The 144179-nt window shown below is 40.3% G+C and overlaps 3 protein-coding genes across 7 annotated transcripts in view; all 3 read right to left on the bottom strand.

Moving 5' to 3' along the window:
- LOC120857045 (tripartite motif-containing protein 54) overlaps positions 1 to 10769 on the bottom strand; it is a 17848-nt gene extending 7079 nt beyond the window's left edge. Inside the window, exons 1-3 of the mRNA XM_040232893.1 lie at positions 10596 to 10769; positions 7224 to 7382; positions 5130 to 5300 (exon numbers count right to left, since the gene is read on the bottom strand). Coding sequence (XP_040088827.1) covers positions 5130 to 5300; positions 7224 to 7382; positions 10596 to 10769 — 504 coding nt within the window. The remainder of the gene's footprint in view (positions 1 to 5129; positions 5301 to 7223; positions 7383 to 10595) is intronic.
- A 29654-nt stretch (positions 10770 to 40423) lies between these two features.
- PTPDC1 (protein tyrosine phosphatase domain containing 1) lies at positions 40424 to 103815 on the bottom strand. 5 transcript variants are annotated; one of them, XM_040245711.1, is made up of 10 exons: positions 103475 to 103811; positions 77771 to 77858; positions 55925 to 56096; positions 53791 to 53871; positions 53448 to 53566; positions 52144 to 52281; positions 49185 to 50440; positions 46188 to 46373; positions 43968 to 44078; positions 40424 to 41695 (listed from the first exon to the last, which is right to left on the bottom strand). In XM_040245711.1, exons 2-10 carry the CDS (start codon positions 77850 to 77852, stop codon positions 41579 to 41581), a joined length of 2262 nt encoding a protein of 753 aa, XP_040101645.1. In that variant the 5' UTR covers positions 77853 to 77858; positions 103475 to 103811; the 3' UTR covers positions 40424 to 41578. The 5 variants fall into 5 exon arrangements, with proteins under 5 accessions (XP_040101645.1, XP_040101655.1, XP_040101664.1 ...); XM_040245721.1 differs by lacking the exon at positions 103475 to 103811 and adding an exon at positions 91924 to 91966; XM_040245730.1 differs by lacking the exon at positions 43968 to 44078 and having other exon boundaries at positions 103475 to 103815.
- Positions 62289 to 63332, bottom strand: LOC120867511 (60S ribosomal protein L23a-like). Its single transcript, XM_040245948.1, has one exon. The coding sequence runs from the start codon at positions 62773 to 62775 to the stop codon at positions 62332 to 62334; it is 444 nt and encodes a 147-aa protein (XP_040101882.1). The 5' UTR covers positions 62776 to 63332; the 3' UTR covers positions 62289 to 62331.
- Positions 103816 to 144179: the final 40364 nt, after the last annotated feature.

Genomic DNA, 144179 nt, shown 5'->3' with positions numbered 1-144179 from the left:
GGGCTCCAAAATCACTGTGGATGGTAACCGCAGCCATGAAATTAAAAGACACTTGCTTCTTGGAAGGAAAGCTATGACAAACCTAAATAGCGTATTAAAAAGTAAAGACAACTTTGCTGATGAAAGTCCATGTAGTCAAAGGTATGGTTTTTCCAGTAGTCATGTACAGATGTGAGAACTGAACCATGAAAAAGGCTAAATGCCAAAGAAGTGATGCTTTTGAATTCTCCAGTGGTGCTGGAGAAGACTCTTGAGAATCCCTTTGATAGCAAGGAGATCAAACCAATCAATCCTAAAGGAAATCTACCCTGAATATTCATTGGAAAGACTAATGCTGAAGCTGAAGCTCTAGTACTTTAGCCACCTGATGAGAAGAGCCGACTCATTAGAAAAGACCCTGATTCTCATAAAGATAGAAGGCAGGAGAAGAGGGTGACAGAGGATGAGATGGTTGGATAGCATCACTGACTCAAAAGACATGAGTTTGAGCAAACTCTAGGAGACAGTGAAGAACTGGAAAGTCTGGTGCACTGCAGTCTATGGGGTTGCAAAGAGTTGGGCATGACTTAGCAACTAAACAGGGAATGTACTTTGTATAAATTGAATTTTTAAAAACATTAAAAAAATAATTTTATTTATTTATTTATTGGCTGTGCAGACTTTTCTCTAGTTGCAGTGAGTGGTGGCTGCTATTGGTTGCAGTGCACGGGGTTCTCATTGCAGTGGCTTCTCTTGTTGCAGAGTACAGGCGCTAGGGCATGTGGGCTTCAGTAGTTTCAGCTTGAGGGCTCAGTGGTTGCGGTTTCCAGACTCTAGAACCCACATTCAATAGCTGTGGCACACAGGCGTAGTTGCTGCATGGCACGTGGGATCCTCCTGGACCTGGGGTTGAACCCATGTCTCCTGTATTGGTAGGAGGATCCTTTACCAGTGAGCCAACAGGAAAGCCCCAAATCCTTTTAAATTTGTTGATACTTGTTTTGTGGTCTATCTCGGAGAGCTGTGTGAACTTGAGAATGTGTTCTGCTGTTGTTGTGGGGGAAACATAAATGTTCCATAAATGTTAGTCAGGCCTGATTAACAATGTTGTTCAAACTATATATTTGCAGAATTCCTGCATACCTGTTCTATCAGTTATCAAGAAAATGATATTGAAAATTATGGATTTGTCTATTTCTCCTGGTAGTTTTTATCGGGTTTTGCTTTATATATTTTGAAGATTACTTATTAAATGCATAAACATTTCAGACTGTTTTTATTCTCTTGATTAATTGATCCATTTATGAAAATGAAATTACCTTCTTTCTCCTTGGTATTAATAATATTATTTGGCCTGAAATCTTCTTTGCCTGATGTTAATAGAGCCACTCTGGCTTCTTTTGACTCATGTTAGCATGACATGTCTCTTTCCATTCTTTCACTTTTAACCTATTTGTGTCTTCATATAAAGCACATTTATCCAAGTTGGGTCTTGATTTTTTTCACTATGATGAAAGCCTTTTTAATTGGAGTGTTTAGACCATTTTCAGTTGATGTGATTATTGATATGGCTAGAGTTGAGTTTTATCATCTTGCTATTTGCTTCTATTTGCCCAGTCTGGTTTTTGTTCCCTTGCTCCTCTCTTTCTACCTTCTTTAGGATTAATTGTGTATCTTTTATAATCCTATTTTATCTCCATTGCTGGCTTATTAGCAATAACTCTTTATTGTTTTAGTGGTTGCTTGAGGGCTTATGGGCTTCCCTGGTGGCTCAAACGGTAAAGAATCTGCCTGCAATGCAGGAGACCCGGGTTTGATTCCTGGGTCGGAAAGATCCCCTGGAGAAGGGAATGGCTATCTACTCCAGTCTTCTTGCCTGGGAAATCTCATAAACAGAGGAGCCTGGCATGTTTAGTCCATGGCCTTGCAAAGAATCAAACACAACTGAGGGACTGTCAACTTTCTTGAGAGCTTATAACACACATCTTTAATTTATCACAGTCTACCTTCATCTCACTTCACATATAGTGTAAAACCATTATCGTACTGTACTTCCATGATGTCTCTCCTAGACTCATGCTACTATTGTCACGTACTTTACTTTTACATGTAACAAATGTCGCATTACATTGTTATTTTAAAAACAGTGAGTTATGTTTTGAAAGATGTAAATAATATGAAAACAATCTTACATAGTTATGGTTTTCGTTGCCATTTCTGGTGTCCTTTATTCCTTTTAGATTCAGATTTTCCTTCTGCCTGAAGGACTTCCTATAACATTTCTTATAGTGTGAATCTGCTGGTTATGAATTCTTTCAGCTTTTGCATGTCAGAAAGTGTTGTTATTTTGTCTTCATATTTTGAAAGATATTTTCACTAGATATAGAATTCTAGGTTGACTTTTTAAAACTCATATTTTTAAAGATTTTTCTCCACTGTCTTCATGCTTGGATTGTTTCCAACAAGAAAGCAGATGTCATCCTTATTTTTGTTCTTCTGTGTGAAATGTGTGTGTGTTTTTCCTTTTCGGTGCTGTTAATATTTTCTCTTTATCATTGGCTTCAGCAGTTTGACTCTGATGTACTCTGGTATAGTTTTAGCCATATTTATTTTCCTAGGTATTTGTCAAATTTCTTGGATGTGTTTTATATATGTATATATATATATATATATATATATATATATAGTTTTCATCAAGTTTGGTCAATATTTGGCCATTATTTTTTAAGATATTTTTCCTGTCCTCCCCCCGTCCTGTCATTTCCTTCAGGGACTTCAATTACTCAAATATTGGGACACGAAGCTGTTCCTCCGCTAAGTAATTCTGTTTTTAAAAAAATTCTCACTCCTCTCTGGGTTTCATTTTGAGTAATTTCTATTGCTATGTCTTCAATTTCACAAAGCTTTTCTTCTCAGTGACTAACCTGCTGTTAATCTCACTTAGCATATTTTTCTCTCATCTCTAGAAATTTGATTTGAATCTTTTTTTATATCTTCCTTGTCTCTAACTTTTTGAAATATGGACTACATTTACAATAATTATAATTATAAACATAATTTAGCAACTGAAAAAACCAACAAATTATTATTTTCATTATGGGTCATATTTTCCTGCTTCTTTGCTTGCCTGGTAATCTTTGATGTCATACATTGTGATTTTTTACCTTGTTTGATGTTGTATATTTTTACATTCCTATAAATCATAATATTTTGGGAGAATACAGTTAAGCCACTTGGAAAAAATGATCTTTTAGTGCTTGCTTCCCTGGTGGCTCAGACGGTAAAGAATCTGCCTGCCAATGCAGGAGACCCGGGTTTGATCCCTGGGTTGGGAAGATCACCTGGAGAAGGGAATAACTACCCACTCCAGTGGTCTTGCCTGGATAATCCCATGGACAGAGGAGCCTATAGTCCCTGGGGTCGCAAAGAATCAGACACACCCTAAGTGACTAACACGTTCACTTTCACTTCATTATTTGTTAGGTGAGTCTGGAGCCATGCTCATTCTGGGACTAAGACTTCCTGAGTACTCACTTCAATGTCTCATGATTTACAAGTTTTTCCAATCTTAGTGGGAACAGGCTTTGTTCTGATTCTGTTTGAGCTCCAAGCACTGCCTTCAATCTTTGCCTGTGGAGCCTTTCATGGCACAAGGTAATTTTCTCTCAGACAAGTGCTAAGCTCTGTTGAACACTCACAGGAGACTCTGCAGCTCTCTGGTTTGTCTCTCTGTGCAGTGCTGTCTTCTCTGGACTCTGTCTTATGCACTTGAAATGTCTGGACCTCCCCAGAGGCTCGGTTCCATCTCCTAAACTCAATGAATCTGCCAGGTTTTGCTTGGGCTCCCTCTTTCCACCCTTTCAAGCTCTCTCAAGGCAGTAAGTTGTAGCACTGTAGAGCTAATCTTGTGTATATCCTGTCTCTTAGAGATTAGTATCTTTTACTGCCTGAGGTCCAGTGTCTTTTTTATTTTGTTTTATTTTTCCAGAAGGGAGAATAAATTCAGACTTTGTTACTCTATCTGGGTCAGGTGAGGAAATAATAAAAATCCAATTTTAACCAATATTTGGTACTTAGAAGAAAATCTATAAAAGTCAGCCGTGATAGACAGAGATATTCTGCCCCAATCCCCCTTTCCAGAGAGGACATGCTGCCTGTCGAGATATGACCAGCCTCTAGGTGTCAGATCCTTTGGCACTGCTGTGCCCTTCCCACATCAGCCTACATTTGGAGGCTGAGCAGAATGACCTACAGTCACCTGCCCATTGCAACACAACATAGGGTACTCTGATGGGCAAAGCTGGATCAGGCATTGCTTGTCAGGCCTGTGGCGTAGTTTGCCTTCTCCTCTGTTTCATCTACCTCCTCCTACTCTTACAGATGGCAGTCTTGGATCTCTTGTACCCCAAACTCTGTCTCAGCTTCTGTTTCCAGAGACTCAACCTGTGATACCAAATGTTAGGTGGCTAGTGTGGCCCAGTCCCCAGCAGCCTCTGCCTTGGCCATTCTGCAGATGTCCCTTCTCTACAAAAGCTAAAGTTTAGAATTTGTTTCTCAAAGACTATCTAGTCTTCCCTGTGTGTGTGTGTGTGTGTGTGTGTGTGACTTAGAAAATTTTGTTCTCTTGACAAATGTATCCAGAGATTGATTCCTAATATCTAAGTTTTGGGGGTCAGGGGAAAGTCATAAAATAAGGAAAATATACCATAGAAGCTAGGATGCATCTTACTCAATCATCTTAAAAGAGCAAAGTGAAGTGAAAATCACTCAGTCATGTCTGACTTTTTGCGACCCATGGACTATACTGTTCATAGACTTCTCCAGGCCCGAATACTAGTATGGGTAGTCATTCCCTTCTCCAGGGGATCTTCCCAACTCAGAGGGAAGCCCCAAAGAGTAAAATGGCCATTAAATGATCATTTTGGAATCCCTTCAAGCAAACAGAATTCAACCATTTCTCAACATGCACATTTCAAAACTTGACATATTTCAGAACACACTTAAGGAGACTCACTCTCTAGAGAATTTCTCCCTCATATTTAAATACTGCTTTTGTCAATGTAGTGTCCTCAAGAGAATAGCAATCATTTGAATGGAAGCCAAACATTGCCCTGCTGTTAGAGAAAAGACATGAGCCATATGAGCCATACCTGTACTGCCTGTGCTGCGCTCTCAGATTTCTGCAGCACCAGCTGAATATCCTTGGCAAAGTTCACTTTCCTCTCTGCATAGGCATCAGAAATCTTGGCTACTGGGTGAGACTTGTGGTCCCCAAAGAGCTTGCATATTCCACATATTGGTTCTTCATCACTTAGGCACATCTGATTGACAACAGAAAAGTCAATGACACTTATTTCCCTTCTTGTTCCAGTCCTACACACTCAGAACCTGCTGTAACCTCCGGCTACTGACATTCTGAATGTATTCTTAAGCAGGTATCAAAAGTCAATTGCACAGGAGGCTTGATGTATGGAAGACACTGATGGTGGTAGTACTAGGATGCTTAAATGGTAATTTAGTAAGCACATACCACACTTGGTATTTCTTGGACTCCTCATAATGACCCTTTGATTTGGATAGTATTGTGTCCATTTTACAGGTGAGAAAGCTGATAAGTCTCCAGGTTGTTAAATGATTTGCCCAAGGACACACTGCCATGAAGGGACAGAACTGGAGTTAGAAGCAAAGTCATTTCCACTTGGCCAAGCCAAGGGCTGTTTATAAAGATTAAATATGATGCATGGAACATGCTTGGTATGCAATCTGGTACTTGGCAGACATTATACACATGATACCTACTGATAATATCATAAGGACCTCAACAAAGTTGACCCTGCTATAGGCTCAAGATAAACTGGGCCTATTTTAGATGAAAGGGATTGAGTAGGACCCTCACTGTCCTGCTGGCCCTTTCACTTGGCTAATGGGAGCCTTGGAATGAAACCTTATGAATGAAATGAAAACTTACTAGTGAAAACTTGGAATCTCAGAAAGGGAGGTTACTGCTGAGGGTGAGACAGACCATTGAGAATTTGTGATAAATGAAACTGATTTTTAAAGGCAGAATTCAACAAGAAAACCAAATCACATTGTATTCTCTTGGGTCCTCTTAGTGGCCTGAGCCAGCCTGCCCAAACATACCATTTCTGTCCTTGCACGAGGAGAGGTGGCTGGAAGAAAAGGAGCAGAAGCTGGTGGAGCTCAGAACAGCCCGGGAAAGTGGCGGAGGGCAGCAACTCGCAAAGAAGCCCTGCCCTTTGAGGACAGACCCTGGATATTTTGCCCCAAAGTGCTGGGGGCCCTGGAGCTATGAAGCCCTTTCTCAGAGCTCCGTCTATGCTTTAGGAGTTGGCTGCAGAGCTTCAAGCTAGAGACAATTATAAAGACTCAGGAAAACTTTTGACCTTCTCCAAGGAAATCACTAACTTAGTTCATCCCTGACCATTATCAAAGCAACCTAAACCTGGTGGTTGGTGCTGCACAGTCTGTGAAACGTGGAAACTGCCTCATTCTGTCCCTCCAGGGTTGTTGGGGAAGTCAAACAGGCTCAGGGTTGTGTACAGGCTTTGTTGACTGTGAAGAATGAAAGCTAAAGTGGTGTTATGTCTGATTCATATCTGAGTTATATCTGACATGGAGATCATAGATTACATGTGCCAAATTACCTGTGAAGATCTCTTAGCTGGGGAACATGGAATTAGAGTGGGGTACACATGGTTTTATTTAAATCACACTGTAGACATGTGTGTATAAACATTTACCATGTATAGCATCATACAGAGTACAGTAAAGAGTTCATATGGCATGTTGTATCAAAAACTCATGCTTAAGATTAAACATCAGAGTCATACACAGCTCTCCAAATGGCATATGGCCAAAAGGAGGAATGGCAGATTCCTGGTCCCATCTTACCCTACCCCCTCTCTCTGTGTGATCATGGGTAGCTAAATTCTCATAGATCTGACTATCATGCAACTTCTTTGTAACTATGTGAGCCTGTCTATCCGTGGTCCCTTAAATCTTGCTGCAGTTTACCTGACTGAATACCACACACACACACACACACCAAACCCTGGACTCCATCACTAAGAATGTAGGTAGTGTTGGTATATGCATTTGTCTGGAAAATAATCCTCTACTATACTCCCGAGCAAATATCTGATTTCAACAATAGGTTGCTGAGTAATTTGACAGATTGGGTAGCCAAGCAAGAATAAAATAAAATTAAAAGTGTGATTGAATACCAGATTCACACTTTCTCCATGCTTTTCACATGTCTGAGCAAGTTGATTTTGCTCCTTGGTGTGGAGCGTCTCAAGTTCTTCCTTAAACTTCTCCAGTATGTTTTCAGCCAGGATGTTCCTCTGCAATCCGTTTGTTCCCCTTCCCCTCAAATAAATGACCTAAAACACAGAACCGGCATGAGCTTGTGGCAAATTCCCATCATCAACTACGACATCGTCATGGGGAAGGATGAGACACCGCCCTTCCTGCACATAAACACCAGTGAGCCGGAAGACAGCCCAGGCCACCCCTCCAGGCTTTCAAAAGGAAATGACTCTGAAGACTCCGCATCCCTGTAGAATATCTCCTCCTGCTCCAAAGCACTCTCACCTGAGCAAGTAAGTGCACTGTCAACAGAGACAGTCATCACAGACTCCATCAGATGGAGCAGGAACCTGCCTTCTTTGACCTTGTGAGTCTCGGTTAGCACTTGCTCTGTCTCCTGGGGACACTCAGGCCAGTGGGAAGACAGACCTTCATGAAGGACTGTGTGGTTGGATGTATAGGGGAGCACAGAGAAGGAAGGACTAAATCTCCTTGGGGTGAAAGAGAAGAGCATGACTGGAGTCTCAAGAAGATGCCTAAATTAAGCATTGAAGACCAAAGCATATTAGCTTTTATCTACTCTCTCCTGATGTTCTGGCATCTGGGGCTTGGGATGAGACCCTTCCCATTGGCTAGCCAGTTCCTCGAGACAGTAAAGGATTCACCTGGGGGCATGCATTTTACATGCAAACTGACAAATCTGGGCTCCACACCCCAACCACCTCCTTTGTATTTGCTGTTCCCCTACCGGCTGCCCTAGCCATTCAGGGCCAGATACTAGATCTAGGGGCAAGGCCACTGAAATTATTCAAGCTGGCCAATCCTAAGCCTTCTGACCATACCTTACCTGTTTTCTTCCTGCAGAAACCAAAACAAAGTCTTTCTTGTCCACATTTCCCCATCCCCCTGTTTCCTGACCCACTCTGATTTCCACATGTGGCCCACTGTGATGTGGTGTGGCCCCTCCTCTTGGGGTCTATGAGTTACAAGCTATTTTTCAATGGCAATCATCTCCTGATCTGTTAGTGCTGTCATATCCAAATAATAACAAGGACAAGAAAAGCCAAGGCTACATGCCACCCTGAGGTACCATCGCAGTCCACTCATCTGTCAATAACCTTAAATTCCACTTGCTTAATAATCTTTCATTAAGCACCTACCATGCTGGGAATGTGATAGTGAACAGGACAACGCACCTGGCCCTACCCTCAGGGGTTTTTATACCAGAGAGGGGAATAGATGCCAACCAACCAATGTGCTAGCTATAGCCACTGATTTCCAACCAGACAATCTAAACCCTTCTTGGACCCAGTTGTCTCTTGTGCAAAAACTAACCCACGGTAGAAGTTTTAACAGTCTCTTGTGCGTGAGTGTTGGGGGAAGCACATGGGGTGAAGGAAATGTTCTAGAGGTTGGTCTGGGTGGGGCTTATATGGAAATATACATATGTACTTTACTGGGATAAAGTGTACTTCAGATGTCCTCAATTTAGCAACTAAACAACAACAACAAATACCTGAGATGTGTGCATCACACACTACTGTGTGTATTTTATTACCTCAAGGGATAAAAGAGGTGGGTGAACTTAAACATCGTGACTTGGATTTTCAGCCTCAGTTTCATTATCTGCAAATAGAAATCCAGCCCATTCTCTCTATAAATGCTTAGATTCCTATTTGGGAATATGCATTGAAAGAATTATTATCATTATTGTTACAGTGAATTTTCAGTTACTTCTTTGAAAAAAAGTGCCTACTTAAGCTTGGGGAGTGGGTTCCATAAAGTGGGCAGTCTTAAATTTAGAGATTATCTTGCCCATAATCCTGATATAGTAAATGTTAACATTTTTTTTTTTTTTCCAGATTGTCCCTCTCTCTAGACCAAGGAGCTAGGCTGCTCAGCCCTCCTTGGCCAGCATGCCATTTCCAAAGGGATTACACCCTGCTCAGAATTTCCCTTGTCCCTCTGGGAAGAGAAAAAAAGTTCATCTTTAGAGGGGCCGGTCCTGGGTTTAAACCCCAGACTAGCCATCGGTACAAAATGAAAACATAAGTAAATCTAAGCATCTGGTGTTTTTGAACTGCTGCCCCCGCAGCTCTAGACACACACAACCTCCTCACTGGCACCCTAGCCCCCATATTCAGTTGATTACCATTGGAGAGCCGGCACCTGTCTCTCCAATCAGCCCACCCTCTGTTCCTACTGACACAGAACCCTACATAACTTCCCCCTTACTGCAATCCATTCATTTTATATTTTCTTCCTTCCTTCCACAAATACCCAGAGGACCTGGAGAAACACCAGTCAGAGTACTTACATGCCACCTGGGGAGAGAAACACCACACTAATCATTGTCCAACAAGTTTCCATGAGAATACATACTGCAGATAACAGTACAGTTTCAACACCAGTGCTACATGACCTTTTCCAGGTTAAACATTTCTCCTGGCCCCACTGCTTACAGGACAGCATGCAAAGAAAGCCTTTCGCATGACATGTAAGACCTCCTTCAACATGCCCTGACCTGCCCTCCTAATGGATGCCCTAAGTGCCCTGGCAGCTCCCACAACCCCACACCAAAGCCTTCTTATTTACTAACCAACTCTAAGCAACCTGGCTGCAGGCCCCCCTTTAGGCCCTTGGTATCTGCTATCCTGTCTTCATCTGCGTTGCTTTGTAGTCTCTCCCCAGCTGTCAGCTCCTCTGCAGTCCTTTGTGTCTCCACTGCAGGGCCTCTCACTGTATAGAGAGCCACTGGCTCCTACAAGGATGTGTCCTGTCATCTCTGTATCCCTGGGATCCTGGCACAGTGACAAGGCCCCTGGCAGGTGCTTGAAAATGTCCCCCTGCCCCAGCACATACTGAATAAGCGAAAGCTGGTGTATTTTATCTCTTGGTGGTTCTGTTAGAACCTTCTAACATTAAACCACAGTGCATATCTTCCTGTAGCTCCTGTCTGGGTCCCACCATGTCTTCTAAGCCTGCTCCTCCCAAAATCCACTGATGTGCTTAGTCACTCAGTCATGTCCAACTCTTTGTGACCCCATGAACAGTAGCCCACCAGGCTCCTCTGTCCATGGGATTCTCCAGGCAAGAATACTGGAGTGGATTGCCATTTCGTTCTCCAGAAATATGCTGATAACCCTTCACAGATGTGAGTTCTGGCCAGATAGTCTTCATTTTGCAGGCCAAATAACCTTAGCTCTTTTATCGCATAGATTCAAAGATGTGTCCACCAGAAAGAAATCTGCTATGTCAGCAGCAGAAGGGCCCCAAGCCTCTCTTACTTTCCTACACACTGGGCAGCAGAACTGTCCGTTGAAGTGGGTGCAGTTCTGGCCCACCAAGATCAGCTCCAGGCACTGTTTGCAGAAGTTGTGGGAGCAGGAGAGGAGGAGCACGGGGGGTGTAAACAGCTCCATGCATACGGGGCAGGACAGTACCGCACTCAGGGCCTCCATGGCGTCCACAGCTGTCTGCCTCTCCCAGGAGGCCAGCCCTTGCCAGGCTTCTAGAACAGGCATGGAATGTGGTCACAATAGACACAGCCGGGCTTTCCTCAGAGGATGGAAGGCGCAAGGGGCCTCCAGACACTCAGAGCCCCAGGACGTATTAGCAGGGAAGTGGCAGACCATGCCCTGCCAGGGAAATCCAGCCCACAGCTTATTTTTGGTACAACTCATGAGCCACAAATATTTTTCACATTTTAAAGCATTGTAAAAAACAAACAAAAAAAAATTAAAAAAGCAAGAATATGTAATGTGCTTAGTCAGTCAGTTGTGTCCGACTCTGTGCGACCCCATGTACTGAAGCCTACCAGGCTCCTCTGTCCATGGGGATTCTCCAGGTAAGAATACTGGCCCTTCCTCCAGGGGATCTTCCTAACCCAGGGATCAAACCCAGGTCTCCCACATTGCAGGCAGATTCTTTACCTTCTGAGTCACAAGAAAAGCCCAAGAATATGTAATAGAAGCCATACTTGACCTACAAAATCTTAAATATTTACTTTCCAGCTCTTTACTGAAAGAGTTTTCTGACTGTGCCTAATTTAGAAGACAAACATAACTGGAATCCAGTCCACCTCATATGCATACTTTCAGCTTTAGGATTTGGTGGGACTGAGTAAGGAACAGGAAGCCTGCCTTTATCTAGCTCACAGTCTATGAGCTGGGTGGTTATAAGCAGTGACTACTAGCCTCTCCTGTTTCTTCACCCACAATATGTGGAACTGGGTCCTCGCTAAATCCCTACCAGCCCTGTAACTCTGTGCATCTAGTCTCTGGCTTTCCTAACCTCCACCCCTGACACAAAGGGGGCAATTCTAGAGGTCTTAGCTGGACTGTGGGTTCTTCGGAAGATGAACTAGTCTTAAAAAGAAGCATTGATTGGACACCCAGACTGGGCCAGGCAGTTGTCACATTGCGTGAGTGCACAGTAGCTCAGTTGTGTCTGACTCTGGGCAACCCCATGAACTGTAGGCCACCAGGCTCCTATGTTCATGGGATTCTCCAGGCAATAATACTGGAGTGGGTTGCCATGCCCTCCTCCAGGGGAATCTTCCTGACTCAGGGATTGAACTGTTATCTGTCATTTAATCTCCACAACTGGAAGAGGCTCAAGTCATTAGCTTTCATCTGCATCATTGAAACTGAAGCCTGGAGAAGTCGGATAACCTGCCCAGGGCTTCAGTTCATGAAGTTGGCAGAGCTGGTGATATACACTTCCTTTGCTTCTGATGGGCTGTTGCTGAAGAGATGAGGTCCTTCTACAGTTGTTCCCAGTGAGATATACAGTTTCCCTACACTCCTAGATGTGTTCATGAAACCAAGGAGAGCAGGGAGAAAGGAGTAAAAACCCATTACATATGCTCTCAGCATCCATTTGACAAACACAGATTAAGGACTGAACATGTTTGAGACACATGATGGGTCGCATAGGGGCTTAACATGCTCATTATTCATGACAGTGACAGCCACTCTACAGGCTCGTTCGGACTGGTGCTCTGCACATGCCACCCTGTTTACTTACCACATGGCTCCTGTGTAACTGACTCTAATTCATGAACACAGACAAGGCAAATCCTTGCCTGTAGAGAGCTCGCAGTCCAAAGGAGATGGCAGGTATAAGAGGAGAGGTGTGGATGTCCCAGGCGGCCCACTAGTCAGTCTTCTCTGACTGTCTTCCAAGACAGTGGCCAGAAATATCAACTCTGTCCCATCAAACTATCTGACATTGGGGAATGGTCATGTCAGAAGCTTTTGGCCAATGAGACTTGCCTTGAAGTCTGCTGAAAGGATTTGGGGGAAACTTTCTTGCTTTCCTGATGAAAGAGATTGATGCAAATTTCAGCACAGTTTCTTTCATCTTTCTGCCTTGTATGAAAATGTAGAACTTGGAGTTGCAGCAGCCACTTTGCAACCATGAGGCTTACAAATATGAAGCCCAGCATCAGTGATTAGCAGCACTGATGCTGGTACTCACCTCCCTCCAGCTAAATGTACATGAGTAAGCAAAGCCACCATGAAGTGGGTTTGCAATCCTAACTGATAAAACAAAGCAGCAAGTATTGTAAGCCATGGTGATAAGCTAGAAGCATTTTGAGAATACCATCTTACAACAGAAAGGATTGTGGACAGTGTAGCAGAGCTTGTTGCTTACTCTGCAGAGGTGTTGTCTTCTGTCTTGCTAACAGGTCCCCAGCTACACTCAAGACTCCAGAGTGTTTGTAGGGAAAGAGCAAATTAGCTAAGATGGCGTATTCAGGCTCTCTGGCCCCACGTTTTGTAAATAATGACTGTGTAACGCCTGAGATCACTTACAGCACTGTGCATGCCCTTCATGAAGCACTCACTTGGTCACAGGTTGTATGCGGTACTCAGATATGTGAGCTCCACCTAGAAAGGATTTATTGCTGCCTCATGGCTGTGTCCGTTGGGTTAGCCACCAGAGGAGAAAATATAGAGTGTCTACTGCTACGGCCGCTGCATCAGTCAGTTGAGAATAAACATGTCTGCAGTTCCTACAGCTTCTCAAGTTTTCTTCCAGCTTTCCCACTTGCACCTTATCTACCATGAGTTCAGCGAACAATGTGAATAGCAAGACAATTAGCATCCCGAACAGGATGAAGAACAATATGGTGCTCCATCCTGAGGTGTCTCTGACTGAGGCAAGACCCCAAAAGCAATGTCATCTCCCTTCCCAGTCACTCAGATCTTTAGGCTAGCTTCATTACATGGCTCACTTCTCTCCAATGAGACATTAGGGGGATTTTGCCAGAAAGTTACTGGGAAATTTTTCCACCATAAAAAAGGGGAAATATCCCACTCTTTCTTTTTTTTTTTGGCCTTGAGTACAGTTGTGTGAAGACATGATCTTGGAGCTACAGCAGCCATCTATGATAGGTAAATCCCTGAAGATCAGCAGAGACACTGACCCAGACTATTGATACTGACATCAGTGAGTGGGCTCTAGACTTCTTGTAGGTAAAGTATAAATGTCCTCAATGCTTAAATCATATTGGCTGGGCAGGCTTACAAGTTCATTCTTGGCTTGTGCACAGACTTCCTGAAGCACTAGATGTTTGGCTTTTCATGTCCAAGCCTCTTAAAGGCCGCATGGTCAGTCAGGACTGGGAGCAGCAGGCTGGGCATGTGAGCACTGGACTTGGTCTACTCCTCCAGTCCCTGGCTGTCTTGGGAACTGCCAGCAGGAAGCAAGCTTTTGTTCATTAAGCCATTGCTTTTTTGTTCATTTTTTATTGTGCTAAAATATACAAAACATAAAATTTACTTTTTTAAACCCTCCCTTTTTTTTTTCACCCACACAGCATGTGCGATCTTAGTTCCCTGATCAGAGGTGGAACCCATGCTCTTTACAGTGAAAGCTCAGAGCCCTAACCACTGGACAGCTAGGGAATTTCCTTAACCATGTTTAACTCCACAATTCAGCAGCCTCAAGTGCATTCAAACTGTTGAGTGGCCATCAGTTCAGTTCAGTTCAATTGCTAAGTCGTGTCCAACTCTTTGCGACCCCATGAATCGCAGCTCGCCAGGCCTCTCTGTCCATCACCAACTCCCAGAGTTCACTCAGACTCACGTCCATTGAGTCGGTAATGCCATCCAGCCATCTCATCCTCTGTCATCCCCTTCTCCTCCTGCCCCCAGTCCCTCCCAGCATCAGAGTTTTTTCCAATGAGTCAATTCTTCACATGAGGTGCCCAAAGTATTGGAGTTTCAGCTTCAGCATCATTCCTTCCAAAGAACACCCTGGACTGATCTCCTTAGAATGGACTGGTTGGATCTCCTTGCAGTCCAAGGGACTGTCAAGAGTCTTCTCCAACACCACAGTTCAAAACCATCAATTCTTCGGCACTCAGCTTTCTTCACAGTCCAACTTTCACATCCATACGTGACCACTGGGAAAATCCATAGCCTTGACTAGACGGACCTTTGTTGGCAAAGTAATGTCTCTGCTTTTCAATATGCTATCTAGGTTGGTCATAACTTTCCTTCCAGGGAGTAAGCGTCTTTTAATTTCATGGCTGCAATCACCATCTGCAGTGACTGTCACCGCCCTCCATTTCCAGAACTTTTCATCTTGCAAAACTAAAACTGACCCATTAAACAGTTCCCCCTTCTCTCCTCCCCAAGTTCTTGGCACCCCTTCACCTACCCCTGGAACTACCTCTTATAGATGGAAAGTGACAGAGAGGAGGTGTGGAGGCCACAGGTATTTGGCTGGACCCAGGCAGGACAGCCTCTAGGGTCAAACTCTGGTGGTGCCATAGGAGATGGAGAGGGTAGACAGTATGGTGATCCCCCTCCCTCCCAGGCAGGAGTCAGGTGGGAAGAATCCAGAAAGGGATTGGAGAGGCCAGAAGGTCCAGGGGAGACCAAGGAGAGAAAGTGTCCAAGCTGCCTCTCAAGTTGGTGGGGAAGACCCGGAACCTCAGTCATCACCCATGGCTTCAGGTAGTGGAACCCACATGGAAGCCAGATGATTGGCTTCAGGAACCAGGAATGCAGGAGGGAGGAGCAGCAAATCCACCCACACTCTGTGCATCTGCCAGACACCCTGAGCTCTTCCCGCAAACGCTGGACTGAACAAAGGTGGACATCTTCCTCCCACCTTGTCCTCCCTCCCTGTCCTCATCATGTTTCCACTTGAGAGTGGGGTTTTCCTGGTTTTCCATTTTTTCCACTTACCCTCTTCCTGTGGCAGAGTCTCCCCTGCCTGTGTCCACCTTGGACACCAAATCTGTGCCAGGAGCCTACTGGGATGGGGGATCAGACTTTAATGAGAAGCCACCCCTGCCTTCCAGGATCTGGCAGTCAACAGCAGGTGGGTCAGGGAGGCAGCAGTCTGCATCCAGACTCTTGCTGTCACTTGGCCTGGGCCCCAGGAAGCCACACAGAGAAAGGTTTCCCTTGGGTGGACCCAGGAGGATGGATGTCACTGAGGGAAGGGTGAAAACAGAGCAGGAGGGCTCAGGGTGTGGAGGTCCTGAGACCCCTGAGTCCTGAGTGGTGCAGGTGGCAGTTTGATGTCCAGAAGGCAAGGTCCCAGTGAGGCTGAGGGGGATGAGTATGATGAGACACATCTTTAGAAAGCAAAGAAAGTGTAGAGGGAAACCTAGAGACTGAAGGAGCGTTGGAGACGAAGGGATGGAGCTGAAAGACAATTACCCATGAATCTGTGGACAAAGTGAAGGCGGGGCAGGAGAAGGGAGGAAGTGGAGGCAGAGGTGAGAGAGTAAAGCCTCTGGAGGAAACAATTAAAAAGAGCAGCGTCTTATAAAGTTGCTTACCACCTGGCCCAGCCATCCCTCTCCTAGGCTTTTTACCAAGAGAAACCAAAACCAAGTTTTGGGGGGAGAACCTACCCAAGCTCATGTATCGTCATGTCCTTTATTCACAACTGGCAAGAGCTAGAACCAGCCCAAGGGTCCTCGGTGGAATGGATAAACACTCCATGGTCCTTCCACACAACAGAAACTCCCTCAGCTAAAAAATGAGCAAACGACAGATGGAGGCAGCATTGGCGAATGGCAAATGGATTTTGTGAAATTGAGAAAAGCCAGACCTGCAAAGGCTGCATATTGTCTGACATTTTGGAAACGCAAAACCATAGGGACAGAAAGCAGATGATTGGGTTCAGGGCCGGGGGTGAGGGCTGCCAAAGGACATGAAGGGGCTTTCTCTATGCATGGAGCAGTCCTGTATCCTGACTGTGGTGGTGATTACGAGACAGTGTGTGTTTGTCAAAACTTAGAACGTGAAGACGGAGAAGGCAATGACAACCCACTCCAGGATTCTTGCCCGGAGAGTCCCGTGGTCGGAGGGTCCTGGTGGGCTACAGTACCTGGGGTACCTGGGAGTTGGACACGACTGAGCGACTTCACTTTCACTTTTCACTTTCATGCAGTGTTCTTGCCTGGAGAATTCCAGGGACGGTGGAGCCTGGTGGGCTGTCCTCTGTGGGGTCTCACAGAGTTGGACACGACTGAAGCGACTTAGCAGCAGCAGCAGCAGCAGAACATGAAGAAGCAATAGTATTCCAGAAAAACATCTACTTCTGCTTTATTGACTATGCCAAAGCCTTTGACTGTGTGGATCACAACAAACCATGGAAAGTTCTTCAAGAGATGGGAATACCAGACCACCTTACCTGCCTCCTGAGAAGCTTGTGTGCAGGGCAAGAAGCATCAATCAGAACTGGACCTGAAACAACAGACTGGTTCAAAATTGGGAAAGGAGTATGTCAAGGCTGTATATTGTCACTCTGCTTGTTATTTAACTTATATGCCAAGTACATCAGGCAAAATGCTGGACTGGATGAAGCACAAGCTGGAATCAAGATTGCCGGGAGAAATATCAATAACCTCAGATACGCAGATGACACCATCTTCATGGCAGAAAGCAAAGAGGAACTAAAGAGCCTATTGAAGGTGAAAGAGGAGATTGAAAAAGCTGGCTTAAAACTCAACATTCAAAAATGAAGATCATGGCATCCAGTCCCATCACTTCATGGCAAATAGATGGGGAAACAAGGGAAACAGTGACAGACTTCATTTTCTTGAGCTCCAGAATCACTGTGGGTAGTGACTGCGGCCATGAAGTTAAAAGACACTTTCTCCCTGGAAGAAAAGCTATGAAAAACCTAGACAATGTATTGAAAAGTAGAGACATCACTTTGCTGGCAAAGGTCCATATGGTCAATACTATGGTTTTTCCAGTGGTCGAGTGTGGAGCTGAGAGTTGGACCATAAGGAAGGCAGAGTGTCGAAGAATTGATGCTTTTGAACTGTATTGTTGGAGAAGACACTTGAGAGTCCCTTGGACTGCAAGGAGATGAAACCAGTCAATCCTAAAGGAAATCTACACTGAATATTCATTGGAAGGACTGATGCTGAAGCTGAAGCTCCAATACATTGGCCATCTATGCAAAGAGCCCACTCATTGGAAAAGACCCTGATGCTGGGGAAGATTGAGGACAGGAGGAGAAGAGGGTGACAGAGGATGAGATGCTTCAGTGGCATTACCAACTCAACGGACATGAGTTTGAACAAGCTCTGGGAGATGTTGAAGGACAGGGAAGCCTGGTGTGCTGTAGTCCATGGGGTCACAAAGAGTTGGACACAGCTTAGCAATTGAACAACAAGAACATGCAAAGCAGAAACTTTGACTGTATATTAATTATATCTAATATTTCTTGTTGTTGTTCAGTCACTAAGTTGTGTCCAATTCTTTTGTGACCCCATGGACTGTATAGCCCGTCAGGCTCCTCTGTCCATGGGATTCTCCAGGCAAGAATACTGGAGTAGGTTACCATTTCCTTCTCCAGGGGCTCTTCCCAACCCAGGGATTGAACCCATGTATCCCACATTGCAGGTGCATTCATTACCACTGAACCACTAGGGAAGCTCCATATATATTAATAATAAACCTGAATTTAAAATAAGCAGCTACTGGAGTGACAGCCTTCTTGAGGGAGGTGGCTGAGCCAGGGTGGCTGGTCATGCTGTGAAGGGCTGAGAAGGAACGAAACGTGAGATCAGGCACTGGGAGAGAGTTCAGGAAGGGGCTTCTCCAGACAAGCCTGGTTTTTGGAGCTGGGGAGGAACAGATCCTGGAGGTCCTCGTTTCTTCCTGGTCATCCCATCAGTGTTCTGTGCCAGAGACAGCTTCAGGAGATGATTGACCCCCTTCCCCATCAGAATGCCCCCCATGGCTTCCCTGGAGAGGGTCACAGTGCTTTTTTCACCTTCTCCTGAGTGTTACAAGAGCTCCTGCACAAGCCATCTCCTTGGCCAGTGTCAGACAAAGGGTCAAAGAAAAGTGATTTCCTCAGGGTCAAGAGCAGATCCCAAATCAGAAGCCGGGTCTCTGCACTCCTGGAGCCCTGTTTGTCAGGATTTCTAGGGAAGCAGACAGCATGTACAGCCATCTACACGCTCATCTTGGAAGGTGGCTCAATCTCTGGCTGCTTGGGAGGTGCCAGCCTCTAGGACACAATTCGGTATTTAAAGGAGAAAATATATATGTGTTCCAGGCTTGCTGAAGGCACCTAAGCCACAAGCCCAGTGGGCCAGCGGGGGAAGAGGTCCCAGGCCTGTGGATATTCAACATTTCAGCTCCAAATGATCCATGAACCTCAGCAAAATCTTGGGGCCCAGAACAACCTCAATCAGATATTTCATCAGCTCTGGGGGGAAATGGGGACTTGGAGTCAACACCGAGTTGATCTAAAGAAAGTAAAGGAATCTGGATTTAAAAGAGTGGAAAAGGAGGGAGCCCCTTGAAAACTGGCACCAAAACCATCTCTAGCTTTCTCTCTCCCCCAGCCTCTCCTACAGTCCAGGCACAGAGTGATCTGGTCTCAGGATGAAAGGCCAGAAGCCCTTCCATGATTGTGTCTTTGTCCAGAATTCTCATCCCCCTACTTTCTGTGGGCCGCATTCAAGTATCCTCCCCAGCCTGGGAGCCTCTCCTCCCCCTCCCCTAGAGGGGAGCCAGCTGTGCATCCCCAGTTCCTAAGAAGGGGATGGGAGACCTGAAGGTACCTAAATGAGGATTGAATGGATGATGCCAGAGAGAAAGAATTTAGATGGTCCCATATTTAATTCAACTTTCTGCTCTGTGGCTCAGACAGTACTTTCTAAAGGACCATTTCTCATTTGCCTGAAGGTTTATTTTATACAGAGTTTCTTCATGACTCACAGTCCCTGGGCAGCAGCCAGGAGTCTCTGTCTATCAGAATTCCTGGGGTGATGACTCCTGGGCACACCATCAGGGCCATTGCAGGAGGCAACAGGCTGAACTTTTTCTGAAGCTCTTTAATTAAACTGAGGTTTCTGTGCCTCAATTTAATTAGTTTGTGGATACTGTGGTTGTCAAAATTTTTAATTGTTGAAAAAAATCCTTATGCGGCTGTAATGGCTAAGTCTTCTCTGAATCCTTTAAATATAGAGAGCAGGAAGACAAACATCTGGTAACAGAGGTTGTGTTCTGAGGGTGGTGGCCAAAAAATTTCATGCATTAGTCAGAGTCTAGAAAAATACTGAGGAGAGAACGTAAGACATCTGTTAAAAAGCAGATTTTTCCAAACTCAGTCCTTCAGAAATTCTCAGGAAAAATAATATTTAAAATAAGAAATACATTTCAATTCATTTAAAGGTATTTTAGATTGTAAAAACAAAATTCCCACTGTAAAAATATTAAAGCTCATAAAGGTTCTCTGAAGATTGAGTCAACAAACATCAGAGCCCACTTGTGTGTCAGCCATTTTTTTTAACTTTAAAAAATAACATAGTTAATATGTGGGCCTATTTGTGTTAAAAAAAAATTCAAATAATGCACTTAAAGCCCCAGTTCCCTTTGACAGTAACGATCCATTCCAATCCCCTCCCAGAGAAAACCTTTGTGAACATCTAATGTTCTCCTTTCCAAAATGTTCTTTCATATCTACACATTTTTATTTTATCTAAACAACTTTATTGAGGTACAATCAACATACAGTATTTAAAGTGTATAGTTTGATAGGTTCTGACATGAAACCAATATGACAACCAATGTATTGACCATATCCATCTCCTCCAAAGTTGCCTTGTTTCCTTTGTGACTCCTCCCTTCTTGCCATGCCCTACCCCAGACAACCACACATTTGTTTCCAGGCACTACAGATTACTTTTCCATTTTCTAGAGTTATGCATGTGGTCCCATCACTTCGTGGGAAATAGATGGGGAAACAGTGGAAACAGTGTCAGACTTTATTTTTTTTGGCTCCAAAATCACTGCAGATGGTGACTGCAGCCATGAAATTCAAAGACGCTTACTCCTTGCAAGAAAAGTTATGACCAACCTAGACAGCATATTCAAAAGCAGAGACATTACTTTGTGGACTAAGGTCCATCTAGTCAAGGCTATGGTTTTTCCTGTGGTCATGTATGGATGTGAGAGTTGGACTGTGAAGAAGGCTGAGCACCGAAGAATTGATGCTTTTGAACTGTGGTGTTGGAGAAGACGCTTGAGAGTCCCTTGGACTGCAAGGAGATCCAACCAGTCCATTCTGAAGGAGATCAACCCTGGGATTTCTTTGGAAGGAATGATGCTAAAGCTGAAACTCCAGTACTTTGGCCACCTCATGCGAAGAGTTGACTCATTGCAAAAGACTCTGATGCTGGGAGGGATTAGGGGCAGGAGGAGAAGGGGATGACAGAGGATGAGATGGCTGGATGGCATCACTGACTCTATGGACGCGAGTCTGAGTGAACTCCAGGAGTTGGTGATGGACAGGGAGGCCTGGCGTGCTGTGATTCATGGGGTCGCAAAGAGTTGGACACGACTGAGCGACTGAACTGAACTGAAATCATCAATATGTACTTTTGTGGGGGGAGGGTTGACTTCCACTCAGCACAATTAGGCTGAGATTCATTCCTGTTTCTCTCTTTTTTTCATTCCTGTTGCTGTTTCAGTGGTTCATTCCGTTTTATTGTTGCATGGCATTCCATGTGCAGATAAACCAAAATTTAGTTATCTCCATACCCGCTCATGTACAGTTGTGTTGTTTCCAGTTTGAGGATATTCCAAATACAGCTGATATGAGCACTGATGTAGAAGTCTTAGTAGGGACATACACATTTTTTTCCTCTTGGGTAAATGCCTAGGGACATAATGGTTGGATCACATAGCAGGTGCATGTTTAACTGTTTAAGGTATTGCTAAACTGTTTTCGAAAGTGTGTACCATTTTATATCCCCACTAGCAGTGTAGGTTGGTTCCTGTTTCTTGACATCCTCACCAACACTTGGTATGGTCAGTCTTTTTCATTTTAACCATTTTGAAAGATGTGAAGTGATAGCTCATTGTGACTTTCATTTGTATTCCTCTGACTAATAATGCTTAGCATCTCATTTTGTGCTTCTCTTTCAACTTTGTATCTTTGGTGTTGTACACAAATCTTTTTTGCACTTTAAAGAATTTAGGTTTTTTTTTTCTTTTGTTGAATTCTGAGAGGTTTTATATAGTCTGGATTCAAGCCTTTTATCAGTTATATGTCTTGCAAAATTCTCTCCTAGTCTATGGCTTGTCTTTTCATTTTCTTAACAGTGTTTTTGAAGAGCAGAAGTTTTAAACACCGAGTAGTTTAAACAGATTTTTCTTCCTTAAAACAAGTTGATTAATCAAACCTGGAGCTACTTTACAGAGACAGCCCTGTGTATTGCAATACGCGTGTCTCCCAAATGACCCCAGAACCAAGAATCTTCAGTCTAGAAAACTCAAAGAATAGAAATGCTGCCACTGGAGCCCTTTATGAAGTGAGCAGTCCTTCAGCAAGGAAATTCCAGTTTCCAGCAGCTGATCACAATATACGGACTGATCCAAGACTTGTCAATCAGCTCACCCCTTAAATTTCACCTGAAATCCTGGATGGGGAGACAGATTTGAGCCCTGCCTCCTATCTCCTTACCTGGTGATCTTTCAAGAAAGTTCTTTCTTTTCTCAAAAGTCTGTACCATAGTATTGGCTTCCATGCAGGTCAGGCAGCCAGCCCTTTCACAGCAACACTCTTGGTGTCATATCTAAACCTCTGGCTTACCTAATGTAACATATATTTTCTCCTAGAAAGTTTATACTTTTAGATTTTACATTTAAAAGTTGATTCTTGTAGATGGTGCAAGATATGGATCCAAGTACTTTTCTTCATGTAAATATCTAAATATCCGAATTGTCCCAGCACCATCTGTGGGCAGACTATCCTTACTCCATTATATTGCCTTTCACTTTTGTAAAAAATCAGGTGTTCATGTATATGTGGGTCTGTTTCTGGACTTTTTTGTTCCTTTGATCTATTTGTACAAAATATCACAGTTTTGATTAGTGTCAATTCAGTCCAGTCGCTCAGTCATGTCTGACTCTTTGTGACCTCACGGACTGCCACACACCAGGCTTCCCTGTCCATCACCAACTCCTGGTGCTTGCTCAAACTCATGTCCATCGAGTCGGTGATGCCGTCCAACCATCTCATTCCCTGTTGTCCTCTTCTCCTCCTGCCTTCAATCTTTCCCAGCATCAGGGTCTTTCCCAATGAGTCAGTTCTTCGCATCAGGTGGCCAAAGTATTGGAGCTTCAGCTTCAGCATCAGTCCTTCCAATGAATATTCAGGACTGATTTCTTTTAGGATTGACTGGTTTGGTCTCCTTGCAGTCCAAGGGACTCTCAAGAGTCTTCTCCAACACCACAGTTCAAAATCATCAATTCTTTGGTGCTCAGCTTTCTTTATGGCCCAACTCTCACATCCGTACATGACTACTGGAAAAACCATAGCTTTGACTAGATGGACCTTTGTTGGCAGAGTAATGTCTCTGCTTTTGAATATGTTGTCTAGGTTGGTCATAACTTTTCTTCCAAGGAGCAAGCGTCTTTTAATTTCATGGCTGCAGTCACCATCTGCAGTGATTTTGGAGCCCAAGAAAATAGTCTGTCACTGTTTCCATTGTTTCTCCATCTATTTACCATGGAGTGATGGGACCGGATGTCATGATCTAAGTGGTCTTGAATGTTGAGTTTTAAGCCAGCTTTTTCACTCTCCTTTTTTTACTTTCATCAAGAGGCTCTTTAGTTCCTCTTCACTTTCTGTCATCTGCGTATCTGAGGTTATTGATATTTCTCCTGGCAATCTTGCTTCCATCTTGTGCTTCATCCAGCCAAGCATTTCACATGATATACTCTGCATATAAATTAAATAAGCAGGGTGACAATATACAACCTTGACATACTCCTTTCCCAATTTGAAACCAGTCTGTTGTTCCATGTCCAGTTGATTAGTGTAGCTTTATAATAATCTTGAAATCAAGTAGTGTTAGCCTGTCAATTTAGTTCTTTTTCAAAGTTGTTTTGGTTGTATGAGATCCTTTGCCTTTCCATATAAATTTTATCTTTTTTTTTGCTGCACTGCACAGCCTGCAAGATTTTAGTTCCCTGGAATTGAACCCATGCTCCCTGCAGTAGAAGCTGAGTCCCAACCATTGGCCTGCCAGGAAGTTCTCCTAAAGCTTAGAATCTATTTGTTAATTTCTACAAGAAAAGCCTGGTTGGTTTTGGATAGGATTGCATAGAACCTAGAGGGAAATGACATTTTAGCAATCTTGAATCCTCTGACTCATGGAGAGGTGTAACTTGTCTTAATTAGGTGTAAGTTTCTCTTGCCAATATTTTGTAGTTTTCAGTGAACAAGTGTAGTGAATTAAATCATTGCCCCCCCACCCCCGCTCCAGTCCTCAAGATATGTCCACATCCTAATCTCCAGAGTCTGAGAGTGTGACTTTATTTAGTAAAAAGGTCTTTGTAGATATAGTTAAAGGTCTTGAGATGAGGAAGTCATCCTGGATTATCCAGATGGGCCTTAAGTTTAATGGCAAGTGTCCTCATGTAGAGGACAGAGAGAGAGGAGAAGGTGACATGAAGATAATGAGTGATAATGCTACAAGCCAAGACACACTGAAGGGTGCCTGAAGTCAGCAGAAGCTGAAAGAGGGAGGAAGGATCCTCCCCTAGAGCCTTTGGAAGGAGCACAGCCCTGCTGACACTTTGATTTCAGACTTCTGGCTTCCAGAACTGCGAGAGAACAAATTACTGTTATTGTTAAGCCACCAAATTTGTTATAATTTGTTTTGGCAGCCCTAAAAATCTAATACAACACGTTGTTTACATCTTCTGTCAGATTTATCCCTTAGTATTTCATCTTTTTGATGCCCTGCCCTTATTTTTCAATTTCAGATGACTCATCGCTAGTACATAGAAGTGGGATTGATTTTTATATATTGATATTGTATCCTTTCACTTTTATGAAATCACTTATTCTCATAGTTTTTCTGCAAATTCCATCAGATTTTCTACATAGATGGTTATGTCTAATAACAGAAACCATTTATTTTTTACTCCTGATGCCTTTGACTTCTTTTTCTTGCCTGACTGTTCTTGCCAGAACTTTCAGTACAATGTTGAAGGGGACTGGTGAGAGCAGCCCTCCTTGATTTGTTCCTAATCTTATGGGGACAGCATCCTTACACATGGCATCCTTATATATGGCATCAGCTATAGGCTTTTTGTAGATGCCCTTTGGCAGATCGAGAAAGTTCTTTTCTATTATTTGCTGAGAACTTTTATCAGAAATAGATGTTGGATTTTGTCAAATGCTCTTTCTTGACCCTTGGCAATGATGTTTCATTTTTTTTTCCTTCTTTTCTGTTTGTTTATATGGTAATGACCTCATCCTAGAGATGATCAGTACTCAGCTGAGCACCCAAGGGGTTCCTCTGCAGATCTCTGGGCCTGTGAAGCTCCCTCCTTGGTGGCATTCTGTCCAAAAGTTCTAGCTTCCTGGTCCCTCTTGACTCTCAGCTCCATTTCCTCCAGTAGGAAGCTGCAAAGCTGTTCTCAGTCCCCTCTCCTCTGCCACAGAAACTTTCTCAGAGCAGTAAGCTGTGTCAATAGTGAGGCTCAAAGCATTTGTTTCCCATATCTCAGAGATCACTGTCTTTTGTTTCCTTAGATCCAGTTTCCTAATATTGTCATTGTTGCTGTTGTTGGTAGTGGTGATGGGGCATGTATGTGTGTGTGTATTTGTTACAGGAGTGAGATATCTATGGCCCCTGTTTTTTCCATCTTGGCTAGAAGGGAAGGTCATATACAGAAACTTATGTAAGTTAAAAAAAATACGTTGCACATATTGCTTTTCTTTTTTTTAAACTTTGCTTTATGAAAAATTTCAAAAGTATACAAAAATAGAAAAAATGAATCCCCGTATACCCAACAACTAACTTTAACAATTATTAATTTATGACCTATCTTGCTTCATCTATAACTCTCCCTGGATCCTAGGAGACCCTCTCCCCCATTAGATAATTTTGAAATAAATTGCAAACATTGCATCATTTTATGTATAAGTACTTTGATTTATATCTCTAAAATATGACTTTTAAAAAACATAAATGACAATTTCATTATATCATCAAATATCTATATGTTGTCATCACTGTTTTATAATAGTTTGTTAATATCAAGATTCTGCCCAGGTCTATATGTTGCATTTGGCAGATAGGTATTTTAAAATCTATAGATTCTCTCCTTAATTTTTCCTTTGTGACTGCTTCATTCAAGAAACCAGGTCATTTGTCCTGTATAGTTTCTCAGAGAATGGAGATTCTGATTGTATCCTCATGTTGTCTTCCACATGATCCTCTGATAAACTTAGATGTGATTCAGTTTCTGCTGCTGCTGCTGCTAAGTTGCTTCAGTCGTGTCTGACTCTGTATGACCCCATAGACGGCAGCCCACCCAGCTCCCCCGTCCCTGGGATTCTCCAGGCAAAAACACTGGAGTGGGTTGCCATTTTCTTCTCCAATGCATGAAAGTGAAAAGTGAAAATGAAGTCACTCAGTTTTGTCCGACTCTTAGCGACCCGATGAACTGCAGCCTACCAGGCTCCTCCGTCCTTGGGATTTTCTAGGCAAGAGTACTGGAGTGGGTTGCCATTGCCTTTTCTGGATTCAGTTTCTAGTTTTGGCAACTATTTCGCAGGTTGCTCTGTACAGTAGCATCACAAATTCACAATCGGATTGTCGCTCTCTGTGGTGCTCTACTGCCTCTTGTGCACACAACTACCACGCATAATCATACACCTTGTATTAGTCTGCTGAGGCTGCTATAACAACGCACCATAGAATGGGTGAGTTAAACAACAGAAATTTATTTTCTCACATTTCTAGAGGTTGTTAGTCTGAGGTTAAGGTCTGGCAGGTTTGGTTCCTGGTGTGGACTCTCTTCCTGACTTGTGGACAGCCATCTTCTCCCTGCGTCCCTACAAGGGAGAGACAGAGAGAGTCTGGTGTCTCTTCTTCTTATAAGGGCACCAGCCCTCTCAGATTAGGGCCCCTCCCTTATGGCCTGTTAACCTTTATCATCTCCTCACAGGCCTGATGTCCAAATAGACACATTGGTGGTTACAGTTTCAATACATGACTTTTTTGGACAACTACCAAGATTTAGTCCATAATACACCTTAAGATTGTCTTTTTAAAACAATGAGCTTTTAAAGAATAGTTTTAGCACAGAAAGAGAGTTGCAGATGGGGGGTAATAAATTGGGAGACAAGGATTGATATATATGCACTATTATGTAAGATAGATAACTAATAAGGACCTACTGTATATCATAGGAAACTCTATTCAATACTCTGTAATGGCCTATCTGGGAAAAGAACCTTAAAAAAGAGCAAATATATGCATAAGTAATTCATTTTGCTATATACCTGAAACTAATAGAATCTTGTAAATCAACTATATTCCAATATAAAAAAAATTTTTAATTGCCATACTACCAAAAAAAAGAAACAAAGAATAGTTTTAGCCTAAAACAAATGTTTCAAAAATAGTAGAATTATTGTACGTTCTTGACTCAGTTTCCCTATTGTTAACACTTTATATCACCACAATACGTTTGTCACAACTAAGAAATCAACATTGGTACATTGCCCTTAACTAAACTCTACACTTTACTTGGATTTCACCAATTTAACCCCAATGTCCTTTTTCTGTTCCAGTGTTCAAACCTGGATATCACAGATAGTTATTATGTCTCCTTAGCCTCCCCTGGGTTGTGACAGTTTCTTAGATTTTCTGGTCCTTGATTAACTTGATAGTTTTGAGAAGGACTTCCCAGGTTTTTTGATGAATGTCCAGCAGTTTGGGTTTGCCTGATGTTTTCCTCATGGTTAGAGTAGAATTATGGCTTTTGGGGAGGATGACCATAGAGGGATATCAAACTAGTCAATCCTGAAGGAAATTAACCCTGAATATTCATTGGCAGGACTGATGCTGAAGCTGAAGCTCCAATATTTTGGCCACCTGATGTGAAGAACTGACTCACTGGAAAAGACCTTGATACTGGGAAAAATTGATGGCAGGAAGAGAAGGGGGTGACAGAGGATGAGATGGTTGGATGGCATCACCGACTCAATGGACATGAATTGGAATGAACTCCAGGAGACAGTGAAGGGCAGGGAAGCAGGGCATGCTGCAGTCCCTGGGGTCACAAAAAGTCGGACACGGCTTAGTGACTGAAACAAACCACCACCACCACGGAGGTAAAGTGCCTTTCTCCTCGTATCACATCAAGGGAAAATGCTATCAACATGACTTAACACTGATGATGCTGACTCTGATTCTCTCGCCAGGAGCTGTTTGCAGCTTTTGCCACTGTAAACTGATTCCTTTCCCCATCCCCTTCCACCTTATACTTTCTGGAAGCAACTTACTGAGTGCATTTTAGTGGGGAAAGAGAAGAGTACCTACCTAAATTAATCTGGAATTCTTCATAGGAGATTTGTCTCATCTTCCCAGTTATTTATTGCTCACTTATTTATATAAATTTGGGCTCATGGATATTTTAAACTTTTCCTATGGCTCATGCATTGTACACAAACAAGCACTGGGCTAGATTTAGAATGACCCTTAGTCATAGAAGACTCCTCGGGAAGGACTCAAGTGAATAATATTCTCTGAGTTATTTTATGTTGACACACACGTGTGGCCTTTATATATAAAAGCTGCATGATTTGGAAATAAAATAATTTTCTCCATCTCTTTAAAAAAGGCTGTTGGAATTGTATTGAATCTGTAAATAGCTTACATAATACTGACATCTTAGCAAGATACTTGTGTGAGTATTGTTAGCTTCTGGCATGGTGTTGCTTTTGAAAAGTCAGAAGTCAATCTAATTTTACTTCCCTTTTAAATGGCTTGGTCTTTTAAAAATTTTTTTTCGTTTCATACTATATATATATTATTGAAATATAGTTGATTTACAATGTTTCAGGTGCAAAGCAAGGTGATTCAGTTATACATATACATACATATTATTTTTCAGATTATTTTCCATTATAGGTTATTACAAAATATTGGCTATGGTTCCCTGTGATATATAGTAAATCTTTGTTGCTTATTGCATATCTACTTCCCTGGTGGCTCAGATGGTAAAGCATCTGTCTGCAATGCAGGAGACCTGGGTTCGATCCCTGGGTTGGGAAGATCCCCTGGAGAAGGAAATGGCAGCCCACTCCAGTATTCTTGCCTGGAAAATCCCATGGACGGCAGAGCCTGGTAGGCTACCGTCCATGGGGTTGCAAAGAGTCGGACACGACTGAGCAATTTCATTCATTGTTTTTAAATTAGAAATCTAGCATTTTATTCATACTAAGTCAGTCCTGGGTGTTCTTTGGAAGGAATGATGCTAAAGCTGAAACTCCAGTACTTTGGCCACCTCATGAGAAGAGTTGACTCATTGGAAAAAACTCTGATGCTGGGAGGGATTGGGGGCAGGAGAAGAAGAGGACAACGGAGGGTGAGATGGCTGGATGGCATCACCAACTTGATGGACGTGAGTTTGAGTGAACTCCGGGAGTTGGTGATGGACAGGGAGGCCTGGCGTGCTGTGATTCATGGGGTTGCAAAGAGTCAGACACGACTGAGCAACTGAACTGAACTGAAGTCAAACGAGTGGAGTCAAAATGTCATAAAATTTTAGTTAGGCAAAAATTCATACATTTTCTAAGATACATATATTATTCAGTTCAGTTCAGTTCAGTCGCTCAGTCATGTCCGACCCTTTGCGACCCCATGGACTGTAGCATGCCAGGCTTCCCTGTCCATCACCAGCTCCCCGAGCTTTCTCAAACTCATGGCCATCAAGTTGGTGATGCCATCCAACATCTCATCCTCTGTCATCCCCTTCTCATCTTATCTTCAGTCTTTCGCAGCATTAGGGTCATTTCAAATGAGTCAATTCTTCGCACATCAGGTCGCCAAAAATATTGGAGTTTCAGCTTTAGCATCAGTCCTTTCAGTGAATATTCAGGACTAGTTTCCTATAGGATGGACTGGTTGGATCTCCTTGCAGTCCAAGGGACTCTCAAGAGTCTTCTCCTATAATGCAAATCTTGGTGCATTTAATGTTGTCCCAGGGGTCACTTAAGCTGTCTTTTTTTCTTTTCATTCTTTTCTCTATATTCTTTGTTCTGTGTCAGTGATTTCCACCATTCTGTCCTCCATATAATTTATCTGATTTTCTGTATCAGTTATTCTGCTATTGATTTCTTCTACCGTATTATTCATCTGTTTGTTCTTTAGTTCTTATAGATCTTTGGTAAACAGTTCTTGCATCTTCTCCATTGTTTTCACAAGATCTTGGATCATCTTCACTATCATTATTCTGAATTCTTTTTCTGGAATGTTGCCTGTTTCCACTTCATTCAGTTGCTTTTCTGCAGTTTTATCTTGTCCCTTCATCTGGGACATAATTTTATGCTTTTTCATCCTGATTAACTTTTTGTAATGTAGTTTTCAACACAAGAGAACACTCTACACATGGACATCACCAGATGGTCAACACCGAAATCAGATTGATTATATTCTTTGCAGCTAAAGATGGATAAGCTCTATACAGTCAGCAAAAACAAGACCAGGGGCTGACTGTGGCTCAGATCATGAACTCCTTATTGCCAAATTCAGACTTATATTGAAGAAAGTAGGGAAAACCACTAGACCATTCAGGTATGACCTAAATCAAATCCCTAATGATTATATAGTGGAAGTGAGAAATAGATTAAGGGACTAGATCTGATAGGTAGAATGCCTGATGAACTGTGGATGGAGGTTCGTGACATTGTACAGGAGACAGGTATCAAGACCATCCTCAAGAAAAAGAAATGCAAAAAAGCAAAATGGCTGTCTGAGAAGGCCTTACAAATAGCTGTGAAAAGAAGAGAAGCCAAAGGCAAAGGAGAAAAGGAAAGATATACCCATTTGAATGCAGAGTTCCAAAGAATAACAGGAGAGATAAGAAAGCCTTCCTCAGTGATCAGTGCAAAGAAATAGAGGAAAACAATAGAATGGGAAAGACTAGAGATCTCCTCAAGAAAATTAGAGATACCAAGGGAACATTTCATGCAAACATGGGTTCAATAAAGCACAGAAATTGTATGAACAGAAGCAGAAGATATTAAGAAGAGGTGGCAAGAATACACAGAAAAACTGTACAAAAAAGATCTTCATGACCAAGATAATCATGATGCTGTGATCACTCACCTAAAGCCAGACATCCTGGAATGTGAAGTCAAGTGAGCCTTAGGAAGCATCACTACAAACAAAGTTAGTGGAAGTGATGGAATTCCAGTTGAGCTATTTCAAATCCTAAAAGGTGATGCTGTGAAAGTGCTGCACTCAATATGCCAGCAAATATGGAAAACTCAGCAGTGGCCACAGGACTGGAAAAGGTCAGTTTCAGTTTTCATTCCAATCCCAAAGAAAGGCAATGCCAAAGAATGCTCAAACTACCACACAATTGCACTCATCTCTAGCAAAGTAAGGCTCAAAATTCTCCATCAGGCTTCAACAATACGTGAACTGTGAACCCAGATGTTCAGGCTGGATATAGAAAAGGCAGAGGAACCAGAGATCAAATTGCCAACATCCGCTGGATCATGGAAAAAGCAAGAGAGTTCCAGAAAAACATATTTCTGCTTTATTGACTATGCCAAAGACTTTGACTGTGTGGATCACAACAAACTGTGGAAAATTATTCAAAGGATGGGAATACCAGACCACCTGACCTGCCTCCTGAGAAATCTGTATACAGGTCAGGAAGCAACAGTTAGAACTGGACCTGGAACAACAGACTGATTCCAAATAGGAAAAGGAGTACGTCAAGGTTGTATATTGTCACCCTGCTTATTTAACTTATATGCAGAGTACATCATGAGAAATGCTGGGCTGGATGAAGCACAAGCTGGCATCAAGATTGCCAAGAGAAATATCAATAACCTCATATATGCAGATGACATCACCTTTATGGCAGAAAGTGAAGAACTAAAGAGCCTCTTGATGAAAGTGAAAGAGGAGAGTGGAAAAGTTGGCTTAAAGCTCAATATTCAGAAAACTAAGACCATGGCATCCAGTTTCATCACTTCATGGCAAATAGATGGAGAAACAGTGGAAACAGTGAGACTATTTTTTTAGTCTCCCAAGTCACTGCAGATGGTGACTGCAGCCATGAAATTAAAAGATGCTTGCTCCTTGGAAGAAAAGTTATGATCAACCTAGACAGCATATTAGAAAGCAGAGATGTTACTTTACCAACAACGGTTCGTCTATTCAAGGCTATGGTTTTTCCAGTAGTCATGTATGGATGTGAGAGTTGGACTACAAAGAAAGCTGAGCACCGAAGAATTGATGCTTTTGAACTGTGGTGTTGGAGAAGACTTGAGAGTCCCTTGGACTGCAAGGAGATCCAACCAGTCCATCCTAAAGGAAATCAGTCCTGAATGTTCATTGGAAGGACTGATGTTGAAGCTGAAACTCCAGTACTTTGGCCACCTGATGTGAAGAGCTGACTCATTTGAAAAGACCCTGATGCTGGGAAAGATTGAAAGCGAGAGGAGAAGGGGATGACAGAGGATGAGATGGGTGGATGGCATCACCAACTCGATGGACATGAGTTTGAGTAGACTCCGGGAGTTGGTGTTGGACAGGAGGCCTGGCGTGCTTCAGTTCATGGGGTTGCAAAGAGTCGGACACGAAGAGAGACTGAATTGACCAACTGACTAAATGTAGTTTTTATTCTAGCTGTGGGATTGTGGCTTTTCTTGATTCTTCTGTTTGCTCTCTGATGGAGGAGGGTAAGGGGCTGTGTAAGTTTCTTGATGGGAGGGCCTGGCAGTGGGAAAAACTGGGTCTTGCTTTGGTGGAGGCAACCCATCCCTGAGGTCTAGCGCTCTATGGTAGGGTTAATGGTGACCTTCAAGAGGGTGTATGCCAATGGGGGCCTTCCAGGACCACTGCTGCCAGTGCCCCCTTCCCTGTGGGGAGCCCCTGTCGATCCATGCCTCCACAGAAGGCCCTCCAACATTAGCAGCTAGCTTTGGTTGAGTCTCCTGTGGGGCCACTGCTCCTTTTCCCTTGGTCTGGGTACACATAAGATTTTGTTTGTATTCTCCAAGACTGGAGACTCTGTTTCCCTCAGTCCTGTGGAAGTCCTATAATCAAATCCCGCTGGCCTTCAAGGTCAGATTCCCTGGGAATTCCCAGTCTCTTTGTTGGATCCCCAGGCTGGGAAGCTTGACATGGGGTTCAGAACCTTCACAACAGTGGGAAAACTCCTTTTGTATCATTGTTCTCCAGTTTATGGGTCACCAACCCAGCAGGTATAGGATTTGATTTTATCGTGGTTGTGCTCCTCCTACTATTTCACTGTGGCTTCTTTGTCTTTGGACATGGGATATGTTTTTGTGGTGCGTTCCAGCATCCTCCTGTCAATGGTTGTTCAACAGCTAGTTGCAATTTTGGTGCTCTTGCGGAAGGAGATGAGTGCATGTCCTTCTACTCTGCCATCTTGAACTGGAAGCTTAAATAACTTGGTCTTTTGTCTGTCCAAAGAGTCTTTTCTTTTTCCTTTAAAAAACAATGATTTTACTAGAGTATGTGTCACTGTTGACCAGTCTGGGTTGATTTTTCCATGTAAATGGAGTAAATTTTTAGTATATACTTGTAAGTACATTGCTCTTTCACTAAGCAATTTTTTTAATAGCATAGTTTTTAAATTTATTATTTATTTTTTCCCATTATTTCAGCTTTCTTTTTTGGATATACCTGTTATACTTATGTTGAATCTTCTTTGTCCTCTGTATCTATCACTTTTCTCAAATCTTCTTAAACTTTACTTTGTAAATTTGTTTTCTTCCTTCCCTCCTTTGTTTCTCTCAGACTTATTTGCTTTTTTGCTTCCCAGGTGGTGCTAGTGGTAAAGAACCCACCTGCCAATGCAGGAGACATAAGAGACACAGGTTCAATCCCTGGGTCAGGAAGATCTGCTGGAGGAGGGCATGGCAACCCATTCCAGGAGAATCCCATGGAGAGAAGCCTAGTGGGCTACAGTGCAGAGGGTCACAAAGATTTGTATACAACTGAAGCAGCATAGCACATAGTACATCCATCAGTTTAATATTCAGTTTCTCAAAAATTTCCTCTTTATTTCTAATTCTTTCTTGAGTTCATCTTTTTTTTTCAGAACTTGTTTTTAACCAATCATCTCATTTCTGAATTTTTCATATTTTATTTTTTTGCTATCCTATCATAGCATCTATAATCTTAATTTTAAAAGCTTATTTAAATATTAGACATGTCTTTATTTTGCAAGCATATATCTCTGCATTCTTTCATTATTTATAGGAATGTTACTCCAAATTTAACCCATTAATCTTTTTAAAATAATTTTATATGGGATTGTTGTTCATGTTATATGAGATGGGGCAGAACTGCTTCCCCAGCTTTATAGTTTCAGGATGTCTTTCTCTGTGGTTTTTGAAAAGTGATGAAAAAAATAGCCCAAACCAAAAAAACCTCATATTTTCTGTTCCTCTCCCAACTTTCCTTTCCCTCTTCCTTTGCACTCATTTCTCTCTCCTTGTCAAACTGAATCCACTTCCAGCAGCATCACCTTTGTGGGAGGCTTTGGAAAGGAGCTTTGGGCTGTTAGTTTTGACTTGATAGAGGCCATCCGCTGTCAGGGATACCTGTAGGGGACCTGAGACTCGGTGTCTGAAACCTTTACTTTTTCATTCGAGTATTAAGATGTCATGTGCATTTCTCACGCTCATGAATGTACAGTGTAGTTTTCCAGTGGTTACAAGATGTGTGATAGTATAACAAAATGAATGCAAGGCAGATATGAGAATCCAGTTGTTTTCTCTTGTCAGAACTTAGAGATTTGCAAAAATTAAAAACAATGCCACTAACTTAAAAATATTTATATTAAGAAGTACTGAATGGGTCAATTACTAATATATATATGTGTGTGTGTGTGTATGTGTGTGTCTGGGCACGTTAAATCACTTCAGTTGTGTCCGACCCTTTGTGACCCCATGCACTATAGGCCACCAGGTTCTTCTGCCTGTGAGTCTTCAGGCAAGAATACTAGAGTGGGTTGCCATGCCTTTCTCCAGGGGATCTTCCCGACCCACGGATCAAACCCTTATTGTCTCCTGCATTGGCAGGCAGGTTCTTTTCCACTAGCACCACTGGAGAAGCCCTATATATATATATATATATATAAATGTAATATATAATTATATATAATAATATGTAAAATAATTGTTATAATTATTATGTGTATAATTATATATTATATAATTATATAACAATATAATTGTATAATTATATTATATAATGTATAATTATATAATATATATAATTATATAATACATATATAAAAATGGATAAGTATTACATAATAGAAATAAGCAAAAGCTCTTTGAGGAACTCATTGATTCTTAGGAGAGCAAAGTGGTCCTGAGATAAACCAGTCAGAACTGCTGCACAGGAGCCTGTGTTTGTTGTGTGCATTTGTGTATGTGGAAGCCACTGTTGTATGCGTGCACATGTTTCAGTGACTCTACAGCTTTGCTTTCTTTGCTTTGCACAGTCTCTCAGTTGCTGAGAGTGGGATGGTGAAGTTATAAGCCTAACTGTGGCTTTGTCTATTTCTCCTTTCAGCTCTACCAGATTTTGCTTCATGTATTTGGAAGCTCTGATGGTTGGTGTGGACTTACTCAGAATTATGTGTCCCTGGTGGGCTGATCCTTTTATCACTGCTTAATGTTTCTGTGGGGAAGGAAATGGCAACCCACTTCAGTATTCTTGCTTGGAAAATCCCATGGACAGAGGAGCCTGGCAGGCTGTGGCCCATGAGGTTGCAAAAGAGTCAGACACAATTTAGCACCTAAACAACAGAAACAAATGTTTCTGTAATTTTCTTTGCTTTAGAGTCTACTTTATCTAATAAACCATTCTGTTTTTAATAAGTAATGTATGATATAACCTATCTATAACATTGTATTTTAATCTTTCTGGAAGGTAGGATTTATTAGTCATTTTTATCTACAAAGCCAATCTGTCTTTGGTGCATTTAGACCATCTGAATTTAGGTAATTGTTAGAATTTGTCAGACATATTATTATTTTTGTTTGTCTTCTGTATTCCTCATTCTTCTTCTCTTTCCTGTTGTAGTTATTTGAAAATACAAAAAATTCCATCTTTATTATAGTGAGTATATTACTACAGTTTTCCTAGTGCTTACTCTAGATATATGTAACTTGGCATAGTCTACTGGCATGGGATGTTTTATTCTCCAGGCTAGAATGCTGGAGTGGGTAGCCTTTCCCTTTTTCAGCAGATCTTCCCGACCCAGGAATTGAACTGGGGTCTCCTGCATTGCAGGTGGATTCTTTACCAACTGATCTATCAGGGAGGCCTGTTGAATGAAGTAGAGAACCATTACTTCCATTATGCCCCTATACACTCCACTTCCTTGTTTTTATTTAAATTAATATTTACTGGAATATAGTTGCTTTATAATGTATAGCAACTATACATTGCTTTACAATGTATAGCAACTATACATTTTCTACCATATAGCAAAGCAAAGCTATATTCCATTATGCCTCTATACACTCCACTTCCTTGTTTTTATTTATTTAAATTGATATTTACTGGAGTATAGTTGCTTTACTATGTTAAGTTTCTACCGTATAGCAAAGCACAGCTATATATATACATATATCCCCTCTTTTGGGGGTTTTCTTTCCTTTTAGGTCACCACAGAGCACTGCATAGTTTCCTGAGCTACACAGTAGGTTTTCATTAGTTATCTATTTCATACATAGTATCAATAGTGTACATATGTTAATTCCAATCTCCCAATTCATCCCACCTTCCCCTCTTGGTGTCCAAACATTTGTTCTCTACATCTGTGTCTCTATCTCTGCTTTGCAAATAACCCAATTTTTAAACATAACTGACCCAGGTATTTTTTTCTATACACACTGACACCAGGGCTCTTTCCTTTCCTCTACCCTCTTCCCTTTTACCCATATTACATTTGTTGAGTCCTCTCTATGCACCAGTGTTATACCAGGAATAGCAGTTTCATGGATGAAAAGAAATACCAACAAATCCAGCATCTTACGTTTAAGTCACGTGAGACACACATATGGAGAACTTTGCTTTTAAACTTTATCACCTCTTAAAAGGCCTGTCTCCAAACACAGTCACATTCTGAGGTACTAGAGGTTAGGATTTCAACATATGAATTTTAGGACTTAATTCAGCTCATGACACCTCCCTACCTCTGGGGTCAGTTGAATTTAATTACATTTAACAAAGTGTTAATTAACACATAGTTTGAAGGGATCAGAGCTGAGTTTTGAAGGACACTCAGAATTAACAATAATAAAGTATTGAGAATTATTCTTCCACCATTGTATAGAAAGAATGAAGGTGTGGGCTGAAGTGGGTAGCTAAGTGGCAGACAATGCATAACTCATTTTGGGTGCTGATGGAAGGAGATGGCATGAACAAGTGACACACAGACATGCAGTAACTAGACTTGGCTCCTGATGGAGGGATGAATGACTGAATGATTCCTGGGTGTCCCCAGCATCAGCAGAGTGGAAGCTCAGAGGAGCACAGATCAGTTGCTGAAAGAATAGTTTTATATTAATCGCTTTTTTTTTGAACTCTGAGCATAAAGGATATCCTTAGAAAGTAACTGATCATCTAAACTTTGCTAAAATAATTTAGAAAATGTCACCTACTGGCCCCAGGAAAATGAAATTTAGTATTCGGTTGAACTGTAAAAAATGGCCCATATTTGGTAATTTTTGACCTGCAGAAATGGCCATTCAGTATGGTTCAACATAATTCAATGTCTGAGTAGTCTGTTTTATTCTTAAGAGGAGAAAGAAATGAAAAGGCAATTCACTAAATCAAAACCAAGTAATATTTGCAGACTGTAATCAAATGGTTAGGTAAGTGGGAATGTATTCTAAAAATATAACTTTTCTCCCAAAGAGGCAATCTGAAGAGTAAAACATCTTTTAATTTTAATCAAGAAAGCCAGGAGGCAAGGGCATAATAGCCTTCTCTTGTGATGTAAATTGCAGTGGATGTATGAAACTTTTATTTTTCAGGGCAAAAGATTTTATGATATTAAAATCTTATTGGGACATTATTTTTAGTGACTAGCTACTTTAATTGATGATTTAGAACAAAGGTTCACTACAGCTCTACTGTTGAATGGCTCCATTGTGATTACTTGTAAATCAGTTTTATTGTCAGCTAGCGCTGGGCTAATCAGAGATCAGCTCATGCTTAAAAGCATAACTAAAAAATAATCCACTGCTGTGTAACAGGATTTGTTGAATCTTTCTCCTGTCATTTTATCTGTAAATAATTTTCAACCATCTAACACTGAAAAGTGAAAGTCACTCAGTCGTGTCTGACTTTGTGACCCTATGGACTATACAGTCCATGGAATTCTCTAGGCCAGAATACCGGAGTGGGTAGCCTTTCCCTTCTCCAGGGGAGCTTCCCAACCCAGGGATCGACCCAGGTCTCCCACACTGCAGGCGGATTGTTTACCAGCTGAGCCACAAGGGAAGCCCAGATATTAGGGCTTCCCTGATAGCTCAGATAGTAAAGAATCCGCCTGCAATGCAGAAGACCCTGGTTCAATTCCTGGGTCGGGAAGATCTGTTGGAGATGGAATAGGCTACCCCCTCCAGTATTCTGGCCTGGAGAATTCCATGGACTGTATAGTCCATGGAGTTGCAAACAGCTGGACACGACTGAGCAACTTTCACTTCAATACTGAAATGGGCTCCTTGGGTAAGGTGTTACTCTTGGGTCACATTCATAAAAAGCAGCAAAGGAAATGTGGTTCTTACTGAAAATGTATCAATGCTTAATAATATTGAACAACAAAGATCCTGTGAGTAAGCTGTCACTTTTAAAAAATTCCTCAAATTATCCTCAAATTATTTGGGGGCCTTCAGATATCAAGAACTTGGGGCACACACTCTGTCTACAATATACTACCTCTGGAAACTTTTTCAGACCTCTAGAGAACAGCCAGAAATAGCACCCAAGCATATAAGCAAGTATCCTCCATTTAAGAGAGAAATACAGAAACTTCCTCTCTACTAAAGTATGATATATGTTTATTTTCATGGAATCCAGAGTGAAGAAAGCACATACTCTTTCTCATAGAACTGGGAAGTTGGTTGAAGCTATGAGAAAGTAGATCAGCATAGTGTTTCTGAGCTATGCAAACAGATGAAGCAACTTTAAAATAGCAGCACTTCATCTCAAAGAGCATCAGCAAGTTCTCTGAAACAGGAAAAAAACAGAAGTGGCAAGAAATCATGCACTTTCTATATATGTATATATGTTTGCGTGTGTGTATCACACACATATATATACAATAGCAATAGAGTGAGCTCAGTCTTTTTCAGAGGACAAAATTTGTAGGATATTTCCACTGAAGTTACAGATAATGCAGTGCTCTGTAATGCCATCATGGAGTCTAGTGCTGAAAGGGCCTCAAGAGGGAGAACATACTTCAAAGTCAGTAGGAGGGGAATCCTTTCATCAGCCAAGTATGAAAGTATTTCACTCCTGGCCTGGTAAGAGAAGTAATCAAGACAATGCATGTGCTCAGCCATGGTAGTTAAGTTCTGAATGTGTGCAGTTTTGGCTCTTTCCACTCTGCTGAGCTGAATTTTTGTAGGCCTGCAACTTCTTCTAGTAAGCAGACTTCTATCCTCTGGGCTACAGAGAACTCTTCACCAGTTCAAATACTGGAAGGCAGGAATCCTGCTGACCTTGAGATTTTCCTCCCATATTTCTCTTAGAATCCTCCTATCTGGCTGTCTCCACCCCTTGGTCATTCTGAACCAACAGAATCGGGGCTGACTAGAGCCTGGCCAGCTGACTACTCAGTCTGCTTACTAGGAAATCCTAATCACAAAGCCAAATCTTTATCATCAGGATCTCAAGAGCACTAAACTAAAGAAGTACAAGACAAAGATCACGTGCTTTTTCCCCACTTTTATTCAAATAAATACAAAACCTGTATACAACTTGATTCATCACACCATCTCTCTTTCTCAGAGTGGTACACTTAGATTTTAGGCAGGCACTGCTGTGGTCACAGCATGGCTGTGCAGGATCTATCCTCTAATCTGAAATGATCATTTCAGATGCACAGGCCAAAAGCCACTTGTCAAATGAGCCACGGTGGTACCTGTCCATTTGAGACCGACAAAGATGAGGATAAATATCTTTTTAGGTATAAAATACATTATCTTTATAATGTACCTTTGGATAAATGTAATTGTTTTCTCTCTGTCTTTCCCAGATCAGGCACTTGAAAATAAGAGATTTCAGGAATGGGCAAACCAGTTCACTAAAATTCACTGGATTTGATTTCCTAAAAATTCAAACAGTATGGCATTTGCCACTAGAGTTAGTAAGACCAATAATGACAGACATTTTTGATGTGCTAGAGTTGATTCAGAAATGTACAAGTTGGAGAAATCTCATTTCTTGTAAATAAGTTACTCTCTCAAATTCTGTCTTTAAGATTAAGTAGTAGCTTTAGTTTGAAACTGGTTTAATATCACCTTTATTGGGAAAAAAAGAGAGGCTTGGCCTCTTGTGCCCCACATATTCACTTAAATATTATTTAATGGCTTTGATTATTGATAGTTTGGTTTATAAGGAACTAAATAATTTAGGCAATTACTTCCTCTTATCTAAAACCAGTAGGGTGAATGCAACCTACAATGAGTCAAATTCAATTTAAACATCTAAATTCTCACAGAAAAGCAACCAAAGATAAAGCCCTGAGGCAACTGGGTCTATGAAACAGTAGATTTAGGACATGTGGGCTGGCGCTCATGCTATATCACCCCATCAGCATGAACAGAACCGTCTCTGGGGAATGGCTGTGGCTATGGCGCCCGCCCCTGTAAGACAGTTCTGCTGGAGTCCTGCAGCTTCCTACACTGCTTGTCACCGATCCTACTTTCTCTGTAAAGATGCTGCTCAGCTCAGCAACAGCCCAGGAGAGTGGGAATAAGGCTTGATGTGTTAAGAACTGTTCCTTCCGCCTGTGACAGCAGAGGTCAGCGAGGTTGTCAGGCAGCCTGACAAAGAGCAAGCCTATTTCCTACAGTAAAAAGTCCCAAACACTGTACTGTCAATCCTTTAAGGTAAAACTAAAACACTCACAAAAATAATACATTTGAGACTCTTTGCCACATTTATAAAAAGAAAAAACAAAAAATTCAAACAAATGTAAAAAAATCCTTTAAAATGTAACAATAGCCTTCTTATAACAAATATCATACAGTTTAAGACACTTGGTGACTTCCTTAAGGTCATGTATCAGGGCATACACAGTAAAGTTTTACTATTAAAATTATCTATTTGGTAAACAGATAATTCCATCAATAAAGAGAAGAGCTCCATCAATAAAATAATTGTTTTGGAAAGAAGAGTTACAACTTTTCCCAAAATGTCAAAAAAAGAACAAGGATGTAAATACCACATTCTTAAAATATTAATTCAGTTAAATAAATACATAAATAAAAGAAGTGGCACTGACTTTATGGCAATTTTTTAACATAATATAACTGAAGGATATTTTAAAATAAATAATTGCTCCAAACAGGAACAAGCATTTCTGAGCACAAACCGAGAGCATCTGAAATAAAGTGCTATGAAACGAAGCAGTTCCACACTTCAATTTGTTCAGCTATGAGCAGAAATGCCACCCAGATCTTCAAGTCTGAAACAGTCATGAAGGGAAAGTCAGCATCACTAAATGCCAGGCTCAGGGCCATCTTTTGTCATTTTTCTTTTTTCTTCCAGTGTGTGCTTAAATATTTTCTTCAGGGTGTTGTAGACTATTGGTCCATTTTCAGAATCAAAATTAACCTAGTGATAAAGAAAATTTATATTCAGTATACTATAACAAGAATTCAGGATACTATAACTAGTCTTTATTCTGGGAGAAAAGAAAGGGGGTGGAGAAAAACAAAAACTTACAAACAAAATTACATATAATTAAAAAGGACACACAATACAGTTCACATATTAGTTTAAATTAAAGTAGTATATTAGAACTGCCAATTAGGTCAATGCTAAACTTACAAATGAAAACTAAAACAATTAAATCTAGTGCCTGGGTAGGTACTGTCCTCATGAAGCAAGCCAACAGTGACTGTGATGGGGGTTTTGAATCCAGAGACCAATCATGGCTGGCCTAAGGGGAAAGTCTCCTTATTAAAACAATGCACACCAGCTTAACTGTTGCACACCAGCTTAATTGTAGCCTCGGGTTATATCTAACCTTTCTGTAAAACGGAGATCACAACATCCATCTCCTTAGGATTTCCGTGAGTACAAAATAGGAACATCTAACACGGGCATGACACTTGTAAAAACCTCTCTGTAAAAGTTAATTTCCTTTCCCATTGGTGGGAAGGCACCATGTACACATATTTGGATTGTTTATCCAAGTTCACCGTATTGCAGGGTTGCAATGACATTAGGACAGAGCACCAGAGCAATCACCACACCTCCACCCTACTCCCAGTGCCAAATGTCCAACTCCTTAGGAAAGATCAGGACTCCTTGACTAGTGATCCCTTCCCTTCTGGAGGGAGACAGGAAGGCCGTTCCCTCCAGGGGGGCTGGGGAGGGTCTCACACAATTTGTGGAAACTGGCAGAAGACATGACAGAGTTGGGGCAAACAACTTTATGACTGAAGGCAGCAGACTCCATAATCACATGGGTTCCCTTGCCTTCCAAGCCCCCTGGGGATGATGCAGAGGGGCACAAGTGGAGGCCACACAAGCGAGGAGTCTGCCTCACCGCTGAGGAACTCCCCAGTGTCTGATGAGGGAGCTGTGCCAAGGCTGCTAAGCTGTGGCCTGAAGGAAATCTGATCTATTACACTGGAAGCAGTTGCTACACAGATTTCCTTCACGAGCCAGTCTGGAATAAAAGCTATCAGGGCCTCTATTCCTAAGACTGTACACAAGCGAAGAGCCCCAAGAACAGTCTTCTAACATTTTTATAGACATATTTGGAACAACCAGTATATTTAACTTTTCATTAGTATTGCAGTGAAAGGTCAATAGAAGTTGTAAAGACTTCCTACTGCTTTCAGGGAGACCAGTATTAAGGACTTATTTTTAATTAAATTCAGAAATCTAACTTTATCTTAATCATTGTTTTGTCTATCCTATCTGCAAAACTTAATAATATTAGTAATGGCCTGAACTGCATACTTTGTTACACAACAAACCACAACCCTCCCCACAGAGCAGGTAATCTCTGGGTCTATGAAAACATAAACACAGTTGCAAAAGATCACATACTTTGGTTTTGATGTGCTAACTCTGGAAATAGTCACAAAGAGACTGACTGAGAGGATGTAAAGTTGTTGGTGCTGTAAAGCTCTAGATGAAGAAAAAAGCTCCTGATGCGGAACAAAGAAATCTGTAAGGACATCACTTTGGAAAGAGTGGATGGGGAAAGAGATTGGTGAATGAGTACAAATAACAATTGCTATTAATATAAATGTTTGCCAAAAACGCTGTCATCGAAAAACAGGGTTCTTTGTTTAATGATATTTGGTTTCACATACAAGAGACACAAAACAAATTAGCTGAGGGGAACCTTTTCTCTTGCCATGAAATCTGGCATCTTTCTTCAGTCAGGAAAGACTGCTGCAGGACAAAAGGATGTGCATGGAAAGGAAACTTTGCTTAGGATTTGCCAACCAGACACTGTACTGAACTGGCAAAGCTGGATGTTAAATTCTCAATAGGCGGTTTCTTGTTCAGACCCAAAGTAGAACTGGCTCAAGAAGAAAAGATTCTCTCCTAGGGTTAGAATTCTACTAGGCACATGATTTTAAAATATTTCTTCAACACTCAACTGTTTCTCTCTGCATAAAAGTTCTTTGTTTCAAAGTTTTCCTTCAAAAAACCCACCGTTCAGCCTTTTCTTATATCATTGTTAGAAAACTGGTATTTTTTAGCCAAAAGTCTGTAACTATCATGAAATGTCAAACATATTTCCACTAAAGGGAAACATGGCCAAAAGTTTTATTTTAGAGAAGGCTGATGACCTCTGGATTCTGATTTACTAAGATTATGCTGACTGTGGTATGAAGTGGGAAGGAGCAGTGCAACCCACCTTAGTGAAGGCTTTAATGGCACGGGCAAGAACAGCTTCCTCCACATCTGCAGGAATCGTCTGCAGGCTCACTATGCAATGCAACACGCAAAGAATCGTTTGTTGCTGGCCCTGTTTTGCAGAAATCAAAATCAAACAAGTTGTCTGGAAAATGCCTCAAGAAATAAACTCAAAACAACTGCTGAGCCAAGAACTGGTTTGCAATCAAGTATTTACTACCTCAAATACTAAACTATCTACCAAGGGCTCTACCAATGTTTACTGTTATATGTTAATCTGAACAGCTTTCAGGAGATAATATCAAAGCTGGTTATTCATTACACAAAATATAGTTGAATCTGAAGATAAGTGCAATTTTTAATCAAACGCCTTCCATGCAGTGTACTGAAGATGATTCATTCTTTCTGTTTATAGACAGTCACTCTACACCTAGTAGATACTGGCACCTCACAGAAGTATGTGTACTAGACAGCTGAGTACTCAGCACTCAGTGCCTTCATCATGTCCTGCCAGTTGTAGACAATACTGAATGGGAAAGGACAGAAGAAGAAAGAGCACCACAGCCCTCCAGGAACATGCTAAAGCATAAGGGGAAAGGTCCCTGAAGAATGAGTCCCCAGCTTAACTCCTAAGGGTCGTTTCCTTTGGAGAAGCAAAGGAGAAGCCCTATCACTAGAGTAATCTACATCCAATACACCCTGTCCACTGAGTCACTAATTTTACTTCTGAAAATCTACTCCAACGACATAATCTGAAATGCAGAAAAACATGTAATCACAAATTATCATTACAGTGATCTGTATGAAAACTCTAAATAATGTAAACACCCTGCATGTGAGGATTAGAGTGAATAATGTGGAAATAGCACAATGAGACAGAAAAGTACAGGACTTCGGTGCCAGAGTTCATATCCTGCTCTGACACATGCTGCATGCTGTGGGCAGACTGCTCCACATTCCCTCTTCTGAAAAGCGGGGCCTCTACCTCTCTGAGCAATGGAGATGAACAAAGGTGAAAACAGAAATTATGACCTAGCAAGGGCCTGGCCCACTGCCACCCAATCAGTGAAAGTTAACTGCCTTCCTTATCCCTGCTCCGGATTCATCTCTGTCATTCAAATGCTCATAGGCATCACACAACTGTGCACAAATGCCTGTGTGTATCTCTGTGTGTCTATATTAAGCAGTAGTTAGTAGCAGAAGATTTGGAAGCAATGAAATGTTTATACCACAGCATAGCAGATTACTCAAGGCTGATTATGAGGTAACGTTGTTTCCTAAAACAAAACAAATCCTATTTATAGATGAAAATTTACTATCTCTACATGGTTAAAAATACTAAATTGTATAAAAGAATCTACAATGAAAAGTCTCTCTTGCTTTCTAGATCCACTGTCTCCTATTACTATTCTCTAAAGGCAACCATCATTATCAGTTCCTTATTTTTCCTTCTATATTTTATATATACAAAATTATACATATAAATGGATATGTGATACACACCCTTTTAAAAAGAAATATAAATGAATGCATATTCCAACCCACTTCAGTTAGTCACATTATATGCTCACAGTAAATAAGTAGAAACAAATACCTGAAAATGAGAAAGTAATTAGTTATAGCATATCTCATGTTAGAGTATTATCTACCCATTTAAGTTTACATTTATGAAAAACACATGGAAAAACATCTTTGTTATAATTTTGAGCAAAAATGAAGTATAACATTTTATGTGAAATAATTTTTACCAAGTTAACATATGTGTCGATAAGACTGAGAAAAAACTTGAAAATGTTTCAATGAAAATGTTTAAAGTAGCTCTCCTGACTCATTTGATGTTGGGAAAGATTGCAGGCAGGAGAAGGGGACGACAGAGGATGAGATGGTTAGATGGCATCACCGACTCAACGGACACGAGTTTGGGTGAACTCCGGGAGTTGGTGATGGACAGGGAGGCCTGGTGTGCTGCGGTTCATGGGGTCACAAAGAGTCAGACACGACTGAGTGACTGAAGTGAACTGAACCTGGGGTTATGGGTATTTTCCCGTTTTATTTTTGTATCTTCTGAATTATATTGGGGATGCATTTTTTTCCCTTTAAATTAGACCTCAATATAGAATTCTGTGTGAGTCCTCTTTTTTTCAAAATGGTTATTTCTAGTGTGTAAAACTTGTACTGAGAGCCTCAGTTAACTTCATCACCTGTTCAACAGCTATTTTACCTTTTCTAATAAGAACAGTGCTTCCGAGGCATCTGCACATCTGTCAACCAACATGTCCATGTCCTCTTTGGTTATCACAGGCTCCTTTAGCTGCTCCACCCAAGACCACATCAAACTGCACAGGATGAAAGGATCCTTCTCGCCACATATTCTTTCCCAAGCTCCATCTCGGGAATTTAGTTCTTTCTAAAAAGGGAAGGAGAAAGAAAAAGAAAGAGAAAGGAGAGCGGACAGGACAAGAGAGGAGGGAAACGTACAGAGAGAGAGAGACAAAGTGAGGGAGAGGAGGGCAGGGAGGCATGCTGTGACATCTGATGAGCCCTAGGCTCTCCAGGAGAGTAAAGTCTCAGGCTCTGAGGTTGGGGACTGGAACCCCTCCCAACAGTCCCACTTTTACTCAATACCCTGGGCTAAGACATTTGATTTCTCTAAGCCTCAGTTTCCCTTTGTGAAATTCATCCCCATCCCACTGGTGGGCTGAATAAACTGAGAGGGCTGTTAAAGCTCCTGATACTAAGAAGGCTTAGTTAACCCAAGTTCTCCATTTCATTCAGAAATCACAGAAACAATTCAAGAAGGAAACTTTCTTTTCAGGCTCCTTAGAACAAAACAAATATTTACTGCAAGGAAGTTGAATGGTAAATGAAAAAGTATAAAAGTGCCAAAAAGTTAATAAATGTGGTATATATAACCTATTTCTTTCAAATTCCTTTTTAGAATTCCATGTAAAATTTAACAAGTCCTGCATTCTGAATTTGATCAGGTAAAACAACTAGGAAGTTTTGCCAATACTCCAAATGCCTGGAGATAATTTAAGGAGATTTTAAAACTTTACCTCACAGAGAGTAGGGGGGAAAGTAAGGTAACTGTTTTTATTCTGAGAGGGTTCAGATTTATGTTTTAATAAATAAAATACATTTTGCAATAGTAATAGCAGAATAATTACCACCATTCATTCATTCACCCAACCTAATACTCATAGAAAACTTGTAGTATGACAGGAATGATGACACAAGCATTTTCTCTGCTTCTTATAGCAACCCAGGATGGAGGTCCCCTTTACTCATGAAAGTACTGGGAGGCTCATGAAAGAAGAAGTAACTTGCCCAGGAGCCCAAACTAAGAGAGCACATTCCCAACCCAGATCTGCTCTACCCTAGTCTGTGATGTTTTTCTCATGCTATCAGGGTCCTCCAGCACTGGTTTCTCTTTATTTTCTCCTAAATAAGCCCAAACTTTTAGTTATGCATAGTCCTTCATATCTCATAGATCATGTACATAGCAGAGTAGCTTTTATTCAGTTTTATGTTATGCAGAAACAACATGATTCACAGACCCTCTTAGTAAAATGACCATTACATCATTGCTGTTTTCTGAAAATTTCCAATGGCGCTAGGAAAAACATCAGGGATGATGGAAGTATTAAACACATGAACTGTATCCTGGCTCTGCTACATTCAGACCACGTGACCTCAAGCACATCACTTGACCTCTGTGAGTTTTCTCACCTATGATACTTAGTTCGTAAGTACTGAAAGATTAACAAAGAATTTGTAAATAGTATCACCTGTCTCACAGGATTACTGTGAAAATCACATGAAACAATGTGAAAGGGCCTTAGGGGTACACAGAATTCAACTGATTTTCTTTATTACTGAAAGACCCACAATAAACTCCAGAAAGGAAAAAAGGCAAACCTATCCAAAGGATAGAGTTGTATCTACATCTAGAAAATGCTTTTGTATATATTATGTGTTCAAACTGTTTGGTCATGTGGGGCAGACCTACAGTAGGGTGGTGAGCTGTCGAGCCTGAAACCAGAGGTCCTGCCGCTAGCTACTGTGGCTCAGTTAGGTGGAGGAGACCCGCCTACTGAGTGGAATGTTTGTTCAGCTTGGAGTACGAAATAAAATATTTCATGTTGGAAGACAGCAATACATTTAACTATTGATTAAGCAAAACACTACAATTCTGATGAAAAAATAATGTGTGGAAGTGCTCTCCTCCTGTCAAACAGTTGTAAGTGAAGGCAGGCTCCATGCCTCCTCTTCTTGCCTCTGCATCTGGAAGGCCTGACCTCCTGGAAAGTGTACACACCTTGCTTGATTAGTGGTAGGAGATGGAAAAGCAGCTACAAATAATTCATGGTACATTATGGGCTAACAAGCCAAAATATCACTGAGCCAGGCCTCCCCAGGTCAGCCCTACATCTGGGCAGTTTACCATAACTAGGTTTATAAGGCCTGTCTTCTCAGCTGCTCATTCTAGGCAGAGAGCATGATTTCAGACTGCTCCCTCATGAAAGTACAACACAAAACGATGTTAAAGTTTAAAATGTCACATTCTAATTTAAGTAAAAGCCAAGAAATAGAACTCAGGGACTCAATCTCAGATAAAACTAGTGGACAAAGGGGCTCTGTGGCCACTCCCATTTGCTTTCTGGAATCCAACACCTGCCTTGTTTGGGTGGGCTGGGGAGGGATTGCTGAGCAGTCAGCACTCATCACTCATGTTTCTGTCCTTACTTGATACTTGGGTTAATGAGTTTGGGGAAAGAATTGTCTCTATTTCATTTTATCTCTCAGCTCGGGGTTCTCCAAGTGTGGTTCCCTGCTAGGGCTCAGGTTAGAGATGCTTCAAGTCAGTTCCTACAGTTGTCTATCCATCTGGCCATCAGTCCCACAGGCCCAGCAAGGAAGAAGGAAACTATTGTCATCAATCACCATCATTGCCATGTTCAGTCAAGCACCCTGATGAGTGCTGAGCACTAAGTGCTTTCTTTCACAGAGACTGAAATGAACCTATACAAGAGACCTGTGTCTGTTGTTTCAATGACAGCAATTTGGTATTACAGTTGAGTAACCTGACATTCAAAAGTTATGTATTATACCAAAATGTCTTCAAATTCCTGAAAACAAATGAACTTGGGAAAGTGTATTACTTTTGCTCTGACAAAAATATTTCCTACTCATAAATAGTTAAATGAAATACAAATACCTGCCACATTTCTACCTTCTTTTTCACTTCCTCCTTTTCTGCAATCTCATTTAAATTTGCCAGGGCTTTGGCTGCCAGTATTCTCCTTGCTTCAACACTCAGCTCAGACTGTAAAGCCATATGTGCAGCAACTTCAGACAGGTATTTGCTGTTCTGAGTTTCATTCCCCAAGAACTGTGCTTTGGGACTGGACCCACAGTCCACAGGGCGGCGGCAAGTCTCACCATCCTCTGCAACAGAGCTTGGGCCACAACCACCGTGACTTTCACACTCACAGTGGTACATTTTCTGTTGAGAACAGTTTGGTCCCTTAGGAATATTTGCAAAGTTTGGTGCGACTGGTTCCCCAGGGTTGTATGAACCTGAAATTCCTGAAGAGAAGGTTCTACTTCTCTGTACTTCCTTTGGAATACTCGTCCTATGGAAAATTGATGACCCATCATCTTTGAGTCCCTCTGGGACTCCAAATTTAGTGTGATTCCAGAAAGAAAATGTATTGCGGACCAGCGTTTCCTTATTTAAATCTAGTTGTGGAGACTGTGGGTAGTAACAACGGCTTATGTGCTTCTGCTGCCTGGGATTATGGCAAAGCAAGGCTTGGGCAGGCACTGTCCATGGAGTCTTCCCTTGCTCCAGAAGTGACTCGGCCCTTTTTAAATCTGAGTCACTGTAGCTGAGCTGCCTTTTCAGATGAGCCAGGGGCTGAAGACACTCGACATTCCGCCTCTTCCAAAGAGGGTCCAACTCTTGCTCACTGGAAAGAACCACATCCTGATTCTCAAAATCCATCACCACTGCATTGGGGGTGAAAGTGTCTGATGCATCACTGTCATGTCTCAGTAACTCCTTATCCAGCTGCCTTGTGATCATCTCAGAAACAGTCTTTTCAATTTCAGCTGAGAGGCCAGGTATGTCGGCCACTTCTTCTGTCACCACTGGCCTGTTCTCAGCTAAGTCCAACAGCAATTTGCAAACGAGGTGGATAATTTTGGGTATGTGTTTCAGAAGTCGTGCCTCATATCCGTGAAGCAAATGCCGCTGACGAATGAGATACTGTGCTAGGGTGACAGCATGTGCCTTGGGGTCACAGCAAGAGAATATATTGCGAAGAGGAATCAGAAACTGAGTAAATTCCCTTACACAGAGTAGCTGTCCTCGAGTCTGTATGGAATTAGGTCGCTTTGCCCGAACAAATATAATTGCTTGGTCAGCAGTCATTCTTGTTGCAAAAACTAAGTAACATGCTATTAAAACACCTAAACAATGAAGAAATGAAGATTGGTATGAGAAAAATTTATATTTTTAGTTACACTCTTTGATGATTTTAAAATTTGAATATGTATTAGGAAACCATATATATATAGGAACATTTTAAGAACAATGATAACTTTTAAACTTTTGGTACATGGGTTCACCTATTTACTTGTCTCCATGGTAACCCTCCCCTTGACTTAGAACCCTTGGTCACCTCTGTACCCCAGGGCAAGCACAAGTACTGTCACAGTGAACCTAAGTAGGTGTGGAGTAAGGAACGATGGCTGAGTGTGGAGGGCAATGACTGAATGAACTGATGACCTGGTTCATTTACCCTCATTATGCCCATCTCCAACATGGAAGAAAGCCAATACTGCTTTCCACTCTGAACAGTTCTTAAAAATTTCTATTTAATCACTCCATACATTCTGCTTGGAACTTCCCACCCCTTTCAGCTTTGACATCAATTGGTGGCACATTCCAGACCTGCATTTTTCCCACTTGGGTATTTTTATCTTTGGCGACTATTCATTTTCACAATCTGTTTTCTCTCTTGAAGTTTCTTCTTTAAGAATAAACTAATGCCTAAACTAATATATATTTTCCTCCAGACCACAGATACTTTTCTGTAAGTACTTAATAGTAAGGAATACCACATTAACAGTATAAAAATTATGTACTATCATTAATACTAAACTGAAATGAATAATAAAAAGGTGATAAATTAATTGAAATACAACAGTTAATTAACATCAAGTAAAAGGCAAATCAAAAGACATCTGTGTGATTAACGAAGTTTCTGAATCTCATTACACATGAAAATCAGAACCTCTGAAAAATGCCTGGTTTCCTAGTATGATGTAAGGTCAACATATCTTTCTCACTAGAATAAGGCAGTTCTTTAGGGCAAGTATGATATATCTGCAGAACTATCACATGGAATCCCTAGAACAGTGAGATCTTGGCTCAACCATGAGAGCTGACAATCTGAAACAGAACTATGTCCCCACCCCCCTCCCCAGTAAGTGGGAAGGCCAGTGGTAAGTACATCGGTACATTGTAAACAGAGTCAAACTCTGGTGTCTGGCTGGATTAGGTGACCAATGAAGATTCCATCCTTTTTGTGCCCTAGTTTCGGCATTGCACTGATATTCTGCTGCATTTTAAAGTAAAATCATTGATTTTTATACAGAATTTAGGCACAGTTAAGACTCTACAACAAAATCCTTATAAGCAGTGGCTTTAAATCATGGTCCTGTCACTTAGATACAACAAATTAACCTCCTTCAAAACTTACAGTGTTGCTAACAACTTTAAAAGATTATTGGATGAAACAATGCTTGCTATTTCCATTATTTTGGTTAAGGAAGATAAAATTTTAAAAAGACTTATGTATTAAAAACAAAAGTATTGACTTTTTTCCTTGAAAGAAAAAAATCAGAAAGGTCATTCAGCTAGCTATGGAAACCCACCTATTTCTCAAAATGATGCAGTTTTAACTCTAAATCATTCAAAAAATACTCTCATGGGTATATGGTCACTGAAACTATCTATTTAAGATATTTCAAGTATCTTTTATTGACTTGCTCCATTTGACTCCAAACCTTCGATAGGAATCTGAAAACTATCCTTAAGAACTAGGAAATATTTTTCCTTATATGTTTAAATACACAGAAAGGCAATAAAACCACCCCCTAGAATTTACCTGTTCGACCAAGCCCTGCATGACAATGGATAGCTACTTTTCCTTCTTGTAAGGCAAATGTCATCACCTTCACCATATCTAAGATGGTGGTAAGGGACGCTACACCATAATCCTTCCATCCAAAGTTGTAGAAATAAACTGGACAATGAGAAAGAACAAGAAGAAATCAACATATAGGAGCAATACTTGCAAAGACATTTGAAAAAACTGAGTGAAGTCATGAAAAGTATACAGCTGTAAAACATGCAGATCTCTCTGGATGTGTAGACCTAAAATAATAGGCTTTTCCCATTTCCAGTAAATTTACTGTTAGCATTTTTTAAAAAGCATATTCAGTGTTATTTAACACATTGCCTGCTGAAACTCAGAAATAATTAATGAAAGCAGGATTATAAATTAAAGTTGATGACCTATGCCAAAATTACTCTACCATGGAGGGAAAGCATGCAACCTTGTTTAAGCATTGAAACATGTCTAACTGACTGATAAATGACATGAGGTGGTACATATAGATTTTTCTAACTAGTGGGATAAAAAGCTAGCATGAACTTCAAGTTGTAGAAGTGGCACAGGTTGATCCTTTTCCAGCTTGGTGTGAATGACACATGTTCAGGGGATTCTACGCTAAAGCTCCTGTGACTGATAGCTTCTGGACTTGTCACATACAGAATCCCCACATCCTACCCACTGGGTAGAGCTATGTGGTAGGTAAAAGCACAAATAAGTCCTGGGTTCTAATCCTGTTGCTATGTTTAAGTTGTGTAATTCTGGGCAAGTCAGAACTTCCTCAGTCTGTGTGACCTCATATGTGAAGCAGAACAACAACTATATATATATATATATATAGTTAACGTTCATTTATTTATTTGGCTGTGCTGGGTCTTGGTTGCAGCATGTGGGATCTACTTCCCTGACCAGGGATGGAACCCGGGCCCCCTGCATTGGGAGCACAGTCTTAGCCACTGGACCATCAGGGAAGTCTCAGAACAACTACATTACACGAATGCTTTAAGGATTAAATGAGATGACAGGTCTGACATACTATTTATGTTAATTATGCAGGTATTATTTCTACAAGGTCTCCTCTCAAGATCTCTCTCACAGTAAAAAAGAAATTCTGTACTTTCAACACCAATACTAAATAAGATATTTAAAGACAAAGTTATCTCATCTTCACTTTTAAGAAGCCCTACTACTATGCATGAACTTTGTTTCCATCACCTTTTCAACCTAAGAACTGAGCAGACAAAAGTCTCTGAGTTCTGTCCTTGGTAACGTATGGAAAGGAGGTTGGAAGGACTTACTGCCAGCCTCCATGAAAGCTTCAGGAAGATATGTGAAGCCACTTTCTTGTTCCAGAGGGTTCCCACAGCTGGCATGCTCACCAGGACGCTGCAGGTTAATGATACTTTTTATCCCATGGCTTAAAGGAAAAAGAAGAAAATTAGTCATATTGGGGAGGTAGTGTTAACAAAAAATAACCATTTTTGATATTAATAAACATTATTCTTAAAACTTTATCTTACTTGAAATAAGTTCCTCACATTTCTGTTGGTAAAATGAAAGGACTTTTCTATTTTAAGTCAAAAGCAGTAGAAAAGAAGACATAAGCTGGCTTATTACAGTGTCTAAACATGCAACATTTACCTTCGGAACTGCTCAATGATACAGAACTTCTCCAGGACCTCAGTGGATGGGCGTGCCATGGCCAGGATATTATCAGTGACCCTACAGATGGGAGAAGGCACTGATGAAATGCACAGAACTGAGAAAGTAAGATTTCAAGCCCTTACTTTTTCTCTGATTTCAAGAATACTGTAAGATAAGAATCTCCTTATACAAATCTGGCTTCAATTCTGTATTATGATTAGGGCTATAAGAAACCCTCACTTCTTAAATCCCTGGAAACAATTCCAGAACATAATGTATTTATGGGCTCCAGCAAAGTATCTTCAAGGACTTTCATGAGATTCTAGCGGACATGACAGAATGATGGAGAAACCTCAACTCCATGCAGCAAAAGTAACATCCTGGATTAGTTATCCAGAGGTTACTGACTAAATGAGGAGGGCCAGCTGGGAAGCATTTTTAGTTACTTTAGTTATCTATACCTCAGTTATCTAATGTGTTGAGTGAGGGTAATAACGCCTGCCTCATAGGGTTGGTGTGAGAATTCAATATGATGTGACTATAAAGTCTTTTGGCATAAATCCTGGCATGTGGTTATGAATAAATGCTAAGTTATTGTAATTTAGAAAAAAAATATCACGTTCGAGTCAGTCAGGCCTGGTTTCAAATGCTAGCTTTTCTATTTTCCAGCTGTGCAGCAAATTACTTAGTCTCTCTGGACTTCAATTCCTTATCAATAACATGACACTAACAATGCCTACTTAAAAGGGATTTATGACCATAATAATTTGAAAACGTCTAGCACTGTGACTGGCCTGTAACCAAATGGATGTTTACTGAGTGTACAAATGGACAGAGGCCCAGTAAATGGCTGTCATTCTCACTAGGGCTCTAACTTCCCTCTGTTCTGATCAAATTTCTCACCAGTGGTCTGGTGAAAGATACCTAAGATAGACTGTCACAAGTTGTGGGTTACAAGAACCTGAGAGGAGTAACAAAGACATCAGATGAGCAGGTCAGGATTCAGAAAGATACCATCTCTCGTGCCTGGGGCAATATCTAAAACCAGGGAACCACGAAGGGTTGGGATCCCCCCAGTTTAACAGCACTTAGTGTAAGATTAGGAGAGAGGTAATGTCAAAGCAGCAGAGGTGAAAACAAGAGAGTTTAGTCAACAATAAACCAGAAATGTTAATGTGACCTTAAGCTGCATTATTATCAATTTATGTGTCTGACCACATCTCAGGAGTAGTGTTTGCTTTTTCATGACACTCTTTAAGAAAGGTAGTGATGAAGGTAGTGACAGTGGATCCCAGACTGTCACACTACACATGTACCCAACAAATCCAGTATGAAAAAGACAGGGCTGGAGGTTAGTAAACTGGCTGACAAATACCTAATTTGTACATGGATTCTTACTCTATAAAATGATTCACCAGCAGAGTTATTTAAATAGTGAATTCTTCTTAGTGCATTCCAAATATGGTTTTAAATATCAGAATTTTTCAGAGATATCACTATATCAAAAAAGGTATACTTGACAATTTGTTAATAATAATAAAAACAGCATGATTCAATAATGAATGAATTACACTTACATACCATAAACAATGAAAGCATTTTACATCATCTACTGAACTGACAACTTATACCACCCTCTACTGAGGCAGACTGGAAGTGTATGTATTTGTATAAAAATGTATCCTTTTATACGGAGTACAGGAACAAAATAAAAATGAGGCTAAAGTTCACTTACATGAAAGTGAAAAACTACCTATATACCTCATAATTTCTCAAATTTATAGCTGAATATTTTAATTGTTTCTAGCAGTCTCTGAAATTTAAAATCTATCTAGTTACCAATTCTTTAAGATACTTTACCTACAACATTCTACTTTATTAAAAAAAATAATCCTATAGGGTTGGTTTTATTATTTCCATTTTACAGATGAGGAAACTGTGGTTCAGAGTGCCTGTGAGTAGGACAGATTGTCAAGAGGGGAAGCCAGGGATGGAAGGTGAGGCCCTCTGACTTCAAAATCCTACATTCCTTCTTCTACAGGCTACTGCCTCCGGCCATCACCTACAACTCCATTTCCTTTTCCTACTTAGCAGTAGGTGGGAGCTATCAAAGACTGACAGAATCATTTACCAGGACGAGTAGACCCCTTTAACAGCTTGTTCCTGTTCACTCCAGCGAGCTGCATTTTCATACTTGCAAGCTTTGCCACCACATGCCATAGAACAGGCCACATGTCCAGGAATGACATGCCGCAAACGCTCTCCAACTTTTGTATATTTTGGCATTGGACGTCCTGAATTTCCTAGAACAGACGAAGAAGGGAAGATTTAGAGTCCTACTCTCGAAATGGAATAGTAACAAGGGAAAGAGCTTCCAATTTCTCTCAGGATCGCATATGACAAGTTGGTGCTAAATCCCCTTCATTTTGTCAGGAATAAAAGTGTTTCCCTTTCATATAAGTGCACTATCCTTTACTTCGGAAAAGGCCTTTGCACACAAGAATCTCCATATGGGGTACTGGTAATGAAAAGGAAGAAACTGTTACAGCAGATCTACAAAGAAATGAGTTTTACACAAGAACTACATTTTTAATGAAAAAAACATAAAACATTCAATCATTTTTATCTATTACATGTCTACTGAATCTCTTAGCATAACAGACAATAAAAAGTATAACACAGAATTCTCAATATTTTAAAAGGTATAAACACAGCATAGCTTCTTCACAATCATTGTATTTAAACTCAAAAGTGTGTTAATCTTTAAGAAGAAAAGGAGCTTTACTTTTTCTCTCGGGGCAAGTTGGGTTTCTCTCAGCACAGCTGACAGAGGACATGGCCACCATCACCTGGAGAGAGGACGAGGACAGCACCTTGGCAGCAGAGCTGCGCCGCCCCTGCTGCAGCCGCAGGATAGGGTCGGAGGCAGAGTGGCGACGACCCTCGAAAAAGGAGCTGAGGAATGGCACAGCAGAGAGCCTCCGGGGTGGATCCTGCATGGTGCTGGGCTTCCAGTAGGGAAGAGCTGGAGGCGAGATGTCAGCGCCAGCCTGCTCCATGATGAAGTTACACTGAGATGTGAGCATCACTCTGCGTGATCTAACTGCTGTTCAGGATAGGCTGACTTGTTTCCATAGTGACAAACAAAGAAAGTACTGATTCCCACTCAGATCTGTACAAGCAAAATCCCTTATGAATGGATTGTGTTTTGAACAGATTGTTTGAATATAGGGAAGAATAACACGTATTTTAAATAGATTATACCTAAAATGTGACTTTTCTACTGTTTCTCAAATACCTTCAAAAAGATCTGACTGCTCAGAGAATTATATCTAAAATATTGTAATGAATTTAGAGAAATGTCTTTATGATGCAAACACACACATTATTAAAATACCTAAATTTTGTTCTTCCTTTCGTATCTATTCTCTGAACATTTTGAAAAATATTCTCTTTCTACTCCTCTCTGGAACAGGGCAGATAATTGTAATAAAGTGGGACATATTAGATACCTCTAACATTATTAAAACATCATCTTTCAAAGCCAAAAATCCCTATTTCTTGTTTAGTTGCTAAATCATATCTGACTCTTTCACAGTCTCATGGACTATAGCCTGCCAGGCTCCTCTGTCCATGGGATTTCCCAGGCAAGAATACTGGAGTGCATTGCCATTTCCCTCTCCAGGGAATCTTCCCGACCCAGTGACTGAACTTGCATCTCCTGCACTAAAGGCAGACTATCAGTGGGCCACCTTGGAAGCCCAAAACCCTCTATTATTTTATAGAACAACTCAAGAAATGCTTGGAGAGAAGAAATAAAGACATCTTGAGGACTGGTATACTAACCAAAAGACATTTATTTTCATATTTCTATTTTCAGAATGTGAAAATCCAATTCTTGGTTATTGGATAGTTATAGCAGTCATAACTACAGCCCTCAAAAACTCAAAAGACATGCTTCTGTGTCTTTTGTTGCTGACTAAGGGGAAAGAGAAGCTTCAATAATGTCTTGGCAGAGACACAGGAAGAAAATCCACCAAGTATCACATTTTTTAAAGGAACTGGATGAGGGGGAGGTTGCAACTTGAGGATAAAGGATATAAAGAACACAGAAACTGTAACAACCACCCATTGTCCGCCTCCTCTCTTGTTAATGTCAAACTGCAACACCCTCACCCCACCCCCATGTCTTTTTCTCTTTCTGTTTCTCCAAATGGTATTCTGGGCCATGTGCAGATGGAAACAAACTATTGTCACAGATAGGGCTCTTTGCTTTGTTCTGTTCTATTTTAATAATTAATACTGCTTTAAAACTTGCTCCTTTTAAAACACACCCCCATTTCTCCAAATGGATATGTTTTGTCAAATAAGATACAGCAGCTCAATTTGGTGTCTAAATTTGAGTGTAGCACCCTGCCCCTGTCATTTTGTAAACAGCAATGGAAAAGAATTTCTTCTAATGTCTATTCAGAAGGCACAGCTTCCACAGTTTTAAAGGAAAGGAAAGTACAGAGGATGTGGTGAGGAAGGCATGTTGGAACCTGATGCCAAGAGGCCCTAAATGCTCAAAATAAGGAGTCTGAGTCTGCCATTGGGGAACAGGAGTCAGACTCAAGTTTCTCAGGGTTAACACTCACTGCAAAGACAGGGATTGAAGTCAAGGACTGAGGGCCTGCTGGGACAGTGACAGTAAGTGTGGGAGCAAGATAGTACAGGGGCGGACACTGCACTGCATGCCAAGACTTCAAGTCTAAGCGAGCAGCAACAAGACACTTAAGTCAGTAAATATGGAGTCTATAAGGAGAAGGTGCCATAGAAAACCCAGCAGGCAATCTCTATCTGAGATGAAAATGCATGTGAGGCAGCAACTAGAAGGCCTCAACCAGTGAGCAGGAAATGCCTGATCTGTGCAGCTCTAAGGACATGAGAGTCCAAGTGACTCTGCTCTCAACAGTTCTGAAAATGAGAATGAATTTGATGAGGATAGGACTTGTCTGGATCAAGCTAAGGAAGGGAAGATTTTTGTATCATCTCAGGAATAATTTATGCTGTGAAATCTTAAGAACTGGGCTGGCTTCAAATAAATATGCAACCACTTAGTGGGCTGAGTTACCAGACAGGGACACTGAGTTTGGGCTTTCAGTAAAGTGGAGCTGAAGGCAAACAGGAATCCAAAAGGTGACTGCAGCCCTCCCTCTCAGCATATTCTTGCCTTGCTCACTCACCTGGGGCACCCAGGGGTGCTGGGATACACTGGCACTGTCTGGTGCTGAACTGGAGTGCTGCCCACCTGTGGGCACGACAGACAGGGCAGAGGCCTTCACTTCCCCAAGACATGTCAGAACTGTCAACCTCACTATTGCAAGCTCCAAACTATTCCTTTAAAAATGCCCAATTCATAGCAAAATCCACCTTTAAAAATCAGTTTTTATTTATGCCAAATGACGTTACAATAGGGAACAGTACCTTTCATTCCACTCCTAAACTCATCTTCCTTTTAGTATTTGTCCACAGGCACGTGGATTTTCTACATATTTGTAGTCATAATTGCAAATAATTTCCCTTGCTTTTTCTAAGCAGCATAGCCAACACCTTCCCATTTTGCTTTAGTCTTATTTTCATTTAGTGCATGCACAAGAATTTGATGCATTATAATTTACCTAGTCATTCTTTAGCTGTTGACTATTTAAGCTATTATCAATTATATTGTTTAAAAATAAGGTATTATATATTTTCAGGATTAAAATTTTTTATTTCTATTTTTTCCTTCATTAAACCAGAGATGATATGACTGGTGTGCAAGGCTCATATTTTTATTTACTTGAGTCTTTACATGTTTGAACAACTAACTTTATAGAAGTGTAAAGGAGTAATATTTTATAGCAAATCACAGGTTTTTCCTGAGGTCAGAGAGGAACACAGCATTAAAATAAAGATCAAGAGATGCTGTCTCTGATAAGCTATTTTGCCAACCTCTGTGACCTCAGAAATCCATATCTCCACATAACCATGTTTTCATTCACAGAATGTTGCCAAAAAACAATCATGCCATGACTTTAAAGGGATTATCTTCTAATTCATGGAATAAAAGATGTTAGAACTTGTACCAAATTAGTACAAAGTGGTCTCTCTTCTTTGTATTAATTTAAAAAATAGTTATTTTATTCATTTTGTGGATCAATTTAGTTACTAATACTCATACTTTTTGTTTCACACCTCTATAAGACTTTGTATTACATCCTAAAAATCAATTAAAATTTTTAAATTGGGATGAATCATATAGATTGCTAATGATGAATTCAGACTAACATTTTAATTTTATATTAGCAATAGGAAAAAAATGAAGCCTTTTTTTTTAAATAAAAGGAGCAACAAGACTACTTAATTTCTAATATTTTTCATGTTTTATATAAAATGGAAGTGTTTTAGAGCAAGAGTAATTTTATGAAGGGCCATATTTTCAATAGACATCTAAAAGCTAAAGAAACTTTTTTTCTGACAGCCACAGAGACAGGCTGTTGTTCTTGTTCAGCTGCTCAGTCATGTCCGACCCTTTGCAACCCCACAGACTGCAGCACGCCAAGCTTCCCTGTCCTTCATCATCTCCTGGAGCTTGCTCAAACACATGTCCATAGAGTCTCATGTCCATTTAGTCACATGTCTATGTAGTCTCAGTCCTAAGTCAATAAAGCAGTCATTTCCAGGAGCCAGACTAGAACGCTGACTTTTCAGCTTCTTTTTTTCCACTTTTGTGACAGGAGGCTCATTTCTCACAAGGCAATTAACTATTCAACTGTTTGACAGCTCAAGATGTTTTCTACTGTTGAGTCAAAATCCATTTCTCTGTAAACACTGGTCCTCCCTTTGAAAGTGAAAGTCGCTCAGTTGTGTCCGACTCTTTGCAACCCCACAGACTGTACAGTCCATGGAATTCTCCAGGCCAGAATACTGGAGTGGGTAGCCTATTCCTTCTCCAGGGGATCTTCCTGAACCAGGAATCGAACCAGTGTCTCCTGCATTGCAGGCAGATTCTTTACCAACTGAGCTATCAGGGAAGTTAAAAATGAAAAATAAAGCATCTCTCTGACTTGCAAGGTTTACAAATATCTGAAGATAGAACTTCTCCAAGACTCCCCCATTTGCAAATCTTAATTTTTACAAACATTAATAGTCATTGTTTCCAGATCCTTCACTATAATTCACTTTCTTCAGAGAGTCCCCCAGCCCCTGCCTTCCCTTTACAGATAAACTTCTAAAAAGAAAATTTGACTTCATTTGCTATTTTCATTTGTGACCTGTTTCATTCTTGCTAAGGTCTCTGATGGTCCTTTTTATAGTTTTTGTCTTATTTTTACTGCTTAGCACACACTCAACAGAGTTGAACAATTTAGTTTTAATTTTAAAAATATTTGGAAAGGATTTTACTTTTTGATGCAATCTCAAACTTATAGAAAAGTTTTAAGTATAATACAAAGAATTTTTTTTCTTGAATCATTTGAGAATAAGCTGCAGATATGCTGCTCCATTACTCTAAATAAGTTAGTGTATATTTCCCACAAAAATTCTCCAAAATTCCCCCAAATCAGAAAATTATAATTGATATATTATTAGTTGCCCACTATTCCTCAGACCTCACACAAGTTCCACTGATTTATCTCAATGTTCCTTATGGTAAAATCATACTACACAACGTTCAGAATCACACACTTTGTTTTAGTTGTCTTCTCATTTATTTCACTTTAGAACAAGTTCCTCAGTCCTTCCTTGATATTGATGCCTTTGGCTTTTGAAGAGTACAGACCAGTTATTTTGTAGAACATTTCCTCAATTTGGGTGTGTCTGCTTCCTCATAATTAGATCTAATAAGTTCTGGTGTTTATGGTGAAAAATGATATTTAGAAACCAAGTCCAGATGCTAGGTGTGGTCACTACTGTTAAAGAGTTGTTGCCTGCAGGCATCCTCAGTGGATAGAACTAAAGAATGAGTACAATATATACACATATACACACACATACACCACACATTTACATCCATATTTATATATGCATGCATTTATGTTGAAAACTTAACAGCTCATGCAGATGTTAGCAATTCTAATCCAACAACACAGGGCTCCTCCTAACAGCTCCCCTTCTGTAAATACACAGGGGCTTCCCAGGTGGTGCTAATGGTAAAGAATCTGCCTGCCAATGTGGGGGATGTAAGAGATGAGAGTTCGATCTCTGAACCAAGAAGATCCCCTGTTCTGTAAATAAGTTCATTTGTACCATTTTTAAAGATTCCACATATAAGCAATGATACCTGTCTTTTTCTATCTGACTTCATAAAATACCTGTCTTTCTTTATCTGACTTATTTCATTCAGTATGGTCATCTCTAAGTCCCTCCATGTTGCTATAGATGGCATTATTTCATTCTTTTTTATAGCCGAGTAATATTCCATTGTACACATGTACCACATCTTCTTTTTTCTAGTTGTGTGTTTTTTTGTTTCATAGTGAAAGCTCTTATATTTGGAATTAGCCAGCTGGACTCAGTTTAGATGATCCCAATTTTGTTGGCAACGTCCAAAACATCATAGTCAGGAGCCAGTCGAACATATGCCTTCTCCTCTCCATCAGGCCTGATCAGGGTATTGACCTTAGCCATGTCAATGGGATAGAGCTTCTTCACAGCCTGTTTAATTTGGTGCTTGTTGTCGTCTTCTATTTTCTTCATGGCTGGCTTGGTGGTGAGGGGGAATTTGACGATGGCATAGTGGTCAAGTTTGTTTCTCCTAGGGGCACTCTTCCGAATATATTTGGGCTGCCTCCTGAGCCCCAGTGTTTTGGGCCGCTGCAAGGTGGGTGACGTCTGGATCTTCTTTTTCTTGTGGCTGTGGACACCTTTCAACACTGCTTTCTTGGCCTTCAAAGCCTTTGCTTTGGCTTCAGCTTTAGGAGGGGCAGGGGCTTCCTTCTTTGCCTTCGGCGCCATCTTCATGAAAAGCTATTTGTGTTTTCATTGTCATTTATTTTGAGGTAATTAAAAAAAAAATCTCTCCATTTCATCATGGACCCACTGGTTTTTTAGTAGCATGTTGTTTAGTTTCCATGTAACCTTGTTTTCACTTCTCTTTCTGTGGTTAATTTCTAGTTTCATGCTCCTGTGGTCAGAAAAGATGCTTGAAATTATTTATGCTCTTTAAAATTTGTTAGGGCTTGTTTTGTGTCCTAATATGTAGTCTATCCTAGAGAATATTCCATGTGCTCTTGAAAAGAATTTATTTTCCACTTTTTTTGGGGGGAGTGGAATGTAATGTCTTGAGTACATCAGTTAAGTATAACTGTTGTATTGTGTCATTTAGGATCTCTGTTACGTTACTGATTTTTCTGTCTGGAAGATCTGTCCATTGGTATCAGTGGGATTTTCAAGTCTCTTAATATTAATATATTTCTATCAATTTTTCTTTTTTCTTGCTAGCATTTGTTTTAGGTACTCCTGTATTGGGTGCATATATGTTAGTGAGCATAGTATCTTCTTGTATTGACCCTTTTATCAATATACAGTGTCCTTCTTTATCTTTCTTTATGGTTTTTGTTTTAAAGTCTATTTTGCTTGATGTAAGTATTGCCACCCCTGCTTTCTTGTCATTTCTATTTGCACAAAATACCTTTTTCCATTCCCTCACTTTCAATCTATGTGTGTCCTTCACCCTAAGGTTGGTCTCCTGTAGGCAGCATCTTCTTTTATTTAGTCTGCCACTCTGTGTCATTTGATTGAAGCATTTAGTCCACTAACAATGAAAGCAATTTTTTGGGGGCAGGGAGGCCCACACTGCATGGCATGTGGGATCTTAGTTCCCTGACCAAGGAATGAACTTGAGCCCTGGCAGTGAAAGAACAGAGTCCTAACCACTGGAATGCCAGGGAATTCCTTGTTTTTTCTTTTGTGGTTCCCTACTGTATTAGGGTTGAGTTTTCTTTTTGGTTTTTGTGAATCTATGCTTTTGACTTGTGGTTACCCTAGATTTTAAATATATTAACTCATTACTATATCTACTTGTTTTACACTGGTAGTCATATTGGCTCAAACACATTCTAAAAGATCTACATTTTCTTACTCCTCTCCATTTTATAATTTTTATATCCTATTTTATACTTTGTTAATCCTTTTGCTATTTATTATAATCATTTTCACAAAAAATTTTATTGCTTTTCAAAACATATGTACTAGCTTAAGTGATCTTCAATACTTTTATATATCTGCCTTTCCTATTGTGATTTTTTTCCTTCCCTATAGACACTTACTTTTTTCTATTCAGAGAAGACCATCCAGTATTTCCTTTAGAATACGTTTCTGTTTAGTTCAGTTGCTCAGTTGTGTCCGACTCTTTGCGACCCCATGAATTGCAGCACGCCAGGCCTCGCTGTCCATCACCAACTCTCGGAGTTCACTCAGACTCACATCCATCGAGTCGGTGATGCCATCCAGCCATCTCATCCTCTGTCATCCCCTTTTCCTCCTGCCCCCAATTCTTCCCAGCATCAGAGTCTTTTCCAATGAGTCAACTCTTCGCATGAGGTGGCCAAAGTACTGGAGTTTCAGCTTTAGCATCATTCCTTCCAAAGAACACCCAGGACTGATCTCCTTTAGAATGGACTGGTTGGATCTCCTTGCAGTCCAAGGGTCTTGCAGTCAAGAGTCTTCTCCAACACCACAGTTCAAAAGCATCAATTCTTCGGCACTCAGCTTTCTTCACAGTCCAACTCTCAAATCCATACATGACTACTGGAAAAACCATAACCTTGACTAGAGGGACCTTTGTTAGCAAAGTAATATCTCTGCTTTTTAATATGCTATCTAGGTTGGTCATAACTTTCCTTCCAAGGAGTACGTGTCCTTTAATTTCATGGCTGCAATCACCATCTGCAGTGACTTTGGAGCCCCCCAAAATAAAGTCTGACACTGTTTCCACTGTTTCCCCATCTATTTCCTATGAAGTGATGGGACCAGATGCCATGATCTTAGTTTTCTGAATGTTGAGCTTTAAGCCAACACTGGAAGTAAAGACACTCCCAAACAAGATGAACCCAAATAGACCTATATCAAGACACATCATGATTAAAATGACAAAAGTTAAAGAGAGGATTCTAAAGATAGCAAGAGAAAAACAGTTAGTTATAAGGGATTCCCAGTAAGGCTATTAGCTGATTTCTCTACAGAAATTTTGCACGTCAGAAGGAAGTACCACAATACATTCAGTCCTGAAAGTAAAAAGCCTGCAACCTAGGATACTCAACCCAGCAAGATTATCATTTAGAAAGAGAGATAAAAATTTTCTCAAATAAGCAAAAAACTAGAAGAATTAAGCAATTCTAAAAAGCCTCTTGATGAAAGTGAAAGGAGAGTGAAAAAGTTGGCTTAAAGCTCAACATTCAGAAAACTAAGATCATGGCTTCTGGTCCCATCACTTCATGGGAAATAGATGGGGAAACAGTGGAAACAGTGTCAGACTTTATTTTTTGGGGCTCCAGAATCACTGCAGATGGTGATTGCAGCCATGAAATTAAAAGACACTTACTCCTTGGAAGGAAAGTTATGACCAACCTAGACAGCATATTAAAAAGCAGAGACATTACTTTCCCAACAAAGGTCGTCTAGTCAAGGCTATGGTTTTTCCAGTAGTCATGTATGGATGTGAGAGTTGGACTGTGAAGAAAGCTGAGTGCTGAAGAATTGATGCTTTTGAACTGTGGTGTTGGAGAAGACTCTTGAGAGTCCCTTGGACTGCAAGGAGATTCAACCAGTCCATCCTAAAGGAGATCAGTCCTGGGTGTTCTTTGGAAGGAGTGATGCTGAAGCTGAAACTCCAGTACTTTGGCCACCTCAGGCAGAGTTGACTCATTGGAAAAGACTGATGCTGGGAGGGATTGGGGGCAGGAGGAAAAGGGGACGACAGAGGATGAGATGGCTGGATGGTATCACCAACTCGATGGACGTGAGTTTGAGTGAACTTCAGGAGTTGGTGATGGACAGGGAGGCCTGGCGTGCTGCAATTCATAGGGTCGCAAAGGTCGGACACGACTGAGCGACAGAACTGAACTTATTCCTGTACCTAGATATTTTCCCCTTTCAATTTAGCAAGTTTTCAGCAATAATTTTTTCAAATGAATTTTCAATCCCCTTATCTTTTTCTTCTCCCTCAGGAATCTCTATTATGTGTAAATTGGCATCCCATAGGTTAAATATATTGGTTTCATTTTTTCTTTTCATTTGTCCTTTTGTCTGCTAACTGTGATTGGGTGATTTCCATTATTCTATTTTCCAGCTCACTAATTCATTCTTCAGAATTAATTTGCTGTTTTAAAAAATTTTTATTTGTTTTCATTGGAGGCTAATTACTTTACAATATTGTGGTGGGTTTTGCCATACATCAACATGAATCAGCCACAGGTGTACATGTGTCTCCCCTTCCTGAACCCCCTACCCACTTCCCTCCCCACCCCATCCCTCTGGGTTGTCCCAAAACACCAGCTTTGAGTGCCCTGGTTCATGCATTGAACTTGCACTGGTCACCTGTTTTACATATGGTAATATATATGTTTCAATATACATATTGTCTCAAATTGTCTCACCCTTGCCTTCTCCCACATGTCCAAAAGTCTGTTCCTTACATCTGTCTCTTTTGCTCTCTTGCATATAGAGTCGTCATTACTGTCTTTCTAAATTCCATATTTATGCATTAATATACTGTATTGGTGTTTCTGTTTCTCCTTCTTACTTCACTTTCTATAATAGGCTCCAGTTTCATCCACCTCATTAGAACTGACTCAAATGCGTTCTTTTTTATAGTTAAGTAATATTTCATTGTGTATATGTACCACACATCCTTATCCATTCATCTGCTGATGTACAGCTAGGTTGCTTCCGTGTCCCAGCTATGGTAAACAATGCTGCAATGAACACTGAGGTACATGTGTCTCTTTCAATTCTTGTTTCCTTGGTGTGTATGCTCAGCAGTGGGATTGCTGGGTCACACGGCAGTTCTATTTCTAGTTTTTTAAGGAATCTCAACACTGTTCTCCATGGTGGCTTTACTAGTTTGCATTCTCACCAACAGTATAAGAGGGTTCCCTTTTCTCCACACCCTATCCAGCACTTTTGTAGACTTTTTGATGGCTGCCATTCTGTCCAGCGTGAGATGGTACCTCATTGTGGTGTTGATTTGCATTTCTCTGATAGTGAGTGATGTGTTTGTTAGCCATTTGTATGTCTTCTTTAGAGAAATGTCTGTTTAGTTCTGCGGCCCATTTTTTGATTGGGTTGCATTGAGCTGCATGAGCTGCTTATATACTTTAGATATTAATTGTCATTTGTTTCATTTGCTACTATTTCTGCCATTCTGAAGGCTGCCTTTTCACCTTGCTTACAGTTTCCTTCATTGTGCAAAAGCTTTTAAGTTTAATTAGGTCCCATCTGTTTATTTTTGTTTTATGTCCATTACTCTGGGAGGTGGGTCATAGAGGATCTTGCTATGATTTATGCCAGAAAGTCTTCTGCATGTTTTCCTCTAAGTGTTTTATAGCTTCTGGTCTTACTTGTAGATCTTTAATCCATTTTATTTTTGGGAATGGTGTTAGAAAGTGTTCTAACTTCATTCTTTTACAGGTGACGGACCAGTTTTGCCAGCACTTGTTAAAGAGATTGTCTTTTCTCCACTGTATATTTTTTCCTCCTTTGTCAAAGATAAGGTGTCCATCATTTCTGTTCAATTGCTCAGTCATATCCGACTGTTTACGACCCCATGGACTGCTGCACTCCTGCCCTCCCTGTCCACCATCAACTCCCAGAGTTTCCTCAAACTCATGTCCATTGAGTTGGTGATGCCATCCAACCACCGCATCCTCTGTCGTCCCTTTCTTCTTCTGCCTTCAATCTTTCCCAGCATCAGGGTATTTTCCAATGAGTCAATTCTTTGCATGAGGTGGCCAAGTACTGGAGTTTCAGCTTCAGCATCAGTCTTTCCAATGAACACCTAGGACTGGTCTCCTTTAGATGGACTGGTTGGACCTCCTTGCAGTCCAAGGGACTCGCAAGAATCTTCTCCAACACCACATTTCAAAAGCATCAATTCTTCAGCACTCAGCTTTCTTCACAGTCCATCTCTCACATCCATACATGACCACTAGAAAAACCATAGCCTTGACTAGATGGACCTTTGCTGGCAAAGTAATGTCTCTTCTTTTTAATATGCTATCTAGGTTGGTCATAACTTTGCTTCCAAGGAATAAGAGTCTTTTAATTTCATGGCTGCAATCACCAGCTGCAGTGATTTTGGAACCCCAAAAAATTAAGTCTGACACTGTTTCCCCATCTATTTGCCATGAAGTGATGGGATCAGATGCCATGATCTTTGTTTTCTGAATGCTGAGCTTTAAGCCAACTTTTTCACTTTCTCCTCTTTCACTTTCATCAAGAGGCTTTTTAGTTCCTCTTCACTTTCTGCCATAGGGTAGTGTCATCTGCATATCTGAGGTTATTGATATTTCTCCAGGCAATCTTGATCCCAGCTTGTGCTTCTTCCAGCCTAGCGTTTCTCATGATGTACTCTGCATATAAGTTAAATAAACAGGGTGACAATATACAGCCTTGATGTACTCCTTTTCCCATTTGGAACCAATCTGTTGTTCCATGTCCAGTTCTAACTGTTGCTTTCTAATCTGCATACAGGTTTCCCAACAGGCAGGTAAGGGGTCTGGTATTCCCATCTCTTTTAGAACTGTCCACAGTTTATTGTGATCCACACAGTCAAAGGCATTGGCATAGTCAATAAAGCAGAAATAGATGTTTTTGTGGAACTCTCTTGCTATTTACCTGGGGCCAAACTATGTTGGAGGCAATGAAGATAATGGTGACTTCCTTCAAAAGATTCCATGCGTGTACTGCTAAACTCAGTGTGCCCAACCTTGCAGCAGGCCACCACCAACACACACCTCCACTGGAGACTCCTGGAAACTCACAGGCAAGTCTGGGTTAGACTCTTCTGGGGTCACTGCTCCTTTCTCCTGGGTCCTGGTACACAATGTTCTGTTTGTGCCCTTCAAGTACCTATTTCCCAATCTTGTGTAAGCTCTGGCAGCTCTATGGTGGGGTTAATGGCGACCTGTATTGACAGAACTGTCCTGTATCTTGACTATAACTCAATGTCAGTATACTGGCTGCAAAATAGTACTATATTTTGTAAGATGGTTACTGTTGGTAGAAACTGAGTAAAGGGTAAATGAGGTATTTTTGTACTATTTCTTACAACTGCATGCTAGTACTTAATTATCTCAATATTTTAATTAAAAATGTATATACAATCAAAGAAAAAAGTCACAAGGCAGGCTAAGTGAAGGTGATTTAGCAGAGGTCAGAGCTAACACAGGAAGACATCTAATAGCATATGATACATGATCTGGCAGGATGTAGGCCCCATGTGAAAAAAAGAGCTAAACTAGATGATGGCTGAGCAGGTCTGGGAGACTGGTTATGAAAACGAGGGCTGAATAAATAAGCAAACATATTGGGAATAATAAGAGCCAAGTTTCTCACTCTTGGAGAAGGGAATTGTAAACATAAAAACAGGCAAAGCTAGAATGATGGTATAGTGTTGGATTAGAATATGAAGTACCAACATGAATTCATGGTTTTCTATATGCATAGACAAAAACAAAAATAACTACAAGTGTATACACATACATACATACATACATACATACACTAACATAAATTGCCAAAGATTATAGTATCATATTTGAGCACCAAACAAATGATAGTAAAGGATGATATTCTACTGAACAAAGTAGTAGTAATCTACACTGAAATAACTGAACAAATAAAAGCTAAGGGAAAGTTCTTCCTCACAGCAGAATGCTAATGAAGAAATGCCAAAGGAAAGAAGGAATTAGAAAACCTCCATTCAGTTATCTGTCATAGTAGTAATTAAAAGCCGAAAGTACTGAGTAAAAGCTGGATGAGGACCAGGATATATACAAGGTCTCAGTGGATCTCTCCATAAAATGTTGGGAAAAAGAATAATGTATAATAGGTAAATCTTTGGCAGATACAACTTTACTGATGTGATCAAACTTAACATTTCCAGTTTTATGACAAAATGATATCTTGAATTGCTTGGCAGGATGGAGAATACAAACAGCACAGAATCACTTCTGTGATATTTCTGCTAAAAATTTCAATCTTATGATGAAACAGTAGACAAACTGAAACAGAAACATACTGCAAAATAACTAGCCTGTAATCCTCATAAAGGTCAAGACAGGACTAATTATGGTCACTAAAAGAAGATGAAAAAACATGACAAATAACCTTTTGGTACTAAAAGATATTACAGAGACAGTTGATAAAATTTGAATGAGGGTCTCTGGTTGAAAAATATATAGAAAATTTTTTGTGCTTTTTTGTATGTTGGAAATGATTTCAAAATAAAAAAAATAACATTATAAGAAGAGGGACAATCTGACAACATGAGAATCCTGATGGAAGAATACAGCACCTTCTATGAAATATCATGCCAATAAAAAAACCTGACTATAGGCTCTACATCTTTCTATTAATTCAATTTATAGTAAACAGTATTAGGATATAATCAGCAAAATATAGATTATGGCAAAATCTACAGAGTAAAAAATCTGATTTCCTCAACAAATAAAGTGTAAGGAAAAAGAGATTGTGAGAAATTCAAATTTAAAAGAGATGTAAGATACATTTCAATCATGTATGATGTATGAAATCATATATACTGCTGGATCTCAATTTAAAGATACATCTATGAGATAAGTAGAAATCTTAGCAATGTTTAGATATCTAAGACACTATTGTTAACTTTTTTAGTTATTGCAATGATGATATACAGTTAATGAATCAAATGAAGTAATATGGAGGTAGGGGAAATGAGCGGAGGAAGCTAGTGACCTGATATTGTTGAAGTTGGGTGATGATACCTACTTAGGGGACGGTACCTCCATGGCAGGTGGGTGTTACCCACCTGGAAATCTTTATTGTACTCTGTATACTTCTGGGAATATTTGAAATTTCCCCAAAATATGTTTTCCCTTCCAAACGTAGCAGAACTAAGATTTAAATTGAGGTCTGTTTAATTCCAAAGCTAATTCAATATTTACTGAATTTCCAATTTTCCTTTAAAAATCATTTGAGTATTTTATTTATATACTCCTTAGTTAGAATTTCTTATCACCTATTAGTCAACATTTAAAAAGTATACTAGCCTTATCCCAATGTTAACTTAATAATGTATAACTGACTGTCTTCATAAATGAGATGCAGTTTAGGAAAGTTACATATAAAGTTTTTAAAATTTTTTCTAATTTTTCCTAATTAAAAATTAGCTACACTTACACAATAAGGAAATTTTTATTAAAAAAATGCTTTTGGAAAGGTAAAAATCAGCTTAGCGAGTGGATGACAATAGGGGTTACAACCTTCCTGGGGACATTTGGAAATGTATATGATATTTTGATACTCACTGTGACCAAGGGACACGAGGAGGGCAAAGATACTAAATGTTTTCAATGCTAAGGGCTCTCCTGTACAATCAAGAGTTGCTTCGCCTCAAAAGCCAAGAGAATCCCAGGTGAGAAACACCAACTAAGACATAACATTCCAACTGAAGAAAGGAGAAAAAGGCTAATCGAATTATTACATTCATTAACTGCAAAGTACATAGCGGAAAACCCCTCTACCAGAGAAGCAACAAACTGACACCATTACGAAAGCATTCGTTTTAGATATCTCTTCTTTCTAAAATCAGGGAAATGAATATGTAGTAAGTCTGGTGCACAGAAGTTACCCACAGATGGTAGTTATCAGAAGTATTAGTCCCTTTAGAGTCAGACACAGCACAGACAAATGGAGGATCCATAAAGACCTGGAATTTACTTTTAAAGCTTTTTATTTTATATTGGAGTATAGCCAACTAACAATTTGTGACAGTTTCAGGTAGACAAGGTCAGAAGTGCAAAACATTGGTTTTCTTGATGAAAGACAGCTCTCTCTGGTGGAGTGGATAGATTCTAATAGGAAGCATAAACAATTATTCCCAGCAAGCATTTAACTCCAATACCTTTAGACCTTTATTTCTTAACTTCTCCTTATATTATCAAATCCATACTCAGAAGGGGAAAACCCTTCCAAGATCCCTACAGAGGAGCACTAAAATGAACTTGAGCAAAATCCAAAGTAGGCAGTAAGAAAATCATGCAAGGGGTACTGCCAAGAAAAATTATTCAACATGTTTCTTGGCTAACTGCTAGTGGTAGCAGCAAGACCAGTGATGCCAAAGTGGCAGGAAATCGGGTTGTACTTCCAGCTCAGAGCTTTCAACAGTAGGAAAGAGAGGGTGAGTGTAGCAGGAAGAGTCTAAGTAACAGCACACTTCCTTTCCTGGGAAACTTTGTAAGAATCAGAACTGTAAGGCCATGACAGAAAGAAAAAGATAGAGAAGAAGGGCTAGCATGCTTCTGAATGGGCTTTATAAATGACACTGGTGACTAACAAAAGAATGAAATGAAACACCAAACTGCAAGCAGGTGCTTGATGAGAGGAACAGCCAGATAATTTAAGAGGAAACTGAAGGAGATAAACATTGTTTTCAACACTGCTTCTTAAAAGACTAAGGAGAGAGTGGCCAAGATGGCAGAGTAGAAAGACCCTGAGCCTACCTCCTCTCATGAACACACCAAAATCATAACTATATGCAGAAAGAGCATGGACGAAAAAGACTGGAACCTACCAGAAATGATCTCCTACAACTAAAGACAGAGATGGAACCAAGAAATGGGTAGGATGCGTGGACTCAAAATATAATCAAATTGCATACCCACAGGTGGATGATCCTGGAGGAGGATGTGCCAACCCACTCCAGCATTCTTGCAGGGGAAATCCCATGGACAGAGGGGCCTGGAAGGCTATGGTCCACGGGGTTGCAAAGAGTTGGACATGACTGAAGCCAACTGAGCACAGATGGATGACCCACCAACTGGAAAGTAACTATACTGCGGAGTGAGTAAGTGTTCTAAATCCTACATGGGGCTCCATATCCCTGTAGGATGAGCCTCCAGAGCATTTGGTTTCAAACAGCAGTGGGGCATTTCAGGAGCCCCAAAGAACTGTGGGAAAAGAGACTTTACTCTTAAAGGAAACACATAAAATCACACACATCAAGATCCAGAGCAAAACTAGTCATTTGACAAGAGCCTGAGCCAGATCCACCTGCTGGTCATGGTGAATCTCCTGCAGAGGTCAGGCAGCTGTAGTTCACCCTGGGGATATAAACACTTTGGCAGTCACACTTGGCAACATTCTTCCAGGTGAATACTACTGTTGGTAGCTGCCATACTGGCTGACTAGGGGAAAGACGGGCTTCATCCAACAGCCTGTACAGACTAGAGCTGGGCTACCTCAGGCCAAACAACTAACTGTGGAGGGGCACAGCACACTCATAAGCAGACAGGCTTTCCAAAGACTTCCTGAGCCCACAGCCACCTCTAAGATATGCCCCTGACATGGCCCTACCCACCATAGGGCCAGGACCCAGCTTCACCTACCAGTAGGCAGGCACCAGGCCTTCCTCCCAGGAAGCCTGCACTAGTCTCTAGAACAGCTTTGCTTATCACAAGGAGCATACACCAGATCAAAGCAAACAATAATCCTGCAGCTTGCAGATCTAGGACACCCACACAAGGCCAGACCATACCTTGGGAGCAGCTGGGCTCTGGCTGTGTCCACTACCAAGCCAACAGAAGCTTCAGGACATCTCAGACTCCACAACCAAGTTCAGGAACCAACCCGCTCACCCCTACCACCAACTACCTGAAACGAGTTCTGGGATCCCTGGTCCTATAATTGGACTCCAGGAACTGGCTCTGCCTACCAGTAGATCAGCACTAACCACAGGATCTGGCTTTAACAACCAGTGGCCCAGCAACAGCCCTGGAGTCTTCGGGACCTGGTTTTTGCCACCAGTGAGCCAGCACTAGCCTTGAGGCTCTCTAGGGTTCTGTAGCCAGATGCCTTGTGACCAGACCTTGTGCTGTTTTGCTAAACAGCAACCAGCAGCATTTGCACAATGCAGGGTCTGAAAGCCAAATGGGCTAGGGGCCAATCAAGCCTACAAGACTGTACATATAGCCCCCATAACAGAAGAATCCACACACCCAACTCAGGGAGAAACCCTAGAGCATCTAGCTTAGACGACAAGAGACAAATGCACTGCTGAGACACATAGGACATCTCCCACAGGCCACTTCTCACAGGTCAAGAAATATAACTAACTTACCACATACATGAAAATAAAAATAACAACTTACACAAAGTGAGATGGCAAAGGAAAATGTTCCAGATGAAGGAACAAGATAAAACTCCAGAAGAAAAACTAAGTAAAGTGGAGACAGTCAATCTACTGAAGAAATAGTTCAGAGGAACAATACTAAAGATGATGGAAGAACTTGGGAGAAGAATGTATGCACAGAGTGAGAAGTCAGAAGTTTTTAAACAAAGTCTTAAAAAATATAAACAGTGACCAAACACAGTTAAAGAATGTAGTAGTTGAAATGTACACTAAAAGAACTTAATAGCAGACTAAATGATACAGAGGAATGGATCAGCAAGGTAGAAGACAAATGGTGGAAATCACCGACTCTGAACAGAAAAAAGAATAAAAAGAAAAGAGGGCAGTTAAAGAGATCTCTGGGACAACATCAAGTGCAATGATATTTGCATTATAGAGGTCCCAGAAGAAGACAGAGAGAGAAAAGGCCTGAGAAAATACCTGAAAATATAATCGCTGAAAACTTTCCTAACCTGGGAAAGGAAAACACTCACTCAAATCTAGGAAGTGCAGAGTCCCACCAGGATTATTCCAGAGGAAAACACCAAGCAAGACATACTGCAATCAAAATGACAAAAGTTAAAGACAGAATATTAAAAGTAGCAAGGAAAAAGCAACAAGTTATATACAAAGGTACTCTCATAAGTTTATCAGCTGATTTTTTAGCAGAAATTCTGCAGGCCAAAAAGGAGTGGCAGGAAATACTTAATGTGATGAAAGGGAAAAACCTACAACCTACAACCAAGAATGCTCAGCAAGGCTCTTGTTCAGATTTGATGGAGAAATCAAGAGCTTTACAGACAAGCAAAAGCTAAAAGCTAACTTCTAATTTAAAAGTTAAATGTAAACTGACTGAATGCTCCAAGCAGAAGACACAGAATCCCTGAGTAGAAACAAAAACAAGTTCCATAAATATGATGCCTACAAGAGACTCACTTGAGATAGAGACAGATACAGACTGAAACGGGACAGGAAAATGGAAATCAAAATAAAGCTGGAGTAGCAATACTTATACTGTTACAACAAAGAACACAATGATCCAGGGAACAAACCAGGAAGATTTACAAATTGTAAATATAGGTACTCAACATAGGAGTACCTAAATACATAAAGCAAATATGAATATACATAAAGGAAGAAATTTACAGTATCACAGAAATACTAGGGGACTTTAACTTCACACATCAATGGTAACAACACTTACATAAGGCTATAAGTTTAGTTATCAATTACAAGAAAAAAAGCTGTAAAAAACACAAACAAATGGAGGCTAAACAAAACACTTCTAAATAATCAAGTGCTCACTCAGCAAGCGAAACTACAAAAATGATGAAAAGACAACATGTAGAATGGGAAAATAACTGCAAATGAAGCAACTGATAAAGGATTAATTTCTAAAACATATAAGCAGCTCATGACAGCTCAATATCAGAAAAATAAACAAACCAACCAAAAAATGGGCAGAAGACCTAAACAGGTATTTCTCCAAAGAGATACAGATGGCCAATAAACACATGAAAGATGCTCAAAATGGCTAATTATTAGAGAAATGTAAAGCAAAATTACAATGAGGCATCATCTAACACCAATCAGAATCAGTTCAGTTCAGTTGCTCAGTAGTGTCCGACTCTTTGTGACCCCATGGATTGCTGAACACCAGGCCTCCCTGTCCATCACCAACTCCCAGAGGACACCCAAACCCATGTCCATTGAGTTGCTGATGCCATCCAACCATCTCTTCCTCTGTCGTCCCCTTCTCCTCCTGCCCTCAATCTTTCACAGCATCAAGGTCTTTTCCAATGAGTCAGCTCATCACATCAGGTGGCCAAGGTATTGGAGTTTCAGCTTCAACATCAGTCCTTCCAATGAATATTCAGGACTGATCTTTTCTAGGATGGACTGGTTGGATCTCCTTGCAGTCCAAGGGACTCTCAAGAGTCTTCTCCAACACCACAGTTCAAAGCATCAATTCTTCGGCGCTCAGCTTTCTTTATAGTCCAACTGTCACATCCATACATGACCACTGGAAAAAACATAGCCTTGACTAGACAGACCTTTGTTGAGAAAGTAATGCAAATGGGTATATCTTTCCTTTTCTCCTTTGCCTTTTGCTTCTCTTCTTTTCTCAGCTATTTATAATGCCTCCTCAGACAACCATTGTCCATTTCTTTTTCTTGGGGATGGTCTTGATCACTGCCTCCTGTACAATGTCATGAACCTCCGTCCATAGTTCTTCAGGCACTCTGTCTAACAGATCTAATCCCTTGAATCCATTTGTCACTTCCACTGTATAATCATAAGGAATTTGATTTAGGTCATATGTGAATGGTATAGTGGTTTTCCTTACTTTCTTCAGTTTAGGTCTGAATCTGGCAATAAGGAGTTCATGATCTGAACCACAGTCAGCTTCGGGTCTTGTTTTTGCTGACTGTATAGAGCTTCTCCAACTTTGGCTGCAAATAATATAATCAATCTGATTTCAGTATTGTCCATCTGGTGATGTCCATGTGTAGTCTTCTCTTGTGTTGTTGGAAGAGGGTGTTTGCTATGACCAGTGCATTCTCTTGGCAAAAACCAATCAGAATGGCCATTATCAAAAAGTCTACAAACCTTAAATGTTAAGAGAGGATATGCAGAAAAGGGAACCCTCCTGCAAAGCTGGTGGAAAAGTAAACTGATACAGCCATTATGGAAATTTCTTAAGAAGCTAGAAATAAATCTACCATATAACCCAGCACTCCCACTACTGGGGATATACCCTGATAAAACCACAATTCAAAAAGACACACATAACCCAGTTTTCATTGCAACACTACTTACAATAGCCAGGACACAGAAGGAACCTAGACGTCCATCAACAGATGAATGGATAAAGAAGATGTACATATATACAATGGATTAGTAAGCCATAAAAATAAAAGGGCTTCCCTGGTGGCTCAGCTGGTAAAGAATCTGCCTGTAATGTGTGAGTCCTAGGTTCAATCCCTGGGTTGGGAAGATCCCCTGGAGATGCGAACGGCTACCCACTCTTGTTTTCTGGCCTCAAGAATTCCATGGACTATATAGTCCATAGGGTCATGAATTTGAGTTAGTGGTAGTCAGGTGGATGAACTTAGAGCTTGTTATACAGAGTGAAGTAAGTCAATACATATCATATATTAAGTGTATATATACAGAATTCATAAAAATGATACTGATGAACCTATCTGCATGGGAGTAATGGAGACACAGATGTAGAGAATGGACTTGTGGAGACAGTGGGGAAGAAGAAGGTGGAATGAAGGGAGACAGTAGCATTGACATATATACACTATCATGGGTAAAACAGATAGCTGGTGAAAGTTGCTATAGAACACAGAGAGCCCAGCCCGGTGCTCTGTGATGACCTGGTAGGGTGAGATGGGGGATGGGAGGGAGGCTCACGAGGGAGGCGATATATGTATAATTTTTGCTTATTCAAGTTGTTGTATGGCAGAAACCAACACAAAATTATAAAGCAATTTTCCTCCAATTAAAAAATAAATTTAAGAAAAAATAAAGTAAAATAAAAAAAAGTATAAATTAATAAGAAAACAAAAGAACTATTACCTTTCATGTTTGCAGCATATCCACTGTTATTCACCAGTGTAGAATATGGTTGTTCATTTTGAGGCAAGGCTCCTGCAGCCATGGTAGTCTGTTGGGGGGGGAAAGATTATTTTTTGAAGTTTTGCCTATGGGATATTTATTTGCTAATCACCTAAAATGTGCTAGTCTTCTACTGTCTAATACAGCAGTCATTAGCTAAGTGGTTACTGAGCATTTAAAATGTGGCTAGTATAGATCTGAGATATGCTATAGATATAAACTATAAGATTTTCGAGAATGGCACAAAAAATATAAAATATTTAATTTTTTACACTGATTTTACATTTAAATATTTTAAAATATATTAGGTTAAATAAATTATTAAAATTATTTTTCTGATTCTTTTTGTTGTTACTGGAGAATCCAAATTTGAATATGTGGCTCACATAATATTCTATTGGACAGTGCTGTGCTAGACTGTAAGGAAATGACAGAAAAAAATAAGACCTATTCTTCCTGTACATTTATAGATTGTTGGGAAGATAAGATGTAGACACAAATAATGCTAACATGTGCTAAGTGTCACAAGGCAGTCTGGGACAAACAAGAGGGCTACCCAATTTGAGGGCAGGTGAAATGCTTAAAAAAGGCATTTGTACTTGAACTAGGCTCAAGGGGTAACATTTATTGTGGACACGATGGTACACTAGGCAATTAAACAGAATCCCTCCTTATTTACTAATTCAATTCAGTGAGGGTTACTGAATTTATGACTTTACAGTTAACAGCCTTCATCTATCTCATGGTAAATTATATGGCCAAGTAACCATTGTGTTGCTATGGTTTCCACTGAGGAAAGTTAAGTAAATTTTTTAATGTGTCAAAAAGCAAAAATCGTCATTTTTCTGAAGCCCCTATTATGTGTCAGATTGTGAAATAAACAAAACACATATGGATTTCTTCTCCCTGGTTTCTGACACAGAGCAACTAGACACCTGTAAATTCCTAAGTGATAAGGACCCTAGGAGACCCTTTGTTCTAGTTCTAATGGGGTAACTCCTAACTCTAGGTGGGCTACTGGATGGCTCCTGGATGGGGGCTGGTCACCAGAAAGCCATGATTAGAAGCTTAGAATTTTCTAGAAGGGGAGAGTTAACTGTGATACAACAGAAAGTCACATACACTATTAAAGTTTTTTCCTAAATAATGATCTTTTTCTTTGAAAAGCCATGTTTATTGTTTGAGCATCAATGACTAGGGGGTCAAAGACTAATTTTCATGTGATTGTTAATTTTTAAAAAATGCTTTAAAAATCTGTTGAAAATTTTGGCACCAATAAACTAAGTGGTAATTAAATACAGTTTTAATTAATATTTTCCTTGGAGCATTTATTTTTGTGGGAAAAAAATCACTTCACAAATTTCAGTGACCCTCTGACAATTTCAAATTCACTAAAATTTTATTACTAAAATCAAGTTTTATATGTTCAATAGGTATAAAATTTTCAAGTCCTACTTGATGAAATGGTCTCCCTTCAAAAGAAATACAGAAATTAAAATCACAGATGTATTCTACCATGAAAGATAAAAGAAATTCCTGCAATATTCATATCACAAATCTGGTATCATACTAATTAATATGAAATTTATAATGTACATAATATTTCAAACAAATATTACACAAAGACAAGAAGTCAATGGACTAATGGAACAAGTTGTTCCAGGAAACTCATTAGCAAAAATTAAAATACCCATGAAGATCAGATTTACACTAAATATTTTTACCATATTACTTTTCAAAATTCTGGACCTTTAAAACATATTTTGACTCCCAAAAAACAATTATCACCATTTTAGAACCATGGGATTTTTAGAGCAGTCAGAATTGTTTGGTAGATGAGGAGTTATGAAGCATGTCCCAGGTGATCCAGCATGTGGTGACAAGACAGACCTAGCTGTCACTTTTTCTGTTAAGTCTTTCCTGAAGTCACCCTAAGCTCTTCAGCTGTGATGTAATAAAATGCGACTACTGGACTGGCTCCCCTGCACACCATGGGGTCTCAAGAGGAGAAGCCATGACTTGCTCTTCTCTGTCTCTTGAAAAGGGGAGAGTCTGATATAAAGGACACATTCACTGCATACATATCCTGAGGTGAAATGGCATATTAGACTGAGTTTTATGGATCTAACACCTAAAACCCATTGAAAACATCACTTTAGGAACTTCTCTGGTGGTCCAGTGGTTAAGACCCCACACTTTCAATGTAGGGAAGGGGTTTGATCCCTGGTCTGGGAATTAAGATCCCATGTTGGATACGACTGAGCGACTTCACTTTCACTTTTCATTTTCATGCACTGGAGAAGGAAATGGCAACCCACTCCAGTGTTCTTGACTGGAGAATCCCAGGGACAGGGGAGCCTGGTGGGGTGCCATCTATGGGGTCACATAGAGTCGGACACGACTGAAGTGACTTAGCAGCAGCATGCTGCACAGAGTGGCCAAAGAAACAACCCCAAAAATGGCTTTAAAGAGTGTTGAATTACTCTTATCCCTTTGGGTAGTAAAAAGTACAAATAAGATTGTAGACTGTATTAAAACTTTCTTCTCAACTCAGCCCTCAGAAACTCAAATTTGTGAGGAACCTCAGAAGTCCTCTGTTAGAATCCTAACCCATATGAGCATTTTCTCCACAATGTCTTTGAAAAGTAACAGTGACATCATCACATAATTCTAGTAAAAAACTCTTTTTATGTGGCTACTCTAAATATCTGCTCAGAGACCACACAGAATAATAAACCCTTTGTTCCACATATCTAAAGCTGGCTAGCAATCACGTACTCTCGCATTACATCTTCCCAGACTATCCACCAGCAGATCTTCTCTTATACATTTTTCATATGTAATGGTTCTAGACCTCATAGATATGGATGCCCTTTCTATTTAAATTCTATAGTTATTCATATCCTAGTACTCAGAGCTGAGATCTAACCTTCAGATAGGCTGTAATCATCAAAAATTAAAACAAAAACAATCTGTTCCCCTGTCTGCACAGTGTATGTGGTTTACCATCACATTAGTGTTTTCAGAAGTCCCAAGATACATCAAGATACAATAGTTTTTTTAAAAAAGGCTAAAAATGATTTGCAATACATTTTGAGGTTAAAAAATGGACATTCAAACACAGATAATGAAGCATATATAAAAGTTTACAATGAAATAAATGGTACAGAATGAAAAGTCTCCATTTCTAACTCCCAGCCCAACTTTTACTCCCCAGAGGTTAAAAAATGTAAACACTGGGTTTAGTTCTTCCAGGGGAAATGACTACATGTATACTTCTGGTTATTATTTTATCATCTTTAAAATGATTCACCAAAATGAGAAAACTGGCTCATTTACTCTACCTACCTCCCACCATGTCAAATCTTTCTCCACTAAACACATCAAAACATTTTTAATTCTTCTCATTATCTTTGTAATTTTAAGTAACATCCTTTAACCATATTTTATTCTATCAACTTTAAACAGTATCTTGACTCCTTACCTTGTAAAATAAGAAAAGTAGTTTTATCTGTACTATTACATTTCACCTTTCCCCTTCACTGCCAAGTTCTGCTACCTATTTTATTTCCTTTTTTAAAAAACAATTTTTAATTTTAAGCTTTAGCTAATTAAGATCTAGCTAAAGCTTACAAATTAAAAGTAATTGAAAAAATGATATAGGTAGAAGAACTTGGAAGTGGAGGGGACCTATATCATTTTTTAAATGATTTTTAATTTTTACACTTTAGCTATATCTGCAGTTGGGCATTCCTGGCGGCTCAGCAGTAAAGAATTCACCTGCCAATGCAGGAGATGCAGCTTTGATTCCTGAGTCAGGAAGAACCCCTGGAGAAGGAAATGGCAACTCATTCCAGTATTCTTGCATGGAAAATTCCATGGTCGGAGGAGACTAGTGGGCTACAGTCCATGGGATTGCGAAAGAGTCAGACATGAGTTAGCAACTAAACAACAACAACAAAAACCTGTAATCAAGTTTTCCATGCCTTGTCTATAGGCTTATTCTAATATGCAAGACAAAATACAAAATAATTACTGTGTGTGTTAGATATTATATACATGTATTGTGTATGCATGCATGCATGGTAAGTCACTTTAGTTGCAAGTCTTTGCAACCCTATTCTCCAGGTAAGAACACTGGAGTGGCTTGCCATTTCATTCTCCAGAGGCTTGATCCCACGCAGGGACTGAACCTGCATCTCTTATGTCTCCTGTATGGGCAGGCGGGTTCTTTACCACTAGCGCCACCTAGGAAGCCCATTTGTATCTGTAGGGCTATCAAAAGTATTCAGTGCAGAGTCCCTTTCATTCTTCTTGCAGTTGTTGATCACGTGACTTCATCTAAACTCTAGTAGCTCAAGTACTGTTTAAACTCGGTTCCACTGGTTTACAAATTAAACAGCTTTCCTGTTTGCCTGAACAACCAGTCATACTTTTATCCTGTTTTACTTAATCCTTCTTACTCCACAAGGAAATCCTCATTACTTACTCAATAGGTCTCAATTACTCACTTTTTTCCTGCCTCATTAGACTAGTTATCTGACATTAGTATGGCAGCTCCACAGCTGCCTTCATTTTAGGCTAATTTAGTCGGACACGACTGAGCGACTGAACAGAACTGAGCCCATTGCTTAAGGCCACAACTTTGTAAGGCTTCCACCTGCTGCTCTGGGTATCATGGGGCTTTTCTTCTCTGACTGGTGGGGGCATGAACTATTTCCAGCCCCTTGAATGTCCTGGAACTGCTCTGTCTACTTCTTCCTGTATCTTTCCCTAGTCTTGGGTAGTCTGTGCAGATCAGTACTCAGCCAAATACTCTAGGCCAGCAAAAACTTGAGGGTCCTCCACATGTTTCTATAGCCTCTCTTCATGCTACTCCCTTCTCTCCAACATATTACACTGCAAATTCTAGCCATCCTGGCTCTCTACACATCTCTAAGAAGGCTCTGTTTAGGTACTCCCCATACCGCAGCATGCAAACTGCTTCCAGGGAGGCAGCTGGTGCAACCTGAATCTCACCATGTTTCCTTGTCCTCTCTCAAAGATCATGATTCCAAGCTGCCTGCTTTTCAATGTCTGCCAGGAGCCAGCGTGAGGAATCCCACCCGTGACAAGGTCATGTGGCAGAGCTCTGATGGCAAGGCTAATCAGACCTCAGGTTTTCCCCCTGGTATTTCCTGAGCATGTACCCCCCAAAATAAGAATCTGCCTGCTTTCCCACTCTTCTGATATTCTCTGGAAAAAGTCAAATCAGGGCTTTAGTCTTCTACATTTGAAAGGGATGTTTCCGTTAAACCCCTCTGATAACTCTCTAGCTTGCCTAACAGATTCCTCCGGACCTCTTACAGCTTGTGAATTGCTTGCAGCCCCCCAACCGCGAGAGGCACAAACCTTAAAAACATCTTAAAGATACAGAGCCTTTTCTGAAGAGCCAAAAATCATATTGGTGACAGGATTCCACTGTTGACTCAATGATTGCTGCCAGGCCTCCATATTCTTTATCTTTTAGGCACCCAGGAGGATGTTAATCAATGTAGACAGGATATGGAAAAAGATATATAATAGTTTTGATGTTAGCAACACTAGACTTTTGAGGTTTTTTTTTTTTGTTATAAATCACTGTACTCCTTTCACTTGTTATAAATTGCCGTATCTTTGCTATGTAAGAATGTAACTTTATTTAGTGCTTTCTGAGAGTGGCACCAGACTTTGGGAAGAACAACACAAATAAGCCTTCTGGTTGACAAACCCTTATCAGAAAAAAGGCTGTAAAATGTTAACTGGCCCTTTTGGCCGGAAGATGATGTAAATCACCTAAGACTTGTATGCAGAGAGAAAAGCCTGTTTTTGATAAGAGTCTGGGCTGCTAACACTGCATAACTTTGTATTACCCATTGATCTCTATGTATAATCAAAAGTATAAAAGGGCTTGAAGGACAATAGAGGGGGGCCAGTCATTGGAAGGACTGGTTTCCCCCGTGTCTCCTCTTTACTCTAATTTCAGGCTGAATTCCCATCTGGGGCATGGAGGCTCACCATGTCTACTTACTTGTCCCGGCTTCTAAGATCCATGAGAGAGCCCAAGGCGGGGCACTCTCCGATATTCAAACGGACGCCGGTGGCCTAATATAGATGGTGCAAGCTCCTTATCTGGAACTTTACTGGCTTTCCACGTAAACCAAGTTATTCAGCCTCTTTTCTCCACTTAATTTTCTTACTACACAATTTCTTCCTAATCTTATATTAATAAATAAATGTTTTTTCCTCGCCTACTCCGTCTCCCCTTTGAATCACTCTGGATACACCGGGGCTGGACCCCGGCAAATGTCCAAAACCATTTTTACATATTTTGTCTAGTTTTATTTCAGGCAGGATGGTGATTCTGGTCTCTGTTATTTCATCTTGGTTGGAAGCAGAAATTCCCCTTGGCTCTCTTCAAATAACTCAAATCCAGGAGAGCTCTGCAAAAGTGCTCATTTGTGCACTGACTCTCCATCAGTTCAGCTCAGTTCAGTTCAGTCGCTTAGTCATGTCCAACTCTTTGCAACACCATGAATCGCAGCACACCAGGCCTCCCTGTCCATCACCAACTCCCGGATTTCACTCAGACTCGCGTCCATCGAGTCGGTGATGCCATCCAGCCATCTCATCCTCTATCGTCCCCTTCTCCTCTTGCCCCCAATCCCTCCCAGCATCAGGGTCTTTTCCAATGAGTTAACTCTTCGCATGAGGTGGCCAAAGTACTGGAGTTTCAGCCTCAGTATCAGTCCTTCCAATGAACACCCAGGACTGGTCTCCTTTAGGATGGACTGGTTAGATCTCCTTGCAGTCCAAGGGATTCTCAAGAGTCTTCTCCAACACCACAGTTCAAAAGCATCAATTCTTTGGCGCTCAGCTTTCTTCACAGTCCAACTCTCACATCCATACATGACCACAGGAAAAACCATAGCCTTGACTAGATGGACCTTTGTTGGCAAAGTAATGTCTCTGCTTTTGAATATGCTATCTAGGTTGGTCATAACTTTCCTTCCAAGGAATAAGCATCTTTTAATTTCATGGCCTCAATCACCATCTGCAGTGATTTTGGAGCCCCAAAAATATAAAGTCTGACACTGTTTCCCCATCTATTTCCCATGAAGTGATGGGACCAGATGCCATGATCTTCGTTTTCTGAATGTTGAGCTTTAAGCCAACTTTTTCACTCTCCTCTTTCACTTTCATCAAGAGGCTTTTTAGTTCCTCTTCACTTTCTGCCATAAGGGTGGTGTTATCTGCATATCTGAGGTTATTGATACTTCTCCCAGCAATCTTGATCCCAACTTGTGCTTCTTCCAGCCTAGCATTTCTCATGATGTACTCTGCATATAAGTTAAATAAACAGGGTGACAATATACAGCCTTGACCTACTCCTTTTCCCATTTGGAACCAATCTGTTGTTCCATGTCCAGTTCTAACTGTTGCTTCCTGACCTGCATATAGTTTGCTCAAGAGGCAGGTCAGGTGGTCTGGTATGCCCATCACTACTTTCTCTTCCATCTTCCAGATACATAGTGATCTGCCAAAATTTATACATGTATTTTTGGGAGAGAATTTATGGGGATTATATTAATAACTGCCTGAGATATTAGAAGTATGGTATTCTTCCTAGACTCTCAAAGCATTAGCACTCCAACGTGCATCAAAATCACCTTGAGTGCTTGTGGAAAATGCAGATTCTCTGGCCTATCCTCAAAATGATTTATTAAATTTGGTCTAACAATTTCTATCATCAGCTTACACTCCAGCTCATTCTGGTAAGAGGCTTTCAGCCACACTTAAAGAAATACAATGAAAATGATTAGATTCTACACAGCAATCATGATAAAAACTTCTGTGGCTAAAAAATTTAAGTTTGTATGGGGAAAAACGGATGCAAGCCTAAGACTATGAATGAACCTATGCAATTTATATTTTTTTATGTTCATGAATAATATAATAACACATACGCTTACTTAATGCCAAGCCCTGTTCCAAATGCTTTATATATCTCAACTCATAATATCCGTGACAACATTATTAGATGAGTATCACCATTATTTCCATTTTAAAAAATTATTTTATTTTTAGAGCAATTTTAGATACATAGCAAAACTGAGTAGAAGGTACAGAGATTTTCCCCTAAATCCCCGCCCTATTTCCCACATGCCCAGCCTCTCATTATCAACACCCTCCCACCAAAGTGGTACATGTGTTATAATAGAAGAACCTACACTGATACGTCATAATCACCCAGAGTCAATAGTTTACCTTAGGATTCACTCTTGGCATTGGACACTGTATGGAACTGGACAAATGTATGACATGCATAGGTTTCCCAGGTGGTGCTAGTAGTAAAGAACCTACCTGCCAACGCAAGAGACATCAGGAACCTGGTTTGGGAAGAGCCCCTGGAGTAGGAAACGGCAACCCATTCCAGTATTCTTGCCTGGAGAATTCCATGGACAGAGGAGCCTGTGGGCTACAGTCTATGGGGTCGCAAAGAATCATGGTATGTATCCACCATTATAGTATCATACAGAGTACTGTGTCTGCCCTAAAAATCCTCTATGCTCCATTTAGTTATGCTCTATACCCCATCCCAGTAATAATTAATCTGTTCACTGTCTCCATACTTTGGCTTTTCCAGAATGCAATATAGTTGAAATCATACATTATGTAGCCTTTTCAGATTAGCTTTCACTTACTAATATACAATTAACATCTTCCATGTCTTCATGGCTTGAAAGTGCATTTCTTTTTAGTGCTGAATAATATTCCATTTTCTAAATGTACCATAGTTTATTCACTCACCTACTGAAGAACAACTTGGTTGTTTCCGAGTTTTGGTATTTATGAATATAGTGGCTATAAACATCTGTGTACAGGTTTTTGTGTGGACAAAGGTTTTTCAGCTCCTTTGGGTAAAGATCAAGGAGCATGATTGCTGGATTCTACGGCAAGAACATGTTTAGTCTGTACATTATCTCTATTTTACAGATTAGGAAACTACGGCAAAGTCAAGTCAAACAATTTGTCTGAAGTCATAGCTATTATCTGAACTGGGATTTGAGCTGGGATTTCAATTTACACAGTTCAGCTCCAAAGTTTGTGCTCTTAACCACTATACATACAGCTTTTCAACAATAAAGACAGACCTTAGTCTGCTACACTATGCATTGGAACTTAGCTACACTGGATTCTGCACCATTTATAATTGCTTCCCTTTCAAGAAACTCTTCAGAGCTCCTTTCCACAGTAGTATTTTCAAATTTGTCTTGCTCTGTGCAGACAATCTGTCAATTCTTCCTTCCAAATCTTCATTCACTGCTATACCAAAGACAAGTATCAACAACACAGCCCTTTTACATATTTTAGTTTCCCCCCTCCCAACAGAAACAGAAATGCAGCTAGTCTAAACATAATGTTACAAAATCTAAACATATTTTCAATAAGAGTTGTTGGCACTTACTGGCTTTGTGATCTTAAGCCCACTTACTAACAGCTCTGAGACTCACTATCTGCTCTCTAGAAGTTGTAAAGATTACCTGAGAGCCAGTACACAGATCTAATTCCATACCTGATTGATAATACAGTCTGTTTTCAACACAGAAGCAGAATGATCTTGTTAACTTCAGATGGATCATGTCACCATCCTCTTCAAAACCCTTCTAGTCACCCTATTCACATTTTAAACCAGCTCTCTTTCCCTGTTCCATTTTTCTCCTTAGGACTTGTAAAGAAAATATATCTAAGCACATTATATAATTTACTTATTTATCCCATTTACCATCTGCCTTTCTCTACCCAATGAAGTCATAGATTTTTGTCTGCTTTGTCAACTACTGTGTTTTAAAAGCCCAGAAAAGGGCCTGTTATGCAGTAGATGCTCAAAAATTTGTTGAATAAATATTGGGTTGGCCAAAGAGTTCAATCATTTGCAGTGCTGTTTGCTATTCAGTTGCTAAGTCATGTCCGACTTTTTGAGACCCCATGGAATGTAGCACCCCATCCTTCACTATCTCCCACAGCTTGCTCAAATTCATGTTCACTGAGTCCGTGATACTATCTAACCATCTTGTCCTCTGCCACTGCCCTATCCTCTTGCCTTCAACCTTTCCATCAGGGTCTTTTCCAGTGAGTCGGCTCTTTACAGCAGGTGGTAAAAGTACTGGAGCTTCAGCTTCAACATCAATCCTTCCAATGAATATTCAGGACTGATCTCCTTTAGGATTGACTGGTCTGATCTCCTTGCAGTCCAACAGACTCTCAAGAGTCTTCTCCAACACCACAGTTCAAAAACATAAATTCTTCGACACTCAGTCGTTTTTATGGTCCAACTCTCACATCTGTACATGACTACTAGAAAAACCATAGCTTTGATTATATGGACTTTCTATATCGTTCTATATATATCAAACTATATTGTTCACAATATCTTACAGAAAAGCCCAAATGAACTTTATGGTCAACCCAATATATACCACACCACCATCATTTAATCTCTCTGTACCTCAGCTTTCTCATCTGTAAAGGAGGAAGAGTAATCATGCTTTACTTATCTCAAGATTGTTGCTAAGAGCCTATCAAATAAACAATAGCACCACTACACAAATGCAAGAAATGGCATTCTCCCTATCTTAACTTCCCTGATCACAGTGACATCTCCAACATCTTTTCAATTTTCAACCTGAAAAATTTGTGTTTCTCCTAATTCCCTAAGGAGCGTAGCTAGTTTTTTTTTCTTTTTAGCCAAATATGCGCAATGACAATAAATTCAACCCTCAGCTCAAATTTTCTCTCCTTTAGGATGCTTTCCCTAATGCTAATTACACATTCTATTCACATCCTCTTATCATGAAGGGCTGACAAGATTTATCTAGTGGCTCAGATGCTATAAAAAAGATTCTTAATACCACAGTATGTAGTATTTTGTCCTTAAAAGAATTAATGCACTCCTTATGACTCCTTATGTAGTAAAACAAAATAAAACCAAGTTTCTTTTAAACTCTAAGTCCTCAACTGTGAATCCCACCTCTAAGTCTGCATCCTCAACAAAACAACAACAAAACCCCCTAGAACTATATAAAATCCCCTTTCTCCTCAAATCACCTCTGGAGAACAGGCCAGCAACATTTAAAACACACCTTTTATTTTTTTCAAATCCCTCCAGCCTTTCTAACTAGGTAAGTCCTCAGGGAAATAACTTACAACTGCTTTGAATATACGTTATGTCTGGCAGTTTGCTATGAACCACACTGGCTTCTGTGATCTCATACCTTAAATACACCTTAGGGAAGGTCCCCAGCTCTCAGGAGACTAATCACAGATCAGAGAAAAACAACACTACAGTATCATTCTCAGTATTTCATCATTTGAAATACTGGTTCAGACTGTTTACAAAACATATTATGATAAAACAGGTAAGATGTTAACAATAGGTGAAACTGGTTTTCATAAGCAAGGTTTCCATACTCTTTTCCAACAACCAACCACATCTGACTGGTTATTCCTACAGGTTTCAACCATCTTCACATGAGTGCCACTACCACAGATACTTCTACATTCATTTAAAAAAAAAAAGGTCAACAAATCCTAATTCAACGCTCATCAGAATCAACCGGAGGGCTTTCCTAAAAATCCAGACTGGTCAGCCCCACCTCGAGAATTTCCACTCAGTAGGTCTGGGTGGGGCTGAGAATCTGCCTTGTTAACTAGTTTTCAGTGACCCTGATGGTTTGAGAACCAATGCATTAGGTAGGCAATCTGCATTTACCTAGCAGCACATATTCTATAAATTACTGTGAAAGTGTGTCTCCTGGGTTCTATTTAGCTGCCAGAAAAATAAAACTTTTTTTCTGACCCAATCTTCACAACCTCCTGAAATATGTTAAGAAGTTCTACATCATCAACCAGATCTAAAAAAAGCCTCATGTTCCTGGGTGAGACCTGGGCATTAATGTTCCTATCAAAATTCTATTTTAAACCAAACACATTACCTGGAATCACGGCATTGCTATGCAGGTGGTTATCAGCAAGAAAGATTCTCCTCATCAGTCATTTTCAGTAAAAAACAGCATACCACATCATTTTGCAGATCATAATTTGGATTCCTAACCAAAAGATGTTTATTATCTGAATATTCTTTTTAGTAAGTATATAAACATTGCAGTCATATAATTATATCCACCTTTAAATACACATACTGTGACACTGTTTAGAATTTTTAAAATAAATTGCAGCTAGTTCAACATGAAAAACTTAAAATACTAGATGAAGCAGAGTTTACTATTCACCTTACTATTCCCATTTATTTACAGACTGGGAAGGATAACAAGATTTTACATCTTTTACATTCCTGAACTACTTCTCAAAGAAAATACTATTCTGTGAAACATATTTGAAACACTTGAGTGACAAGCTTGGATAACTGAAAACAAGGGCAGATGTGTAGCTCCTGGGAAATCACAGGCTTAGATCAGACCTTCTATAGCAAGATACAGAGAACATCTGGTTTAAGTAGTGGATTGAATTCACACACTAGCTTCCCCTTCCTCCTAAGATCCTGGTGAGAAGAAATTTTAAAAAGAATAAGCTCACGGAACAAGAAGCAAGAGGTTTCAGTGGATCTGGGAAGAAAGAAAGCAGATAGAAGTAGAGGCAACTAAAACTGAGTGGAGGAAGTTGTAGCCTAAAATACAACCATGAAGAAACTTAACAGTTCTGTCTTATCAGGAAAGATGAAAGACAGTGAGATGATCATCTTCAAAGTGCTAAAAGAAATACATGGTCAACCAAGAATTGTATATCCAGCTAAATTCTCCTTTAAAAATAAAGGAGAAATTAAGGCATCTCCAGATTTAAAAACAAAGACTAAAAAAACAGCAAGAGAATTTGTTGCTAGCAAATCTGCCCTATGAGAAATACTAGAGGAATCCTTCAGGCTGAAATGACTGACATCATAGGGCATCTATAAAGATTTCAAATCCTAAATGATGATGCTGTTAAAGTGCTGCACTCAATGTGCCAGCAAATTTGGAAAATTCAGTAGTGGCCACAGGACTGGAAAAGGTCAGTTTTCATTCCAGTCCCAAAGAAGGGCATTGCCAAAGAATGTTCAAACTAGCACACAAATGCATTCATTTCACATGCTAGCAAAGTAATGCTCAAAATATTTCAAGCTAGGCTTCAACAGTATGTGAATCAAGAACTTCCAGATGTACAAGCTAGATTTAGAAAAGGCAGAGGAACCAGAGATAAAATTGCCAACATCAACATATCAACAGAGAGTAACATGGAAACTTACATTACCATATGTAAAATAGATAGCCAATGGGAATTTGCTGTACAACTCTAGGAACTCAAACTGGGGCTCTGTAAAAACTGAGAGAGGTGGGATGGGGAGAGAGATGGAGGGAGGTTTAAGAGGGAGGGGACAGATGTATACCTATGGCTGATTCATGTTGATGTTTGGCAGAAACCAACACAATTCTGTAAAGCAATTATCCTTCAATTAAAAAATAAATAAATAAATAAATAAAAGAATGAACCCTAAGGTAAATGATACTTTGGTTGACTATGATATATTAATATAGGTTCATAGATTATAAAAAATGTATTATTCTGGTAAGCAATGTTGGTAATGGGTGATGTATCTGTTGGAGCAGAGGATATTTGGGAAATCCCTGTAACTTCCTCTCAATTTTGTTGTGAACTTAAAACTGATCTTAAAAAACTAGTCTTAAAAATATGGACCCAAAACCATAAAACAAAAAAGCATAAATTAGATTTTATCCTCCCCCTAAAAAACTAAACTACTAATATATACAATCTACAAAAGACATGTTAGATTCAATGACACAAAAGTAAAGGAAAAGTAAAGGCTGAAAAGTAAAGGACAGGGCTTCCCTGATGGCTCAGGCAGTAAAGAATCTGCCTGACACAGGGTCAATCCCTGGTCTGGGGAGGTGCAGGTGACACAGGGTCAATCCCTGGTCTGGGGAGTGCCCACATGTCACAGAGCAATTAAGCCCCACCATCTGCAGTGACTGTGGAGCCCAACAAAATAAAATCTTCCACTGTTTCCATTTTTTCCCCACCTGTTAGCCATGAAGTGAAGGGACCGGATGCCATAACCTTAGCTTTTTGAATGTTGAGTTTTAAGCCAGCCTTTTCACTCTCCTCTTTCACCTTCATCCAGAAGCTCTTCTTTAGTTCATCTTTGCCTTCTGCCCATCAGGTGGAGGAGGGTGCAAAGTGCTACTCCCTAAATATAACCAGAGGCAGCTCAGAGAAAACAAAAACTTGTGCTATAGCGCCACCTATTGGAAGAGAAAAGAAAATCCTCTAATTACTTTTGAGTTATCAGAATCAGTTGAAAAGTATTCTCTATTTCAAATACACCATCAGAGGAACAACTCATGAAACATCATGAAGAACCACAGTAACACTATCACAAAAAGAAAATGACAATTTCATCCAAAACAAAATTAAAACTATGGAATATTATGATCTAATAGAGAATTCAAAAGAGCTGTCATGAAGAAACTCAACAAGCTACAAGAAAACTCAGAAAGGCTCAGTGGTTCAGTTAGCTCAAGATAAAAATTAATGAACTGAAATAATAGTTCACCAAAGAGGTTTAAACCCTAAAAAAGAACCAAACAAATTCTGGAGCTGAAGAACTCAATATATGACATAAAGAATGTATTAGAAAGCACTGGAAATAGAGCAGACCAGATATCACAAAAATACAAAGAATTATCAAAGAATATCATGAACAGCTATGTAACAACTAATTGAAAACATAGAAACAGATAAATTTTTAGAATCATTATAACCTCCCAAAACTGAATCATGAAGACAGACAGTGAAATGGAAACATAAAAACCTCCCCCAAAACAAAAGCCCAGGACCAGAGGCTTCACATGTAAATTCTAACATTCAAAGATGATTTAATATCTATCCTTATCAAACTCTTCAAAAAAACTGAAAAATAGGGAATGCTAAGTAATTTCATAAAGCCAACATCACTCTGATACCAAAACCAAATGAAGACAACACAAACAAAGAAAATTATAGCCAATATCTCTGATAAGCAAAAACACAAAAATTCTCAACAAAATATTAGCAAGCTGAATACAATACATTCAAAGATCACACAACCATGATCTACAGAAGCAAGGATGGTTCAACATCCTCAAACCAAACCATGATCTATCAAAGCAAGTTGATTCAACATCCTCAAACCAATCACCTAGATAGATAGATAGATATGTATATATAAGAATACACACTACTCAGTCACAAAAATGATAGAATACTGCTCAGTATAAAGATGATACTGCTCAGTATCATCTTTCAACATGGATGTACCTTAAGAGTATTATACTAAATGAAATAAGTCAGATAAAAAAAATAAATACCATGTAATTTCATTCATGTGAAATATAAAAAATAAAAAACTTGAATAAACGAAACCAAATAGATAGATATAGAGAACATAGTGGTCACCAGAGAGGAATGAGTGATCAGGGGGAGAGTGAAATAGGTAAAGGGGATCAACTGTATGGTGACAGATGGAAACTGAATTTTTGGTGGTGAGCTGTAATGTACATAGTAAAAATATATTATTGTTCACATGAAGCTTATATAATGTTGTAGCCAATGTTACCTCAACAAAAAGGTAATTAAAAAAACAGAAAATCTGAAGAGACATGATTGAGTATGCACACACACACAAATGAAGCTTAATCCTATTTATAGATTCAACCAACCATGGATGGAAAATATTTGGGAGAAGAACCCCAGAAAGCTCCAAAAAGCAGAACTTAACAATCTGCTACATATCTGCAACTATCTACATAATCTTTAGCTTGTATTTACAACCATTTATACAGCATTTGGGCTTCCTAGGTGGCACTAATGGTAAAGAACCTGCCTGCCAATGCATGTAGACATTAAGAGACACAAGTTCAATCCCTGGGTTGAGAAGATTCTCTTGAGGCAACTCACTCCAGTATTCTTGCCTGGAGAACCCCATGGACAGAGGAGTCTGGCAAGCTGCAGTCCACAGGGTCGCACAGAGTCAGAAATGACTGAAGTAACTCAGCACGCATGCACGCACATACATAGCAATTACATCATATCTATAAGTAATTTTATAGGGTTTATAAGTAATCCAGAGATGCTTTAAAGTATACAGGAGGATATGCATAGGTTATATGCATACATTACATCAGTTTATATAAGGGACTTGAGCATCCATAGATTTTGGAAACCAAGGTGGGGTGGGGGATCCTGGAACCAATTCACTGTGAATAAGCAGGAATGACTGTATTTAAAACTGGAAGTTTCAATACCTGTTTCCAAGGAATTGAAAAATCAGGTAGGCAGAAAATCAGTAACAATATACATGACCTGAACAGTACCATCAATCAACTTGACCCAACCGATATTTATAGAACATTTCATCCAACAACAGAAGTACACACGGAACATTCACCAACATTCTGGTACATAAAGCACAATTTAATAAATATAAAAGAATACAAACCTTACAAAGTATGTTCTCAGAACATACCAAAATAAAACTAGAAATCAATAATAGATGACAGCTAGACATTTCAAAATATTTGGAAATTAAACAATGTACTTTAAATTATACATGGGTTAAGAAGTCTCAAGATAAATTTGAAAATGTTTTGAACTAAATAAAAATGAAAAGTACAACTTAATTTACACAACATGAATATACTTAGTGAGCTGTACACTTAAAGTGGTTGTTGTTGTTGTTTAGTTGCTAAGTCATGTCCTACACTTTTGTGACTCCAAGGACTGTAGCTCCTCTGTCCATGGGACATCATATTAACACACAGAACAAGAAAAATCATGTGATCATATAATACATGAGCAGAAACAGTTTAACATCAATTAATGATAAAAACTCTCAAAAATTAGAAGAGAACTTCACTAACCTAATACAGATTATTTTTTTTAAATCACAGCTAACATCATTCTCAACAGCAAGATGCTAAGCTTTCCCCCAAGATCAGGAACAAGGCAAGGATATCCTCTCTTTGTTGTTGTTGTTCAGTCCTTAAGTTGTGTCCAACTCTTTGTGACTTTAGCACACCAGGACTTCAGCATGCCAGGCTCCACTGTCCAACACTTATCTCCCGGAGTTTGTTCAAATTCATGTCCACTGAGTCAGTGAAGCTATTTAATCATCTCATCCTCTGCTGCTCCCTTCCCCTTTTACCTTCAATCATTCTCAGCCTCAGGCTCTTTTCCAATGAGTTGGCTCTTCGAATCAGTTGGCCAAAGTATTGGAGCTTCAGCTTCAACATCAGTCCTTCCAATGAATATTCAGTGCTGATTTCCTTTAGGATTGACTGGTTTGATCTCCTTGCAGTCGAAGGGACTCTCAAGAGTCGTCTCCAGCACCACAATTTAAAAACATCAATTCTTCAGCGCTCAGCATTTTTCATGGTCCAACTTTCACAACTGCACGTGAGCACTGGAAAAACCATAGCTTTGACTATACAGACCTGTGTCAGCAAAGTATTCCTCTACTTTGGAATATGGTGTCTGGGTTTGTCAGAGCTTTTCTTCCAAGGAACAAGCTTTAATTTTGTGGCTGCAGTCACTGTCCGCAATGATTTTGGAGCCCAAGAAAATAAAATCTGTCAAAGTTTCCACTTTTTTCCCTCCTATTTGCCATGAAGTGATTAAAAAGATCTTAGTTTTTTGAATATTCAGTTTTAAGCCAGTTTTTTCACTCTCCTCTTTCACCCTCATCAAGCAGCTCTTTAGTTCCTCTTCATTTTCTGCCATTAGAGTGGTATCATCTGCATATCTGAGGATGTTGATATTTCTCTAGGCAATCTTGATTCCAGCTTGTGATTCAGCCAGCCCGCATTCTGTATGATATACTGTGCATGTAAATGAAATAGGCAGAGTGACAATAACAGCCTTGTCATACTCCTTTCCCAGTTTTGAACCAGTCGGTAGTTTCATGTTTGGTTCTAACTTGCTTCTTTACCTGCATACAGTTTCTCAGGAGACAGGTAAGGTGGTGTGGTATTCTCATCTCTTAAGAATTTTCCAGTTTGTTGTGGTCCACAAAGGCTTTAGCATAATCAATGAAGCATAAATGGATGTTTTTCTGGAATTCTCTTGCTTTCTCCATGATCCAATGAATGTTGGCAATTCGATCTCTGGTTCCTCTACCTACCCAGCTTCTACATATGAAGTTCTCGGTTCACATACTACTGAAGCCTAGCTTGAATAATTTTGAGCATAAGATGTTAAGTATTTCCCCTAAGATCAGTAACAGGGCAAGGATGTCCTCTCTTATCACTTCTAATTCAACCTCATACTGAAAGTCCTAGCTAGTGTATTTAAATAAAAAAAAGAAATGAAGGGTATTCAGGCTAGAAAGGAAGAAATATGTAAAACTGCTTTAACACAGACAATATAACTGTATTCAGAAGACCCCAAAGAATCTACCAAATAACTCTTATTCATAATGAGTTTAGCAAAGTCAAAAGGTACACAGTTCAGTTCAGTTCAGCTCAGTCGCTCAGTCATGTCCGACTCTTTGTGACCCCATGAATCGCAGCACACCAGGCCTCCCTGTCCATCACCAACTCCCGGAGTTCACTCAGACTCGCGTCCATCGAGTCCGTGAGGCCATCCAGCCATCTCTTCCTCTGTCGTCCCCTTCTCCTCCTGCCCACAATCCCTCCCAGCATCAGAGTCTTTTCCAATGAGTCAACCCTTCGCATGAGGTGGCCAAAGTACTGGAGTTTCAGCTTTAGCATCATTCCCTCCAAAGAAATCCCAGGACTGATCTCCTTCAGAATGGACTGGTTGGATCTCCTTGCAGTCCAAGGGACTCTCAAGAGTCTTCTCCAACACCACAGTTCAAAAGCATCAATTCTTCGGTGCTCAGCTTCTTCACAGTCCAACTCTCACATCCATACGTGACCACAGGAAAAATCATAGCCTTGACTAGACGGACCTTTGTGGCAAAGTAATAGCTCTGCTTTTCAATATGCTATCTAGGTTGGTCATAACTTTGCTTCCAAGGAGTAAGTGTCTTTTAATTTCATGGCTGCAGTCACCATCTGCAGTGATTTGGGAGCCCAAAAGAATAAAGTCTGACATTGTTTCCACTGTTTCCCCATCTATTTGCCATGAAGTGATGGGACCAGATGCCATGATCTTCGTTTTCTGAATGTTGAGCTTTAAGCCAACTTTTTCACTCTCCTCTTTCACTTTCATCAAGAGGCTTTTTAGTTCCTCTTCACTTTCTGCCATAAAGGTGGTGTCATCTGCATATCTGAGGTTATTGATATTTCTCCTGGCAATCTTGATTCCAGCTTGTGCTTCTTCCAGCCCAGTGTTTCTCAAGATGTACTCTGCATATAAGTTAAATAAACAGGGTGATAATATACAGCCTTGACGTACTCCTTTTCCTATTTGGAACCAGTCTGCTGTTCTATGTCCAGTTCTAACTGTTGCTTCCTGACCTACATATAGGTTTCTCAAGAGGCAGGTCAGGTGGTCTGGTATTCCCATCTCTTTCAGAATTTTCCATAGTTTATTGTGATCCACACAGTCAAAGGCTTTGGCATAGTCAGTAAAGCAGAAATAGATGTTTTTTTGGAACTCCAGCCGACACATAAAAGTAAACTAATCAGTAAAGATGTCAATTTTCTGTGACCTAATGTAATCCCTATTGAAATTCTAGCCAGGTTTTTTTTTTTTTTAATAGAAATATATAATAAACTTACTTCAAAAAATTGTGGGAAAGTAGAGGCACCAGAATAACCAATTCAATTCTGGGAAAGAAAAGCAAAAGCTTAAGAATTTATATTATTCAATTTCAAGACTCACTGTTACAGTAATGAACATGGGGGTGGGGCGGGGCGGGGGGAGAATAGATACATCAATCAATGAAACAGAATAGAGAGTATGGAAACAGACCTACACAAATACTGTCAATTTTTGACAAAGGTGCAAAGGCAATTCAATGGAGAAAGAAGAGTCTTTTCAATAAATCATGCTACACGTTGGGAGTCCATATACAACAAACTGAACTTCACATCTTACACAAAAATTAACTTGAGGTGGATCATAGACCTAAATGTAAAATGTAGAAACTAAAAAGTTTCTATAATAAAACTTAGGGAAAAAATCAGCATGGCTTTGAGTTTGGTAATGAGTTTTTAAATACGATACTAAAAGCAAAATTCATTAAAGAAAAAAATTTTAAGGGAGAAGTCAAGATGGCAGAATAGGAGGACCCAGAACTTGCCTCTCCTCACAATTACATCAAGAATACATCTACAAATGGAACAATTCTCACAGAGCACCTTCTGAACATTAGTGGAAGACTCTGGACACCTAAATGGATAAAAAAAAAATCCCCTAACAACCAGGTAGGACCAAAGAAAGAAAAAAAGAAAAGGAATCAAAAAAGGGGCCAGCAATCCTGGCAGGAAGCTGAAGGTGAGGACAGGTTCCCACATTCAGAAAATGTGGGGAGAACAGCTGGGGCAGAAAGGGAACTTTGAGGTATCAGAGGAGATGTCCCTTTCTGTGGAAGGCAGAACAAAGTAAGAAATGCATGCATGGTCTGTGCCTCAGCCCTGAGCACTCCAGTATGAGTTGTGTGTCTCCTGGTGTAGAGGGCACTGAGTGCTGGAAAGTGGGGTTCAGAGAGTGGACTCAGGGAGGATTGGCTGTGAAAAGACAGCCTGAAGTAACAGGACTAAGGGCCCCACAACCAGGAAAGTTTAGGAAAGTTTACACAAAAAACCTGGGACGTCATAGAAGCAAGGCATCATTGCTGAGTGGCACAGAAGGGGCAGGGCCACCATTGCAACCCCCTTCCTCAACCATCTGCTTCAGCCTCTGCAGGCCCTGGGAGGGACTCCCACCAGAGTGATCCTGCCCCAGTATAACTGCCTGTCAGTCTCCACTGCCACAGGCACTTCGCGCACAGCCCAGGGGTCACTGTACCCCTCCCTGGCCTGGGTGAATAAGTGTGCTTCAATGATGAGGAGATTAGAGCAAGTCCTGGTTTCTAATACCACTTTCCAATAAAAGGATCCAGGGAAATGGGTGATTTTACATTAAAAAAGAATGAAATAATGTCATTTGCAGCAGCAGAGATGAAACTGGAGATTGTCATACTAAGTGCAGTTAAGTCAGAAAAAGACAGATACCATATGATATATGTGGAATCTAAAATATGACACAAATGAACTTATTTACAAAACAGTCACAGACACAGAAAATAGACTTGTGGTTGCCAAGGGGAAGCGGGATGGGAAGGAATGGCTTGGGAGTTTGGGATTAACAGATGCAAACTATTATATATATTAATAGAACGGATAAACATCAAGGTCCTACTGTACAGCACAGGGAATTATATTCAATATCTTGTAAAAAGCCATATGGAAAATAAAAAAGTAAAAAACAACAAAGATAAACAAAAAGAGAAATGGCTGATTTTAGAAGCGCAGTAGAGAATATACAAGATGATCCTGGCCCAGAAAGTAGGAAAGTGCTCAAAACACAAACTGCTAGGGCTATGTCAAAGCGATTCAGAAGCCAACTAAAACAGCTCACAATGGCAAATGCTGGAACAATCTGAACAACAAAATAAATAATGCAATTTTTAGTTATAACTGTATGACGATGGAAAACTTTGACACCCTCAATTATAATAAAATTAGATCTTTGATTTTTTCCAAATTTTAATCATATAAAATTGTGTCTTTGTGCAAATATATATATTTTTCAAAGTATGAAGACAGAGTATACAGGAACATACTGAAAAGAGACATATAAACTAGTATATATTAAGGGGGGAAGAAGCAAGGACAGTTAGGGACTCAGGAGTCAATATAATAAATACCTGAGTTGCTACTAGGTGCCAAGAACTATGAGAGGCATGAGGAATACAAGGATAAATAATTCCTGACCTTTAAAAACATCATTGTCTGGGAGAAATAATAAAAGCATATACCCAGGGAGTATTTTTATTCAGTTATCTCTTCTTTCCCTATAAGTCTGAGAAAGAATTCCAGCATATGATTTTGTTTTCCTGTATTACTCCAAATCCTCCCAACTCCACTCATGATGTCTCCAGCAAATAAAATAAAATATAAAAATTCTGAAGGATTTACTGAAAAGACTGGAAAAGAAGAGAACTTAAGTGTTAACAATGTATAACTGACTAGATAAAACTTCCTTCAGAGACTTCCCCAACAGAACCCTCCTGGGGGTGGGGAAATGGGCAGTGGGGAGTAAGAGGTACAGAATTGAGGTCAAAAAGGAGCAGAGAAGTAATTCTGTTCCTGGGTTGGTAGACTGGGTTTCTGTAGACTAATTTAATAAATAGATTCTTGTGGCCTCTATTTTAGCAACAAAACATCTGCTCACAAAGAACTGAAATTATGCACGTAAAAAGCATATTTATTTGTCATTTGCTACTCGATTAAAAAATATAAGGTATAAAATAGAATGTAGAGTATGATCTCATTTTTATTAAGAAATACATAAATAGAACAGGTACATAAACAAAGACCAGAAGAACATATGCCAAAATATTAACAGAGTGTATTTTATTTTCTGATTATCAGTACAAGTTTGATATTGACTATATATTTACCTACCTTTATTTATTTCCAGAAAACATTTTTAAAAGTCAATACATATTATATGCAAACTTCCTGGGAAACAGTATTGTGTCTATAATAAAATAAAAACATAGAAACAACACTAATTAAACTACTGGGCAATTTAAACCCTAAATCAGAAGATTTTTTTAAATGCAGAAAATATAAATCCTCTAGAACATTTTTCACCTAGAGCTAAATTAAATTAGTCTTTATAAAGCTATAAAAGTAACATATTAGGATTGACTTTGAAAACAGTGTCATTTTAAATGAGAAAATGTTTCCATGAGTAGCTAAGATCATATGGCCCTTCTTAAACATATAGGAATCTAAGAATCTATAATAATTGATCCATTTAAACTATTATAATGTCTAGCACAAGTATTCAAACATTTTTGATGAAATAAAGTCCTGAGATCATTTATAGGGACAGACAACCTTCCTTTTGAAGGGAAGAGTGCCACAAATTATTAGATCAAGTGTACAGAAGAAATGGTGCTGCTTGAACTGTAGTGAATAAAAACAACTCCAAGATCAAAAAAGACATGCCTTTGTTTCCCTCAAGTACTATTTGTAGGCCTTCTCTAAACCATTCTCCACCTGAAATGGCCAACTCCTCACACTATGAACACAGCAGCATCCAGACAGGAAAGTATGAGCCAAAGACTAATACCTATTCACATCCAAGAGAAAGAACAAAGAAAGGAAGTATTCTTTCATAGCAGCTAGAATAGGCTAGTTAATGGTTTTGCAGTAGAATCTGCCACTCAAAAAGTTATGGATTAAAATCATAAAGGTTTACTACCCAAGAGAACAAATGTTAGGTTTTAAACAAGACAAAAAAAAAAAAAAGAAAGCAAACATGATCATTAACAAACTGAGAAAATGTTAAAGCAGGATCCCTATTAATAAAGTTATTTTTTTCATGCAAGTGTAAGTAGGTAGAGAGTTTCAATTTTTCATCACTGTAACTAGTTACAATGCAAAATTCACAGCTTCTTTAAAAATCCAATTTGCTCAATTTACTGTGATCAGATTGATCACTGTTTGAAAGTGCTGGAATTGGGGTTGGAGCACCAGGTCCTCCTTAAACCAAAACTCACTTTATTTCCTCTATCCCATATTGCCTCCATAAGAACTAGAAAAATAAAACCTTTTTAGCAGCAAAGTGCATTAAATGACAGTTAATAATTGCAAAGAAATGCTTTGATTATTCAACTTACATTTTTTAGAACATGAAATATATAAGCAAATTAAGTAATAATAATTAAATATATCTTTTGGTGAGAATGAAGTGATATGGGAAAGAACAGATAAAGTCACTGGAAAGGAAACATTTCAGTGTATACATATTCATACCAACAATACCATTTATTTTTAGAACTAAAGAAAAATCTTCAGATTTTGAGGCATTTGGAAGGAGAATGAGATATGCTCTTAAGAGAACTGTGATTTAAGGTTTATCTTCAGCATAATTTTATGATTTCCAATTGGAATTGTGAGGTTCAAGTTCATCTCCTAGAAGAATTTTCTAAATTGTGTGAACTTGAACAATCTATATGATTAACAAGAGGGAGATTTTTAATTAATAGCAGAACAATACAACAGAACATGCAAACTTACAGACTGGAAGCATTATGAATGAATTGTGGTTTTTAAACTTTTTTTATGGTGTTTTAAATTTTAATATGGACTTTAAAATAAATGCCTTGAGCCATTTTCTTAGGAGTATCAGAGTAGCAACAAAGGAAGGTGTACAAAAAGAGGGGAGAGAAAGGGGGGAGGAGAAAGGAAGGAAGGAAGAGGGAGGGAGGAAGAAAGAAAACCAAAATTGCCAGCACTTTCTCAAACTGAGAGCTGTGCAAGGTGCTAGCTCATAAACCTTGGCTTCTTCCAAAGCTTGGTTGGCCACCTCTTTGGAAGAGAAGATGTAATCTCTGCTCTTTGAATCGCTAGGGTACACCCCAAGAGGACGTGGGGGCTGGGTGGGAAATTTATAGAGTAGTTGTTCTCCAAATGGTCCCTGGATCACCAAAATGGAATCACCTAGTAACAGTTAAAATGCAGATTACCAGGCTAGGTCCCAGATACTGAGTTGACGTTTCTTGGGTGTGGTGGGCTGGGAATATTCATATTTTAAGTCACAAAGTAGAATTCTTGGTTGGGACATAACTGGAACAGAGGCTGAGAGGCAACATGATGAATGGGTTTGGAGCCACAGAGGCTTGGGTTTAAATTCCAGTTCTTCATTAAATAGCTCTGACTGTAGCATGTCACCCAAACCCTTGGATCCTCAATTTTCTCATTATAGAAGGTGGAATGACAGTCTGTTTTGGAGACCAAGTAAAATTATGTGTATGTACGTGTGAGGCGTCACAAAACTTTTCTAATAGACGACCTTTCAAGTTCTTCCAACTCGTTTGCTTTAATCCTCTATTGCATATAACCATCACAAGAACGTCTCTTTATCTCTTCCCTTAAAGCAGGATTTCTCACCTTTTTCTCATCTACCCCCTCTCCTCCCAGGAGCCTTTCTAAGCATTTTCTCTTCTAACTCCCCAGTCCGAGACAGACAGTACTGAAGTTTTGTGGCCCTTTGGAAAGCCACAAGCCATTGTATTGTCTGAGATCTTTTTCCCCTCAAAACTACGAGCACTATCATCCACGCTGAGAATGTCCATCCTCGAGAGAGGTGACTTGGTCAAGGTCACACCATAAATTAGGAGCAGGATCTAGTCTACATTGGCCACAAACCGATGGGTCTGGAACCGGCCCATCCGCCCTCCCCCTCAGTTTACTCATTTACTTTTAATTAGTTACTGATATTTAAAAATCCAGAGCTCCTACAGAAGGATGTCGGGTCCTGGGCGGGGCTGAGAGAGGCCCTTCGCAACCGGGCCCTGCAGCCCCGAAACCCAGGCCAGTCCCCCTCACTGAGGTGCCCGCCAGCACTCACCACGTGAGGATTCAGACGTTTAACACGCAACTGGAATCGCCGGCGCAGCTAAGTTAACAGCATATCGCGCGCCTCTCCCGCGGCTTCTCATCCGTAGTCCTCGTAGCGGCGGGCGGGTCGGCTTTATTGCCTTCCCCGCCCCACTTGCCCCCCATCCGCCGGCTGACCTCCGCCCCAGCCCTAACTGAACCCCACAGGCCGTGCTTCGCCGAGGTGTCCCAGAGGCCCCGCTGCTGCCCAGCAGGGCAAGCAACACTACCGCCCCTCACAGCGCTGCCTGACTGACCAGGCCGCCCGCCTAGCGGTCCATTCACCGCCGCTGGGCACTAGGGGCTGAGGCAAAGCTCCCTCCGCGATCCCCGGCGCGTCCCCGCTGCCTCGCACTGCACCAATCGCCGCCGCGCGCTGCTGCACGTGACGCGCGCGGGCCAATGGCAGCTTGAGATGGGCCGTGACGCGGATGGTGGCTCTGGGAGCTTTCAAAGTGGGCTGAGGGGGCTGTGGGGTGCTAACTGCCTGACCAGCTGACGCTGTTGAGTGGATTCGGGGTCAGTTCTGAGGGACTGAGGGTAGCCGAAGTCCAGTTTTGACTCCCCCTGCTCTCCCCGGACTACACCAGTAGGAGGAAAAAAGGGAAAGGAGTACTTGGGACGAGGGCTGACGCAGTATGGGGTTTGGCCAGCCTCTCAGCCCTGGACCCAGAGCCTGTTTTCCACCTTTTTTTTCCTCCGTTGTCATCCTAGTCCAGCCCCAGTCTTACTGGCTACCTCAGTTCAGTTCAGTTCAGTTCAGTCGCTCAGTCGTGTCCGACTCTTTGAGACCCCATGAATCGCAGCACACCAGGCCTCCCTGTCCATCACCAACTCCCGGAGGTCACTCAGACTCATGTCCATCGAGTCCGTGATGCCATCCAGCCATCTCATCCTCTGTCGTCCCCTTCTCCTCCTGTCCCCAATCCCTCTCAGCATCAGAGTCTTTTCCAATGAGTCAACTCTTCGCATGAGGTGGCCAAAGTACTGGAGTTTCAGCTTTAGCATCATTCCCTCCAAAGAAATCCCAGCGTTGATCTCCTTCAGAATGGACTGGTTGGATCTCCTTGCGGTCCAAGGGACTCTCAAGAGTCTTCTCCAACACCACAGTTCAAAAGCATCAATTCTTCGGTGCTCAGCTTTCTTCACAGTCCAACTCTCACATCCATGCATGACTATTGAAAAAACCATAGCCTTGACTAGACGGATCTTTGTTGGCAAAGTAATGTCTCTGTTTTTCAATATGCTATTTAGGTTGGTCATAACTTTTCTTCCAAGGAGTAAGCATCTTTTAATTTCATGGCTGCAGTCTGGCTACCTAGCCTCCAGCTAGTCCCAGATGTTCCCAAGGGCGGGAATACTGGGATTAGATCAAGGCCCAGCAGTCAGCCTCACACTAGTTCCGTTAACAGATGGAAGGATGGGTTTGCCTGCATGCCTAACTTTCAACATCCTAAACCCTTAGGCTTTTTTCCCCTCTCTCAGAAGGTGTTAGGTTGGTACCCCAGGAATGCAAACTCCACTCTATCCTTACTGTTGGCTTCTATCCCCAAGTTTGGGCCAAAATGGTTGTAGCTTCAGACATCACCTTAGTTTATTTTAGTTTGAACTAGTAGTCATTGTATTCTTCACCACTACTCTTTGCAGAAAAAGAAAAAGAAAAAAAAAGTTTCACAGTAACAATTATTAACTCTATCAAAAGTTGACCCTTGAGATATAAGTATCTTTAAAATTCTATGATGATTGTCTGAAAAGGCATTTGGACTATTAGGTTGAATGATATGATACGGCATTGCCATTTGTTCTAAACAAATACAGTTTGAGTTGTGAGCTTAACTAGTCACTGTTTTGCAAAATGAAACACCAATTTTACTTGACTAAGAAACTAGCATTCAGACTTGAGTATTTGTTAGATTTTTAAAAAATCTCTTTTAGAAAGGATCCTTCCAGAAGCTCCACCCAAGAACTTCTATCTACATCTTACAGATTTGAACTTAGGAACATGGCCTTGCCTGGTACTCTAAGCATATTTCTGTCCTCAATAAAATTCCCTTCCAAAAAAGGAAGGAAGAATGCCTTTGGATGAACAACTACAACCTCTTTTTATAAACACTTGCAAGTGGTCCTGTACCACACAACTCAGTAGAAATAATTCCTTCCCCTGGGTGTGCTGAACAACTTACTAGGCAAATATAAACTCTGTGGCTGACTCTGTGCTAAGTGCTTTACATATATTTTCCTCTTAAATGCGTAACAGTCCTGCAAGGTGGGCAGGCATTACTAGCCCTCTCATGCACATGAACACTGAAGGATAGTAGTGACAAACTATAGATATACCAAATGATATAGATATACTACTGAGCTGCTACACAGTATTTTACAAGCACATGGGCCTAAAGAATATAATTTCACGTACTAAGTCAAGAAGGACCACTCTAGTCTGTCTAAAGCTGACTAGAATCAAACAAAATGAGAATAAGTCCACTCCCCTATAAGCGCAGGAAGCAGGCATCAGGTAATATTCCAGTGTAAAACTATAGCTATGTCAAAACACCAATATAGTAATGTTGTACAAACAAATGCTTTTGATAAACAGTTGAAGCTAAAAGAGAACTGAAAAAGTTGAACTTGGTACTTCTCAACACTGTCCAGGGGAGAAGAGTGCCCATATTAGAGTTTATTAGCAACCCACTCCAGTACTCTTGCCTGGAAAATCCCATGGACGGAGGAGCCTGGTAGGCTGCAGTCCATGGGGTCGCTAAGAGTCGGACACGACTGAGCGACTTCACTTTCACTTTTCACTTTCATGCCTTGGAGAAGGAAATGGCAACCCACTCCAGTGTTCTTGCCTGGAGAATCCCAGGGACAGGGGAGCCTGGTGGGCTCCCATTTATGGGGTCGCACAGAGTCGGACACGACTGAAGCAACTTGGCAGCAGCAGCAGCAGTAAGTAATGAGACTGATTTTTTGCATTCAATAAACTTTAATGCTTATTGAATATGTGCTGCTCCATTAAGCGTAAGTATTAGTCAGATAATCCCTGCCTTTAGGGATTCCACAGTCTAGGGGGAGAAAGACAAGAGTACAGACAATTTGAACACATCATGATACTATGGATGATATGGAACAGGTGAGAAGGCATCCAACCTGGAAGGGAGGGAAGGGAGTTGTCACAGAAGAATTTCTAAAGAACTGATGGCTCTAAATAATATATTTTTTAAAAGAGCTGATGACTAATGGGGTCTTGAAAATAGAACTGGAGACCACCAGCTAAGTGTAAGGAATGGTAGTACAAAAGTATATAGATGGCAAAGAGGGTGAGGCATATTGACTACTGGGAATGAAGAGATAGGGGATAGGAGAGTACATGGAACAGTTAGGCAGTGCCTTATCATGATGGGTCACATATTCATGCTAAGAAGTTTGATTGCTATGGCCGGTAGCATCCATTGTCTCCTTGCTTTGGAAGGTGGGTAGGGGTGGGTGGAATTACTTTACCTTGTGTGCAGTTTTCCTGGTGGCATTCTTAATTTAGACATCTTCTGCTTCCCCAGCCAATGGATGGGCACTTGACATAAGCAAAGCCAAGCAGATGAGAGGAAAAGATGAGGGATAGGGAGTTGAGTGTTTAAACATCTGCACTATAGAGCTGGCGAGGCTCTTGGATCCATGAAAAGATTCCAAGATTGGATGGTACTCACAACTGACAATATTTTCCTTAGAAAACCCAATAACCTAGAGATTAGTTACTTCATTTTCACATCTCACGACTAGGTATAAATACTGTATTTTAGTTGCTGAAAAGATATACTCTATAGTTATTGTGATTGTACTTTCTAGCCAAAAATTAAATTGTATTTAATCATCCCTGTTACAGAAAATCTGTACTATATAGAAATCATTTTTTAGTTAATATTAAAACAGTTTATTCCAGGCACCATCTCCAATTATGATTTCCTCAGTAATACACCGTAGCCACTGCTCTGAATCTATCTACTCTTAAGGGAGATAAGTGGACAGTCATTCTTGAATGGTAAGTTGTTGCACCTATTGAAGACTTGCCCTGTTAATTTATCTCAAATATTTCATTATTGAGTTGAATGAATGTTCTGGCTTGGCAATTTTTAAAGTTGTAATTTTGTTTCCTTATGAAGCACAAGCCGGAATCATATTGCAGGGAGAAATATCAATAACCTCAGGTATGCAGATGACACCACCTTATGGAAGAAAGTGAAGAAGAGCTAAAGAGCTTCTTGATGAAAGTGAAAGAGGAGAGTGAAAAAGTTGGCTTAAAGCTCAACATTAGAAAACGAAGATCATGGCATCTGGTCCCATCCCTGCATGGCAAATAGATGGGGAAAGAGTGGCACTTTATTTTTTGGGGCCCCAAGAAAAAGAAATGCAAAAAAAGCAAAATGGCTGTCTGAGGAGGCCTTATGATAGCTATGAAAAGAAGGGAAGTGAAAAGTAAAGAAGAAAAGGAAAGATATACCCATCTGAATGCAGAGTTCCAAAGAATAGCAAGGAAAGATAAGAAAGCCTTCCTCGGCGATCAATACAAAGAAATAGAGGAAAACAGTAGAATGGGAAAGACTAGAGATCTCTTCAAGAAAATAAGAGATACCAAGGGAACATTTCATGCAAAAATGGGCTCGATAAAGGACAGAAATGGTAGGGACTTAATAGAAGCAGAAGATATTAAGAAGAGGTGGCAAGAATACACAGAAGAATTGTACAAAAAAGATCTCTGTGACCCAGAGAATCACGATGGTGTGATCACTCACCTAGAGCCAAACATCCTGGAATGTGAAGTCAACTGGGCCTTAGGAAGCATCACTATGAAGAAAGCTAGTGGAGGTGAAGGAATTCCAGTTGAGCTATTTCAAATCCTGAAAGATGATGCTGTGAAAGTGCTACACTCAATATGCCAGCAAATTTAGAAAACTCAGCAGTGGCGCAGGATTGGAAAAGGTCAGTTTTCATTCCAACCCTAAAGAAAGGCAACGCCAAAGAATGCTCAAACTATCACACAATTGTACTCATCTCACATGCTAGTAAAGTAATGCCTAAAATTCTGCAAGCCAGGCTTCAGCAATACGTGAACCATGAACTTCCAGATGTTCCAGCTGGTTTTAGAAAAAGCAAGAGAACCAGAGATCAAATTGCCAACATCTGCTGGATCGTGGAAAAAGCAAGAGAGTTCCAGAAAAACATCTATTTCTGCTTTATTGACTATACCAAAGCCTTTGACTGTGTGGATCACAATAAACTGTGGAAAATTCTGAAAGAGATGGGAATACCAAACCATCTGACCTGCCTCTTGAGAAACCTATATGCAGGTCAGGAAGCAACAGTTACAACTGGACATGGAACAACAGACTGGTTCCAAATAGGAAAAGGAGTACGTCAAGGCTGTATATTGTCACCCTGCTTAGTTAACTTCTATGCAGAGTACATCATGAGAAACGCTGGGCTGGAAGAAGCACAAGCTAGAATCAAGATGGCTGGGAAAAATATCAATAACCTCAGATATGCAGATGACATCACCCTTATGGCAGAAAGTGAAGAGCTAAAGAGCCTCTTGTTGAAAGTGAAAGAGGAGAGTGAAAAAGTTGGCTTAAAGCTCAACATTCAGAAAACTAAGATCATGGCATCCGGTCCCATCACTTTATAGCAAACAGATGGGGAAACAATGGAAACAGTGTCAGACTTTATTTTTCTGGGCTCCAAAATCACTGCAGATGGTGACTGCAGCCATGAAATTAAAAGACGCTTACTCCTTGGAAGGAAAGTTATGACCAACCTAGACCAACCTAGACCAACCTAGCATATTGAAAATCAGAGACATTACTTTCCCAACAAAGGTCCATCTAGTCAAGGCTATGGTTTTTCCAGTAGTCATGTATGGATATGAGAGTTGAACTATAAAGAAAGCTGAGCACCGAAGAATTGATGGTTTGAACTGTGGTGCTGGAGAAGATTCTTGAGAGTCCCTTGGACTGCAAGGAGATCCAGCTAGTCCATCCTAAAGGAGATCAGCCCTGAGTGTTCATTGGAAGGACTAATGTTGAAGGTGAAACTCCAGTACTTTGGCCACCTGACGCAAAGAGTTGACTCATTTGGAAAGACCCTGATGCTGGGAAAAATTGAAGGCAGAAGGAGAAGGGGACGACAGAGGATGAGAAGGATGGCATCATCGACTCAAAGGACGTGAGTTTGGGTAAACTCCAGGAGTTAGTGATGGACAGGGAGGCCTGGCGTGCTGCAGTCCATGGGATCACAAAGAGTTGGACATGACTGAGTGACTGAACTGAACTGATAATTATTTGCAATTGTGTTTGAAATAAGCCATAATGTAATTGTCTCAAATTAATGTGAGCTGTTTTTAGCAGTGCAAAAGCTCTGATTGCATATTTTCATTTTATCCCTAGTATTAATAAAAGATGGGCATTCATGTTTAATCATATTCACAGATTACCTTAATGAACAGAAATATGTTACATTATCTTTAAATCAATGAATTTCAATATGTTCCAAGGCCCCCCCCCAAATATTGCATCATTATGACAAAAAGATGATAAACTCTCCTCCCAAGGTTTTGAATATATTATTTTTGAAAATGAGAATATACCTATCTTTAATTATAAAAAGAAATTCATTGAAAAAATAAATTGCAAGAAAGTAGAAAAGTATGAGGACTACCTTTAAAATATATAAATTTTATATGTAAAAATACATAAATTTAAAATATATAAAAGTGGCTTATACTGTCCAAGACATTTTTTCTACAAATTTATTCAAACATAAGCTTAATTTAAATAAGATCATACCACATACTGTTTCATAATTTATTTTTTACCTAACATAACATAGACAGCTTTGAATAACAAATTACCACACACTTAGTGACTTAAAACAATATTTATTTATTATCTCACAGTTTTTGTTGCCAGGCTGCAATCAGCTGTTGGCCAGGACAGCAGTCCCATCCGAGGTTTGACCATGGAAATATCTGTTTCCAAGCTGTTATTGGCAAGATTTATCTCCCTACAGCTCTAGACTGTGGTTCCATTTTTTTTGCTGACTGTCAGCAGTGGACTGCTCTCACCTTCTAGAAGCTGTCCTCAATTCCTTGCCACGTGGTTCTCTCCATTGACCCTATTACAACCTGGCAGCTTCTTTGAAGCCAGTAAAGGAGTGAGAATTGCGACCCCATGGACTGTAGCCCACCGGGCTTCTCTGTTCATGAAATTCGTGGAACTGGAATAGGTTGCCATGCCCTTCTCCAGGGGATCTTCCCAACCCAGGGATCAAACCCAGGTCTCCTGCATGGCAGGCAGAGTCTTTGCCACTGAGCCACCTGGGAAGCCCATAACAGTAGCCTAATAGTCCACTGTACAAATGTCCTATAATTTAACTACCCTCTGTAGATAGAAGGTTGTTTCAAATTCTTCTTTATTATAAACAGTGCTACAATACATTTTTGTGACTTCTCCAGTTATTTCCTTAAGATAATGCCTAAAAGTAAAATTGCTGAGTCGAATGGTATATGCTTTTTAAAACAATTTGCATATTACAAAATAGACATCCAAAAAATTAATCCCATCCAGTAAGAATGTATGAGAGTGCTGGTTCTTGCACATACTTGGTTTATCCATAAATTTAAGCTTTACTGTTCTAATGGTTAAAAACTATGTTTCATAGTGTTAATCTGTATTGCTTTATTGGTAAAGTCAAACATATTTATATGTTTACTGGACATTTGTTTTGTGAATTGTCTTCTCATGACTTTTGCCTAGCATGCAACTGTGAAAAACTATATGTTAACTGCTCTTTATGGATTGCAAATATTTTCCCTAATTTATGTTTTTCAATATTTGACAGAATTCTTGGCCTTGTAAAAGTTTTAAATTTTTTTCAGAAATCAGTTCTATTGGTCATTTTCTTAATGCTTTCTGCCTTTGCTACAATGCTTAGTAATACCTTTCCCACTTGAGAAGTATAAACATTTCCACATATTTATTGTTCTAAAATTCTTATAGTTTTATATCTTATTTAACTTTTAATTGCTCTGGAATTGTGTTGTAAGATTGATTAATTGTGGCAGACATGACAAGTGTGTGCGTGTGTTTTACTTGAGTTATTTTAGATGGGCAACTCTAGAGCTAGTTTTAAAATGAGTCACTTGTTGCTGTAGATTTGTGGGAAATAGAGAACAAATCAGCACTGTGGAATGTTTCTTCATAATGCGGTTCTCTGAGTACTTTTGTTTCCAGTAAAATCCACTTTTTCCTGAAATGTTATGGAACTATGTCACTTGTGCTATAATAACATTATATAAGAGGACATACTTAGTGATGAAATTGACAACAGGGAATAAATTAAAAGGATCTAGGACAAGGACCAAACCACAGAAGCCCTTAATTAAGAGAGCAGGATGTTCTTGCCAAAACACAATTACTTTCAAAAGCAATCACATTGAGGCCCAGGGCACTGAAGCCTCTGTTGAGAAAGTGGAGTTATTCTTCACTACAAGTGGGAAATCAAAGATAGTTGGGGAGCAGTGGGAGGCCAAGACTCACCTCAGGCTTGGCTGGAGTGTAAAGCAAGTCTCTTAGGTATGCTCTCCTGCCCCAGTGGAATTCAAGAAGACTGAGTCAAAAAGAAATTTTGGTGACCAGTACACCAAAGTGGCTTGTTGAGCTTTGATGTCTCTTAAATGAATTAATGTGTGAAATGAAGAAACAAAAGCAGATATGAAATTCAAATTCTGTGACTTGTTCGCCTGCGATTCCTAACACTTAGCACACAGTCTGGCTCAGTGTGGGTTCTCAATGTTAATTTCCTCTCCCTTTCCCCTGAGCCATCCTCTCACTTAACTCACTATCTATCATTTAGCACAGGGACTGGAATATTATTAAGCACTTAGTGAATGTTTATGGAATAAATGTTTGCATGGTTTGAAGAAATAAATGTACAGGTATTCAAGAGGAAATTTAGTTACATACAAACAATCATATAACCAATTTATGAAGAGCCTATTTCTATACTAAGTGCTTTGTGTACTTAGTTCATTTAACCCTCATAATAACCCCATGATATAAATATTATTAATATTATTGTTCTAATTTTGCATGTGAAGAAACAGAAGATCAGAGAGGAACCAAAGTTATCCGACTTAAGTGGAGGAATCGAGGTTTAAAACATTGAGCTGACTACAAAGCCCCAGTAATTTACCAGTATTCCTTTAGAGCCTCTAAAAATGTCACAGATCACTACAGAGAGACACCTCTAATCATTGCATAAGCATGTACACTCCCAAGGTATTTCATGGGTGTTTATCTTCCAAAATGGACAAGACCCACATCCAAAGATTATGCAAGATCACAGGAGCCAGAGAGAGCTCATTAACCTTTCAAATTCCTTCAACTCAGCTCCCCAGGGAAGAAAGACAACAGATGGTCAAAGTGCTGTTCACTTCCTCAGCTGCATGACTATTTATAGAGACATTTAACTTGACAGACTGGTTGGAATTTCTAGTGGCTATAGGAGCTGACACATTCAAGTTTAGCCTGAGCTTTAACACCTGCTTATTAAATCTGTTCAAAAGGCAGCCACTAGCCCAATACACAGAGAAGGCAATGGCACCCCACTTCAGTACTCTTGCCTGGAAAATCCCATGGATGGAGGAGCCTGGTAGGCTGCAGTCCATGGCATCGCTAAGAGTCGGACATGACTGAGCAACTTCACTTTCACTTTCATGCATTGGAGAAGGAAATGGCAACCCACTCCAGTTTTCTTGCCTGGAGAATCCCAGGAACGGTGGAGCCTGATGGGCTGCCATCTATGGGGTCGAACAGAGTCAGACACGACTGAAGTGACGTAGCAGCAGCAGCAGCAGCCCAATACAGTGGGAAATGGTTTACTAGAAAGAGTGGTGGGTGGGAAATAGGAAATATGGGTCCAGCTCACTGTTTTATTATCATTACTTTTATTATAAATTTGTTCATTTGGCAAATGCTTTTTGAAGTATCTGTTTTATGCCAGACTCTGCTCTATTCTATGTATTTCGCAAAAAAGTGTTGAGGGAGACCATCACATAATGGTTTCTTCTGCTGAAGGGGCAAACACGGTTAGTATATGTAAGCCATCATTCTTAAGCAATTTACATCCAGGTTCATATGCTCCTTTCTCAGAAAGTAAGCTACACTGAAGGAAGAGAAAATGAGGCTCCTACAGATGCATGTGCTGGCTTACTTGTACCTTTAGAACCTTACCCCTTTGGTGGTGTTCTAAATGAAGAGAGCTATGATTAAATGTTAACGTAACTCACAATTTTTGCCCTAAGGAACATTGGAGAGTGGGGAGGGATAGAGAGCTGTCTTCCTTGCTGAAACATGTGCCCAGTCATCTCTGCTGTGCCTTCCCTTTCTGAGTTAGGCCCCAACTTTATCAGATGAACATGTCAGCTCGGGGATCCAGGACTGTTTGGTCACTTGAAGAAATCCCAGCTTTAGCCAAGGGCTAGAGCAGTCCAGACACATCCAAATACAGTTTAGTCCTGGGTAGGAAGAAACTGCCTTTTGAAATCCTATAGTTCCTCTCCTTTTCTTGGTGCCCTCAACTTCCACGTCATTATGACTGCAAGGCTGACACTGCAGAGGAGGAAGCCCCTGTTTTTGGCAGGTCTGAAGAGACAAACTTTCCTCTAACTTTTAGCAATTTTGAGTCTAGTGATGCCACATACTTGTACATATTAACCTGAGCTAGACCTTGCCAGGTTATGCCTTATAGCTTAAAGCCATTCTCATATCCATCTTCTCATTAACACTTAAAAAAACTTTGTGGGGTATTTATTAATTTCAGTCTACCAATGAAGAAAATGAGCTCAATCAAATGTAATGATATGTCCAACCACAGAGATGGTGAGTAGTGAAGCTGATATCAAAACCATGTCTCTGGTTTCCATTCCCTGTGTGTAGGCAGGATTCTAACTTGTTTTCCAAGAGTTCCTCCCTACTTTCCACATATACATCCTGAATCATCCTTGGGATTGAATCTGATGGGTTTTCCCACTGTGATTAGGTTATGTTATCTGGCACAGTTGATGATAAGAAAAAGAGAGAGGATCCTGGTGGGCCTAACCTAATCACACGGAGCCTTTGAAAACAGAGGATCTTCTGTAGCTAGTAGCCATGGCACAAATCAGAGATTGGAAGTATTAGAAGGAGTTGATGTCCTGTTGTTGGCTTGATGATGGAGGGGCCAGGTAGAAAGGATTTGAGAGCCAATGGCCAACAAGGAAACTGGACGTTCAATCCTGCAACTGAGTCCTGCCAGTAAGGATGAACTTGGGAGTAGGTTCTTCCCCAGAGGCTTCAGATGGGAACTCAGCCCACCAAGATGCCTTAATTACAGCTTCATGAGACCCTGAGCAAGGAGCCAGTCATGCTGAGCCAGGCAGGGCCTCTGACCCATAGAACTGTGAGTTAATAAATGGGTGTTGTCTTAAGCCATTAAATTTGTGGTAATTTGTTTTGCAGCTTGCTTTTCTTGCTAAGTCTTAGGACTCAGAGCAAGCTTTTTAAATTTTCTGGCCTTCATTTTCATTTGAAGGAGAATTGGTATGTTCTTTAAGGTACTTCCAGCTCAGATGATTCTAAGGTTCTTAAAACTGTGTTTTTATATAGACGGAAAGAAAATAGTACATATGAAAGCACTTTAATCTTGAGAAAACATGTGAATTGAGAACAGTAATCAATCTAATGATGTGTCTAGTCATCTGATGCCCTCTTGGGATTTTCTAGGACAGTTTCCCATGAAAAGTAATCCCATGAAAAGCCCTAAAAGTAATTTTAGGGCTACAGCTGTGGTCATATAGGGAAGAGACTTTCTGACTCCCCAGGGACTCCTCTCCACTGTGGCAGACTTCAGGGAGCACACAGAGGGAAGGACACCCTCTAGCATCTTGAAAAACCCAAGCTACACGGTTGGAGGTGCGGTAGGAATGAGGCGCAGCTCCAGCCTTGCACTGTGAGAGGATGGTGTCCATATGAATAAGCCGAGACAACAAAGTGATCAGAAGCTCCAGAGGAGGAAGAGAGGCTTTGTCAGAGGCATCTGTGAGCTCAGATTGGGTTTTGAAAGGAAGGGGATTCCCAGCCACACTAGGTTGGAGCAGCACAAACAGAGGCAACAGCACATGTGAAGATGTGGATAATAGCGGCTGATCCTAAAGCCCAGGTGGGTATTCAGTCAGTGGGAACTGTTAGTTGATTATTGCTGGAGCCTTGGACTGGACATGCTGGAGGGAGATTAGGGTACCTCTGTGCTAATATTTGAGTCTGTTATCACCTCTCTAATATTAACTCCACATAATTGATACTTATTGATCCTTCAATCTCATGCATATACTCTCAGAAGGATAGTTTTGTTGTGCTTTACTTTCTGTAGTTGGGCTTTCCAGGTGGTGCTAGTGGTAAAAAAAAAAAAAAACCCACTTAATGCAGGTAGATGTAAAAGACGTGGGTTTGATCCTTGGGTTGGGAAGGTCCCGTGGAAGAGGGCACGGCAACCCACTTCAGTATTCTTGCCTAGAAAATGCCGTGGACAGAGGAGTCTGGTGGGCTGCAGTTCACAGGGTTGCACAGAATCAGACATGACTGAAGCAACTTAGCACACACACACTTTCTGTAGTTGGAATAATCAAATTAATATGCACATATTGAATCTATCCTTTCCAATGACCTCACTATCACCCCTTTCTGTTACCCAATTCAAGATTCCATTAGGCCCTCCTAAAGAGTAGGAATCATTTGTCCAAAATATGAACTTAAGGTAAACTATGACTAATGAGTGCTGAAATAAGAAATGCTGGAAATCTAACACTTTGGCCACTTGATGCAAAGAACTGACTCATTGGAAAAGACCCTGATGCTAGGTAAGATTGAAGGCAAAAGAAGAAGGGAGCAGCAAAGGGTGAGATCATTAGATAGCATCACCAACTCAATGGACGTGAATTTGAGCAAATCCTGGGAGACAGTGAAGGCCAGGGAAGCCTGAAGTGATGCAGTTCGTGTGGTCACAAACAGTCAGGCATGACTTAGCAAATGAACAACAACAGCAGCAAGAAATAGTGGACTGTAAACTTCTGGAGGACAGGAGTCTTGCTTTTCACATCTCTACAGGACTCAGCACAGTTTCTTGCACACAGCAAATGTTCACTGTTGAATTAAATTTAATTTGAGTTAAGTTTTATTAGCATGCAAAGGCAAAAGGAGCAAAGATCATATAAAAATCTCCCCAATAGATAGTGCTCAGGCTTTTTTGCACACACCAACCAAAGCAGCCTCAAAGCACAGAGCCAGTTGGTTAGAGCACATTTCTCTTGGAAAATATCATATTTCAGACCCTGTTCCTGGGAGAAAGTTGTTCAGCTGCCAGAGGCAAGCTTGGAAGAAATCCCCTTTCCACACTAGATCCAAGTTGTTCTCAGTCACAGGAGACTCATTTATTACTACTCTAGATGACAGCTTCAGAAGTGGATAGTTAAATTACACGATTATGGATAATAGTGTGACATTAACTGAGGAAATATAAAGTAGTTCCTAAGTGTTGCTAATCGTCCCCCACCACTATATGGAGTTAAAGACCAGAAATTATGGAAGCTTGGTCAATCTTTTGTTTCTTTTTGGTGGGAAAAAATGTTTCCCCTGAAATCTGGAGGAAGAAATCTTAGAGGTTATCTATTTCTCTAATGTTTAGTCTTACCACTACTTTATTCATTGAGCAATGCTAATTATTGAATACCTACTATGACTCAGACACTGGGTTGGCCTCCAGATTTGAGCTGCAAATGAGATCAGTGTGGTTGTTTGTCCTTATATGAAGCTTCAAACCTAGAAGTTAGAAATGTCAAGAGTATGAAGTATGACCAAGGGCAAAGATGCTCCAGGAGCATGTTCTCAGGAAACTAACCTTGTTCAAGGAGATGAGAGTCTCTAAGGAAATGATATTTTAGGTGTAAGCTAAAGATGAATGTGAGTTAGTAAGAGGAGGGAGATAAGAGACGGTGGGAGGATTCCAGATTAAAGGAATAACCACATTTATGTAAGCTTGCCCTTATTAAATAGAAAAATCAGACTGAGTTTCTAAAAGAGAAAGGATGCTCTGAGTGGAGAAGGCAAACTTAAGATTTTAGACTTAGACCAACCTCATTGATGGAGTAGGAAAAGGCAACCCACTACACTATTCCTGCCTGGAGAATGCCATGGACAGAGGAGCCTGACGGGCTATACCGTCCACGAGTTCGCAGAGTTGGACACTACTGAAGTGACTTTGTACGCATAGGCGCAACCTCATTGCATTTACTGAGAAATTGTGCCACCTTGTGGCAGCTAGTTATCAATGCACATACTGTGTATCAAAAGGTTTTCTTGGAGTCCTAGGATTTTTTTGAGAGGGTAGGGTCCTTGCTTTAGAAAACAATTATTCCATAGATTTCTAACCTTATTGAGAAAGATACACATAATAGTATGCCTCTCCCTATGAGTCATATTTTGAATGGTATCTATAGAATAAAAGTCCACTTCCTTTTCCTTTTTTCCCTCTGTAACTGGTTGTTGTTTGCTCACTGAGTCGTGTCTGACTCTTTGCCACCCCATGGAATGCCAGGAATCTGCCAGGCTCTTCTGTCCATAAGATTTCCAGCATTGAGAATACTGGAGTGGGTTGCCATTTCCTTCTCCAGTTAACTGGATAATCCTGGCTAAATTATTAAGTTGATATAATTCCATTTAAAAGCAAAGAAACCTGAGTTTTTGTTTTATTTAGTTTTGTAAAATGCCAATTCTGCCTTAGGAAAGTTATCTCCCTCTCTGTGTGCTAGTTCTTCATTTGAAAATGGAAATACCTACTTCATTATGCAACTTCAAGGGAACATAAACCTAAGTACATGTGTACTTAGTAAATGTTTATTCCTTCTGTAGCTTTTTTGTGGGCAAAAGTTCCATTTTATTAGCTTACTTATTCTTGTTTACATCACTGAGAGCCCCCTGGGAATCCAGGGGTTCCATTCTTGTCATCTAATTCCAATCAAATTCAACCTTCTTGTTTTACAGATGAATAAACTATGACACAAGAGAAAGGAAGTGATCTATTTCTGCTCTTGTTGTTAAATTGCATGTCAATTTACTTCCAGTCATTATAAAGAAACACTTAGTAAAAATAAGGCCTTGGGCCTTCCAAAATGCAAACAAGTCCATTATGGCAGGCAAGGAGTGGGCAATGGGAAGGAGGGGCATGAGAAATGAACGTAGAACGTTAATTGTAGTTGAAATTTGGAAACATATTGACAAATGTGTTTAAAAAATTTCATCCATATGTTTGGAAATGTTCAATCACAGGTTTAAAATTATAAACTTTACTGTGTAAGCTGACAGTAAGAAATTATTTGCAGTGAGAATGAGAACCAAAAGCAATGGGCTTAACCAGACAAAAGAGCTGTAGGTTGAATGTGGATGGAAATTCTTGTCTGCAGCACTACACATGCTACAGATCTTCCATCCTGGAAAAGAACCCAGGCAGCAGTATTCTTAGAAAAGACCATTATGAATCTGAGTGTTTCCAAGCTTAACCATGAACGATAAAGGTTTAATCTATGTAAAAAGCCTTTAAGATGTGTGTTTTTAAAGGGTTCCCTGTTTGGTTTCCTTTTAACAAATTCTGAGGAATGAAGGTGGAGAGTTTAAAAGCCTCTGGATATAGCACATCCACATACAAGCTATGAGACTGTGATCTTAATAACACTCTAAGAGTGTCTTCTGTTTACATACATCCCACATCTCCCTCCTATGTTCCAACAGTTTATTAGCCCCTTCTATTTTCTTGTCCCACAGGTACCTCTAACTCAACATTCTAAAACTGGATTCTCTCTTTCCCTCAAATTGCTTTTCCTTCTAACTGAGTTAAGAACCTCTTTTGATCTGTAAGTTCAAATCAGAAACCAGGAGTCATCCTCCATCCTTCCTTTACCTCTCTGCTCACTGGCATTCTGTCCTATGGACTCCACCTCCTTAGAACTACTTGGATTACTACTGAAGGTGATGGAATTCCAGTTGAGCTATTTCAAATCCTAAAAGATGATGCTGTGAAAGTGCTGCAGTCAATATGTCAGCAACTTTGGAAAACTCAGCAGTGGCCACAGGACTGGAAAAGGTCAGTTTTCATTCCAATCCCAAAGAAAGGCAATGCCAAAGAATGCTCAAGCTACCGCACAATTGCACTCATCTCACACACTAGTAAGGTAACGTTCAAAATTCTCCAAGCCAGGCTTCAGTAGTACGTGAACCATGAACTTCCAGATGTTCCAGCTGGTTTTAGAAAAGGCAGAGGAACCAGAGGTCGAATTGCTGACATTCACTGGATCATCTAAAAAAGAGAGTTCCAGAAAAACATCTACTTCTACTTTATTGACTATGCCAAAGCCTTTGACTGTGTGGATCACAATAAACTGTGGAAAATTCTGAAAGAGATGGGAATGCCAGACCACCTGACCTGCCTCTTGAGAAACCTGTATGCAGGTCAGGAAGCAACAGTTAGAATTGGACATGGAACAACAGACTGGTTCCAAATGGGAAAAGAAGTAGGTCAAGGCTGTATATTGTCACCCTACTTATTTAACTTACATGCCGAGTACATCATGAGAAACGCTGGGCTGGAGGAAGCACAAGCTGGAATCAAGATTGCCGGGAGAAATATCAATAACCTCAGATATGCAGATGACACCACGCTTGTGGCAGAAAGTGAAGAAGAACTAAAGAGCCTCTTGTTGAAAGTGAAAGAGGAGAGTAAAAACGTTGGCTTAAAGCTCAACATTCAGAAAACTAAGATCATGGCATCCGGTCCCATTACTTCATGGCAAATAGATAGGGAAACAGTGGAAACAGTGTCAGACTTTATTTTTCTGGGCTCCAAAATCACTGCAGATGGTGATTGCAGCCTTGAAATTAAAAGACACTTATTCCTTGGAAGGAAAGTTATGACCAACCAAGACAGCACATTAAAAAGCAGAGATATTACTTTGTCCACAAAGGTCCATCTAGTCAAGGCTGTGGTTTTTCCAGTGGTCATGTGTGGATGTGAGAGTTGGACTGTGAAGAAAGCTGAGCACCAAAGAATTGATGCTTTTGAACTGTGGTGTTGGGGAAGACTCTTGAGAGTCCCTTGGACTGCAAGGAGATCCAACCGGTCCATCCTAAAGGAGATCAGCCCTGGGTGTTCATTGGTAGGACTGATGTTGAAACTGAAACTCCAATAGTTTGGCCACCTGATGCGAAGAGCTGACTCATTTGAGAAGACCCTGAAGCTAGGAAAGATTGAAGGCAGGAGGAGAAGGGAATGACAGAGGATGAGATGGTTAGATGGTATCACCGACTCAACGGACATGAGTTTGGGTGAGCTCCGGGTGTTGGTGATGGATAGATATGCAGATGACACCACCCTTACGGCAGAAAGTGAAGAGGAACTAAAAAGCCTCTTGATGAAAGTGAAAGTGGAGAGTGAAAAAGTTGGCTTAAATCTCAACATTCAGAAAACAAAGATCATGGCATCCGGTCCCATCACTTCATGGGAAATAGATGGGGAAACAGTGTCAGACTTTATTTTTGGGGACTCCAAAATCACTACAGATGGTGACTGCAGCCATGAAATTAAAAGACGCTTACTCCTTGGAAGCAAAGTTATGACCAACCTAGATAGCATATTCAAAAGCAGAGACATTCCTTTGCCGACTAAGGTCCGTCTAGTCAAGGCTATGGTTTTTCCTGTGGTCATGTATGGATGTGAGAGTTGGACTGTGAAGAAGGCTGAGCACCAAAGAATTGATGCTTTTGAACTGTGGTGTTGGAGAAGACTTTTGAGAGTCCCTTGGACTGCAAGGAGATCCAACCAGTCCATTCTGAAGGAGATCAGCCCTGGGATTTCTTTGGAAGGAATGATCCAGTACTTTGGCCACCTCCTGGGAAGAGTTGACTCATTGGCAAAGACTCTGATGCTGGGAGGGATTGGGGGCAGGAGGAGAAGGGGACGACAGAAGATGAGATGGCTGGATGGCATCACTGACTCGATGGACGTGAGTCTGAGTGAACTCCGAGAGTTGCTGGTGGACAGGGAGGCCTGGCGTGCTGTGATTCATGGGGTCGCAAAGAGTCGGACATGACTGAGCGACTGAACTGAACTGATGCTCTTCTCCACCTGCGGTATGGCTACCCTAACTTGGGTTCTTCACATTCCTGGCTTGGGTTACTGCTCCTGCTTCCTGAGTGATCTCTCAGGCTAGTCTGACTGCTTCTACACCTCCTCTACACTGCCCACCCCCCCCCACCCCCGCAAGGAGATTTCCAAACCACAAATCTGATCATCCCACTCCCTCTTTAAACACCTCATTTACCACATTGTTAAAAAGCCTACCCTCCTTAGGGTGATATGCAAAGCGCTTTACGGCCTTGCCTGCCAGTACTGTTAGCATCGTGTCTTCTCCATCCGTTTCCCTCAATTCTTTAATCTGACTGTGCATACTATGATTGGTTTTTTCCAGATCTGTCTGGCCCTCCTTTTCCTTGTTCATGCTCCTCTCTTGTCCTATCACCCGTCTTCTTTTCTCCTCCTCCATGATTCATCTCAGTTATTATTTCTTCTCTCTACACCCTAGACCAAGTTAGGGACCTATCCTCTGAAAAGGAATGTATTAATGCAGTACATTTCAGTTTATAAAGTATTTTTAAATACAAAATTATTTAATTCTTTTCAAAAACTAGATACAGTAGATTTATACCCATTTTACAGAGAAGCCTCGGGGAATTAGCTTGTTCAAGATCACACAGCTAGTCAGTAACAGAACTGGGACTATAACCAGGTCATATAGTGCAGCACTCTTTCTCCTGTACCCTGTGGAATAAAATCAGAGGAGAAAGCAGAGGGCGTGCCATCCAAACTGTGACAGACTGCCATCAGGAAAGTGAGGGCCGTAAGAGAAATCTTCCTTCTTGCTTGCCACCCACTCCCAACCCTGTCAATGTGATTTAGAGTATTCAAGAAGAGAAGAAAAGTCTATTGGGTCTATTCTTACTTTTACCCCTACTGTTTTTCTATCTTCCTCACTGACATTCCAGAATTCCTTCTTTTATCATTTTGGTCTCAAGAACATCTTTTGAAGTATGTCTGTTGATGACAAATTTTAGTTTTTCTTCCTCTAAGAGTATCTTGATTTCCCCCTTATTCCTGAGGGATATTTTTACTGGATATAGAATTCTGCATTCATAGTTCTTTTCTTTCTGTACTTGAAATATGTTGTGCCACTTATTTCTGGCTGGATGGTTTCTAATGAGAAATATGGGCGTTTGAATGGCTTTCTCCATAGGTAACATGTTATTTCTTGGTCCTTCCTAAATATGAAATCAGATGCTTTAAAACACCTAGAAGAAAACATAGGCAGAACACTCTCTAACATTTCAGTCCATCTCCTAGAATAATGAAAATTAAAAAAAAAAAACACACATGGGACTTACTTAAACTCAAAAACTTGTACAGCAAAGGAAACAATAAACAAAGTGATAAGACAACCCATAAATTGGAAGAAGATATTTGCAAATGATGTGACCAACAAGAGATTAGTCTTCAGAATTTACAAACAGCTCATGTTGCTTAACAGCACCAAAAGAAACAATCCAATCAACAAATGATCAGAAGACCTAAATAGACATTTCTCCTAAGAAAACATACAGTGGCCAAGAGGCACATTAAAATGTGTTTAACATCACTAATTATTAGAGAAATGCAAATCAAAACTACAGCCAGAATGGCTATCATCAAAAAATGCATAAACAATAAGTGCTGGTGGGATTGTGGAGAGAGGGGAACCCTCCTACACTGTTGGTGGGAATGTAAATTGGTACAGCCACTATAGAGAACAGTATGGAAGTTTCTTAAGAAACTAAGAATAGAGCTACCATATGACCTTATAATCCCACTCCTGGGCATATATCCAGAGAAAAACATGATCCAAAAAGATGCATGCACCCCAGTGTTCACTGCAGCACTGTTTACAATAGCAAAGACATGGAAGCAACCTAAACGTCCATCGACAGAGAAATGGATAAAGATGATGTGGTGCACATATACAATGGAATATTACTTAGTCATTTAAAAGAATGAAACAATGCCATTTGCAGCAATAGGGATAAACCTAGAGATTGTCATACTGAGTGAAGTAAGACAAATAGAGAAGGAGAAATATTGTATGACATCCCTTATATGTGGAATCCAAAAAAGAAATGATACAAATGAACTTACTTACAAAATAGAAAGAGACTCACAGATTTTGAGAAAAAACCTCTGGTTGCCGGGGGAAGGATAGGGGGAAGGGATAGTTAGGGAGTTTGGGATGGACTTGCACACACTGCTGTATTTAAAATGGATAGCCAACAAGGACCTACTGTATAGCACATGGAGCTCTACTCAATGTTACGTGGTACCCAGGATGGGAAGGGAGTCTGGGGGAGAAAGTATACATGTATACGTATGGCTGAGTCCCTTTGCTGTTCATCTGACACTATCGCAACATTGTTAATCCGTAATAACTCAATACAAAATAAAAAGCTTAAAATTTTTTCTTGAAAAAATTTCTTGGTATTTCATTTTCAGAACTTTGTGATGTTTTGCTTGGATTTCATTGGGTTTATCCTATTTGGAATTTGTTCAACTTCCAGAATCTGTAGGTTTATGTCATCTGCTAAGTTTGAGAAATGTTCAGCCATTATTTCTTTGAAAACTTTTCAGTCCCACCTTCTTTCTCCTCTCCTTCTGAGGCTCCAATAACACATGTAAGATTTGTATTGCAGGACAATCTTGACACACAGGAACTGGGGGCTCACTTTTAGAAAATCTGTTTTCTTTCTATTGTTCAGTTGGATAATTTCCATCATTCTACCTTCAACTTTATTGATTCTTCACTCTGTACTTTCCTCTCTGTTTTCCGTTGTACCCATTCATTGAATTTTTCATTTGTATTTTTTAGTTCTAAACTATTAATTTTACTTTCTTTATATTTTCTATTTCTTTTTTGAGACTTTCTATTTTTTTTTCCATTTGTTTCAAACATGCTCATATTTTCTCACTGAAGCATTTTCTTTACGGGTGTTTTAAAACCCATGCTGTATAATTCCAACATGTGTCCTATTGATGTTGGCTTCTGCTGTCTTTTCTCAATCAAGTTGAGATTTTCCTGCTTCTTGGTTTATCTGATGATTTTCTATTATATTCTGGACATAATAATTATTATGCTACGAGACTGTTTCATAGTTAAATTCTTTGTTTCAACAGGCTCCTCTGTCACTGCACTGGTAAGAAAAGGAGGATACCACCTTGGCACTGCCCAGCTGGGGTGGAAATTCAGATTCCCTACTTAGTCTCCACTGACAGAGTGGAGGAGAGATTCATTACCATCAGATAGGGATAAGAGCCCTAGCTTCTCATTCAGCCTTCTCTAACACCATGCTGGTGAGTGGGAGGGGCTATCTCATTACAGTCAGGTGGGTGAGGGTGGGCATCTAGTTTCCCCAATAACTCTTTGAGGATGGGGATGGCAATAGAGCTGCAGTATTTTCTGTGATATTTGATTAGAGTTTTTAATTTGCATTTTCTAGTTTTAAGATTTCTATTTGGCTCTTTAAGGTCTTAAAGTTATGGTCTAAAAGTTTTCTGTCTTGCTAGGTCGTCCTTTTCCAATTCTTTTGGCTAGACAGAATTGGCTCTGGGTGCGGGTGTGTGGTGCTTCTGTTGTCTGTACTCACTGGCATTTGCAAGTTGCCAGCTTCTTGATTCTTTATATCAATAACCTCAGCTATGCAGATGACACCACCCTTATGGTAGAAAACAAAGAGGAATTAAAGAGCCTTCTGATGAAGGTGAAAGAGGAGAGTGAAAAAGCTGGCTTGAAACTCAACATTTAAAAAACTAAGATCGTGGCATCAGGTCCCATTACTTCATGGCAAATACATGGGAAAACAATGGACACAATGACAGACTTTATTTTCTTGGGCTCAAAAATCACTGCAGGTGGTGACTGCAGGCATGACACTTCTCCTTGGAAGAAAAGCTATGACAAACCTAGACAATGTATTAAAAATCAGAGGCGTCACTTTGCCGACAAAGGTCCGTATAGTCAAAGCTATAGTTTTCCCAGTAGTCATGTACAGATATGAGAGTTCGACCATAAAGAAGGCTGAGAGCCAAAGAACTGATGCTTTTGAACTGTGGTGTTGGAGAAAACTCTTGAGAGTCCCTTAGACAGCAAGGAGATCAAACTAGTAAATCCTAAAGGAAATCAGTCCTGCATATTCTTTGGAAGGACTGATGCTGAAGCTGAAGCTCCAACACTTTGTCCACCTGTTGCAAAAAGCCAACTCATTAGAAAAACCCTGATGCTGGGAAAGATTGAAGGCAGAAGGAGGAGGGGACGACAGAGGATGAGATGGTTGGATGGCATCACCGACTCAATGGACATGAGTTTGAACAAGCTCCAGGAGATGGTGAAGGACAGGGAAGTCTGGTGTACTGCACTCCATGGGAGTCACAAAGAGTTGGACACGACTGAGCAACTAAGCACAGCACAGCACATGGCCCTTCTCTGTGCCTCAGTTTCCTCATCTGTAACATGATATTGAGGCAGGAAATAGATGGGCCCCAGGCTGAGCAGCTAGAATTTGCACTCTAAGATGAAGGTAGGAGAGGCCAGTCCTGCCCAGAATAAAAGATAAGGGACTATGTATTTCTCATTCTTGAACACAAGGAGACCTTCCTGACTATATAGCTCCTTGAAGGTCAAAAAGGGAACGGGCACCACCCTGTAGCAGGTGATATCAACATACCCATAGTCCTCTTTGCTGGAATCCATCTTTGCTAAGAGATGTGCATGCACTCATGGGAGGATCCTGAGATATACCAAATACAGACTCAGAACCAGGCAAAGCAAGATGATTCGTCAAAGGAAACCCAGAAGAAATGCCCCCATAAAAGTAATTTAAACCACCATGAGGGTTTAGCTTTCTCTGAGCCTGCCTGTGTGTCATCTACACGTACTCTTTTTCCTCTTAATAAACACTTTACTTGTTTCACTATTTTCCGTCTTTGTGGGAATTCATTTCTGCAAAGCTGAATGGCCAGGGCCTTGTCACTGGCCGCTCATCTAGGAGTTAGGATTCCACACTCTCACTGCTGCGGCCCAACCTCAATCTCTGGTGGGGAACCTAAACCTTGCTTCAAGCCATTACCGCTGAGACCACCCAAGATCACACAGTGCTGTGCTTAGTTGGCCAGACATGTCTGAGTTTTTGTGACTCCATGCACTGTAGCCCGCCAGGCTCTTCTGTCCATGGGGATTCTCCAGGCAGGAATACTGGGGTGGGTTGTCATGCTCTCCTCCAGGGAATCTTCCCAACTCAGGGACTGAACTCAGGTCTCCCACATTGCAAGCAGATTCTTTACTGTCTGAGCTACCAGGGAAACCCCAAGATCATATTTGGTGCCAAAATTCAGGAACTCAAGGTAAACTGCAGGCTTTGGCTAACTGCAGCTTGAGGTCCCTGACTGTCTCTCTTGCCCTCTTTCTCTCGCTCTCTGCTTTGCTCTATTTTCAATACCCACAGGGCATATACTCTGTTCTCCCACTGGACTAAGTCTTCCCCCCAAAGTTGGGGGTGGCAAGAGTATTCCCCAGGTCACAAAGATTCAAATAACATCACTTGAGTGACAGCTGATGCTGTCCTTTCGGACCTGGTGAAAATGTGATTTCCCATCGTGAAGGAGCCCATGAGGTTTCTCTCGCTCTCACTGTCCAATGTGGAACCCTCCACTATACTTTACTTTCGCACTTTACTTTCACAACAAGGTATCTTTCTCACTTTATATCTCCATGCCCTTTTAGGGAAGGATTTCTTGGACATCATTCCTAAACCGTGTCCCTGTTCTGCCAAACTCGGTGCTGTCTATGTCAGACAAAATTGTCAGACAATTCCCAATTCTATCTTAGCTGCTAGACATATAGAGCAAAGCATTTTGGGTTCTTCTGCTATTTAGACTCTTACTTTACTCAATGCCCAAAATTTACTATGAGAATTTCTTTGTCTCCCAGCCTCCACCCTTGAACCCTGCGCCATCTTCCATAACATCCAACTTCAATTTCTCCAAAGGTCCCTCTTTGTAACTATTGGACTCCTTCACTCCAGGCTTTGACAGCCTATGTATTGTTATGAACAGCCTATCTGGCTGGCCACTACCCAGAAGCCCAAATTAAAAACTTTGTAGATGCTCAATCATGAGCAATACACCTCAGTGTAGGAAGACTTATCGTAGGACATAAGCTGTGTAGACAATGGATCCCTCCAAAGGAAAATCCTGGCAACCAGTCTGCAATGATTCAAATGCCACCCCCTCACTGCCGGCCACATTGGGGGACACCTTGGGCAAGGCACTAGGGAAGACCAGAGACATTTTGATAGCAGAGTAGAGAATGTTTGAAACCCCATCAGGTCCTAAAGGAATTTGGGGGACACCCTGAACCCCTTCAGGTTAAAGCCTCCTGGTAAATGTTTCTGGGACACCAGATTCCATTTGTAGAACTTTCTTGTTCTCAGTTGCAAGTTACCTGACATGGGAGGAGCCCTCTCCAAGCCAGAAGAAACACCTCTGAAGTGTATCTTTAAGAACTGGAATTTTTTTTTTTTTAAATAGAAGGGCTTAGAAAGGAAAAACTTAAGTTGTTTGTTGGGAAATGGAGAAAAATAGCCTGAAAAAAGGTCTCTAAATTATAATACCATTCTGCAATTGGATCTTTATTGCTGCAGGATGGGAAAGTGGACTGAAGTTTCCTATATTTAGGCTTTCAAGGTTCTTTACCAAAACCCTGCCCTATATAGCTCTTATAATCCAAAACGTGGGGAACCAGAAGCTTTCCTGACATCACATATGATCTCCTTCTACGACCTCCCATCTCTCAGAGGGGATCCCCAGGCTCCCCCAACTCCCGGCAGTATTTCTACTTCTCCAGAGCCACTCATTTCTCTGCAGTCATGTGAATTCCCCGTCTCTTGGACCAATCCCAGCCTCTACCTCCCTATGTGCCTTAATACTCTTTACCCCAAGGAAGAGTCACTAGTCCCTGTGGGGTAACTTGTAGCAGAGCTTCCTCTCACCTAGGACCAGGGAAATTATGCCCTCTTAGGGAAGTGGCAAGAAATTCACGCAAGGCTTCACTGGGGTTCCTGTGCCAGTTACAGGAGGGAGCAAAAACAAGAAATAGGTTCTCTCCCTTGCTCCCCAGAGCAGGGGCAGGGCAGGGTGGGCAAGCTCATTCCTTATATGGGGTGAGGGTAGGGGTGTGTCCCGGGGTCAGGCTGGAGGGGTGGCTTAGGTGATTTACTCACCCCTTTGTGGTGTTGAGTGCTGGGGGCATGCCCAGCACCCTGTTTTGCTCCCAACACTCAGTTTTTGCTCCCAGCTCTTCAGAAATGGCAGTTGGGATTTTTGTCTTTTGGTCCAGAATTTGCCCCAACTGCATATGCACCGTTATTTTCACTCTAGTATAATTTCTTTGTATTTTCTAGCTCAAGGATAGGTGTGTCCAGGTGTAAGCATTGCAGCATGCATCAAAGGGTCTCAGGTCCCAGGCCTGACTCATGATCAATCATAGGTATGAAAACAACTTTCAAAGGTATTTCTGGATTAAAAATGATATCATGACAATCATGAAACTGTGGAGTGGGACAGATTTTGACCTTTTAGATGTTAGCTGTTGACTGAATTCAACAGGCTTTGCATTGATCTTTTCAAATAAATCAAATATGGAGCTATGACCTAAGAAAAATGGGCCATTGTCCCTTCAGCAAACCACTGGGAAGATGGTGTGGTGCACAGTTCAGCTCTAGCTGTGACCCAATACTATCTCCTGTTGCTGGTAATAAAATTAATAGGTTGGTGCAAAAGTAATTGTGGCTTTGCACTGTTGAACATTGCCATTTGATATTAGAATGCATTCTTAAATAAATGTTGTTGTGTTATACATCATTTTTAATGCCCACTTCTCGCTTTATGTATTTTTGCTAATGACATTACTTGCTGTTTATTTTGTATTTATTTTAAATTAGGGAAATGATGTCAGACAAAAAGCAAGTTTGTGCGATTTTCTTCTTCGAGTTCAAAATGGATTGTAAAGGAGTGGAGATAACACAACATCAACAATGCATCTGGCCCAGGACCTGCTAATGAATATACAGTGCAGAGGTGGTTCAAGAAGTTTCTCAAAGGAAACAAGAGCCTTGAAAGTGAGGAGCACAGTGGCCAGCCATGGGAAGTTGACAAGAACAAACTGAGAGGATCACCAAAGCTGATCCTCTTACAAAGAAGTTGCCAAAGAACTCAGCGTCAACCATCTTATGATCATTCAGCATCTGAAGCAAACTGGAAAGGTGAAAAGTCTCAGTAAGTGGGTGCCTCATGAGTTGACTGAAAATCAAAAACATTGTCATTTTGAAGTGACTTCTCTTATTCTATGCAACAACAAAGAACCATTTCTCAATTGGATTGTGATGTACAACGAAAAGTGCACTTTATACAACAACTGATGATGACCCTCTCAATGACTGGACTGGAAAGAAGCTCCAAAGCACTTCCCAAAGCCAAATTTGCACCAAAAAAGGTCATGGTCACTGTTTGGTGGTCTGCTGCCCGTCTGATCCACTAAAGCTTTCTGAATCCCAGCGAAATCATTACATCTGAGAAGTGTGCTCAGCAAATCAGTGAGTCACACTGAAAACTACAATGCCTGCAGCCAGCACCGGTCAACACAAGGGACCCAATGCTTCTGCACCACAATGTTCAACCACACATCGCACAACCAACACTTCAAAAGTTGAGTCAATTGGGCGACACACTTTTGCCATATTCACCTGACCTCTTGCCAACCAACTACCACTTCTTCAAACATCTCGACAACTTTTTGCAAGGAAAATGCTTCCACAACCAGCAGGAGGCAGAAAATGCTTTGCAAAAGTTCGTTGAATCCTGAAGCACAGATTTTTATGCTGCAGGAATAAACAAACTGATTTTTCATTGGCAAAAATGTGTTGATTGTAATGGTTCCTATTTAATGAGTGTTTGAGACTAGTTATAGTGATTAAAAATTCACAGTCTGAAACTGCAGTTATGTTTACACCAACCTAATAACACAAATTTAGTGACTTAATGGGACTTCTCTGGTAGTGAAGAATCCGCCTGCCATTGCAGATGTGGGCTCAATCCCACATATTCTTGCCTAGAGAATTCCATCGACAGAGGGGACTGTCGAGCTACAATCCATGGGGTCGCCAAGAGTCAGACACAACTGAGCGACTAACACTTTCACTTTTTTTCAGTGACTTAAGTGACTCACATTTACTGTCTTATAGCTCAAGTTCAAAAGTGTGAAATCAATTTCTCAGGGCTAACCATCAAGGGGTGAGCAGGCCTCGTTCATTCTGGGGGGAAATCGATTTCCTTGCCTTTTCCAGCTTCTAGAGGAAAGAATCACTCCAATCTCTGTCATCACGTTGCTTCTTTGACTCTCTTGCCTCCATGTTGTAAGGACCTTTGGAATTACATTGAGCCCACTTGGATAATCCAGGAAAACTCCACCTCAAGAGCCTCAACCTGCCATGTCTGTAAAGTCTCTTTTGCCGTGTAAGCTAACATAATCACAGGTTCTGAAGATTAGGACAGGGGTATCTTCGGAGGGGATTATTACGCATACCATGCACTAGAAGAATGCTGCCCTATTTGTGCTGCCAGACCACAGAGCAGGCAGCCCCTAGCTGACTGCTGAAGGCTGAGTTGTTGTTTTGGTCACTAAATCGTGTCCAACTTCTTTGTGACCCCATGGACTGTAGCCTGCCAGGCTCTTCTTTCCATGGAATTCTCCAGGCAAGAATACTAGAGTAGGTTGCCATGTCCTTCTCCAGGGGATCTTCATGACCCAGGGATCGAACCCGCATCTCCTGCAGAGGCAGGCAGATTCTTTACCCTTAAGCCACCTGAGAAGCCTGAAGGCTGAGTAAGGACCACTTTAAGAGGGCATTGTAAGAACAGGGATCCTGGAGGACCTGTCTAGGGTCCTCCTCAAAGTATGCTATGTCAGGAGCTATGCTTGGGGCCTTATGCCCCCTTCTCTTTTCACCCTCCAGACACCCCCATGAGAATCTCGGCTATGTCTTTAAGACAAATAAAAAGAGAATTCAAATCAGAATGGAGTAGACTGGAGTGGGATGGGAAGGCTGGAAAGCCCTGGCGGTGGTTACATTCTGCATATATGTGTGATGGTGGGGTTGGAAAGAGGGCCTGGTGTCAAGTGGACAGGGAAGGGTGGGAACAGTCATCTGGAAGGATGCTAATGTTCTTGTCTTAATGGCCATGAGAGTGAATGCTAGAGAACATGTTCTTTTTATTTTAAGGATGATATTCCTAGTTAATTTTTTTCAAGGTTATAGAGGAGTACAAGACCAAAAGCAAAAGGCCTTGCCTTCCATCTCTTTTGCGTTCCACAGTTAAACTTTCCAGATGTAGCCTCTATTAAAATAGTTTCACCTCAGAAATTTTTCTCTGAAAAACAAAGATTTGGGGGCCAGAAAAGAGAGGAAGGTTAGCCTGGACTCTTGAGTCTGAGGTGCTGTTGGGCATCCAGGGAGAGGATACTGGAGGCAATGGAGAAAAGGGGTCTAGAGTTTAGTAGATAGGTATGGACAGAAAAGACTTATATCCTTAGAAAATTCATTTTTTGGATATGCTAGAAACTATCATTATAATGATTTTTCCTGGATATTAATATTATAAGCACTTTTCCCCCAAGCACCCATAGCACCATGGGTGAACATTTCCTTTTTCAGTACCTTACTTGCACATGTCAAGGTAGTAAATCTCTTCTGCTTGAAATGTTTTAGTTTAAGAATGCTACTGTCTGGCTTCATCAAGGGGGCTATCCACCCTAGCTATTTGGGTAGAGTCATCTTTATGATCTCACTGTTCAGGGAATTAGAGTTAGTTCTGACTACCAGAAAGATTTTAGTTGAGTAGATGTCATCATTGGGCATAATTTCTGCCCTCTTAGCCTCAAAAATGTTATTTAAAAGAAATCAAGGCTGAGTTTCATTTTCTGTAATGGTGAACCAGTTTGTTTCAAACTAACCCTCACAACCAAGAACAACTAGAAAATCTGGACAAAATCCAAAGTCACATCTTTTGACATCATTGTAGAGAGAAAGGAAGTGCAGTTAGGGGAACCCAACATCTGGCATATTTTCTCCCCAAGATATTTGCCGGAAATAAATGCTGCTGCTGCAGAGGCTGAGAAGCTCAATGAGACTGTTGGTGGTTCCATGGGCCTGGGGAGCAACAACTGTCATTCAAAGTTTGTCAAGGAGAGAGGACCTATCTAGCACCCAGAATCTCAGCTTGGTCCCTGAAGGCTTACAGCCCGTCCCTTATGAACTGCCTGCCAAAGTAAGAGTAAATCCTTTCTGCATGAGAAGGAATAAAAGTCTCAAATTATCTCCGTTATTTTTAAACCACATATAACTGGCAATCAACCAAATATAGGCAGGCATTTAAAAGGACAATAATTAACCAAAAATTAAAAGAAGCAAAATAAGACTGAAGACGGTCCCACAGATGTCCCAGATACTAGGATTATCAATCATGGACTTTAAAATAATTGTTTCATATTTCATGTCTTCAATACATCCAATGAGAATATAGAAGTTTTTTTTTTTTTCAGAGAACTGGAAACTATTAAAAACAATCAAATGGAAATTCTAGAATTGAAAACTATGATAACTGAAATTAAGAACTCAATGGATGACTTGTACTTCTGTCCATGAAAGATTAAATGTTATGAGAATTGCCCTCTGGCCATAAAAATTAGAAAACTAGATAAAATATCTGAAACAATAGCTTTCAGACATTGGAAATTGGGTAGTATAGGACTGAGAAACTGAAAGGAAGCAAATGACATGAGCCCTATAATTGTCCCAACTTGCTGCCTGGAATCAACTTCCAAAGACCAATGCAAGAGAGGCCAGGAAAACCCAACAATATTGGGAAGTATTGCTGAGTTCAAGAAACAGATATTGGGTTCTAGGAAAGTTGAAAGGTTAGAAATTTGCAGACAGAATTTAGAAAAGGATTGTATTATAGAGTTCCAGACCTCTGCAGAAGGATCCTGTTGAAGCTTTATTAGAGTACATGTGCATGTTTGCACCAAGGAAAGGAATCCCCCAAAGCAACAGACAGAACAATTCCTGGTGTTTAGGTAAGGGTGGGAATAGTTTGTGTTCCCACAGGCCTCCTAATAATGCCTGGGGGATTGGGTAGCATATGCACAAGGGCCAGGCCTAGTAGTAGGGCTGAATTTTCCCCAGAATAAGAGCTACTCTGAAACCCCTATAAGTTTTAAAATTAAACCTCAAAATTATCAAATTGATCTGAAAGTAACTGCTACCAGAACAACACTCTTTAAAATAATGTAACGGTATCCAGCAGGGCTTCCCACATGGCTCAGTGGCAAAGAATCCACTTGCCAATGAAGGAAACACAGATTCAATCCCTGGATCAGGAAGATTCCTTGGAGAAGGAAATGGCAACCCACTCCAATATTTTTGTCTGGGAAATATCATGGACAGAGGAGCCTGGCAGGCTACAGTCCATGGGGTGGCAAAGAGTTGGACATGACTCAGCAACTAGATGACGACAACAACAACAAACAGTACCCAGCATGAAAGAACACTGTAAAACTCACAGTATGGAATATTCAAACACAAGTTACCAGGCAGACTGAGAAGCAAGAAAACATGGCCCATGGCCAGGAGAAAAATTACTCAACAGAAACAGACTGAGTACAAGGTTTTTTGGCTCCTTAGATAGTTTATTCCTAATTATTTTATTCTTTTTGTTGTGATGGTAAATGGAATTGTTTCCTTAATTTTTTTTCTGCTCTTTCATTGTTAGTGTATAGGAATGCAAGAAATTTCTGTGCATTAATTTTGTATCCTGCAACTTTGCTAAATTCATTGATTAGCTGCAGCAGTTTTCTTGTGGCATCTCTAGCATTTACTATATATAGTATCATGTCATCTGCAAACAGTAACAGTTCTATTTCTTCTTTTCCAATTTATATTCCTTTATTTCTTTTTCTTCTCTGATTGTTGTGGCTAGGACTGCTAAAACTATGTTGAATAAGAATGGCCAGATTAGACATCCTAGTCTTATTCCTGATCTTCGGTGAAATGCTTTCAGTTTTTCACCACTGAGAATGCTGTTTGCTCTGAGTTTATTGTATATGGTCTTTAGCTAACACCTTTCCCTCTTAAACTCTTCCCAAAAATGGAAGAAGGAGGAATACTCCAAAATTTGTTCTATGAGGCCATAATCACCCTAATACCAAAATCGGACAAGTACATCACACAAAAAAGAAAATGACACACCAGTATCATGATGAATACAGAGGCAAAAATCCTCAACAAAATACTAGCAAACAAAATCCAACAACACATTAAAAGGATCATACACCATAATCAAGTGGGATTTATCACAGGAATGCAAGGATTCTTTAGTATATGCAAATCAATCAATGTGATACACCATATTAACAAATTAAAGAATAAAAACCATATGATCATCTCAATAGATGCAGAAGAAGCTTTTGACAAAATTCAGCACTCATTTATGATAAAAACTGTCCAGAAAGTAGGCATAGAGGTAAACTACCTCAACATGATAAAGACACTGTTGGTGGGACTGTGAACTGATACAGCCACTATAGAAAGCAGTATGGAAGTTCCTTAAATAACTAAACATGTAACTACCATATGACCCAGCAATCCCACTACTGGGCATACACCTTGAGAAAACCATAATTCTAAAGGACACATGTACCCCAGTGTTCATTGCAGCACTATCTGCAATAGCCAGGATATGGAAACAACCTAAATGTCCAATGACAGATGAATGGATGCAGAAGATGTGGTGCATACATACAGTGGATACTACTCAGCCACTAAAGGAAAGAAATAGAGTCATTTGTAGAGATGTGAAGGGACCTAGAATCTGTCATACAGACTGAAGGCAGTCAGAAAGAAAAAAACAAATATTGTACATTAACAAATAAATGTAGGATGTAGAAAAATGGTACAGATGAACCCATCTCCAAGGCAAGAACAGAGGTGCAGCCATAGACAACGGACATGTGGACACAGCAGGGAAAGAGGAGAGTGGGACAAACTGGGCGATTAAGACTGACATATATACACTATCATGAGCAAAATAAATAGCTAGTGGGAACCTGCTATAAAGCACAGGAAGCTCAGCCTGGTGTTCTGTGATGACCTAGATGGTAGGGATGGGGGAGCTGGAAGAGAGGTCCAAAAGGGAGGGGATATATGTATGCATATGGCTGATTTACTTCACTGTATAGCAGAAACTAACACAACACTAAAAAGCAATTATATTCCCATAAAAAATAAACTCAAAAAAAGAAACAGACTGAGAAATGACAGAGATAATGGAGTTAATAGATAAAGATAGTAAAACAACGATAAATCTTACAACTATGTTCAAGGCAATAAAGAAAAATGTGAACATAAAGAGGAAAAAAATAAAAGATATAAAACAGCCTCAAGTACACTTCAAGATGTATGTAAGCCAAATCATTTTTTTGTATACCTTAAGTGTATATCAGTAAAACTAGAAGAAAAAAAAGATCCAAGTGAAAGTTACAGAGATTAAAAATATGATACTGAAATGAAAAATAAACTAGATGGAATTAAAAGCAAACTAGATTCTGCAGAAGAATAAATCAGTGAACTTGTAGCTGTAGCAATAGAAATCATTCAAAATAAAGCACATAGAGAAAAAACAAGACTGAAAGAAAGGAACAGAACTTTACTGAGTTGTGTTGCAATACTGAGTAGTCTAACAGATTTGTAATTGGAGTACTTAAAGGAGAGAAAAGGAAGAAAAATATTTAGAGAAATGATACTTGAACACTTCCACATTTGAGAAAAATGGGAAACCCAAATATCCATGAAGCTTAACAAACTCCAAACAGAAGAAACAAAGAAAGTCACACATTATCAAATTGTTGAAAACTAGTGATAAAGAGAGAATCTTATAAAGCAGCTAGAGAAAAAAAAGGCTTATTACAAGAGCAAAGTAAGAATGACAATAAATTTTTATTCAGAAACTGTGCAGTCCAGAAGATAATAAAACAGTATTTTTAAGTACTGAAAGAAAATGTTAACCCAGAACTCCATACTCAGTGAAAATATCTTTCAAAAAAGAAACAAAAGTTGAGATAATTTATTGCTAGCAGATTTTTACTACAAGAAATGTTAAAGGAATTGTTTCAAGAATAAAGAAACAGATGCCAGGCCAAAACTGTGTTTCTCCACAAGAGAAATGAAGAGTATCCAAAATGGCAAATACGTGAATAAATTTGGAACACATTTTCCAATTTAAAAAGTTTTTTAAAAGAGTGCTATTATAGCAAAAAGCAACAATGTATTTTGGAGTTTAAACATGTAGAATTAAAATGTCTGATAACAATAGCACAAAATATTGGGTGGGAGGAAGGATATACAAGTTTACTATTGTAAGGTTTATATATTATATATGAAAAATATTATTTGAATATAGACTGTGATCAGTGTAAACCCTAGAGTAAATCAATAAATAAATGTGATTTATCTAATAAGACAAGTATGCAGACAAAATGAAATCATAAAAAATATTCTTCCTAAATGGAGGTATGGAAAGAGGCAAAAAAGCAACAAAGAGCAAATAAAAAAATCGGTATGGTAGACGCAAATGCAACCATATGGATAATTACATTAAATGTGAATGGTTTAAACACTCATTCCAAAAGGCAGAGATATATATAAAAACAAGACTCAATTATGCATTGTATATAAGAAATTCACTTAAATATAAAAACATAGATAGGCTCCTAGCCACAGCAACTAGGTAAGAAAATTGAAGACATCTAATTGGAAATGAAAAAATAAAACTGTCACCATTTGCAAATAACATATACAGTAAACCCTAAAGACTCCACCCTAAAATGATTAGAACTAATAAATGCAGTAAGATTGCAGGATACAAAATCAACATGCAGAAATCTGTTGATTTTTATACACTAATAATGAACTAACAGAAAGAGAAATGAAGGGGAAAAAAACTATTTATAATTTGCATGAAAAATAATAAAACACATAGAAATCAGTTCAGTTCAGTTCAGTCACTCAGTCGGGTCTGACGCTTTGCAACCCCATGAACCGCAGCACGCCAGGCCTCCCTGTCCATCACCAACTTCCAGGGTCCACCCAAACCCATGTCCAATGAGTCGGTGATGCCATCCAGCCTTCTCATCCTCTGTCGTCCCCTTCTCCTCCTGCCCTCAATCTTTCCCAGCATCTAGGTCTTTTCCAATGAGTCAGCTCTTTGCATCAGGTGGCCAAAGTATTGGAGTTTCAGCTTCAACATCAGTCCTTCAATGGACACCCAGGACTGATCTCCTTTAGGATGGACTGGTTGGATCTCCTTACAGTTCAAGGGACTCTCAAGAGTCTTCTCCAAACCACAATTCAAAAGCATCAATTCTTCACCACTCAGCCTTCTTTATAGTCCAACTCTCACATCCATACATGACCACTGGAAAAACCATAGCCTTGACTAGACAGACCTTTGTTGACAAAATAATGTCTCTGCTTTTTAATATGCTGTCTAGGTTGGTTATAACCAAAGAGGTGAAAAACCTTTATACTAAGAAACAAAAGGCATTAATGAAAAAAATTGAAGAAGATACAGATAAATGGAAAGATATGATGTGCTCAAGGATTGAAAGAATTAAAAGTTCTTACATGGCCATCCTAGCCTAGGTAACCTACAGATTCAATGCAATCCCTAACAAAATTTCAATGGCATTTTTCAGAGAAACAGAATTATCAATCTGAAAATTTATAAGGAACTACAAAAGACCAAGAAGATAAAGCTGATGTCTGTCATAATGCTTCCTGATTTCAAACTGAATTACAAAGCTACAGTAATTAAAATAGTATGGTATTGGCATAAAAACACACATAGATACACAGAAAAGAATAGTGATTACAGGAGTCAACTTATGCTATAAATATGGTCAATCAACTTATGACAAAAGATCTAAGAATATACTATGGGAAAAGGACAGTCTCTTCAATGGTGTTGGGAAAACTGTACAACCACATGCAAAATGATGAAACTGGACCACTAAATCTCACACTATTCACAAAATTAACTCAATAGATTAAATACTTGAATATAAGATCTGAGATCATAAAACCCTTTGAAGAAAACAGATGGTATGTTCCTTGATATTGGTCTTGGTGATGATTTTTTGCATTTGACATCAAAAAGAAAAACAAATACTTTAGAATCTCACTTACATGTGGAATCTAAAGAACCAAAAAACAAAATCCAACTCATAGATACAGAGAACAGATTGGCAGGTGCCAAAAGTAGGGAGTACTGAGCGGGAAAAATGGGCAATGGTGGTCAAATGGTACAAATGTCCATTATAAAATAAGTAAGTCCTGGGGATGCAATGTACAGAATGGTGACTATAGTTAATACTCTATTATATATTTGAAATTTTGTAAGATAGTAGGTCTTAAAAACCCTCAGGAAAAAGCTTTTTATAACTATGTGTGGTGATGAATGTTCACTAGACTTTTTATGGTAATCACTTCACAATATATACCAATATAAAATCATTATATTGCATACCTGAAATTAATATGTCAATTATATCTCAAATTTTGAAATGCCTACAGGCTGCATATTTAAAAATTGAAAAAGTTGTACAATGCAAACTCTATCAAACCAAATGAAATCTAGTGTGGCTATATTGATATTAGACAAAGTATGTTTCAGAACAAGGAATATTGACACAGATAATGAAGAGCACGTCATAATGATAAGGAAGTTGATTCTTCAAAAGGACTTAATCTTTAAGAGTGTGCATCTAACAACAGAACTTCAAAATACACGAAGCAAAACCGATAGAACAAAAAGGAGAAATAGACAAATCCTTATGCATGGTTGGATTAGTCTGTTAAACATTTGTCTCTTAAAACTTGATGGCCCAAATCAGTAAGGACATGGACCAGCTTGACTTAATTGACGTTTATCGGATACCCAGCCAACAACAGACACATTGTGTTCCAGTGCATATGCAACATTCATCAACATGGGCTAAATGCTGGGCAGAAAAATCAAATATCACAAGGTACACAGCTAACCCATAACTTGTTCCCAGGAAAGAGCCTGGATCCCTAAGTCATTGTATGGAGAAAGAAATACCATCCGTAGACCAGGAACATCCACATCAGACAAGCATGTGAATGAAAAAGAAATTTTAAGTGGGTTAAGCCACAGAGCTCTTGAGGTTTACTTTTCAAAGCAAATAGTGATATTGTAACTACTAGAAATAGAATGTATATTCAGAACTACAGCTAAAACATGGGGTATAGGATCAGAACTAGGAGGGAAAAGACACTGGCCAAGAAATATGAGAACGGACTGAGGAAAGGAGGGTGTGGTGGACCGGGTTAAGATCTTTGCCAGAGAACATCAGTGCCAGGATGATGAAACATCCCAGTCAAAAAAGACTGAGGGACCCTTTGCTGGGCACTTTCCAGGGCTCAGAATTTACTGGGCACATGGCTGGTGCTCCTGGAAATTGCCATGCCAGGCTGTGGTGCTTTTGAAAAGTTCAGAGTGGAATCATCGGCGCTGGGATCTCTAGACTGGAGGGATACCTAAGGCACCTTAGAGTAGTGATTGTTGTGTATGTGGCGCAGATAAGATTCAAGGTGGACCTACTCCTCTGTGGACCCAAGGGCTGTGACTCCATTCATTCCTCTTCCTGCTCAGGAAAGCATATTAAAAGGCAAGAGATTGAGGATGGTGTTGTTACAAGTGTAACCTTGAATTTTCATTTCTTCTTATTAAAAGATGCATTTTAAGTTTATATAAATGTAAATTACTCACAAATCAATATGAACAAACTATCTGGGACACCTCTCAAAACTGGAAACATTTTATTAATATGATGCTGCCACTGAAGCATGCAGGTCTTACCCAATCCTCTACTGACCTTCTACACCTTTCCTGACCAATCAGCCTGCCTCTGCTTGAACACCTCCAGTAATTCACTCCACACCAGGCATTCACTTTTACCAGTGAGCAGTTGGCCCAGGGGGCTTCCTCCTGCCTCCAGCGGAGTGGCCTAGTGATTAGAGGGCTTTGAGAGTGTGCTCAGATTCCAGTTTCAGCCCTGCCACTTATTATAGGGTAAACCAGGCAAGTTACCACCCTTGCTGAACCTCAGTTCCCTCATCCATAAAGAGAGATAATTGTGTCAAAACCCTAGGATTGTTGTGGCTAAGCGGCTCATGGTTTGAGTAAACACGTGAAGAAATAGATCCTAAAGAAAGAGAGCTAGGACAAAGATGATGTCAGAAGTGGTAGGAGCTTTGAGGACGATCCAATCCATCCCTCCTCTCATGGACAGGGAGATGGAGGTCCAAAAATGAAATGGATCATGTCTGCAAGGCCAGTGCCCCAACGCTGTGTAGAAGGCAGCAGAGAGAAGAAATGTGTGTGGTGAGGATGCAGGCATGCAGGCATGCCTGTGTATGAGGTGCCAGCTGTTTACAGCAGCACGGGGGCAGGTGTCCATGGATCCCTTTACACATGAAGGCCATGAAGGGAACACCACGTGTCAGGCACTAGCCAGCTAGGTCCAGGGCTGCTCCTGAGACCTCATTCACCAGCCTGACCCAGGAAGACCCAGGCCAGGAGGTGTTTCTGGACCTACTGCAGCTTCTCCCCAGATCTCCACATGCTTGTGGTCCCAGGTGACCAAGAGTTACCCACACAGAGGTGCTTGCCATAATACCTCAGTTGTGCGATTTTGGGGATATTGCCCAGCCAGGGATTGAACCAATGTCCCCTGCATTGGCAGGCAGATTCTTAACCACTGGACTGCCAGGAAAGTCCCTCAGCAAAATTTTAATTTAACTTCATTCCAAAAAAATTATTACGGTATAAAATAGGAAGACAAATTAACATGGATTAAAACTTTTACACTAACATATTTTAGGGGATCACATTCAACAAAAACATTGGTCTGCTATGGTTTAATAACAAATTAAAAATACATAGCATAATTTTAAAAGGATAATAAATTTAAGTTAAATATTTCATGTGCAAAATAAATCTGCATTCACAAAACTAGTACACTTTGCATTTTGCACTATTTCATTGTTCTGTTTGGCTTTTGAGATTATTCTTGCCCACAGTTACCTTTTTAACTTTTAATTTTAAATTATATTTTAGATTCAAAGTAAGTTGCACAGGTAATGAAGAAAGGTCTGGTGTGCCCTCCACCTTGTTCTCCTCAGTGACACCTTAGGTTAACTAACTATAGTTCATCAAAATTAAAAGCAGGAAGTTGATGTTGGTACACGTGTGTTGCTCTTTGTCATTTTACCGCCTGTCTAGTAATCATCAGCCCATTCAGGATACATAGCTGTCACACTTTACACTTGGCTCTCTGTTTCATTGTTGTAAGTTTTTTAAAAATTATCATTATTATTTATTAGGCTGGGCCAGGTCTTAATCGCAGCAAGCAAACTCTTAGCCGTGGCATGTGGGGTCTAAGTTCCTTGAGCAGGGATCGAAGCCAGACCCCCTGCGTTGGGAGCTCAGAGTCTTAGCCACTGAACCACCAGGGAAGTCCCTGTTGTAAGGTTTAAACACTAATAAAAAATAAAACCGCCAGTGCTCTGGCAGAAAGTAGATTTGGAGCCTGAGGTCTGTCTTTGTCTTCGCAGTCGCCCTGCTTTCAGGATGGACACAGACTTTACCGTTGATCTCAGGAGTGTGTGATCCTACTGGGGCTCACCAATGGTCCCCAAACCTCACAAACTCAAGATGTATGTCAGGCTCTACTGCCTAACTTCTAGTTATCTAAGTAACTTCCATGCAGACCACAGTTTTCATGAAAAGGTAAATAATAGTGTGTGCTAGCCTAAAGCTTCCATATATTATAAAAACAATGATAACAGCAGCAGTTGTTTAGAACTTAAACCAGCATAAGATGTGGGTAAGGGAGGAGAGTTTCGAGATTGGCATTGTTTAAAATAGCAGATACACGGTGATAATAAAAAAAAAAGGAGACCAACTTTTAGACAGCTTTGTTAGTGCTCTTAAATTCTCTATAGATAACGTATCACTTATGGTCTTATCTGTTGCAGACCCTGCTTTGGCCCCACCCTTGGGATGCAGCCGCTCAGGCTCTTCCTTTGGGTTTTGTAGCACCGTTGACCCAGGCTGAAGTTGAAATTTCAGTCTGGACCTTTTACTTGGGATGGATGTTATGCATTTAAATGAGAGGTTCCAGAATAGGGCTGTTGCTTACAGCTGTGCAGCTTGTTCTCTGCACACAGGTTCTCTGCAAACAGCGAGAGGCTCAAATCCAGCCTGTGCTTGACTGCTGCAGCCATGCTTACCTTAAGGAAGGGGTGTCTTTATGTAATTTGTACAAAGGTGCTATATGGGCAGTGTTGTGGGGTGAACCCTGCTCCCCAGAGATATGCTGTAGTCCTAACTCCCAGGACCTGTGAATGTCACTTTATTTGGAAATAGGGTCTCTGTAGATGTAGTCAGTTATGATGAATACAAGTAACTCTAAAGCAATGACAGGAAGGCTTCTAAGGAGGGAGATGAAGACATAGACGTACAGAGGGAAAGGCTATTCAACTACAGAGGCTGAGACTGGAGTGATGCAGCCGGAAGTCAGGGGTCATCGGCAGCCACAAGAAGTTGGAAGAGAAGAGGAAGGATCCCCCCTGGAGCCTTCAGAGGAAGTATGGCCCTGCCGACATTTTGATTTCGGATTTCCAACCTCCAGCACTCAAAAAACAGATTTCTGCTGTTTAAGTCAGCAAGTTTGTGATGATTTCTTATGACAGCCAAAGGAAACTCATACAGGCAGTGATGGCTTTGTTCTAGAATCCTCTTTTAACTATTTTAAAGTATCAGAACTTATCCCCTTCTCCCTAGAAAACATAAAGTTCTCCCCACCGTGGTGAAGGTGGGGTTGGTGAATGTTGTTGTCAAGGACATTAAAGGCCTTTGGTGGAGATTTAAAAAAAACACACATGATACATAAATAAACAAATACTTGTTTCTTTTCGTGGGGCGGAGGGGTGGGGTGGTGTGAGGAACAACTTGTTTTCTCCTGCCACAGGGCAGGCCGGAGAAAGAGACAGATGGGAGCTAAGTTGTTGCTCTGGGAGAAGCCAGCAGAGGGAGTGCGGGCTGCACGCTGGCAGGTTGGTCACACCTGCGCTCAGCTAGGGGCCTGGCGCCTCACAGGCCTTCTAGAAGGAGAGCGCAGCCCTGGAGCACCTTCTGCAGCTCTCTCTTCTTTTCCTCGGAACCTCCACGTGACAACTTGGCTCTCCTGGGGCCACCCCTGGTCTCTCACACCCTCTGGGAAT

This window comes from Oryx dammah, unplaced genomic scaffold, assembly GCF_014754425.2.
Source record: "Oryx dammah isolate SB20612 unplaced genomic scaffold, SCBI_Odam_1.1 HiC_scaffold_1, whole genome shotgun sequence".
Lineage (NCBI taxonomy): Eukaryota > Metazoa > Chordata > Mammalia > Artiodactyla > Bovidae > Oryx > Oryx dammah.
This window is presented reverse-complemented; position numbering and strand designations above follow the sequence as displayed.

Bases quoted from the DNA above. Each gene is read 5' to 3' on its own strand.
- PTPDC1 (XM_040245741.1), bottom strand. From the start codon at position 56,852: ATGGAGCAGGCTGGCGCTGACATCTCGCCTCCAGCTCTTCCCTACTGG. The intron at 52,282-53,447 runs GTAAGTCCTTCC...CTCATTGTCCAG, and splicing joins AGCTTTCATGGAGGCTGGCA to TTTATTTCTACAACTTTGGA. The intron at 44,079-46,187 runs GTAAAATAGCTG...TCTGCAAAACAG, and splicing joins CACTGTTCTTATTAGAAAAG to GGCCAGCAACAAACGATTCT.
- LOC120867511 (XM_040245948.1), bottom strand. From the start codon at position 62,775: ATGAAGATGGCGCCGAAGGCAAAGAAGGAAGCCCCTGCCCCTCCTAAA.